Source organism: Chlamydotis macqueenii, chromosome 5, assembly GCF_036417535.1.
Source record: "Chlamydotis macqueenii isolate bChlMac1 chromosome 5, bChlMac1.mat, whole genome shotgun sequence".
In the NCBI taxonomy this organism is placed as follows: Eukaryota; Metazoa; Chordata; class Aves; order Otidiformes; family Otididae; genus Chlamydotis; species Chlamydotis macqueenii.
The window spans coordinates 8117203-8234799 of NC_141560.1; the positions used below are offsets into that span (position 1 = coordinate 8117203).

General features: G+C 48.2%; 6 pseudogenes; all 6 read left to right on the forward strand.

The window, feature by feature from the left end:
- The window catches only part of LOC147600471 (nesprin-2-like), a 9270-nt pseudogene extending 5629 nt beyond the window's left edge, over nt 1-3641 (forward strand).
- A 45198-nt stretch (nt 3642-48839) lies between these two features.
- Nucleotides 48840-61246, forward strand: LOC147600472 (nesprin-2-like; annotated as a pseudogene).
- Nucleotides 61247-62787: 1541 nt separating this feature from the next.
- LOC147600473 (nesprin-2-like) lies at nt 62788-75194 on the forward strand (annotated as a pseudogene).
- Nucleotides 75195-76735: 1541 nt separating this feature from the next.
- On the forward strand, nt 76736-89142 carry LOC147600474 (nesprin-2-like; annotated as a pseudogene).
- Nucleotides 89143-90683: 1541 nt separating this feature from the next.
- LOC147600475 (nesprin-2-like) lies at nt 90684-103090 on the forward strand (annotated as a pseudogene).
- Nucleotides 103091-104631: 1541 nt separating this feature from the next.
- LOC147600476 (nesprin-2-like) lies at nt 104632-117038 on the forward strand (annotated as a pseudogene).
- Nucleotides 117039-117597: the final 559 nt, after the last annotated feature.

The window sequence follows — 117597 nt, forward strand, 5'->3', positions numbered from 1 at the left end:
GGACAGCCTGTGCCAGTGTTCCACCACCCTCCTTGTAAACAATTTTTTCCTTATATCAAGTCCGAATGTGCTTCCTTCTGTTTCAAAACCATGACCCCTCCTCCTATCACAACAGGCCCTGCTGAAGACTTTCTCCCCATCTTTCCTATAAGCCCCCTTTGTGTACTGGAAGGCTGCTATAAGGTCTCCCCAGAGCCTTCTTGTCTCCAGGCTAAACAGCCCCAGCTCTCTCAGCATCACAGCTGGGCTCACTGAGTTCTGTCTCCTTAGATTTGCTCTGTTCTTCCAGGTGAATTAAAAGGTCTTCCATTCATGTGATTAAAATCCTCTGTAGCATGACTGTGTGGATAGCATGACCAGTAATATGCAACTCACAGACTGCAGAATCTCAAGGCAAAATGTGTCTGGGTAACAGTAGGACCTGGTAGCAATTATTGATCAGAGAATAATTTACTCGTAAAACTCCTTGCATCGATTGTACTGACTCTTCATCTTACTGAAGTTCTAAATACTTGTTGTTCCATCATTTGTAGGCATTGTCGATAGGCGGGAGCTCGTCCAAGCTCAAGACCTCAGAAATAAGCTTAGGATGAAACAGAAATTGCAGCAGTGGCAGCAGCTGAACTCAGATCTCAGCGATGTCTCTGCTTGGCTTGATAAAACTGAGGAAGAGCTGGAAGAGCTGCACCAAGTGAAACCTCCAACCAGCGTCCAGGTGCTGGAACAGAGGGTCAAGAAACTGAAAGTAGGTTGTGGCATCCTGAGAAGTGGGATTTCAAGATGCTGGTGCTCTTTATCATTGTCTTTGTGCTCCTAGGATCTCTCATCACCATGAATGCTAATAACAATGTGTGTGTGCCACAGAGGAGCTAAGCTGGTTTTGGCTAAGAGGACTAAAGAGAGTAGTGAAGCAAGGTGCTTCTGGCTTCACATGCAGAGATTGGCAGGCAGCGTGCCTGGGAACACAGGCAGCCAGGCTGAAAGAAAAACCTCTCCCTTTCTCTTTTCTTGGAGAGACATTTTATTCTCTCCCAAACAAAACGTTCAGCCTCAGGCTTCTCTTTTTAGGCCTTTTCTTTTAGAAAACAGGCCTTGTCTTGGGGGGTTGGGTATTGTGAGCAGTCGTACTGCATTTTTTCCTTATTCTGTGTCATTCATCTTTTTGCAAATCTTCTTTTTCTACCAGGATGTGCTTAAAGCATTTGATAACTACAAGACAGTGGTGCTTTCCATCAACCTGAGCAGCAAAGAATTCACAGAAGCGGACAGCACAGAGTTCAGAGAGCTTCAGAATAAGATTCGGCAGGTGAACTTGCACTGGGAGAAAGCAACTCAAGCGCTGGACAGCTGGAGGAAAGGTCTACAGCAAGCCCTACTGCAGTGCCAGGTGCATACCCCGTGCCAGCTTGTAGGGGAAAACTCCTCTTGAGGGTGCTGCTGCGGGGGAGATAAGGGGAGAAGGCAGAGGGGCAGTTCCTGCACATCAGCGGAATGGTTGCTCAGAATCAAGACCCTTCATTTTCTTAGAAACTTGACTCTGTGAGGTCTAAAGAGTTTGGTAAAGATATCTTTGAACTGGGTAAGAGCCTTTTATTACCTAGGTGGAATAGTTTGATGAGGTTGCTGTAGCCTCACTAACCGTGAGTTTGTTGTTGGCTCTGTCTCATCTGGGCTGGTCATTTTGTTTGGAGGCAAAGCCAGGTGAAAGCACTGAGAGTGTTTTTTCTCTTCTGCGCAAATCTCTTGTTTCTCTAGGACTTCCATGATCAGAGCCAAAAACTCATCCTGTGGTTAGCAAGTGCTGATAGACGACGGCATAAAGCACAAGTTGCTGGTGCAAACGCTGACCTCAGTACAGTACTGGAATGCCAAAAGGAGCTCATGGTAAGTGCACTCCTGACTGCAGCACCTCAGCTCTTCCAGTGCTTCCAGTCAGTAGTTCTCACCACACAATGAAGAGCAAGATGTTTATTTCTCAAGATGTCTGCAGCGTGTCCTCGGACCTGCTGCATTCAGGCACATGGCTGCTTTCTGAAGTGGACTAAGAGATTGCCTATACGAGGCATTTTTTCCCTGTAATTACGCATCATAATTAAGTTCCTTATGAACAGTCTTTATGCTGGAGTAAGGCTTCCAAGACGCAACATCTTTTCCATATGGATTAATTGCTGCTATGACTATTTCTAAGTGTTAGTTCAGGCAGGTACAACTGGTCTTCTCAAGAGAACTTCATTTCATCTGTAGCTGTAAGAGCCATTGCTATGTATTGCGGATTCCCAGGCAGGTTGAGTTGTTCTCTAAAGCCTTCCAGAGCTCCTCCTTTTATGAGAACATCCTTAAAGTTGAGAGTGACTGTGGCACTGTTTTTTGTTTGTTTGTTTGTTTGTTTGTTTGTTTGTTTGTTCTAAGCAACTGGAGAAAGAGCTGCTGGAAGGACAGCTTAAAGTCAAGTCACTTCAAGAACTCACTGCTTCCCTGCTGCTTAAATCAGATGGTGATTACGTTGAAGCTGAGGAGAAGGTCTATGTAATTGGAAGGAAACTGAAGCAGCTTATTGAACAAGTTTCACATGACTTGAAAACAATACAAGGAAATCTGGTGAGTCAGAGTTGAAATACTTTGAGTATTTGAGATGCATGTACCTTATGAGAGAATTTACAACAGGACTTCAAGCCTACAACTCCTCTCAACTGTGTTGAGAAGGAGACATTTCTTGTAGTTTGTGAAACCGGGATACTAAAAGCTACTTCTCTCCACAGGTCTCCGCGAGGGGAAGTGCAGATGGTGGCAAGAGCAGGAGCAGGAGGTATTATTTTCTATTATCCTGATCTCTGGAAGGATAGTGACAATGGCACGGGTGAGCTGAGTGCCAGCAGAAAGCTGGGCAGCTGTTCCTCACAGGTTGACATACAAGTGGAGGTGATTTCTGCCCACCTGTAGAATCTCCTCTGCCTCCCAGCTCTGGGCTGCACCTGGGTGAATGGTTTCCTTTAGCACTCCTGCTCCTAGAGCTCTGCACCAATGTGCAACCGTGGCTTGCCTTTACTCCTGAGAAATACTTTCTAATGCCAAAGTGGGGAATCTTTTAGTTTTAAACCTTCCTTTAGTTCCACCAGCACAGCTGGACAAAGAAACTTGCAGCTCAGAGCCACTTATCCCAAACAGACAGAGAAGGACAAAGGGAGGACTTCTCCCTCAGGACATTAGGGTCTGTTCAAAGGACACATCTCAGTAATGCCAAGGCAAAGAGGAGCCTCATCAGTCTGAGTGGTGGCTTTCCTCTATACTTCAACATGGATTTAGGGTGGTTGGTTTGTCTGTTGGGAAAGCTACAGTTTGCATCTGAAAACAGGGTAAAAGCTCACTAATCTCAACTCTTGGAAAGAAATGTTTCCTCTTCAGTAGAAAGGACAGTAAACCCAAGCCAGCAGCTGGCTTCCCATTGAGCAGTCCTGCAGGCTGTCAAGTTGCAGTTCAGGTGTTTCATGTGCAGTGCATTTTCCGGTAGATACACACACTCTAAAGCTGCTTTTTCTTTCTTTCTCTCTTTTTTTTTCTTGTTTTCAGAGGTGAAACCTGTCCACAACGTAGTGAAGCAGTTTCTCCATCTCCCTCCTTCTTTTCCCGGGCGTTACGAGTAGCTGTTCCTTTGCAGTTGTTCCTTCTCCTGCTTTTACTAGTGGCTTTCCTTCTTCCATATTCCAAGGAAGACTACAGCTGCACCCAGGCAAACAACTTTGCCCGTTCCCTCTCTCTCACGCTGCGATACATCAATGGGCCTCCACCAACTTAGAAAGCAGCCCGTGAATCTTCAAGACCAAAACACACTCTCTGCGGTGCTTTTTTCATGCTGTTTCCTCAATCAAGCACTGACGTTGCAGAATTGAATACAGAAAGTTTTGTGCTGTGTCAGTTCCTCAATGGAGCCACCGCAACACCCCTGCACCCTACGCACCAGTGCGCAGGCTGCTGCTGCAGCTGCAGGTTCATCGCCTCCATTCCCTGTCACGCAAAATGGGTTAAATTTCGCATCTCACAATGTTTATCTGGACCAAATTTCACCGTTTTTGTATGGAAAACAGACTTTTTCTATAGATTTTTAAACTGTAAGCAACACGCTTTCTACTTGGGTAGGTACACTCTTTTCTAGGTGCAGTGCTCTTAAGCTTGCAGGGGGATTGAATACGGAGTTCTTAGATGCGGAAACTTCACCTCAGTCAAGCACAGCAGCCTGTCTCGGGTCAGCATGACAGACAAGCAGTTGAGGAGGCATCTTGCCTCAAATGAGCGCTGTGCACGCTTCACGTTGCCTGTATCGTTTGGAACTGTAGTCACTTGGTGGAAACAAAAAAATCTGCATCTTTTTGAATCTTGTCATTGTATTCTAGTTATCGTAACACTTTCAATAAAAGGATGCCCATTTGTTTTGGTTGACATACAGCGTCCTGGGGGTTAGGACTGCTGTGTTCTCTTTCTATACCAGCTTTGAAATAAGAAATTGTGGCATTGCACGGCAATGGTTTGTAATGCACGTGTTTTCTAGATGAACATGATTATGGCTGATGTATACAAATATGTAATTACTTTTTTAATGAAGGATTTTTTTTATTATTTTCACCTACTGAATAGTGTACAGTATCTTGGGAGAGAATTGTGCATTTTTAAAATCTTCACCTGTAAAATGAAACCAACACTTGGGCAATGGCTACAGAAACCCTGTGTACAGTCAGCGTTGCCACTGCTGCTCGGTTGTACAGTTTGAGTACAGTCACTAAAACTTTGCCAGTGGCTGCAGGGGCTATTGCTGTGTCTGGTGGGGAGGCAACCAGCCCTGCGTTCCAACAGTGCCGACCCTTCCGCTCCCGTGTAAGTCAGCTTGTTTGCATGCTAACACAACAGCGTCAGGAGCAGCATAACCACTCTCGTGCTTGTCAGAGCAAGAGATGAGGAATTCAGCAGTGGAGCCTGTGTCCAGTGGCACAGAGCCTTTCCTTTGCAACTGACGGTAATTTCCTGGAGGCAGAAGATGAAGTTGAAGCAGCCAATGCTCATTACTCTTTTGGATGGCTGAACTATTTCTCCCGTCTGGAACGGATTTTCTAAACCGGGAGATATGACAGTGCTGGAGCGGGTAAGGTGCACAAAATGGGCTTTATGATTAGCCTTTTCTGCCCTTGTCACCACTGGTGCTTGCTTATTCCCATCTTCGGGCAGGGCGGTTTATGAAGCAAGTTGCTTTGCATTGTTGCGTTCAGAGAAAGACAGTCCCTGGAGCAAACCAACAGCTTCTTCCCAACCGTGATGGCAAGAAAGCACAGTTCATTACCAGGATATTAAACTAAACTAATAACTAACTGGGATGTAGTTAGGCTTGCGCAGTCAGCAACATGGTTGAGGAAAGTCAAAGCTGACAGTTTGGCATTTTTTAGCAGTGGTACCGTACAGCAGTTCACATCCGGGCTGTGTGCTCAGATCTGGGACAAGGCAGGCCCGTGCCGTACTGACGTGTCTCAACCTCGGTCTCAAGCAGCAGTGCCCGCGCTCCAGCCTTCTAAAGACACGCGGATCCGGCAGCCCTTCCGGACATGGCAGCTTCCACAGCCGCTAAGCCAGCACACTGCTGGGTGGAGCTGTGTCTGTGGAGCCAGGCTTGTGCTCCAGCTTCCGATTTCCCAGTGTTCTGGTTTTGTTTAGTGAGGGGGGCTACGGTGGCAGCTTCTGTAAGAAGCTGCTAGAAGTTGTTCCCCTTTGTTTGGTGGACTCGGCCGGGCCTAGGGCAGACCCACTGCTGGCCAAGGCCGAGCGAATTGGTAGCAGAATGTTCCCTGGTAATGCCTCTGCGATAATGTATTTCAGAAGGGGAAAACAGAAAAAGGAAGATGTGAAGACGTAGAATGGGGGCAATGGGGGGAAGGCGTAAGCCTTGTGGGCCTTACGGCCCTCATCCTCTGGCCTCCCGCCGGGCAGCCATCTCTGCTGGACTTGGCCCGGCCCGGCTGCAAGTATTGGAGAGGAGAGACGTGAAGAGATCCTGAGAGGTGTCTGCCTGGCTGTTGTGAAGAAATTCTTGTGAAAGGAATGGCTGCAGATACCAAGGTCAGTGAAGAAGGAGAGGGAGCAGTGATGCTGCTCCTGGCCAAGATCCCCCTGCAGCCTGTGGTGAAGATCATGGCTATGTTAAGCCAGGGAAGAGGGAGGGGTGAGGGGAACTGCTGTGTCAGTTCCTCAATGGAGCCACTGCAACACCCTTGCACCCTACGCACCAGTGCGCAGGCTGCTGCTGCAGCTGCAGGTTCATCGCCTCCGTTCCCTGTCACGCAAAATGGCTTAAATTTCGCATCTCAAAATGTATATCTGGACCAAATTTCAGCTTTTTTCTATGGAAAACAGACTTTTTCTATACAATTTAAAGCTGTAAGCAACACGCTTTCTACTTGGGTAGGTACACTCTTTTCTAGGTGCAGTGCTCTTAAGCTTGCAGGGGGATTGAATACGGAGTTCTTAGATGCGGAAACTTCACCTCAGTCAAGCACAGCAGCCTGTCTCGGGTCAGCATGACAGACAAGCAGTTGAGGAGGCATCTTGCCTCAAATGAGCGCTGTGCACGCTTCACGTTGCCTGTATCGTTTGGTACTGTAGTCACTTGGTGGAAACAAAAAAATCTGCGCCTTTTCCAATCCGAGACAATTGGTAGCAGAATGTTCCCTGGTAATGCCTCTGCGCTAATGTATTTAAGAAGGGTAAAATAGAAAAAAAAGGGAAGACGATGTGAAGACGTAGAATGGAGGCGACGATGTGGAGGCACGAGCCTTGTGGGCCTTGCAGGCCTCAACACCTGGCCTCCCGCCAGGCGGCCGACTGGGCCCAACTCGGCCCAGCCCGGCTGCGAGAAGTGGAGAGGAGAGGAGATGTGAAGAGCTCCTGAGAGGCGTCTGCCTGCCTGTTGTGAAGAATTTCTTGTAAGAGGAACGGCTGCAGACGCCAAGGTCAGTGAAGAAGGAGAGGGAGCAGTAATGCTGTTCCTGGCCAAGATTCCCCTGCAGCCTGTGGTGCAGCCCATGGTGGAGCAGGTTGTCCCCCTGCAGCCCATGGAAGCCCACGGAGGAGCAGAGATCCACCTGGAGCCTGTGAAGGACCCCACATCAGGGGAGGCGGATGCCTGAAGGAGGCTGTGGCCCGTGGAGGGCCCGGTGGGGCAGCCATTCCAGAGGGACTGCACCCCGTGGAGGAGATGACCCACGCCGGAGCAGTTCATGAGGGACTGCAGCCCGTGGGAGGGACAGCACGCTGGAGAAGGGGAGGAATGTGAGGAGTTCTTCCCGCCGACGAGGAAGTAGCAGCGTAAAGCAACGTGTGATGAAGGGACCGTCACCCCCATTCCCTCTTCCCCCTGTGCCACTCGGGGTGAGGGGAAGGTGGTAGAGATAATGTTAAGCCCGGGAAGAGGGAGGGGTGGGGTGAAGTTATCTTGTTCTCCCTCTCGTTCTCCTGCTTTGCTTTTAGGAATAAATGAGTAGTTTTCCCCAAGTCGAGTCTGTTTTGCCCGTCACGGTAACTTTAAGGATTTCTCCCTGTCCTTATCTCAAACCTGGAGCCTTTTTTCTTACATTCTCTCTCCCTGTTCTCTGGGAGGGTGGGGGGAGTGAGAGAGAGACTGCGTAGTCTGGTCCCGATCGCGGCTGCACTGCGACACACAGCTACAGCTTTCACAGTGGCGCTGTATCCAGAGAGCAATGATGGATCCTGCCCAGCCCTCGCCGCACACGGACACACACTCTCTCCTCTCTCCCTCTGCCGTCAGTATTTTGCATTTTGAAAGCAATTACTTTCCAATAGAGCTCATTTAAGTTTCTGTCTCTGTAGAAGTCAGCCAGCTCTAACCATTATTTCGTGGCCAGGTTGTCACAAATGCCCATGCAAACCTTTGTGCCAAGAACTGTCAGTTGCTGTCATGATATTCAGCTCTTCTGCCATTAAGGAACCTATGCAGGGGAAAATAAATTTGAAGAAGAAAAAGGAAAAATATTAAGAAGAGAGGGCAAGAGCAATAGTGTGAGGAAGAACACGCGCATGCATGTGTGCACATGCTTTGTATGGAGAGGTGACACCAGACCAAAACTGGTTTTGAGGTGAAGTTTTACTTCTTTGGAAGTGTTGTGAGGCCTCCGTCTGCTTTCAGCTATACTTACCCCGCCTCCAGAAGTAGTCAACAACCGTTCTGCCAGCATGGGAAGCAGAGGGTTTGTGGTTTAGTATGACTTGCCACCCCGACCGTTAAATTTGCCAGTCCTTGAAAGACGAGGCCCCAGCCTCCATTTTCTGTAGTCACTTGGTGCTGGTCCAAAGAGCTTGAGTACCTGACAAAGCAACCCACAGCTCGTGGCGTGACTGTGGAGGTCGGGCTGAGACGCCCACAGGCGCCATGAGCACGCACTTTATATGCTCGTGAAACCAGGCTGAGCTCAGCTACAGGAAAGAAATGACCAAAAAGCCACACATTGAGGTTTCATGGTACCTGTTTATTCAGCCACAACGCTCTACAGCTGAGTGAGCCACACATTACTGGACAACTGTGGTGAATCCACAGGACTAAAGAGCAGCCCAGCCAAAGGTAGGGCTTGTGGGGGATTTTTTTTTGTGTCAGTATAACATACAGAAAGTACTTTAAAAGGCACCAGCTTCAGTCTTAAACCCGTTTCCATTACAAACTTGCAGCCAGGCTGAAGCACTGAAAATAAAGCCACATATAAAGTTAAGACTCCAGAAATTCCGGGGAAAATGGACATAGGCAATGTGCCGTTAACCACTGTCAGTGGCTGTGCCAGCTCCCGAGTACGTGACGTTGGGAGGAGTGAAGGAGGTTTTGGCTGGTCAGGCAGTAGCAGCAGAAGTTGGCATTGTTATGGCACAGCCATCTTGTTTTCTTCATGTGCTTAAACTGAAGTCGCTGACACTGAACAACAATGCATGAGGAGGGCGGGTGACTCCTACGTGTAAAGATGGAAAGAGTTCAAACATATCCAGATCCTAAATCATGTGACGTCTTAGCTATGAAACAGTGTGCCATTTAACTCACCACACGTCAGTAGGCAAACGCTGTGAAAAACAGATGTAAACAGTATTTTCCACAGTCTGGCCATCCACTTGCTTTTGTGTTCCCGTTCACACCGCTCTCCTTAGAGAGCACTTCAGGCACTGGGTCAGCACAACAGCCGACCACATCCTCAACTGCTTTGCTGAGTCATTATCTTACAGGACGTAAACGACATCAGAAAATGTCTTCTGAGACGGATGATGACGATAGCAGTGGCATTTCCAGGACTTCCAGCTCCGAGTGCACGGCTCGCAGGAGCGTGCGCCATTGGAAGGAACGGTGCGGCCTACAGCTGGGCTGAGACTCCAAGCAGCTGCCGTGGCAGTGCCTGTGCTTGGCCGTGCTCGTGGCAGCCAGGAACAGGGGCTGTAAGCTCCTCTGCCGTCCAAGGAACTGGACGGAATGTGCTGGGATAGATATATCTCTCCAACGGATGTATCAGCAGGATTCAGCCCTATCAACCAGTAACTCCTGTGACAGGCCCTTAGACTGTGCAGGCACTAAGGCACCTCAGGCAGAGCCACGCAAATCCATGCTTTGTTTTTAACTTCAGCTCTCAGGGTAAGAGCAGCCTGTCTCCTGTGGGCACTTCCCTGGGTGGGGAAGGGCAGGGAAGGGAGGCACTGCCATCTTTGCCGTGTGCTCGCTGTGCTGAGATCGAAATAGACCCATCATCACAACCGCATTTTGAATAGGTGTGGGTTAAAGCGCTTCCTAGGGAAAGCAGCTATTTAATCAGTGCACAACAATTTTCTGTTATTCAGACAAAGGAACAACCTTGGGTGCACAAAAGCAGACTCTCTGGGACAGCTTTTAAAAACCATTTGGGTCCATTTAATGGGAAAAGCTGCAGCTTGCTTTCTGTGTACTGAGGCTCCCAAGTTAGCAGCAGCACTGGGCGGCAGCGGCAGCGGTTTGCCTTTCAAGACCCCCGCCGTGGCCATGGCCGTCAGCGATACTCTGCTCGCTCAGGCTGTGCTTCCACGTGAAACTCTTGTCCCTATTTCTGCATACGTAGTTTTGAATCTTCTGCAAGCAATTCTAAATGACATCTGCAGGCCCTATCCTGATCAGCCTCCCGGACATCTGCTGGGAAGAGTGCAGCCTCAGCAAATTCGCCAGCAACACCGAGCTCTGTGGTGTCGTCGACACGCTGGAGGGAAGGGATGCCATCCAGAGGGACCTTGACAGGCTGGAGAGGTGGGCCTGTGCAAAGTACAAGCAGGCCAAGTGCAAGGTCCTGCACATGGGCTGGGGCAATCCCAAGCACAAATCCAGGCTGGGCGGAGAATGGATGCAGAGCAGCCCTGAGGAGAAGGACTTGGGAGTTCCCGTGGATGAGAAGCTCTATGATTCTATCAGTTTCTATGATTCTAGGATTCTATGATTCCAACAGTTCGCCATGGTAACCGTCCACTCGGTGGTGCCTCCATGGTCTCAGCACGTGATCGCATGCTGTGTCCATGAACTCCTACTCAGGCGATACTGGTTCGTTTTATTCAGGTAATTTGACTTTGTATCTGAGCTTCCGTTTCTGGAGAGGAAGGGGATCAAGCGATATCCAGCTGGGGAGGGGCAGAGCATGCCGTAAGCGTAACCTAAATGCTTACGTACACATGCAGAGAATCTTAGAATGGTTTGGATTGGGAGGGACCTGTAAAGGCCATTCAGTCCAGCCCCCTGCAAGGAGCAGGGACATCTCCAACCAGATCAGGTTACTCAGAGCCTCATCCAACCTGGCCTTCAATGTTTCCAGGGATGGGGCATCCACCACCTCTCTGGGCAACCTGTGCCACTGCTTTGCCACCCTCAACGTAAAAAATTTATTCCTTGTCTCCAGTCCTAATCCACCCTCTTTGAGTTTAAAACCACTACCCTTGGTCCCATTGCTACGGGCCCTGCTGAACATGTGTGACAAACGGCTGTCACGCACAGTATTATAGGTGTGTGATGTTTTGTTATTGGCATGAATGAACCCAAACAAACAGGCTTGGAACTAGAGCTGGAAATTTCAGGTGGAGGTTGAAGTCAACTGGTCCCTTTTTATTTCTTTAGTGACGTATGCCTAGACACACTTAGGCTGCTGTTGCGGGATCTGGTTACTCAGATTTACTTTCGCTGTTTAACGGCACTTTCCCGTACTATCTCAGAGGCAAACAAGAACAGTAATGATTAAAGGAAGACATTGACAGCAGAAACAATGCATTTTTTTCTCTCTGAGAAAAAGAAAGAAAAAATGAGATGGATGACTGCATTTCTTTCATGTGCTTTGTTTCAGAGGGAGAGGCCGCCTCCTGTCTCCGACGCCAGCCAGGGCTCTCGAGGGAAAGCGGGAGACTCGGAGGATACGGTGGATTGTGGTAGGCCTGAGCCAGAACCCACCCTCCAGGTGTGCCAGGCCCAGGTTGCTGGGCTGCAACAGCAGCTACACAAAACTCAAGTGACCCTGGGGTCAGACCCCCAGGCCCCCAAAATACAGCAGATGGCGGGACTGCAGCTTGCTGATTACCAGGTAAGACTGAGCCGTCAGTTTGCTGCTGCCTCCCAAACAAGTCGCCTTTCCCTGGAGTGTGTGCAGCAGAAGAGCTGTGCTTACTGCTTCTCCTCCCCGCTCTCCATCGGCTGCATTGCGCTGTGCAGAAAACAGGGAACCTCTTGGCTTCAGCTTCAGGGGCAGCTCTCCAAGGGCTTAGTTAAATACCTATTTTTAGAGTTGGGATCTTTATGCATCTGGGGGATTTAGGTAGGATCCTGAGTATTTTCACAGCTTTGTTTTTATTTGGATTATTTTCAGGAACATGGCTCAGTATAGTTTGAATCCTCTGTTAAATCTTTCGCTGGTCGTAGTCGTGATAAACCAGCTAGGAAAAAAGGAATATTTTTTTCTGTTGGCATTTTCACTTTCTACGGTTGTCGCAGTGACTTGAAAGGCTGGTATAAGATAGCTTCCCAGCTGGTAAATTCTTCTTCTGCACTTTTTGCCAAAGTCTGGCAGCATCGGTAGAAAGATAGGAGCTGTTCCCCTGCCCTCTGTGAGCAGTGGCAATATTTGGACCTACTGCTCTTCTACTGGATGGCAGCAGAAGGAAAGGAGTGGGTGGTAGCCCTTGGTGAAAACAGGTGGAGGAAAAGAGGACTGGCATGAGGGGCTGGGCTGGATGGGAGTCCTGGCATGCAGATTCTAGGAAACTGTGCAGGCATCCCACTTTGAAGTTCCCTGCGGTGCCAGTCTGCTGTAGCAGTTTGCTTCAAGCACTGAGCCTACCTAAAGCAACAAACTTCACTCATATAAAGGAGCCCACACCAACATGTCCCCATTTGAAATGACGAGGAGACATTTTCAGCTCTTCTGTTGGTTTTGTAGGGTGGGGTCTTTTTAACAGGAACGGAGTCCGTGCCACTTGTTGGCGTGGGTTTAGGCTGTGGTTCAGCCAAGTGCTCGGGTGCTGAACTCTGTGGGAGTGAGGATGCTGAATGCACCCGGAGGAGCTGGCTGTGTCTGGATCCCCTTCAGGGTTCCTCTCAGCATAGGCTTCAACAGGGCAGTTCCACCCAGGGGAAACAAGCAGGCTTCAGGCAGCTGTAAGCGCAGTTGAATTCCTGTCGCCTGTTAACACTCTGGCTCAGTGTTAAGACGTGAACTTGGAGGGGGGAGGATTTTCTAGCCTAGTCAAGATCTACACAGACAAATACACAGAGCACGAAGCGGCAGCAGACTCTAGATGTGGATGTCTGAGGTGAAGCAGTTAATTTCTTGCAGCTGGTTACTTTGCAGTTGAGCCATGGTACCTGTCTCCATACTCACCTTAAAAAGGTGAGCTTAAAGTGATGCAGAGATGCACTTTGATTCACAGCAGCTTGAATTAAAACACACATCCCCACAGTTCACAGTGGCCTGGCTGACAGGTGGTAACGTCAGTATGTTTTGGTAATGCAGCGCCATTCCTCCCAAAGGATGACGTGACCAGTCCGTGCACTGCCTCCTTCTCCCCCAGAGGGGTCCGCTGTCTTCTTGGTTGCATCCCAGTTGAGTCTGTCATTTCTGCTCTCCTCTTCTATGGCTCCATAGCTGAGTTACTGTAACTTCCTGCAGAGACAGTTGTTGGAAACACTTGTAAGACTAACTCATATAACATTGATGTATTTGTTGACAGTAAAAGGAGATGAGAGTGGAGAATATCTAGGGAGTGTGCACCTATTTCTCTTTTTGCCTGTATGTTTCTGTTCTTCAGGGACAGGGGAAGTGTGGGCAATGACTTCAGAATGTTCTCAGGAAAGGAGTGTTGTACTTCTAAGAATGAATAATCGACTGTTGTCCCTTCTAGGCGGCGTTATCACAGATTGAACAGAAGATCCTTTCTTTAACGGAAGGTCGTGAAGATAACGTAGACTACCAAAAGGAGACAGAGGCTATTGCCTTGAAGCTGGAGGAAGTGAAGTGCAATTTGGACAAAGTCCAGATGACGCTTCAAGACAACTGCAATCAAAATCAGGTAAAGCACAGGAATGCTCTGCAGAGCAAGAGTGAGAGACTCAGGGTGCCTTAATGTGCTGTACTTGCAGAAGAACAGGTAGAGCTCACCATGTGAAGCAAGGAAGGGAGAAGAGTCAATCAGAAGCGTCACACTTGCTATTCTTCTGCTTTACAGTGCTGTCTAACTATTTGTCGTTTGCAGCAAGTCGTGGATTTTTAATGAATCTGAACAACTGCTTTTCTGTTTTGAGTGCTCAGTGGCAGTGGTCAAGATTTTGTGAGGAGTACCGGAAAAGGATAAAAACTGTTTGTTGCTTTGCTTTTTTTTTTTTAAATGCCTTTCACATGCCATGATGTTTGTCTGTGGCAGTGTCACAGCAGAGAGGCCTTTCAGCAGTCACTTTCTCTTGGAAGGATGCGTAAGTGGCAAGGGCAGTGACTCTGCCAGCTCTCCGGCGCTACAGCTGCTCACTCTTTGCTGAGTTTCCCAGTGGGTGAGACAGTCAGTGCCAGCGTCAGAGCTGATTCCCACTCTGTTGTGCAAGGGGCCAGAGAAGCCCACCTGATGTGTTTGTGGAAGAGCAGCCACAGTCTGTCCGGTGCTGCAGGAGCAGAGTCTAAAAGGGAGCTGGCATGGGCCAGGAGAGAATTAACGCTGGAGAAGGGTCCTGTGAAATATCCCTGTGAGCAGCGACAGATAGAAAATCCAGGTGCATGAGGAACTTTATGAGCATAAATCGCACATCCCTGCAATTTGGTCAAACAAGGAGAGTGCAGGGTTAGTATCAATTGGTCTGCTAACAGAGAAAGCAAAACAAGCCCTGTAACTGTCGGGGAGAGAAGTGTGAGAACTTGGGCGGCGGGTTAGAATGGATCAAACTTGCAGTCAATGGAACTGGACAGAGATCGTTGCAAGAAGAGCGACTGTGTTTCATACATTGCTGATTCTATGGATGGCAAGTCTGAGAGGGCTCTGCTTTTGCCGTTTCCCCAAAGTGCACCTGCAGTTTGTCAATTCTTGTCATTTCTGGAAGAGTTTCTCTTTACAGATTCACAAGATGGTACTGGTGTCTGGCTGCTTTTGTTACCATTAATCCAGTCTTGAAGCCTTAGAGTCAATATTGCCAAGACCCAGAATCCAGCAAGGAGCATCAGCAAATGTACTGCAGAAGCAATGAATTTGCCACGTCCAGTCTTGTAATAACTAGCGTCACTGTGGTGTGTGTTTGTTTACTGGGAAGGCCCAGAGACCCAGGATAAACTGTTAGTAAAGCTGCAGAAGCCCAGTGCTAAATCTGGCATGCGAGAGCTCAGCAGCAGCCCAGCCACCCCAAAGGGACACAACTGAAGCTTGACCTTGGGCGGCTTGTCAACCTGCAGGGCTCACCCACCAAAATGTCATTGCAGGTGAAGCAGCTCAGCTCTGCAAGCAGCAGAGGCATCAACAAGGAGAAAATGATGTCTACTAACCTGAGTGATGACGAACCCCAAGATAACCAAGAGCTTCTGAATACACCAGCTGCAGAGCAGCAGACAGGTACAGAGCATTAGGGGTGGCTTTGGTGCTGTGGTGTTTGTCCTGTGACTCTGGGGGAGACAAAGCAGAGATGGCACACAGGCAGCACATTTGCCTCGGGAGCAAAGGAGAAGTAAAGCACTGTTCTCTACGTTGATGTGTTTTGCTAAGATTTGCTCAGCTGCCTCCTCACCTGGTACTGCCCAACCCATCTTTGCTGTTCTAAGCTTTTACTTTTCCTGCCAGAACTGAGGTTTTTATCACTCATAATAGACTTCTGTCTCTTTGCTGGTTAGAGTGAATGGGAACAGTTTCACTTTTGTGTGATACTGAATACTTCAGAGACTTTTAATCAGATTTCAAACCAAAAAAAAAGTGTGTCTCTTTGGATAAAATAAGATTGCTATATTTCGTTTTCTCAGTTACTGGTACTCTGGATGCTGCAGCTCCCATTTACAGAAATGTTTTGTCAAAGCTGGCAATGTATTCTGTTCTTCACTGTCTTTGCTGTGGTGCCTTCTTCCAAATGGGCCAACAAGCTGGTTCTCTTGACCTTTTAGGACCTCATTCCTGGTTTCGGGTGCTTGAGACTGCATTACAAACACATCTGTACTGCAATCACAAAAGCAAATCAAGTGATAAAAAGCAGACTCCAGCTGTATGCACCAGCTTACTTAGTTCATGGCTCAAGTCTTACAAATGGAGGAAAATTGAGTCCCATTCATGGGATGAATAGGAAAGCATCTGAGAAGGGCTTAGATGGGCTTCCAGAAACAGTGGTAGAGATTGCACAGGTGGCATCTCCATCTCCTTTAGCTCGGAATGAATGAAGCATAAACCCAAGTCCTGACTGTTGGATCTGTCCGTCCCACGATGAATTAGAGAATCATAGAAGAGTTTGGGTTGGAAGGGACCTTGAAAGGTGATCTGGTCCAATGCGCTTGCAAGGAGCAGGGACATCTCCAACCAGATCAGGTTGCTCAGAGCCCAGCCCAACTTGGCCTTCAATATTTCCAGGGATGGGGCATCCACCACCTCTCTGGACAGCCTGTGCCAGTGTTCCACCACCCTCCTTGTAAACAATTTTTTCCTTATATCAAGTCCGAATGTGCTTCCTTCTGTTTCAAAACCATGACCCCTCCTCCTATCACAACAGGCCCTGCTGAAGACTTTCTCCCCATCTTTCCTATAAGCCCCCTTTGTGTACTGGAAGGCTGCTATAAGGTCTCCCCAGAGCCTTCTTGTCTCCAGGCTAAACAGCCCCAGCTCTCTCAGCATCACAGCTGGGCTCACTGAGTTCTGTCTCCTTAGATTTGCTCTGTTCTTCCAGGTGAATTAAAAGGTCTTCCATTCATGTGATTAAAATCCTCTGTAGCATGACTGTGTGGATAGCATGACCAGTAATATGCAACTCACAGACTGCAGAATCTCAAGGCAAAATGTGTCTGGGTAACAGTAGGACCTGGTAGCAATTATTGATCAGAGAATAATTTACTCGTAAAACTCCTTGCATCGATTGTACTGACTCTTCATCTTACTGAAGTTCTAAATACTTGTTGTTCCATCATTTGTAGGCATTGTCGATAGGCGGGAGCTCGTCCAAGCTCAAGACCTCAGAAATAAGCTTAGGATGAAACAGAAATTGCAGCAGTGGCAGCAGCTGAACTCAGATCTCAGCGATGTCTCTGCTTGGCTTGATAAAACTGAGGAAGAGCTGGAAGAGCTGCACCAAGTGAAACCTCCAACCAGCGTCCAGGTGCTGGAACAGAGGGTCAAGAAACTGAAAGTAAGTTGTGGCATCCTGAGAAGTGGGATTTCAAGATGCTGGTGCTCTTTATCATTGTCTTTGTGCTCCTAGGATCTCTCATCACCATGAATGCTAATAACAATGTGTGTGTGCCACAGAGGAGCTAAGCTGGTTTTGGCTAAGAGGACTAAAGAGAGTAGTGAAGCAAGGTGCTTCTGGCTTCACATGCAGAGATTGGCAGGCAGCGTGCCTGGGAACACAGGCAGCCAGGCTGAAAGAAAAACCTCTCCCTTTCTCTTTTCTTGGAGAGACATTTTATTCTCTCCCAAACAAAACGTTCAGCCTCAAGCTTCTCTTTTTAGGCCTTTTCTTTTAGAAAACAGGCCTTGTCTTGGGGGGTTGGGTATTGTGAGCAGTCGTACTGCATTTTTTCCTTATTCTGTGTCATTCATCTTTTTGCAAATCTTCTTTTTCTACCAGGATGTGCTTAAAGCATTTGATAACTACAAGACAGTGGTGCTTTCCATCAACCTGAGCAGCAAAGAATTCACAGAAGCGGACAGCACAGAGTTCAGAGAGCTTCAGAATAAGATTCGGCAGGTGAACTTGCACTGGGAGAAAGCAACTCAAGCGCTGGACAGCTGGAGGAAAGGTCTACAGCAAGCCCTACTGCAGTGCCAGGTGCATACCCCGTGCCAGCTTGTAGGGGAAAACTCCTCTTGAGGGTGCTGCTGCGGGGGAGATAAGGGGAGAAGGCAGAGGGGCAGTTCCTGCACATCAGCGGAATGGTTGCTCAGAATCAAGACCCTTCATTTTCTTAGAAACTTGACTCTGTGAGGTCTAAAGAGTTTGGTAAAGATATCTTTGAACTGGGTAAGAGCCTTTTATTACCTAGGTGGAATAGTTTGATGAGGTTGCTGTAGCCTCACTAACCGTGAGTTTGTTGTTGGCTCTGTCTCATCTGGGCTGGTCATTTTGTTTGGAGGCAAAGCCAGGTGAAAGCACTGAGAGTGTTTTTTCTCTTCTGCGCAAATCTCTTGTTTCTCTAGGACTTCCATGATCAGAGCCAAAAACTCATCCTGTGGTTAGCAAGTGCTGATAGACGACGGCATAAAGCACAAGTTGCTGGTGCAAACGCTGACCTCAGTACAGTACTGGAATGCCAAAAGGAGCTCATGGTAAGTGCACTCCTGACTGCAGCACCTCAGCTCTTCCAGTGCTTCCAGTCAGTAGTTCTCACCACACAATGAAGAGCAGGATGTTTATTTCTCAAGATGTCTGCAGCGTGTCCTCGGACCTGCTGCATTCAGGCACATGGCTGCTTTCTGAAGTGGACTAAGAGATTGCCTATACGAGGCATTTTTTCCCTGTAATTACGCATCATAATTAAGTTCCTTATGAACAGTCTTTATGCTGGAGTAAGGCTTCCAAGACGCAACATCTTTTCCATATGGATTAATTGCTGCTATGACTATATCTAAGTGTTAGTTCAGGCAGGTACAACTGGTCTTCTCAAGAGAACTTCATTTCATCTGTAGCTGTAAGAGCCATTGCTATGTATTGCGGATTCCCAGGCAGGTTGAGTTGTTCTCTAAAGCCTTCCAGAGCTCCTCCTTTTATGAGAACATCCTTAAAGTTGAGAGTGACTGTGGCACTGTTTTTTGTTTGTTTGTTTGTTTGTTTGTTTGTTTGTTTGTTCTAAGCAACTGGAGAAAGAGCTGCTGGAAGGACAGCTTAAAGTCAAGTCACTTCAAGAACTCACTGCTTCCCTGCTGCTTAAATCAGATGGTGATTACGTTGAAGCTGAGGAGAAGGTCTATGTAATTGGAAGGAAACTGAAGCAGCTTATTGAACAAGTTTCACATGACTTGAAAACAATACAAGGAAATCTGGTGAGTCAGAGTTGAAATACTTTGAGTATTTGAGATGCATGTACCTTATGAGAGAATTTACAACAGGACTTCAAGCCTACAACTCCTCTCAACTGTGTTGAGAAGGAGACATTTCTTGTAGTTTGTGAAACCGGGATACTAAAAGCTACTTCTCTCCACAGGTCTCCGCGAGGGGAAGTGCAGATGGTGGCAAGAGCAGGAGCAGGAGGTATTATTTTCTATTATCCTGATCTCTGGAAGGATAGTGACAATGGCACGGGTGAGCTGAGTGCCAGCAGAAAGCTGGGCAGCTGTTCCTCACAGGTTGACATACAAGTGGAGGTGATTTCTGCCCACCTGTAGAATCTCCTCTGCCTCCCAGCTCTGGGCTGCACCTGGGTGAATGGTTTCCTTTAGCACTCCTGCTCCTAGAGCTCTGCACCAATGTGCAACCGTGGCTTGCCTTTACTCCTGAGAAATACTTTCTAATGCCAAAGTGGGGAATCTTTTAGTTTTAAACCTTCCTTTAGTTCCACCAGCACAGCTGGACAAAGAAACTTGCAGCTCAGAGCCACTTATCCCAAACAGACAGAGAAGGACAAAGGGAGGACTTCTCCCTCAGGACATTAGGGTCTGTTCAAAGGACACATCTCAGTAATGCCAAGGCAAAGAGGAGCCTCATCAGTCTGAGTGGTGGCTTTCCTCTATACTTCAACATGGATTTAGGGTGGTTGGTTTGTCTGTTGGGAAAGCTACAGTTTGCATCTGAAAACAGGGTAAAAGCCCACTAATCTCAACTCTTGGAAAGAAATGTTTCCTCTTCAGTAGAAAGGACAGTAAACCCAAGCCAGCAGCTGGCTTCCCATTGAGCAGTCCTGCAGGCTGTCAAGTTGCAGTTCAGGTGTTTCATGTGCAGTGCATTTTCCTGTAGATACACACACTCTAAAGCTGCTTTTTCTTTCTTTCTCTCTTTTTTTTTCTTGTTTTCAGAGGTGAAACCTGTCCACAACGTAGTGAAGCAGTTTCTCCATCTCCCTCCTTCTTTTCCCGGGCGTTACGAGTAGCTGTTCCTTTGCAGCTGTTCCTTCTCCTGCTTTTACTAGTGGCTTTCCTTCTTCCATATTCCAAGGAAGACTACAGCTGCACCCAGGCAAACAACTTTGCCCGTTCCCTCTCTCTCACGCTGCGATACATCAATGGGCCTCCACCAACTTAGAAAGCAGCCCGTGAATCTTCAAGACCAAAACACACTCTCTGCAGTGCTTTTTTCATGCTGTTTCCTCAATCAAGCACTGACGTTGCAGAATTGAATACAGAAAGTTTTGTGCTGTGTCAGTTCCTCAATGGAGCCACCACAACACCCCTGCACCCTACGCACCAGTGCGCAGGCTGCTGCTGCAGCTGCAGGTTCATCGCCTCCATTCCCTGTCACGCAAAATGGGTTAAATTTCGCATCTCACAATGTTTATCTGGACCAAATTTCACCGTTTTTGTATGGAAAACAGACTTTTTCTATAGATTTTTAAACTGTAAGCAACACGCTTTCGACTTGGGTAGGTACACTCTTTTCTAGGTGCAGTGCTCTTAAGCTTGCAGGGGGATTGAATACGGAGTTCTTAGATGCGGAAACTTCACCTCAGTCAAGCACAGCAGCCTGTCTCGGGTCAGCATGACAGACAAGCAGTTGAGGAGGCATCTTGCCTCAAATGAGCGCTGTGCACGCTTCACTTTGCCTGTATCGTTTGGAACTGTAGTCACTTGGTGGAAACAAAAAAATCTGCATCTTTTTGAATCTTGTCATTGTATTCTAGTTATCGTAACACTTTCAATAAAAGGATGCCCATTTGTTTTGGTTGACATACAGCGTCCTGGGGGTTAGGACTGCTGTGTTCTCTTTCTATACCAGCTTTGAAATAAGAAATTGTGGCATTGCACGGCAATGGTTTGTAATGCACGTGTTTTCTAGATGAACATGATTATGGCTGATGTATACAAATATGTAATTACTTTTTTAATGAAGGATTTTTTTTATTATTTTCACCTACTGAATAGTGTACAGTATCTTGGGAGAGAATTGTGCATTTTTAAAATCTTTATCTGTAAAATGAAACCGACACTTGGGCAATGGCTACAGAAACCCTGTGTACAGTCAGCGTTGCCACTGCTGCTCAGTTGTACAGTTTGAGTACAGTCACTAAAACTTTGCCAGTGGCTGCAGGGGCTATTGCTGTGTCTGGTGGGGAGGCAACCAGCCCTGCGTTCCAACAGTGCCGACCCTTCCGCTCCCGTGTAAGTCAGCTTGTTTGCATGCTAACACAACAGCGTCAGGAGCAGCATAACCACTCTCGTGCTTGTCAGAGCAAGAGATGAGGAATTCAGCAGTGGAGCCTGTGTCCAGTGGCACAGAGCCTTTCCTTTGCAACTGACGGTAATTTCCTGGAGGCAGAAGATGAAGTTGAAGCAGCCAATGCTCATTACTCTTTTGGATGGCTGAACTATTTCTCCCGTCTGGAACGGATTTTCTAAACCGGGAGATATGACAGTGCTGGAGCGGGTAAGGTGCACAAAATGGGCTTTATGATTAGCCTTTTCTGCCCTTGTCACCACTGGTGCTTGCTTATTCCCATCTTCGGGCAGGGCGGTTTATGAAGCAAGTTGCTTTGCATTGTTGCGTTCAGAGAAAGACAGTCCCTGGAGCAAACCAACAGCTTCTTCCCAACCGTGATGGCAAGAAAGCACAGTTCATTACCAGGATATTAAACTAAACTAATAACTAACTGGGATGTAGTTAGGCTTGCGCAGTCAGCAACATGGTTGAGGAAAGTCAAAGCTGACAGTTTGGCATTTTTTAGCAGTGGTACCGTACAGCAGTTCACATCCGGGCTGTGTGCTCAGATCTGGGACAAGGCAGGCCCGTGCCGTACTGACGTGTCTCGACCTCGGTCTCAAGCAGCAGTGCCCGCGCTCCAGCCTTCTAAAGACACGCGGATCCGGCAGCCCTTCCGGACATGGCAGCTTCCACAGCCGCTAAGCCAGCACACTGCTGGGTGGAGCTGTGTCTGTGGAGCCAGGCTTGTGCTCCAGCTTCCGATTTCCCAGTGTTCTGGTTTTGTTTAGTGAGGGGGGCTACGGTGGCAGCTTCTATAAGAAGCTGCTAGAAGTTGTTCCCCTTTGTTTGGTGGACTCGGCCGGGCCTAGGGCAGACCCACTGCTGGCCAAGGCCGAGCGAATTGGTAGCAGAATGTTCCCTGGTAATGCCTCTGCGATAACGTATTTCAGAAGGGGAAAACAGAAAAAGGAAGATGTGAAGACGTAGAATGGGGGCAATGGGGGGAAGGCGTAAGCCTTGTGGGCCTTACGGCCCTCATCCTCTGGCCTCCCGCCGGGCAGCCATCTCTGCTGGACTTGGCCCGGCCCGGCTGCAAGTATTGGAGAGGAGAGACGTGAAGAGATCCTGAGAGGTGTCTGCCTGGCTGTTGTGAAGAAATTCTTGTGAAAGGAATGGCTGCAGATACCAAGGTCAGTGAAGAAGGAGAGGGAGCAGTGATGCTGCTCCTGGCCAAGATCCCCCTGCAGCCTGTGGTGAAGATCATGGCTATGTTAAGCCAGGGAAGAGGGAGGGGTGAGGGGAACTGCTGTGTCAGTTCCTCAATGGAGCCACTGCAACACCCTTGCACCCTACGCACCAGTGCGCAGGCTGCTGCTGCAGCTGCAGGTTCATCGCCTCCTTTCCCTATCACGCAAAATGGCTTAAATTTCGCATCTCAAAATGTATATCTGGACCAAATTTCAGCTTTTTTCTATGGAAAACAGACTTTTTCTATACAATTTAAAGCTGTAAGCAACACGCTTTCTACTTGGGTAGGTACACTCTTTTCTAGGTGCAGTGCTCTTAAGCTTGCAGGGGGATTGAATACGGAGTTCTTAGATGCGGAAACTTCACCTCAGTCAAGCACAGCAGCCTGTCTCGGGTCAGCATGACAGACAAGCAGTTGAGGAGGCATCTTGCCTCAAATGAGCGCTGTGCACGCTTCACGTTGCCTGTATCGTTTCGTACTGTAGTCACTTGGTGGAAACAAAAAAATCTGCGCCTTTTCCAATCCGAGACAATTGGTAGCAGAATGTTCCCTGGTAATGCCTCTGCGCTAATGTATTTAAGAAGGGTAAAATAGAAAAAAAAGGGAAGACGATGTGAAGACGTAGAATGGAGGCGACGATGTGGAGGCACGAGCCTTGTGGGCCTTGCAGGCCTCAACACCTGGCCTCCCGCCAGGCGGCCGACTGGGCCCAACTCGGCCCGGCCCGGCTGCGAGAAGTGGAGAGGAGCGGAGATGTGAAGAGCTCCTGAGAGGCGTCTGCCTGCCTGTTGTGAAGAATTTCTTGTAAGAGGAACGGCTGCAGACGCCAAGGTCAGTGAAAAAAGGAGAGGGAGCAGTAATGCTGTTCCTGGCCAAGATTCCCCTGCAGCCTGTGGTGCAGCCCATGGTGGAGCAGGTTGTCCCCCTGCAGCCCATGGAAGCCCACGGAGGAGCAGAGATCCACCTGGAGCCTGTGAAGGACCCCACATCAGGGGAGGCGGATGCCTGAAGGAGGCTGTGGCCCGTGGAGGGCCCGGTGGGGCAGCCATTCCAGAGGGACTGCACCCCGTGGAGGAGATGACCCACGCCGGAGCAGTTCATGAGGGACTGCAGCCCGTGGGAGGGACAGCACGCTGGAGAAGGGGAGGAATGTGAGGAGTTCTTCCCGCCGACGAGGAAGTAGCAGCGTAAAGCAACGTGTGATGAAGGGACCGTCACCCCCATTCCCTCTTCCCCCTGTGCCACTCGGGGTGAGGGGAAGGTGGTAGAGATAATGTTAAGCCCGGGAAGAGGGAGGGGTGGGGTGAAGTTATCTTGTTCTCCCTCTCGTTCTCCTGCTTTGCTTTTAGGAATAAATGATTAGTTTTCCCCAAGTCGAGTCTGTTTTGCCCGTCACGGTAACTTTAAGGATTTCTCCCTGTCCTTATCTCAAACCTGGAGCCTTTTTTCTTACATTCTCTCTCCCTGTTCTCTGGGAGGGTGGGGGGAGTGAGAGAGAGACTGCGTAGTCTGGTCCCGATCGCGGCTGCACTACGACACACAGCTACAGCTTTCACAGTGGCGCTGTATCCAGAGAGCAATGATGGATCCTGCCCAGCCCTCGCCGCACACGGACACACACTCTCTCCTCTCTCCCTCTGCCGTCAGTATTTTGCATTTTGAAAGCAATTACTTTCCAATAGAGCTCATTTAAGTTTCTGTCTCTGTAGAAGTCAGCCAGCTCTAACCATTATTTCGTGGCCAGGTTGTCACAAATGCCCATGCAAACCTTTGTGCCAAGAACTGTCAGTTGCTGTCATGATATTCAGCTCTTCTGCCATTAAGGAACCTATGCAGGGGAAAATAAATTTGAAGAAGAAAAAGGAAAAATATTAAGAAGAGAGGGCAAGAGCAATAGTGTGAGGAAGAACACGCGCATGCATGTGTGCACATGCTTTGTATGGAGAGGTGACACCAGACCAAAACTGGTTTTGAGGTGAAGTTTTACTTCTTTGGAAGTGTTGTGAGGCCTCCGTCTGCTTTCAGCTATACTTACCCCGCCTCCAGAAGTAGTCAACAACCGTTCTGCCAGCATGGGAAGCAGAGGGTTTGTGGTTTAGTATGACTTGCCACCCCGACCGTTAAATTTGCCAGTCCTTGAAAGACGAGGCCCCAGCCTCCATTTTCTGTAGTCACTTGGTGCTGGTCCAAAGAGCTTGAGTACCTGACAAAGCAACCCACAGCTCGTGGCGTGACTGTGGAGGTCGGGCTGAGACGCCCACAGGCGCCATGAGCACGCACTTTATATGCTCGTGAAACCAGGCTGAGCTCAGCTACAGGAAAGAAATGACCAAAAAGCCACACATTGAGGTTTCATGGTACCTGTTTATTCAGCCACAACGCTCTACAGCTGAGTGAGCCACACATTACTGGACAACTGTGGTGAATCCACAGGACTAAAGAGCAGCCCAGCCAAAGGTAGGGCTTGTGGGGGATTTTTTTTTGTGTCAGTATAACATACAGAAAGTACTTTAAAAGGCACCAGCTTCAGTCTTAAACCCGTTTCCATTACAAACTTGCAGCCAGGCTGAAGCACTGAAAATAAAGCCACATATAAAGTTAAGACTCCAGAAATTCCGGGGAAAATGGACATAGGCAATGTGCCGTTAACCACTGTCAGTGGCTGTGCCAGCTCCCGAGTACGTGACGTTGGGAGGAGTGAAGGAGGTTTTGGCTGGTCAGGCAGTAGCAGCAGAAGTTGGCATTGTTATGGCACAGCCATCTTGTTTTCTTCATGTGCTTAAACTGAAGTCGCTGACACTGAACAACAATGCATGAGGAGGGCGGGTGACTCCTACGTGTAAAGATGGAAAGAGTTCAAACATATCCAGATCCTAAATCATGTGACGTCTTAGCTATGAAACAGTGTGCCATTTAACTCACCACACGTCAGTAGGCAAACGCTGTGAAAAACAGATGTAAACAGTATTTTCCACAGTCTGGCCATCCACTTGCTTTTGTGTTCCCGTTCACACCGCTCTCCTTAGAGAGCACTTCAGGCACTGGGTCAGCACAACAGCCGACCACATCCTCAACTGCTTTGCTGAGTCATTATCTTACAGGACGTAAACGACATCAGAAAATGTCTTCTGAGACGGATGATGACGATAGCAGTGGCATTTCCAGGACTTCCAGCTCCGAGTGCACGGCTCGCAGGAGCGTGCGCCATTGGAAGGAACGGTGCGGCCTACAGCTGGGCTGAGACTCCAAGCAGCTGCCGTGGCAGTGCCTGTGCTTGGCCGTGCTCGTGGCAGCCAGGAACAGGGGCTGTAAGCTCCTCTGCCGTCCAAGGAACTGGACGGAATGTGCTGGGATAGATATATCTCTCCAACGGATGTATCAGCAGGATTCAGCCCTATCAACCAGTAACTCCTGTGACAGGCCCTTAGACTGTGCAGGCACTAAGGCACCTCAGGCAGAGCCACGCAAATCCATGCTTTGTTTTTAACTTCAGCTCTCAGGGTAAGAGCAGCCTGTCTCCTGTGGGCACTTCACTGGGTGGGGAAGGGCAGGGAAGGGAGGCACTGCCATCTTTGCCGTGTGCTCGCTGTGCTGAGATCGAAATAGACCCATCATCACAACCGCATTTTGAATAGGTGTGGGTTAAAGCGCTTCCTAGGGAAAGCAGCTATTTTATCAGTGCACAACAATTTTCTGTTATTCAGACAAAGGAACAACCTTGGGTGCACAAAAGCAGACTCTCTGGGACAGCTTTTAAAAACCATTTGGGTCCATTTAATGGGAAAAGCTGCAGCTTGCTTTCTGTGTACTGAGGCTCCCAAGTTAGCAGCAGCACTGGGCGGCAGCGGCAGCGGTTTGCCTTTCAAGACCCCCGCCGTGGCCATGGCCGTCAGCGATACTCTGCTCGCTCAGGCTGTGCTTCCACGTGAAACTCTTGTCCCTATTTCTGCATACGTACTTTTGAATCTTCTGCAAGCAATTCTAAATGACATCTGCAGGCCCTATCCTGATCAGCCTCCCAGACATCTGCTGGGAAGAGTGCAGCCTCAGCAAATTCGCCAGCAACACCGAGCTCTGTGGTGTCGTCGACACGCTGGAGGGAAGGGATGCCATCCAGAGGGACCTTGACAGGCTGGAGAGGTGGGCCTGTGCAAAGTACAAGCAGGCCAAGTGCAAGGTCCTGCACATGGGCTGGGGCAATCCCAAGCACAAATCCAGGCTGGGCGGAGAATGGATGCAGAGCAGCCCTGAGGAGAAGGACTTGGGAGTTCCCGTGGATGAGAAGCTCTATGATTCTATCAGTTTCTATGATTCTAGGGTTCTATGATTCCAACAGTTCGCCATGGTAACCGTCCACTCGGTGGTGCCTCCATGGTCTCAGCACGTGATCGCATGCTGTGTCCATGAACTCCTACTCAGGCGATACTGGTTCGTTTTATTCAGGTAATTTGACTTTGTATCTGAGCTTCCGTTTCTGGAGAGGAAGGGGATCAAGCGATATCCAGCTGGGGAGGGGCAGAGCATGCCGTAAGCGTAACCTAAATGCTTACGTACACATGCAGAGAATCATAGAATGGTTTGGATTGGGAGGGACCTGTAAAGGCCATTCAGTCCAGCCCCCTGCAAGGAGCAGGGACATCTCCAACCAGATCAGGTTACTCAGAGCCTCATCCAACCTGGCCTTCAATGTTTCCAGGGATGGGGCATCCACCACCTCTCTGGGCAACCTGTGCCACTGCTTTGCCACCCTCAACGTAAAAAATTTATTCCTTGTCTCCAGTCCTAATCCACCCTCTTTGAGTTTAAAACCACTACCCTTGGTCCCATTGCTACGGGCCCTGCTGAACATGTGTGACAAACGGCTGTCACGCACAGTATTATAGGTGTGTGATGTTTTGTTATTGGCATGAATGAACCCAAACAAACAGGCTTGGAACTAGAGCTGGAAATTTCAGGTGGAGGTTGAAGTCAACTGGTCCCTTTTTATTTCTTTAGTGACGTATGCCTAGACACACTTAGGCTGCTGTTGCGGGATCTGGTTACTCAGATTTACTTTCGCTGTTTAACGGCACTTTCCCGTACTATCTCAGAGGCAAACAAGAACAGTAATGATTAAAGGAAGACATTGACAGCAGAAACAATGCATTTTTTTCTCTCTGAGAAAAAGAAAGAAAAAATGAGATGGATGACTGCATTTCTTTCATGTGCTTTGTTTCAGAGGGAGAGGCCGCCTCCTGTCTCCGACGCCAGCCAGGGCTCTCGAGGGAAAGCGGGAGACTCGGAGGATACGGTGGATTGTGGTAGGCCTGAGCCAGAACCCACCCTCCAGGTGTGCCAGGCCCAGGTTGCTGGGCTGCAACAGCAGCTACACAAAACTCAAGTGACCCTGGGGTCAGACCCCCAGGCCCCCAAAATACAGCAGATGGCGGGACTGCAGCTTGCTGATTACCAGGTAAGACTGAGCCGTCAGTTTGCTGCTGCCTCCCAAACAAGTCGCCTTTCCCTGGAGTGTGTGCAGCAGAAGAGCTGTGCTTACTGCTTCTCCTCCCCGCTCTCCATCGGCTGCATTGCGCTGTGCAGAAAACAGGGAACCTCTTGGCTTCAGCTTCAGGGGCAGCTCTCCAAGGGCTTAGTTAAATACCTATTTTTAGAGTTGGGATCTTTATGCATCTGGGGGATTTAGGTAGGATCCTGAGTATTTTCACAGCTTTGTTTTTATTTGGATTATTTTCAGGAACATGGCTCAGTATAGTTTGAATCCTCTGTTAAATCTTTCGCTGGTCGTAGTCGTGATAAACCAGCTAGGAAAAAAGGAATATTTTTTTCTGTTGGCATTTTCACTTTCTACGGTTGTCGCAGTGACTTGAAAGGCTGGTATAAGATAGCTTCCCAGCTGGTAAATTCTTCTTCTGCACTTTTTGCCAAAGTCTGGCAGCATCGGTAGAAAGATAGGAGCTGTTCCCCTGCCCTCTGTGAGCAGTGGCAATATTTGGACCTACTGCTCTTCTACTGGATGGCAGCAGAAGGAAAGGAGTGGGTGGTAGCCCTTGGTGAAAACAGGTGGAGGAAAAGAGGACTGGCATGAGGGGCTGGGCTGGATGGGAGTCCTGGCATGCAGATTCTAGGAAACTGTGCAGGCATCCCACTTTGAAGTTCCCTGCGGTGCCAGTCTGCTGTAGCAGTTTGCTTCAAGCACTGAGCCTACCTAAAGCAACAAACTTCACTCATATAAAGGAGCCCACACCAACATGTCCCCATTTGAAATGACGAGGAGACATTTTCAGCTCTTCTGTTGGTTTTGTAGGGTGGGGTCTTTTTAACAGGAACGGAGTCCGTGCCACTTGTTGGCGTGGGTTTAGGCTGTGGTTCAGCCAAGTGCTCGGGTGCTGAACTCTGTGGGAGTGAGGATGCTGAACGCACCCGGAGGAGCTGGCTGTGTCTGGATCCCCTTCAGGGTTCCTCTCAGCATAGGCTTCAACAGGGCAGTTCCACCCAGGGGAAACAAGCAGGCTTCAGGCAGCTGTAAGCGCAGTTGAATTCCTGTCGCCTGTTAACACTCTGGCTCAGTGTTAAGACGTGAACTTGGAGGGGGGAGGATTTTCTAGCCTAGTCAAGATCTACACAGACAAATACACAGAGCACGAAGCGGCAGCAGACTCTAGATGTGGATGTCTGAGGTGAAGCAGTTAATTTCTTGCAGCTGGTTACTTTGCAGTTGAGCCATGGTACCTGTCTCCATACTCACCTTAAAAAGGTGAGCTTAAAGTGATGCAGAGATGCACTTTGATTCACAGCAGCTTGAATTAAAACACAGATCCCCACAGTTCACAGTGGCCTGGCTGACAGGTGGTAACGTCAGTATGTTTTGGTAATGCAGCGCCATTCCTCCCAAAGGATGACGTGACCAGTCCGTGCACTGCCTCCTTCTCCCCCAGAGGGGTCCGCTGTCTTCTTGGTTGCATCCCAGTTGAGTCTGTCATTTCTGCTCTCCTCTTCTATGGCTCCATAGCTGAGTTACTGTAACTTCCTGCAGAGACAGTTGTTGGAAACACTTGTAAGACTAACTCATATAACATTGATGTATTTGTTGACAGTAAAAGGAGATGAGAGTGGAGAATATCTAGGGAGTGTGCACCTATTTCTCTTTTTGCCTGTATGTTTCTGTTCTTCAGGGACAGGGGAAGTGTGGGCAGTGACTTCAGAATGTTCTCAGGAAAGGAGTGTTGTACTTCTAAGAATGAATAATCGACTGTTGTCCCTTCTAGGCGGCGTTATCACAGATTGAACAGAAGATCCTTTCTTTAACGGAAGGTCGTGAAGATAACGTAGACTACCAAAAGGAGACAGAGGCTATTGCCTTGAAGCTGGAGGAAGTGAAGTGCAATTTGGACAAAGTCCAGATGACGCTTCAAGACAACTGCAATCAAAATCAGGTAAAGCACAGGAATGCTCTGCAGAGCAAGAGTGAGAGACTCAGGGTGCCTTAATGTGCTGTACTTGCAGAAGAACAGGTAGAGCTCACCATGTGAAGCAAGGAAGGGAGAAGAGTCAATCAGAAGCGTCACACTTGCTATTCTTCTGCTTTACAGTGCTGTCTAACTATTTGTCGTTTGCAGCAAGTCGTGGATTTTTAATGAATCTGAACAACTGCTTTTCTGCTTTAAGTGCTCAGTGGCAGTGGTCAAGATTTTGTGAGGAGTACCGGAAAAGGATAAAAACTGTTTGTTGCTTTGCTTTTTTTTTTTTAAATGCCTTTCACATGCCATGATGTTTGTCTGTGGCAGTGTCACAGCAGAGAGGCCTTTCAGCAGTCACTTTCTCTTGGAAGGATGCGTAAGTGGCAAGGGCAGTGACTCTGCCAGCTCTCCGGCGCTACAGCTGCTCACTCTTTGCTGAGTTTCCCAGTGGGTGAGACAGTCAGTGCCAGCGTCAGAGCTGATTCCCACTCTGTTGTGCAAGGGGCCAGAGAAGCCCACCTGATGTGTTTGTGGAAGAGCAGCCACAGTCTGTCCGGTGCTGCAGGAGCAGAGTCTAAAAGGGAGCTGGCATGGGCCAGGAGAGAATTAACGCTGGAGAAGGGTCCTGTGAAATATCCCTGTGAGCAGCGACAGATAGAAAATCCAGGTGCATGAGGAACTTTATGAGCATAAATCGCACATCCCTGCAATTTGGTCAAACAAGGAGAGTGCAGGGTTAGTATCAATTGGTCTGCTAACAGAGAAAGCAAAACAAGCCCTGTAACTGTCGGGGAGAGAAGTGTGAGAACTTGGGCGGCGGGTTAGAATGGATCAAACTTGCAGTCAATGGAACTGGACAGAGATCGTTGCAAGAAGAGCGACTGTGTTTCATACATTGCTGATTCTATGGATGGCAAGTCTGAGAGGGCTCTGCTTTTGCCGTTTCCCCAAAGTGCACCTGCAGTTTGTCAATTCTTGTCATTTCTGGAAGAGTTTCTCTTTACAGATTCACAAGATGGTACTGGTGTCTGGCTGCTTTTGTTACCATTAATCCAGTCTTGAAGCCTTAGAGTCAATATTGCCAAGACCCAGAATCCAGCAAGGAGCATCAGCAAATGTACTGCAGAAGCAATGAATTTGCCACGTCCAGTCTTGTAATAACTAGCGTCACTGTGGTGTGTGTTTGTTTACTGGGAAGGCCCAGAGACCCAGGATAAACTGTTAGTAAAGCTGCAGAAGCCCAGTGCTAAATCTGGCATGCGAGAGCTCAGCAGCAGCCCAGCCACCCCAAAGGGACACAACTGAAGCTTGACCTTGGGCGGCTTGTCAACCTGCAGGGCTCACCCACCAAAATGTCATTGCAGGTGAAGCAGCTCAGCTCTGCAAGCAGCAGAGGCATCAACAAGGAGAAAATGATGTCTACTAACCTGAGTGATGACGAACCCCAAGATAACCAAGAGCTTCTGAATACACCAGCTGCAGAGCAGCAGACAGGTACAGAGCATTAGGGGTGGCTTTGGTGCTGTGGTGTTTGTCCTGTGACTCTGGGGGAGACAAAGCAGAGATGGCACACAGGCAGCACATTTGCCTCGGGAGCAAAGGAGAAGTAAAGCACTGTTCTCTACGTTGATGTGTTTTGCTAAGATTTGCTCAGCTGCCTCCTCACCTGGTACTGCCCAACCCATCTTTGCTGTTCTAAGCTTTTACTTTTCCTGCCAGAACTGAGGTTTTTATCACTCATAATAGACTTCTGTCTCTTTGCTGGTTAGAGTGAATGGGAACAGTTTCACTTTTGTGTGATACTGAATACTTCAGAGACTTTTAATCAGATTTCAAACCAAAAAAAAAGTGTGTCTCTTTGGATAAAATAAGATTGCTATATTTCGTTTTCTCAGTTACTGGTACTCTGGATGCTGCAGCTCCCATTTACAGAAATGTTTTGTCAAAGCTGGCAATGTATTCTGTTCTTCACTGTCTTTGCTGTGGTGCCTTCTTCCCAATGGGCCAACAAGCTGGTTCTCTTGACCTTTTAGGACCTCATTCCTGGTTTCAGGTGCTTGAGACTGCATTACAAACACATCTGTACTGCAATCACAAAAGCAAATCAAGTGATAAAAAGCAGACTCCAGCTGTATGCACCAGCTTACTTAGTTCATGGCTCAAGTCTTACAAATGGAGGAAAATTGAGTCCCATTCATGGGATGAATAGGAAAGCATCTGAGAAGGGCTTAGATGGGCTTCCAGAAACAGTGGTAGAGATTGCACAGGTGGCATCTCCATCTCCTTTAGCTCGGAATGAATGAAGCATAAACCCAAGTCCTGACTGTTGGATCTGTCCGTCCCACGATGAATTAGAGAATCATAGAAGAGTTTGGGTTGGAAGGGACCTTGAAAGGTGATCTGGTCCAATGCGCTTGCAAGGAGCAGGGACATCTCCAACCAGATCAGGTTGCTCAGAGCCCAGCCCAACTTGGCCTTCAATATTTCCAGGGATGGGGCATCCACCACCTCTCTGGACAGCCTGTGCCAGTGTTCCACCACCCTCCTTGTAAACAATTTTTTCCTTATATCAAGTCCGAATGTGCTTCCTTCTGTTTCAAAACCATGACCCCTCCTCCTATCACAACAGGCCCTGCTGAAGACTTTCTCCCCATCTTTCCTATAAGCCCCCTTTGTGTACTGGAAGGCTGCTATAAGGTCTCCCCAGAGCCTTCTTGTCTCCAGGCTAAACAGCCCCAGCTCTCTCAGCATCACAGCTGGGCTCACTGAGTTCTGTCTCCTTAGATTTGCTCTGTTCTTCCAGGTGAATTAAAAGGTCTTCCATTCATGTGATTAAAATCCTCTGTAGCATGACTGTGTGGATAGCATGACCAGTAATATGCAACTCACAGACTGCAGAATCTCAAGGCAAAATGTGTCTGGGTAACAGTAGGACCTGGTAGCAATTATTGATCAGAGAATAATTTACTCGTAAAACTCCTTGCATCGATTGTACTGACTCTTCATCTTACTGAAGTTCTAAATACTTGTAGGCATTGTCGATAGGCGGGAGCTCGTCCAAGCTCAAGACCTCAGAAATAAGCTTAGGATGAAACAGAAATTGCAGCAGTGGCAGCAGCTGAACTCAGATCTCAGCGATGTCTCTGCTTGGCTTGATAAAACTGAGGAAGAGCTGGAAGAGCTGCACCAAGTGAAACCTCCAACCAGCGTCCAGGTGCTGGAACAGAGGGTCAAGAAACTGAAAGTAAGTTGTGGCATCCTGAGAAGTGGGATTTCAAGATGCTGGTGCTCTTTATCATTGTCTTTGTGCTCCTAGGATCTCTCATCACCATGAATGCTAATAACAATGTGTGTGTGCCACAGAGGAGCTAAGCTGGTTTTGGCTAAGAGGACTAAAGAGAGTAGTGAAGCAAGGTGCTTCTGGCTTCACATGCAGAGATTGGCAGGCAGCGTGCCTGGGAACACAGGCAGCCAGGCTGAAAGAAAAACCTCTCCCTTTCTCTTTTCTTGGAGAGACATTTTATTCTCTCCCAAACAAAACGTTCAGCCTCAAGCTTCTCTTTTTAGGCCTTTTCTTTTAGAAAACAGGCCTTGTCTTGGGGGGTTGGGTATTGTGAGCAGTCGTACTGCATTTTTTCCTTATTCTGTGTCATTCATCTTTTTGCAAATCTTCTTTTTCTACCAGGACATGCTTAAAGCATTTGATAACTACAAGACAGTGGTGCTTTCCATCAACCTGAGCAGCAAAGAATTCACAGAAGCGGACAGCACAGAGTTCAGAGAGCTTCAGAATAAGATTCGGCAGGTGGACTTGCACTGGGAGAAAGCAACTCAAGCGCTGGACAGCTGGAGGAAAGGTCTACAGCAAGCCCTACTGCAGTGCCAGGTGCATACCCCGTGCCAGCTTGTAGGGGAAAACTCCTCTTGAGGGTGCTGCTGCGGGGGAGATAAGGGGAGAAGGCAGAGGGGCAGTTCCTGCACATCAGCGGAATGGTTGCTCAGAATCAAGACCCTTCATTTTCTTAGAAACTTGACTCTGTGAGGTCTAAAGAGTTTGGTAAAGATATCTTTGAACTGGGTAAGAGCCTTTTATTACCTAGGTGGAATAGTTTGATGAGGTTGCTGTAGCCTCACTAACCGTGAGTTTGTTGTTGGCTCTGTCTCATCTGGGCTGGTCATTTTGTTTGGAGGCAAAGCCAGGTGAAAGCACTGAGAGTGTTTTTTCTCTTCTGTGCAAATCTCTTGTTTCTCTAGGACTTCCATGATCAGAGCCAAAAACTCATCCTGTGGTTAGCAAGTGCTGATAGACGACGGCATAAAGCACAAGTTGCTGGTGCAAACGCTGACCTCAGTACAGTACTGGAATGCCAAAAGGAGCTCATGGTAAGTGCACTCCTGACTGCAGCACCTCAGCTCTTCCAGTGCTTCCAGTCAGTAGTTCTCACCACACAATGAAGAGCAGGATGTTTATTTCTCAAGATGTCTGCAGCGTGTCCTCGGACCTGCTGCATTCAGGCACATGGCTGCTTTCTGAAGTGGACTAAGAGATTGCCTATACGAGGCATTTTTTCCCTGTAATTACGCATCATAATTAAGTTCCTTATGAACAGTCTTTATGCTGGAGTAAGGCTTCCAAGACGCAACATCTTTTCCATATGGATTAATTGCTGCTATGACTATATCTAAGTGTTAGTTCAGGCAGGTACAACTGGTCTTCTCAAGAGAACTTCATTTCATCTGTAGCTGTAAGAGCCATTGCTATGTATTGCGGATTCCCAGGCAGGTTGAGTTGTTCTCTAAAGCCTTCCAGAGCTCCTCCTTTTATGAGAACATCCTTAAAGTTGAGAGTGACTGTGGCACTGTTTTTTGTTTGTTTGTTTGTTTGTTTGTTTGTTTGTTTGTTCTAAGCAACTGGAGAAAGAGCTGCTGGAAGGACAGCTTAAAGTCAAGTCACTTCAAGAACTCACTGCTTCCCTGCTGCTTAAATCAGATGGTGATTACGTTGAAGCTGAGGAGAAGGTCTATGTAATTGGAAGGAAACTGAAGCAGCTTATTGAACAAGTTTCACATGACTTGAAAACAATACAAGGAAATCTGGTGAGTCAGAGTTGAAATACTTTGAGTATTTGAGATGCATGTACCTTATGAGAGAATTTACAACAGGACTTCAAGCCTACAACTCCTCTCAACTGTGTTGAGAAGGAGACATTTCTTGTAGTTTGTGAAACCGGGATACTAAAAGCTACTTCTCTCCACAGGTCTCCGCGAGGGGAAGTGCAGATGGTGGCAAGAGCAGGAGCAGGAGGTATTATTTTCTATTATCCTGATCTCTGGAAGGATAGTGACAATGGCACGGGTGAGCTGAGTGCCAGCAGAAAGCTGGGCAGCTGTTCCTCACAGGTTGACATACAAGTGGAGGTGATTTCTGCCCACCTGTAGAATCTCCTCTGCCTCCCAGCTCTGGGCTGCACCTGGGTGAATGGTTTCCTTTAGCACTCCTGCTCCTAGAGCTCTGCACCAATGTGCAACCGTGGCTTGCCTTTACTCCTGAGAAATACTTTCTAATGCCAAAGTGGGGAATCTTTTAGTTTTAAACCTTCCTTTAGTTCCACCAGCACAGCTGGACAAAGAAACTTGCAGCTCAGAGCCACTTATCCCAAACAGACAGAGAAGGACCAAAGGGAGGACTTCTCCCTCAGGACATTAGGGTCTGTTCAAAGGACACATCTCAGTAATGCCAAGGCAAAGAGGAGCCTCATCAGTCTGAGTGGTGGCTTTCCTCTATACTTCAACATGGATTTAGGGTGGTTGGTTTGTCTGTTGGGAAAGCTACAGTTTGCATCTGAAAACAGGGTAAAAGCCCACTAATCTCAACTCTTGGAAAGAAATGTTTCCTCTTCAGTAGAAAGGACAGTAAACCCAAGCCAGCAGCTGGCTTCCCATTGAGCAGTCCTGCAGGCTGTCAAGTTGCAGTTCAGGTGTTTCATATGCAGTGCATTTTCCTGTAGATACACACACTCTAAAGCTGCTTTTTCTTTCTTTCTCTCTTTTTTTTTCCCGTTTTCAGAGGTGAAAGCCGTCCACAACATAGTGAAGCAGTTTCTCCATCTCCCTCCTTCTTTTCCCGGGCGTTACGAGCAGCTGTTCCTTTGCAGTTGTTCCTTCTCCTGCTTTTACTAGTGGCTTTCCTTCTTCCATATTCCAAGGAAGACTACAGCTGCACCCAGGCAAACAACTTTGCCCGTTCCCTCTCTCTCACGCTGCGATACATCAATGGGCCTCCACCAACTTAGAAAGCAGCCCGTGAATCTTCAAGACCAAAACACACTCTCTGCGGTGCTTTTTTCATGCTGTTTCCTCAATCAAGCACTGACGTTGCAGAATTGAATACAGAAAGTTTTGTGCTGTGTCAGTTCCTCAATGGAGCCACCGCAACACCCCTGCACCCTACGCACCAGTGCGCAGGCTGCTGCTGCAGCTGCAGGTTCATCGCCTCCATTCCCTGTCACGCAAAATGGGTTAAATTTCACGTCTCACAATCTGTATCTGGACCAAATTTCAGCTTTTTTTCTATGGAAAACAGGCTTTTTCTATACAATTTAAAACTGTAAGCAACACGCTTTCGACTTGGGTAGGTACACTCTTTTCTAGGTGCAGTGCTCTTAAGCTTGCAGGGGGATTGAATACGGAGTTCTTAGATGCGGAAACTTCACCTCAGTCAAGCACAGCAGCCTGTCTCGGGTCAGCATGACAGACAAGCAGTTGAGGAGGCATCTTGCCTCAAATGAGCGCTGTGCACGTTTCACGTTGCCTGTATCGTTTGGAACTGTAGTCACTTGGTGGAAACAAAATATCTGCATCTTTTTGAATCTTGTCATTGTATTCTAGTCATCGTAACACTTTCAATAAAAGGATGCCCATTTGTTTTGGTTGACATACAGCGTCCTGGGGGTTAGGACTGCTGTGTTCTCTTTCTATACCAGCTTTGAAATAAGAAATTGTGGCATTGCACGGCAATGGTTTGTAATGCACGTGTTTTCTAGATGAACATGATTATGGCTGATGTATACAAATATGTAATTACTTTTTTAATGAAGGATTATTTTTTATTATTTTCACCTACTGAATAGTGTACAGTATCTTGGGAGAGAATTGTGCATTTTTAAAATCTTCACCTGTAAAATGAAACCAACACTTGGGCAATGGCTACAGAAACCCTGTGTACAGTCAGCGTTGCCACTGCTCCTCGGTTGTACAGTTTGAGTACAGTCACTAAAACTTTGCCAGTGGCTGCAGGGGCTATTGCTGTGTCTGGTGGGGAGGCAACCAGCCCTGCGTTCCAACAGTGCCGACCCTTCCGCTCCCGTGTAAGTCAGCTTGTTTGCATGCTAACACAACAGCGTCAGGAGCAGCATAACCACTCTCGTGCTTGTCAGAGCAAGAGATGAGGAATTCAGCAGTGGAGCCTGTGTCCAGTGGCACAGAGCCTTTCCTTTGCAACTGACAGTAATTTCCTGGAGGCAGAAGATGAAGTTGAAGCAGCCAATGCTCATTACTCTTTTGGATGGCTGAACTATTTCTCCCGTCTGGAACGGATTTTCTAAACCGGGAGATATGACAGTGCTGGAGCGGGTAAGGTGCACAAAATGGGCTTTATGATTAGCCTTTTCTGCCCTTGTCACCACTGGTGCTTGCTTATTCCCATCTTCGGGCAGGGCGGTTTATGAAGCAAGTTGCTTTGCATTGTTGCGTTCAGAGAAAGACAGTCCCTGGAGCAAACCAACAGCTTCTTCCCAACCGTGATGGCAAGAAAGCACAGTTCATTACCAGGATATTAAACTAAACTAATAACTAACTGGGATGTAGTTAGGCTTGCGCAGTCAGCAACATGGTTGAGGAAAGTCAAAGCTGACAGTTTGGCATTTTTTAGCAGTGGTACCGTACAGCAGTTCACATCCGGGCTGTGTGCTCAGATCTGGGACAAGGCAGGCCCGTGCCGTACTGACGTGTCTCGACCTCGGTCTCAAGCAGCAGTGCCCGCGCTCCAGCCTTCTAAAGACACACGGATCCGGCAGCCCTTCCGGACATGGCAGCTTCCACAGCCAGTAAGCCAGCACACTGCTGGGTGGAGCTGTGTCTGTGGAGCCAGGCTTGTGCTCCAGCTTCCGATTTCCCAGTGTTCTGGTTTTGTTTAGTGAGGGGGGCTACGGTGGCAGCTTCTATAAGAAGCTGCTAGAAGTTGTTCCCCTTTGTTTGGTGGACTCGGCCGGGCCTAGGGCAGACCCACTGCTGGCCAAGGCCGAGCGAATTGGTAGCAGAATGTTCCCTGGTAATGCCTCTGCGATAACGTATTTCAGAAGGGGAAAACAGAAAAAGGAAGATGTGAAGACGTAGAATGGGGGCAATGGGGGGAAGGCGTAAGCCTTGTGGGCCTTACGGCCCTCATCCTCTGGCCTCCCGCCGGGCAGCCATCTCTGCTGGACTTGGCCCGGCCCGGCTGCAAGTATTGGAGAGGAGAGACGTGAAGAGATCCTGAGAGGTGTCTGCCTGGCTGTTGTGAAGAAATTCTTGTGAAAGGAATGGCTGCAGATACCAAGGTCAGTGAAGAAGGAGAGGGAGCAGTGATGCTGCTCCTGGCCAAGATCCCCCTGCAGCCTGTGGTGAAGATCATGGCTATGTTAAGCCAGGGAAGAGGGAGGGGTGAGGGGAACTGCTGTGTCAGTTCCTCAATGGAGCCACTGCAACACCCTTGCACCCTACGCACCAGTGCGCAGGCTGCTGCTGCAGCTGCAGGTTCATCGCCTCCTTTCCCTATCACGCAAAATGGCTTAAATTTCGCATCTCAAAATGTATATCTGGACCAAATTTCAGCTTTTTTCTATGGAAAACAGACTTTTAAAATAGATTTTTAAACTGTAAGCAACACGCTTTCGACTTGGGTAGATACACTCTTTTCTAGGTGCAGTGCTCTTAAGCTTGCAGGGGGATTGAATACGGAGTTCTTAGATGCGGAAACTTCACCTCAGTCAAGCACAGCAGCCTGTCTCGGGTCAGCATGACAGACAAGCAGTTGAGGAGGCATCTTGCCTCAAATGAGCGCTGTGCACGCTTCACGTTGCCTGTATCGTTTCGTACTGTAGTCACTTGGTGGAAACAAAAAAATCTGCGCCTTTTCCAATCCGAGACAATTGGTAGCAGAATGTTCCCTGGTAATGCCTCTGCGCTAATGTATTTAAGAAGGGTAAAATAGAAAAAAAAGGGAAGACGATGTGAAGACGTAGAATGGAGGCGACGATGTGGAGGCACGAGCCTTGTGGGCCTTGCAGGCCTCAACACCTGGCCTCCCGCCAGGCGGCCGACTGGGCCCAACTCGGCCCGGCCCGGCTGCAAGAAGTGGAGAGGAGAGGAGATGCGAAGAGAACCTGAGAGGCGTCTGCCTGCCTGTTGTGAAGAATTTCTTGTAAGAGGAACGGCTGCAGACGCCAAGGTCAGTGAAGAAGGAGAGGGAGCAGTAATGCTGTTCCTGGCCAAGATTCCCCTGCAGCCTGTGGTGCAGCCCATGGTGGAGCAGGTTGTCCCCCTGCAGCCCATGGAAGCCCACGGAGGAGCAGAGATCCACCTGGAGCCTGTGAAGGACCCCACATCAGGGGAGGCAGATGCCTGAAGGAGGCTGTGGCCCGTGGAGGGCCCGCTGGGGCAGCCATTCCAGAGGGACTGCACCCCGTGGAGGAGATGACCCATGCCGGAGCAGTTCATGAGGGACTGCAGCCCGTGGGAGGGACAGCACGCTGGAGCAGGGGAGGAATGTGAGGAGTTCTTCCCGCCGACGAGGAAGTAGCAGCGTAAAGCAACGTGTGATGAAGGGACCGTCACCCCCATTCCCTCTTCCCCCTGTGCCACTCGGGGTGAGGGGAAGGTGGTAGAGATAATGTTAAGCCCGGGAAGAGGGAGGGGTGGGGTGAAGTTATCTTGTTCTCCCTCTCGTTCTCCTGCTTTGCTTTTAGGAATAAATGATTAGTTTTCCCCAAGTCGAGTCTGTTTTGCCCGTCACGGTAACTTTAAGGATTTCTCCCTGTCCTTATCTCAAACCTGGAGCCTTTTTTCTTACATTCTCTCTCCCTGTTCTCTGGGAGGGTGGGGGGAGTGAGAGAGAGACTGCGTAGTCTGGTCCCGATCGCGGCTGCACTACGACACACAGCTACAGCTTTCACAGTGGCGCTGTATCCAGAGAGCAATGATGGATCCTGCCCAGCCCTCACCGCACACGGACACACACTCTCTCCTCTCTCCCTCTGCCGTCAGTATTTTGCATTTTGAAAGCAATTACTTTCCAATAGAGCTCATTTAAGTTTCTGTCGGCCATGGCCGTCAGCGATACTCTGCTCGCTCAGGCTGTGCTTCCACGTGAAACTCTTGTCCCTATTTCTGCATACGTAGTTTTGAATCTTCTGCAAGCAATTCTAAATGACATCTGCAGGCCCTATCCTGATCAGCCTCCCGGACATCTGCTGGGAAGAGTGCAGCCTCAGCAAATTCGCCAGCAACACTGAGCTGTGTGGTGTCGTCGACACGCTGGAGGGAAGGGATGCCATCCAGAGGGACCTTGACAGGCTGGAGAGGTGGGCCTGTGCAAAGTACAAGCAGGCCAAGTGCAAGGTCCTGCACATGGGCTGGGGCAATCCCAAGCACAAATCCAGGCTGGGCGGAGAATGGATGCAGAGCAGCCCTGAGGAGAAGGACTTGGGAGTTCCCGTGGATGAGAAGCTCTATGATTCTATCAGTTTCTATGATTCTAGGGTTCTATGATTCCAACAGTTCGCCATGGTAACCCTCCACTCGGTGGTGCCTCCATGGTCTCAGCACATGATCGCATGCTGTGTCCATGAACTCCTACTCAGGCGATATTGGTTTGTTTTATTCAGGTAATTTGACTTTGTATCTGAGCTTCCGTTTCTGGAGAGGAAGGGGATCAAGCGATATCCAGCTGGGGAGGGGCAGAGCATGCCGTAAGCGTAACCTAAATGCTTACGTACACATGCAGAGAATCATAGAATGGTTTGGATTGGGAGGGACCTGTAAAGGCCATTCAGTCCAGCCCCCTGCAAGGAGCAGGGACATCTCCAACCAGATCAGGTTACTCAGAGCCTCATCCAACCTGGCCTTCAATGTTTCCAGGGATGGGGCATCCACCACCTCTCTGGGCAACCTGTGCCACTGCTTTGCCACCCTCAACGTAAAAAATTTATTCCTTGTCTCCAGTCTAAATCCACCCTCTTTGAGTTTAAAACCATTACCCTTGGTCCCATCGCTACGGGCCCTGCTGAACATGTGTGACAAATGGCTGTCACGCACAGTATTATAGGTGTGTGATGTTTTGTTATTGGCATGAATGAACCCAAACATACAGGCTTGGAACTAGAGCTGGAAATTTCAGGTGGAGGTTGAAGTCAACTGGTCCCTTTTTATTTCTTTAGAGACGTATGCCTAGACACACTTAGGCTGCTGTTGCGGGATCTGGCTACTCAGATTTACTTTCGCTGTTTAACGGCACTTTCCCGTACTATCTCAGAGGCAAACAAGAACAGTAATGATTAAAGGAAGACATTGACAGCGGAAACAATGCATTTTTATCTCTCTGAGAAAAAGAAAGAAAAAATGAGATGGATGACTGCATTTCTTTCATGTGCTTTGCTTCAGAGGGAGAGGCCGCCTCCTGTCTCCGACGCCAGCCAGGGCTCTCGAGGGAAAGCGGGAGACTCGGAGGATATGGTGGATTGTGGTAGGCCTGAGCCAGAACCCACCCTCCAGGTGTGCCAGGCCCAGGTTGCTGGGCTGCAACAGCAGCTACACAAAACTCAAGTGACCCTGGGGTCAGACCCCCAGGCCCCCAAAATACAGCAGATGGTGGGACTGCAGCTTGCTGATTACCAGGTAAGACTGAGCCGTCAGTTTGCTGCTGCCACCCAAACAAGTCGCCTTTCCCTGGAGTGTGTGCAGCAGAAGAGCTGTGCTTACTGCTTCTCCTCCCCGCTCTCCATCGGCTGCGTTGCGCTGTGCAGAAAACAGGGAACCTCTTGGCTTCAGTTTCGGGGCAGCTCTCCAAGGGCTTAGTTAAATACCTATTTTTAGAGTTGGGATCTTTATGCATCCGGGGGATTTAGGTAGGATCCTGAGTATTTTCACAGCTTTGTTTTTATTTGGATTATTTTCAGGAACATGGCTCAGTATAGTTTGAATCCTCTGTTAAATCTTTCGCTGGTCGTAGTCGTGATAAACCAGCTAGGAAAAAAGGAATATTTTTTTCTGTTGGCATTTTCACTTTCTACGGTTGTCGCAGTGACTTGAAAGGCTGGTATAAGATAGCTTCCCAGCTGGTAAATTCTTCTTCTGCACTTTTTGCCAAAGTCTGGCAGCATCGGTAGAAAGATAGGAGCTGTTCCCCTGCCCTCTGTGAGCAGTGGCAATATTTGGACCTACTGCTCTTCTACTGGATGGCAGCAGAAGGAAAGGAGTGGGTGGTAGCCCTTGGTGAAAACAGGTGGAGGAAAAGAGGACTGGCATGAGGGGCTGGGCTGGATGGGAGTCCTGGCATGCAGATTCTAGGAAACTGCAGGCATCCCACTTTGAAGTTCCCTGCGGTGCCAGTCTGCTGTAGCAGTTTGCTTCAAGCACTGAGCCTACCTAAAGCAACAAACTTCACTCATATAAAGGAGCCCACACCAACATGTCCCCATTTGAAATGACGAGGAGACATTTTCAGCTCTTCTGTTGGTTTTGTAGGGTGGGGTCTTTTTAACAGGAACGGAGTCCGTGCCACTTGTTGGCGTGGGTTTAGGCTGTGGTTCAGCCAAGTGCTCGGGTGCTGAACTCTGTGGGAGTGAGGATGCTGAACGCACCCGGAGGAGCTGGCTGTGTCTGGATCCCCTTCAGGGTTCCTCTCAGCATAGGCTTCAACAGGGCAGTTCCACCCAGGGGAAACAAGCAGGCTTCAGGCAGCTGTAAGCGCAGTTGAATTCCTGTCGCCTGTTAACACTCTGGCTCAGTGTTAAGACGTGAACTTGGAGGGGGGAGGATTTTCTAGCCTAGTCAAGATCTACACAGACAAATACACAGAGCACGACGCGGCAGCAGACTCTGGATGTGGATGTCTGAGGTGAAGCAGTTAATTTCTTGCAGCTGGTTACTTTGCAGTTGAGCCATGGTACCTGTCTCCATACTCACCTTAAAAAGGTGAGCTTAAAGTGATGCAGAGATGCACTTTGATTCACAGCAGCTTGAATTAAAACACAGATCCCCACAGTTCACAGTGGCCTGGCTGACAGGTGGTAACGTCAGTATGTTTTGGTAATGCAGCGCCATTCCTCCCAAAGGATGACGTGATCAGTCCGTGCACTGCCTCCTTCTCCCCCAGAGGGGTCCGCTGTCTTCTTGGTTGCATCCCAGTTGAGTCTGTCATTTCTGCTCTCCTCTTCTATGGCTCCATAGCTGAGTTACTGTAACTTCCTGCAGAGACAGTTGTTGGAAACACTTGTAAGACTAACTCATATAACATTGATGTATTTGTTGACAGTAAAAGGAGATGAGAGTGGAGAATATCTAGGGAGTGTGCACCTATTTCTCTTTTTGCCTGTATGTTTCTGTTCTTCAGGGACAGGGGAAGTGTGGGCAATGACTTCAGAATGTTCTCAGGAAAGGAGTGTTGTACTTCTAAGAATGAATAATCGACTGTTGTCCCTTCTAGGCGGCGTTATCACAGATTGAACAGAAGATCCTTTCTTTAACGGAAGGTCGTGAAGATAACGTAGACTACCAAAAGGAGACAGAGGCTATTGCCTTGAAGCTGGAGGAAGTGAAGTGCAATTTGGACAAAGTCCAGATGACGCTTCAAGACAACTGCAATCAAAATCAGGTAAAGCACAGGAATGCTCTGCAGAGCAAGAGTGAGAGACTCAGGGTGCCTTAATGTGCTGTACTTGCAGAAGAACAGGTAGAGCTCACCATGTGAAGCAAGGAAGGGAGAAGAGTCAATCAGAAGCGTCACACTTGCTATTCTTCTGCTTTACAGTGCTGTCTAACTATTTGTCGTTTGCAGCAAGTCGTGGATTTTTAATGAATCTGAACAACTGCTTTTCTGCTTTGAGTGCTCAGTGGCAGTGGTCAAGATTTTGTGAGGAGTACCGGAAAAGGATAAAAACTGTTTGTTGCTTTGCTTTTTTTTTTTTAAATGCCTTTCACATGCCATGATGTTTGTCTGTGGCAGTGTCACAGCAGAGAGGCCTTTCAGCAGTCACTTTCTCTTGGAAGGATGCGTAAGTGGCAAGGGCAGTGACTCTGCCAGCTCTCCGGCGCTACAGCTGCTCACTCTTTGCTGAGTTTCCCAGTGGGTGAGACAGTCAGTGCCAGCGTCAGAGCTGATTCCCACTCTGTTGTGCAAGGGGCCAGAGAAGCCCACCTGATGTGTTTGTGGAAGAGCAGCCACAGTCTGTCCGGTGCTGGAGTAGCAGAGTCTAAAAGGGAGCTGGCATGGGCCAGGAGAGAATTAACGCTGGAGAAGGGTCCTGTGAAATATCCCTGTGAGTAGCGACAGATAGAAAATCCAGGTGCATGAGGAACTTTATGAGCATAAATCGCACATCCCTGCAATTTGGTCAAACAAGGAGAGTGCAGGGTTAGTATCAATTGGTCTGCTAACAGAGAAAGCAAAACAAGCCCTGCACCCCCTTTGAACTAGGTAACAGCCTTTTATTACCTAGGTGGAATAGTTTGATGAGGTTGCTGTAGCCTCACTAACCGTGAGTTTGTTGTTCGCTCTGTCTCACCTGGGCTGGTCATTTTGTTTGGAGGCAAAGCCAGGTGAAAGCACTGAGAGTGTTTTTTCTCTTCTGCGCAAATCTCTTGTTTCTCTAGGACTTCCATGATCAGAGCCAAAAACTCATCCTGTGGTTAGCAAGTGCTGATAGACGACGGCATAAAGCACAAGTTGCTGGTGCAAACGCTGACCTCAGTACAGTACTGGAATGCCAAAAGGAGCTCATGGTAAGTGCACTCCTGACTGCAGCACCTCAGCTCTTCCAGTGCTTCCAGTCAGTAGTTCTCACCACACAATGAAGAGCAGGATGTTTATTTCTCAAGATGTCTGCAGCGTGTCCTCGGACCTGCTGCATTCAGGCACATGGCTGCTTTCTGAAGTGGACTAAGAGATTGCCTATACGAGGCATTTTTTCCCTGTAATTACGCATCATAATTAAGTTCCTTATGAACAGTCTTTATGCTGGAGTAAGGCTTCCAAGACGCAACATCTTTTCCATATGGATTAATTGCTGCTATGACTATATCTAAGTGTTAGTTCAGGCAGGTACAACTGGTCTTCTCAAGAGAACTTCATTTCATCTGTAGCTGTAAGAGCCATTGCTATGTATTGCGGATTCCCAGGCAGGTTGAGTTGTTCTCTAAAGCCTTCCAGAGCTCCTCCTTTTATGAGAACATCCTTAAAGTTGAGAGTGACTGTGGCACTGTTTTTTGTTTGTTTGTTTGTTTGTTTGTTTGTTTGTTTGTTCTAAGCAACTGGAGAAAGAGCTGCTGGAAGGACAGCTTAAAGTCAAGTCACTTCAAGAACTCACTGCTTCCCTGCTGCTTAAATCAGATGGTGATTACGTTGAAGCTGAGGAGAAGGTCTGTGTAATTGGAAGGAATCTGAAGCAGCTTATTGAACAAGTTTCACATGACTTGAAAACAATACAAGGAAATCTGGTGAGTCAGAGTTGAAATACTTGTTCATGGATCTTACTTTCTGAAAAATAGCAACATATTAAAAGTAAAGGTATTTATAAAAGACTGGCTTAAAACTTAACTACTTCCACCTTCATGAGCTGAAGAAAGAACCGTTAAGTCTACCTGTAGGCAAAACTCCAGCATCACGAGGCTGGTGCAGTAATGGAATAGATTACCCAGAGAGGTTGTGAGGAGTCTGATGAGCAGACAGGATAAAGCCTTGAGTAAGGCTTTTGGTCCAGTGTCATAGCTGACCTTGCTTGGAGCAGGAGGTTGGACAAGATGAACTTCCTGCGGTGCCTTCCAAACAGAATTATCCTGTGATCCATACCAAGAATCAGGCTAGGAGTGTGTAATGAACACAGAGTTGTAGTTCGCAGCAATACGGAGCTTATCCTGAGAGCTGTCAGATAGAGATATTTTCAAGTTAATACTTGTACGCCCCTGTTCCTCTTAATTCCTTTGGGTTGCGCACAGTAAACTATTTTTTTCTTCTGCTGGAGAACTGGAGCATCTGTTTACCCCTGGTTATGCACATCTAAAGAGGCAATGGGCTGTGCACCTACAGAGAGGCAATGACAGACGGCTCTTTGCACTTCATCTGCTGTGAGTTTTGAACGTGCATTTTAAAGGGGAAGGTGTGGTTGCCTTTTAGGATACCAGAGCACTCCTGCTAGTTCCAGAAGACTTGGACTCAGGCGTCGATAAACCAGGCGCAGCAAAATCCAGCCATGCTGTGAAGAAGGCGAGTATTCTTTTTTTTTCCCAACAATTTGCTGTCAGCATATAGCATATGTTGACATACTTAGCCTGTAGAAAGGCCCTCAAATGTAATCATTGTACCTTTGAGATGCATGTACCTTATGAGAGAATTTACAACAGGACTTCAAGCCTACAACTCCTCTCAACTGTGTTGAGAAGGAGACATTTCTTGTAGTTTGTGAAACCGGGATACTAAAAGCTACTTCTCTCCACAGGTCTCCGCGAGGGGAAGTGCAGATGGTGGCAAGAGCAGGAGCAGGAGGTATTATTTTCTATTATCCTGATCTCTGGAAGGATAGTGACAATGGCACGGGTGAGCTGAGTGCCAGCAGAAAGCTGGGCAGCTGTTCCTCACAGGTTGACATACAAGTGGAGGTGATTTCTGCCCACCTGTAGAATCTCCTCTGCCTCCCAGCTCTGGGCTGCACCTGGGTGAATGGTTTCCTTTAGCACTCCTGCTCCTAGAGCTCTGCACCAATGTGCAACCGTGGCTTGCCTTTACTCCTGAGAAATACTTTCTAATGCCAAAGTGGGGAATCTTTTAGTTTTAAACCTTCCTTTAGTTCCACCAGCACAGCTGGACAAAGAAACTTGCAGCTCAGAGCCACTTATCCCAAACAGACAGAGAAGGACAAAGGGAGGACTTCTCCCTCAGGACATTAGGGTCTGTTCAAAGGAGACATCTCAGTAATGCCAAGGCAAAGAGGAGCCTCATCAGTCTGAGTGGTGGCTTTCCTCTATACTTCAACATGGATTTAGGGTGGTTGGTTTGTCTGTTGGGAAAGCTACAGTTTGCATCTGAAAACAGGGTAAAAGCCCACTAATCTCAACTCTTGGAAAGAAATGTTTCCTCTTCAGTAGAAAGGACAGTAAACCCAAGCCAGCAGCTGGCTTCCCATTGAGCAGTCCTGCAGGCTGTCAAGTTGCAGTTCAGGTGTTTCATGTGCAGTGCATTTTCCGGTAGATACACACACTCTAAAGCTGCTTTTTCTTTCTTTCTCTCTTTTTTTTTCTTGTTTTCAGAGGTGAAAGCCGTCCACAACATAGTGAAGCAGTTTCTCCATCTCCCTCCTTCTTTTCCCGGGCGTTACGAGTAGCTGTTCCTTTGCAGTTGTTCCTTCTCCTGCTTTTACTAGTGGCTTTCCTTCTTCCATATTCCAAGGAAGACTACAGCTGCACCCAGGCAAACAACTTTGCCCGTTCCCTCTCTCTCACGCTGCGATACATCAATGGGCCTCCACCAACTTAGAAAGCAGCCCGTGAATCTTCAAGACCAAAACACACTCTCTGCAGTGCTTTTTTCATGCTGTTTCCTCAATCAAGCACTGACGTTGCAGAATTGAATACAGAAAGTTTTGTGCTGTGTCAGTTCCTCAATGGAGCCACCGCAACACCCCTGCACCCTACGCACCAGTGCGCAGGCTGCTGCTGCAGCTGCAGGTTCATCGCCTCCATTCCCTGTCACGCAAAATGGGTTAAATTTCGCATCTCACAATGTTTATCTGGACCAAATTTCACCGTTTTTGTATGGAAAACAGGCTTTTTCGATACAATTTAAAACTGTAAGCAACACGCTTTCGACTTGGGTAGGTACACTCTTTTCTAGGTGCAGTGCTCTTAAGCTTGCAGGGGGATTGAATACGGAGTTCTTAGATGCGGAAACTTCACCTCAGTCAAGCACAGCAGCCTGTCTCGGGTCAGCATGACAGACAAGCAGTTGAGGAGGCATCTTGCCTCAAATGAGCGCTGTGCACGTTTCACGTTGCCTGTATCGTTTGGAACTGTAGTCACTTGGTGGAAACAAAATATCTGCATCTTTTTGAATCTTGTCATTGTATTCTAGTCATCGTAACACTTTCAATAAAAGGATGCCCATTTGTTTTGGTTGACATACAGCGTCCTGGGGGTTAGGACTGCTGTGTTCTCTTTCTATACCAGCTTTGAAATAAGAAATTGTGGCATTGCACGGCAATGGTTTGTAATGCACGTGTTTTCTAGATGAACATGATTATGGCTGATGTATACAAATATGTAATTACTTTTTTAATGAAGGATTATTTTTTATTATTTTCACCTACTGAATAGTGTACAGTATCTTGGGAGAGAATTGTGCATTTTTAAAATCTTTATCTGTAAAATGAAACCAACACTTGGGCAATGGCTACAGAAACCCTGTGTACAGTCAGCGTTGCCACTGCTCCTCGGTTGTACAGTTTGAGTACTGTCACTAAAACTTTGCCAGTGGCTGCAGGGGCTATTGCTGTGTCTGGTGGGGAGGCAACCAGCCCTGCGTTCCAACAGTGCCGACCCTTCCGCTCCCGTGTAAGTCAGCTTGTTTGCATGCTAACACAACAGCGTCAGGAGCAGCATAACCACTCTCGTGCTTGTCAGAGCAAGAGATGAGGAATTCAGCAGTGGAGCCTGTGTCCAGTGGCACAGAGCCTTTCCTTTGCAACTGACGGTAATTTCCTGGAGGCAGAAGATGAAGTTGAAGCAGCCAATGCTCATTACTCTTTTGGATGGCTGAACTATTTCTCCCGTCTGGAACGGATTTTCTAAACCGGGAGATATGACAGTGCTGGAGCGGGTAAGGTGCACAAAATGGGCTTTATGATTAGCCTTTTCTGCCCTTGTCACCACTGGTGCTTGCTTATTCCCATCTTCGGGCAGGGCGGTTTATGAAGCAAGTTGCTTTGCATTGTTGCGTTCAGAGAAAGACAGTCCCTGGAGCAAACCAACAGCTTCTTCCCAACCGTGATGGCAAGAAAGCACAGTTCATTACCAGGATATTAAACTAAACTAATAACTAACTGGGATGTAGTTAGGCTTGCGCAGTCAGCAACATGGTTGAGGAAAGTCAAAGCTGACAGTTTGGCATTTTTTAGCAGTGGTACCGTACAGCAGTTCACATCCGGGCTGTGTGCTCAGATCTGGGACAAGGCAGGCCCGTGCCGTACTGACGTGTCTCGACCTCGGTCTCAAGCAGCAGTGCCCGCGCTCCAGCCTTCTAAAGACACACGGATCCGGCAGCCCTTCCGGACATGGCAGCTTCCACAGCCAGTAAGCCAGCACACTGCTGGGTGGAGCTGTGTCTGTGGAGCCAGGCTTGTGCTCCAGCTTCCGATTTCCCAGTGTTCTGGTTTTGTTTAGTGAGGGGGGCTACGGTGGCAGCTTCTATAAGAAGCTGCTAGAAGTTGTTCCCCTTTGTTTGGTGGACTCGGCCGGGCCTAGGGCAGACCCACTGCTGGCCAAGGCCGAGCGAATTGGTAGCAGAATGTTCCCTGGTAATGCCTCTGCGATAACGTATTTCAGAAGGGGAAAACAGAAAAAGGAAGATGTGAAGACGTAGAATGGGGGCAATGGGGGGAAGGCGTAAGCCTTGTGGGCCTTACGGCCCTCATCCTCTGGCCTCCCGCCGGGCAGCCATCTCTGCTGGACTTGGCCCGGCCCGGCTGCAAGTATTGGAGAGGAGAGACGTGAAGAGATCCTGAGAGGTGTCTGCCTGGCTGTTGTGAAGAAATTCTTGTGAAAGGAATGGCTGCAGATACCAAGGTCAGTGAAGAAGGAGAGGGAGCAGTGATGCTGCTCCTGGCCAAGATCCCCCTGCAGCCTGTGGTGAAGATCATGGCTATGTTAAGCCAGGGAAGAGGGAGGGGTGAGGGGAACTGCTGTGTCAGTTCCTCAATGGAGCCACTGCAACACCCTTGCACCCTACGCACCAGTGCGCAGGCTGCTGCTGCAGCTGCAGGTTCATCGCCTCCTTTCCCTATCACGCAAAATGGCTTAAATTTCGCATCTCAAAATGTATATCTGGACCAAATTTCAGCTTTTTTCTATGGAAAACAGACTTTTAAAATAGATTTTTAAACTGTAAGCAACACGCTTTCGACTTGGGTAGATACACTCTTTTCTAGGTGCAGTGCTCTTAAGCTTGCAGGGGGATTGAATACGGAGTTCTTAGATGCGGAAACTTCACCTCAGTCAAGCACAGCAGCCTGTCTCGGGTCAGCATGACAGACAAGCAGTTGAGGAGGCATCTTGCCTCAAATGAGCGCTGTGCACGCTTCACGTTGCCTGTATCGTTTCGTACTGTAGTCACTTGGTGGAAACAAAAAAATCTGCGCCTTTTCCAATCCGAGACAATTGGTAGCAGAATGTTCCCTGGTAATGCCTCTGCGCTAATGTATTTAAGAAGGGTAAAATAGAAAAAAAAGGGAAGACGATGTGAAGACGTAGAATGGAGGCGACGATGTGGAGGCACGAGCCTTGTGGGCCTTGCAGGCCTCAACACCTGGCCTCCCGCCAGGCGGCCGACTGGGCCCAACTCGGCCCGGCCCGGCTGCAAGAAGTGGAGAGGAGAGGAGATGCGAAGAGAACCTGAGAGGCGTCTGCCTGCCTGTTGTGAAGAATTTCTTGTAAGAGGAACGGCTGCAGACGCCAAGGTCAGTGAAGAAGGAGAGGGAGCAGTAATGCTGTTCCTGGCCAAGATTCCCCTGCAGCCTGTGGTGCAGCCCATGGTGGAGCAGGTTGTCCCCCTGCAGCCCATGGAAGCCCACGGAGGAGCAGAGATCCACCTGGAGCCTGTGAAGGACCCCACATCAGGGGAGGCAGATGCCTGAAGGAGGCTGTGGCCCGTGGAGGGCCCGCTGGGGCAGCCATTCCAGAGGGACTGCACCCCGTGGAGGAGATGACCCACGCCGGAGCAGTTCATGAGGGACTGCAGCCCGTGGGAGGGACAGCACGCTGGAGCAGGGGAGGAATGTGAGGAGTTCTTCCTGCCGACGAGGAAGTAGCAGCGTAAAGCAACGTGTGATGAAGGGACCGTCACCCCCATTCCCTCTTCCCCCTGTGCCACTCGGGGTGAGGGGAAGGTGGTAGAGATAATGTTAAGCCCGGGAAGAGGGAGGGATGGGGTGAAGTTATCTTGTTCTCCCTCTCGTTCTCCTGCTTTGCTTTTAGGAATAAATGATTAGTTTTCCCCAAGTCGAGTCTGTTTTGCCCGTCACGGTAACTTTAAGGATTTCTCCCTGTCCTTATCTCAAACCTGGAGCCTTTTTTCTTACATTCTCTCTCCCTGTTCTCTGGGAGGGTGGGGGGAGTGAGAGAGAGACTGCGTAGTCTGGTCCCGATCGCGGCTGCACTACGACACACAGCTACAGCTTTCACAGTGGCGCTGTATCCAGAGAGTAATGATGGATCCTGCCCAGCCCTCACCGCACACGGACACACACTCTCTCCTCTCTCCCTCTGCCGTCAGTATTTTGCATTTTGAAAGCAATTACTTTCCAATAGAGCTCATTTAAGTTTCTGTCGGCCATGGCCGTCAGCGATACTCTGCTCGCTCAGGCTGTGCTTCCACGTGAAACTCTTGTCCCTATTTCTGCATACGTAGTTTTGAATCTTCTGCAAGCAATTCTAAATGACATCTGCAGGCCCTATCCTGATCAGCCTCCCGGACATCTGCTGGGAAGAGTGCAGCCTCAGCAAATTCGCCAGCAACACTGAGCTGTGTGGTGTTGTCGACACGCTGGAGGGAAGGGATGCCATCCAGAGGGACCTTGACAGGCTGGAGAGGTGGGCCTGTGCAAAGTACAAGCAGGCCAAGTGCAAGGTCCTGCACATGGGCTGGGGCAATCCCAAGCACAAATCCAGGCTGGGCGGAGAATGGATGCAGAGCAGCCCTGAGGAGAAGGACTTGGGAGTTCCCGTGGATGAGAAGCTCTATGATTCTCTCAGTTTCTATGATTCTAGGGTTCTATGATTCCAACAGTTCGCCATGGTAACCGTCCACTCGGTGGTGCCTCCATGGTCTCAGCACATGATCGCATGCTGTGTCCATGAACTCCTACTCAGGCGATATTGGTTTGTTTTATTCAGGTAATTTGACTTTGTATCTGAGCTTCCGTTTCTGGAGAGGAAGGGGATCAAGCGATATCCAGCTGGGGAGGGGCAGAGCATGCCGTAAGCGTAACCTAAATGCTTACGTACACATGCAGGGAATCATAGAATGGTTTGGATTGGGAGGGACCTGTAAAGGCCATTCAGTCCAGCCCCCTGCAAGGAGCAGGGACATCTCCAACCAGATCAGGTTACTCAGAGCCTCATCCAACCTGGCCTTCAATGTTTCCAGGGATGGGGCATCCACCACCTCTCTGGGCAACCTGTGCCACTGCTTTGCCACCCTCAACGTAAAAAATTTATTCCTTGTCTCCAGTCTAAATCCACCCTCTTTGAGTTTAAAACCATTACCCTTGGTCCCATCGCTACGGGCCCTGCTGAACATGTGTGACAAATGGCTGTCACGCACAGTATTATAGGTGTGTGATGTTTTGTTATTGGCATGAATGAACCCAAACATACAGGCTTGGAACTAGAGCTGGAAATTTCAGGTGGAGGTTGAAGTCAACTGGTCCCTTTTTATTTCTTTAGAGACGTATGCCTAGACACACTTAGGCTGCTGTTGCGGGATCTGGTTACTCAGATTTACTTTCGCTGTTTAACGGCACTTTCCCGTACTATCTCAGAGGCAAACAAGAACAGTAATGATTAAAGGAAGACATTGACAGCGGAAACAATGCATTTTTATCTCTCTGAGAAAAAGAAAGAAAAAATGAGATGGATGACTGCATTTCTTTCATGTGCTTTGCTTCAGAGGGAGAGGCCGCCTCCTGTCTCCGACGCCAGCCAGGGCTCTCGAGGGAAAGCGGGAGACTCGGAGGATACGGTGGATTGTGGTAGGCCTGAGCCAGAACCCACCCTCCAGGTGTGCCAGGCCCAGGTTGCTGGGCTGCAACAGCAGCTACACAAAACTCAAGTGACCCTGGGGTCAGACCCCCAGGCCCCCAAAATACAGCAGATGGTGGGACTGCAGCTTGCTGATTACCAGGTAAGACTGAGCCGTCAGTTTGCTGCTGCCACCCAAACAAGTCGCCTTTCCCTGGAGTGTGTGCAGCAGAAGAGCTGTGCTTACTGCTTCTCCTCCCCGCTCTCCATCGGCTGCGTTGCGCTGTGCAGAAAACAGGGAACCTCTTGGCTTCAGTTTCGGGGCAGCTCTCCAAGGGCTTAGTTAAATACCTATTTTTAGAGTTGGGATCTTTATGCATCCGGGGGATTTACGTAGGATCCTGAGTATTTTCACAGCTTTGTTTTTATTTGGATTATTTTCAGGAACATGGCTCAGTATAGTTTGAATCCTCTGTTAAATCTTTCGCTGGTCGTAGTCGTGATAAACCAGCTAGGAAAAAAGGAATATTTTTTTCTGTTGGCATTTTCACTTTCTACGGTTGTCGCAGTGACTTGAAAGGCTGGTATAAGATAGCTTCCCAGCTGGTAAATTCTTCTTCTGCACTTTTTGCCAAAGTCTGGCAGCATCGGTAGAAAGATAGGAGCTGTTCCCCTGCCCTCTGTGAGCAGTGGCAATATTTGGACCTACTGCTCTTCTACTGGATGGCAGCAGAAGGAAAGGAGTGGGTGGTAGCCCTTGGTGAAAACAGGTGGAGGAAAAGAGGACTGGCATGAGGGGCTGGGCTGGATGGGAGTCCTGGCATGCAGATTCTAGGAAACTGCAGGCATCCCACTTTGAAGTTCCCTGCGGTGCCAGTCTGCTGTAGCAGTTTGCTTCAAGCACTGAGTCTACCTAAAGCAACAAACTTCACTCATATAAAGGAGCCCACACCAACATGTCCCCATTTGAAATGACGAGGAGACATTTTCAGCTCTTCTGTTGGTTTTGTAGGGTGGGGTCTTTTTAACAGGAACGGAGTCCGTGCCACTTGTTGGCGTGGGTTTAGGCTGTGGTTCAGCCAAGTGCTCGGGTGCTGAACTCTGTGGGAGTGAGGATGCTGAACGCACCCGGAGGAGCTGGCTGTGTCTGGATCCCCTTCAGGGTTCCTCTCAGCATAGGCTTCAACAGGGCAGTTCCACCCAGGGGAAACAAGCAGGCTTCAGGCAGCTGTAAGCGCAGTTGAATTCCTGTCGCCTGTTAACACTCTGGCTCAGTGTTAAGACGTGAACTTGGAGGGGGGAGGATTTTCTAGCCTAGTCAAGATCTACACAGACAAATACACAGAGCACGAAGCGGCAGCAGACTCTAGATGTGGATGTCTGAGGTGAAGCAGTTAATTTCTTGCAGCTGGTTACTTTGCAGTTGAGCCATGGTACCTGTCTCCATACTCACCTTAAAAAGGTGAGCTTAAAGTGATGCAGAGATGCACTTTGATTCACAGCAGCTTGAATTAAAACACAGATCCCCACAGTTCACAGTGGCCTGGCTGACAGGTGGTAACGTCAGTATGTTTTGGTAATGCAGCGCCATTCCTCCCAAAGGATGACGTGACCAGTCCGTGCACTGCCTCCTTCTCCCCCAGAGGGGTCCGCTGTCTTCTTGGTTGCATCACAGTTGAGTCTGTCATTTCTGCTCTCCTCTTCTATGGCTCCATAGCTGAGTTACTGTAACTTCCTGCAGAGACAGTTGTTGGAAACACTTGTAAGACTAACTCATATAACATTGATGTATTTGTTGACAGTAAAAGGAGATGAGAGTGGAGAATATCTAGGGAGTGTGCACCTATTTCTCTTTTTGCCTGTATGTTTCTGTTCTTCAGGGACAGGGGAAGTGTGGGCAATGACTTCAGAATGTTCTCAGGAAAGGAGTGTTGTACTTCTAAGAATGAATAATCGACTGTTGTCCCTTCTAGGCGGCGTTATCACAGATTGAACAGAAGATCCTTTCTTTAACGGAAGGTCGTGAAGATAACGTAGACTACCAAAAGGAGACAGAGGCTATTGCCTTGAAGCTGGAGGAAGTGAAGTGCAATTTGGACAAAGTCCAGATGACGCTTCAAGACAACTGCAATCAAAATCAGGTAAAGCACAGGAATGCTCTGCAGAGCAAGAGTGAGAGACTCAGGGTGCCTTAATGTGCTGTACTTGCAGAAGAACAGGTAGAGCTCACCATGTGAAGCAAGGAAGGGAGAAGAGTCAATCAGAAGCCTCACACTTGCTATTCTTCTGCTTTACAGTGCTGTCTAACTATTTGTAGTTTGCAGCAAGTTGTGGATTTTTAATGAATCTGAACAACTGCTTTTCTGCTTTAAGTGCTCAGTGGCAGTGGTCAAGATTTTGTGAGGAGTACCGGAAAAGGATAAAAACTGTTTGTTGCTTTGCTTTTTTTTTTTTAAATGCCTTTCACATGCCATGATGTTTGTCTGTGGCAGTGTCACAGCAGAGAGGCCTTTCAGCAGTCACTTTCTCTTGGAAGGATGCGTAAGTGGCAAGGGCAGTGACTCTGCCAGCTCTCCGGCGCTACAGCTGCTCACTCTTTGCTGAGTTTCCCAGTGGGTGAGACAGTCAGTGCCAGCGTCAGAGCTGATTCCCACTCTGTTGTGCAAGGGGCCAGAGAAGCCCACCTGATGTGTTTGTGGAAGAGCAGCCACAGTCTGTCCGGTGCTGCAGGAGCAGAGTCTAAAAGGGAGCTGGCATGGGCCAGGAGAGAATTAACGCTGGAGAAGGGTCCTGTGAAATATCCCTGTGAGCAGCGACAGATAGAAAATCCAGGTGCATGAGGAACTTTATGAGCATAAATCGCACATCCCTGCAATTTGGTCAAACAAGGAGAGTGCAGGGTTAGTATCAATTGGTCTGCTAACAGAGAAAGCAAAACAAGCCCTGTAACTGTCGGGGAGAGAAGTGTGAGAACTTGGGCGGCGGGTTAGAATGGATCAAACTTGCAGTCAATGGAACTGGACAGAGATCGTTGCAAGAAGAGCGACTGTGTTTCATACATTGCTGATTCTATGGATGGCAAGTCTGAGAGGGCTCTGCTTTTGCCGTTTCCCCAAAGTGCACCTGCAGTTTGTCAATTCTTGTCATTTCTGGAAGAGTTTCTCTTTACAGATTCACAAGATGGTACTGGTGTCTGGCTGCTTTTGTTACCATTAATCCAGTCTTGAAGCCTTAGAGTCAATATTGCCAAGACCCAGAATCCAGCAAGGAGCATCAGCAAATGTACTGCAGAAGCAATGAATTTGCCACGTCCAGTCTTGTAATAACTAGCGTCACTGTGGTGTGTGTTTGTTTACTGGGAAGGCCCAGAGACCCAGGATAAACTGTTAGTAAAGCTGCAGAAGCCCAGTGCTAAATCTGGCATGCGAGAGCTCAGCAGCAGCCCAGCCACCCCAAAGGGACACAACTGAAGCTTGACCTTGGGCGGCTTGTCAACCTGCAGGGCTCACCCACCAAAATGTCATTGCAGGTGAAGCAGCTCAGCTCTGCAAGCAGCAGAGGCATCAACAAGGAGAAAATGATGTCTACTAACCTGAGTGATGACGAACCCCAAGATAACCAAGAGCTTCTGAATACACCAGCTGCAGAGCAGCAGACAGGTACAGAGCATTAGGGGTGGCTTTGGTGCTGTGGTGTTTGTCCTGTGACTCTGGGGGAGACAAAGCAGAGATGGCACACAGGCAGCACATTTGCCTCGGGAGCAAAGGAGAAGTAAAGCACTGTTCTCTACGTTGATGTGTTTTGCTAAGATTTGCTCAGCTGCCTCCTCACCTGGTACTGCCCAACCCATCTTTGCTGTTCTAAGCTTTTACTTTTCCTGCCAGAACTGAGGTTTTTATCACTCATAATAGACTTCTGTCTCTTTGCTGGTTAGAGTGAATGGGAACAGTTTCACTTTTGTGTGATACTGAATACTTCAGAGACTTTTAATCAGATTTCAAACCAAAAAAAAAGTGTGTCTCTTTGGATAAAATAAGATTGCTATATTTCGTTTTCTCAGTTACTGGTACTCTGGATGCTGCAGCTCCCATTTACAGAAATGTTTTGTCAAAGCTGGCAATGTATTCTGTTCTTCACTGTCTTTGCTGTGGTGCCTTCTTCCAAATGGGCCAACAAGCTGGTTCTCTTGACCTTTTAGGACCTCATTCCTGGTTTCGGGTGCTTGAGACTGCATTACAAACACATCTGTACTGCAATCACAAAAGCAAATCAAGTGATAAAAAGCAGACTCCAGCTGTATGCACCAGCTTACTTAGTTCATGGCTCAAGTCTTACAAATGGAGGAAAATTGAGTCCCATTCATGGGATGAATAGGAAAGCATCTGAGAAGGGCTTAGATGGGCTTCCAGAAACAGTGGTAGAGATTGCACAGGTGGCATCTCCATCTCCTTTAGCTCGGAATGAATGAAGCATAAACCCAAGTCCTGACTGTTGGATCTGTCCGTCCCACGATGAATTAGAGAATCATAGAAGAGTTTGGGTTGGAAGGGACCTTGAAAGGTGATCTGGTCCAATGCGCTTGCAAGGAGCAGGGACATCTCCAACCAGATCAGGTTGCTCAGAGCCCAGCCCAACTTGGCCTTCAATATTTCCAGGGATGGGGCATCCACCACCTCTCTGGACAGCCTGTGCCAGTGTTCCACCACCCTCCTTGTAAACAATTTTTTCCTTATATCAAGTCCGAATGTGCTTCCTTCTGTTTCAAAACCATGACCCCTCCTCCTATCACAACAGGCCCTGCTGAAGACTTTCTCCCCATCTTTCCTATAAGCCCCCTTTGTGTACTGGAAGGCTGCTATAAGGTCTCCCCAGAGCCTTCTTGTCTCCAGGCTAAACAGCCCCAGCTCTCTCAGCATCACAGCTGGGCTCACTGAGTTCTGTCTCCTTAGATTTGCTCTGTTCTTCCAGGTGAATTAAAAGGTCTTCCATTCATGTGATTAAAATCCTCTGTAGCATGACTGTGTGGATAGCATGACCAGTAATATGCAACTCACAGACTGCAGAATCTCAAGGCAAAATGTGTCTGGGTAACAGTAGGACCTGGTAGCAATTATTGATCAGAGAATAATTTACTCGTAAAACTCCTTGCATCGATTGTACTGACTCTTCATCTTACTGAAGTTCTAAATACTTGTTGTTCCATCATTTGTAGGCATTGTCGATAGGCGGGAGCTCGTCCAAGCTCAAGACCTCAGAAATAAGCTTAGGATGAAACAGAAATTGCAGCAGTGGCAGCAGCTGAACTCAGATCTCAGCGATGTCTCTGCTTGGCTTGATAAAACTGAGGAAGAGCTGGAAGAGCTGCACCAAGTGAAACCTCCAACCAGCGTCCAGGTGCTGGAACAGAGGGTCAAGAAACTGAAAGTAAGTTGTGGCATCCTGAGAAGTGGGATTTCAAGATGCTGGTGCTCTTTATCATTGTCTTTGTGCTCCTAGGATCTCTCATCACCATGAATGCTAATAACAATGTGTGTGTGCCACAGAGGAGCTAAGCTGGTTTTGGCTAAGAGGACTAAAGAGAGTAGTGAAGCAAGGTGCTTCTGGCTTCACATGCAGAGATTGACAGGCAGCGTGCCTGGGAACACAGGCAGCCAGGCTGAAAGAAAAACCTCTCCCTTTCTCTTTTCTTGGAGAGACATTTTATTCTCTCCCAAACAAAACGTTCAGCCTCAAGCTTCTCTTTTTAGGCCCTTTCTTTTAGAAAACAGGCCTTGTCTTGGGGGGTTGGGTATTGTGAGCAGTCGTACTGCATTTTTTCCTTATTCTGTGTCATTCATCTTTTTGCAAATCTTCTTTTTCTACCAGGATGTGCTTAAAGCATTTGATAACTACAAGACAGTGGTGCTTTCCATCAACCTGAGCAGCAAAGAATTCACAGAAGCGGACAGCACAGAGTTCAGAGAGCTTCAGAATAAGATTCGGCAGGTGAACTTGCACTGGGAGAAAGCAACTCAAGCGCTGGACAGCTGGAGGAAAGGTCTACAGCAAGCCCTACTGCAGTGCCAGGTGCATACCCCGTGCCAGCTTGTAGGGGAAAACTCCTCTTGAGGGTGCTGCTGCGGGGGAGATAAGGGGAGAAGGCAGAGGGGCAGTTCCTGCACATCAGCGGAATGGTTGCTCAGAATCAAGACCCTTCATTTTCTTAGAAACTTGACTCTGTGAGGTCTAAAGAGTTTGGTAAAGATATCTTTGAACTGGGTAAGAGCCTTTTATTACCTAGGTGGAATAGTTTGATGAGGTTGCTGTAGCCTCACTAACCGTGAGTTTGTTGTTGGCTCTGTCTCATCTGGGCTGGTCATTTTGTTTGGAGGCAAAGCCAGGTGAAAGCACTGAGAGTGTTTTTTCTCTTCTGTGCAAATCTCTTGTTTCTCTAGGACTTCCATGATCAGAGCCAAAAACTCATCCTGTGGTTAGCAAGTGCTGATAGACGACGGCATAAAGCACAAGTTGCTGGTGCAAACGCTGACCTCAGTACAGTACTGGAATGCCAAAAGGAGCTCATGGTAAGTGCACTCCTGACTGCAGCACCTCAGCTCTTCCAGTGCTTCCAGTCAGTAGTTCTCACCACACAATGAAGAGCAGGATGTTTATTTCTCAAGATGTCTGCAGCGTGTCCTCGGACCTGCTGCATTCAGGCACATGGCTGCTTTCTGAAGTGGACTAAGAGATTGCCTATACGAGGCATTTTTTCCCTGTAATTACGCATCATAATTAAGTTCCTTATGAACAGTCTTTATGCTGGAGTAAGGCTTCCAAGACGCAACATCTTTTCCATATGGATTAATTGCTGCTATGACTATATCTAAGTGTTAGTTCAGGCAGGTACAACTGGTCTTCTCAAGAGAACTTCATTTCATCTGTAGCTGTAAGAGCCATTGCTATGTATTGCGGATTCCCAGGCAGGTTGAGTTGTTCTCTAAAGCCTTCCAGAGCTCCTCCTTTTATGAGAACATCCTTAAAGTTGAGAGTGACTGTGGCACTGTTTTTTGTTTGTTTGTTTGTTTGTTTGTTTGTTTGTTTGTTCTAAGCAACTGGAGAAAGAGCTGCTGGAAGGACAGCTTAAAGTCAAGTCACTTCAAGAACTCACTGCTTCCCTGCTGCTTAAATCAGATGGTGATTACGTTGAAGCTGAGGAGAAGGTCTATGTAATTGGAAGGAAACTGAAGCAGCTTATTGAACAAGTTTCACATGACTTGAAAACAATACAAGGAAATCTGGTGAGTCAGAGTTGAAATACTTTGAGTATTTGAGATGCATGTACCTTATGAGAGAATTTACAACAGGACTTCAAGCCTACAACTCCTCTCAACTGTGTTGAGAAGGAGACATTTCTTGTAGTTTGTGAAACCGGGATACTAAAAGCTACTTCTCTCCACAGGTCTCCGCGAGGGGAAGTGCAGATGGTGGCAAGAGCAGGAGCAGGAGGTATTATTTTCTATTATCCTGATCTCTGGAAGGATAGTGACAATGGCACGGGTGAGCTGAGTGCCAGCAGAAAGCTGGGCAGCTGTTCCTCACAGGTTGACATACAAGTGGAGGTGATTTCTGCCCACCTGTAGAATCTCCTCTGCCTCCCAGCTCTGGGCTGCACCTGGGTGAATGGTTTCCTTTAGCACTCCTGCTCCTAGAGCTCTGCACCAATGTGCAACCGTGGCTTGCCTTTACTCCTGAGAAATACTTTCTAATGCCAAAGTGGGGAATCTTTTAGTTTTAAACCTTCCTTTAGTTCCACCAGCACAGCTGGACAAAGAAACTTGCAGCTCAGAGCCACTTATCCCAAACAGACAGAGAAGGACAAAGGGAGGACTTCTCCCTCAGGACATTAGGGTCTGTTCAAAGGACACATCTCAGTAATGCCAAGGCAAAGAGGAGCCTCATCAGTCTGAGTGGTGGCTTTCCTCTATACTTCAACATGGATTTAGGGTGGTTGGTTTGTCTGTTGGGAAAGCTACAGTTTGCATCTGAAAACAGGGTAAAAGCCCACTAATCTCAACTCTTGGAAAGAAATGTTTCCTCTTCAGTAGAAAGGACAGTAAACCCAAGCCAGCAGCTGGCTTCCCATTGAGCAGTCCTGCAGGCTGTCAAGTTGCAGTTCAGGTGTTTCATATGCAGTGCATTTTCCTGTAGATACACACACTCTAAAGCTGCTTTTTCTTTCTTTCTCTCTTTTTTTTTTCCCGTTTTCAGAGGTGAAAGCCGTCCACAACATAGTGAAGCAGTTTCTCCATCTCCCTCCTTCTTTTCCCGGGCGTTACGAGCAGCTGTTCCTTTGCAGTTGTTCCTTCTCCTGCTTTTACTAGTGGCTTTCCTTCTTCCATATTCCAAGGAAGACTACAGCTGCACCCAGGCAAACAACTTTGCCCGTTCCCTCTCTCTCATGCTGCGATACATCAATGGGCCTCCACCAACTTAGAAAGCAGCCCGTGAATCTTCAAGACCAAAACACACTCTCTGCGGTGCTTTTTTCATGCTGTTTCCTCAATCAAGCACTGACGTTGCAGAATTGAATACAGAAACTTTTGTGCTGTGTCAGTTCCTCAATGGAGCCACCGCAACACCCCTGCACCCTACGCACCAGTGCGCAGGCTGCTGCTGCAGCTGCAGGTTCATCGCCTCCATTCCCTGTCACGCAAAATGGGTTAAATTTCACGTCTCACAATCTGTATCTGGACCAAATTTCAGCTTTTTTTCTATGGAAAACAGGCTTTTTCTATACAATTTAAAACTGTAAGCAACACGCTTTCGACTTGGGTAGGTACACTCTTTTCTAGGTGCAGTGCTCTTAAGCTTGCAGGGGGATTGAATACGGAGTTCTTAGATGCGGAAACTTCACCTCAGTCAAGCACAGCAGCCTGTCTCGGGTCAGCATGACAGACAAGCAGTTGAGGAGGCATCTTGCCTCAAATGAGCGCTGTGCACGCTTCACGTTGCCTGTATCGTTTGGAACTGTAGTCACTTGGTGGAAACAAAATATCTGCATCTTTTTGAATCTTGTCATTGTATTCTAGTCATCGTAACACTTTCAATAAAAGGATGCCCATTTGTTTTGGTTGACATACAGCGTCCTGGGGGTTAGGACTGCTGTGTTCTCTTTCTATACCAGCTTTGAAATAAGAAATTGTGGCATTGCACGGCAATGGTTTGTAATGCACGTGTTTTCTAGATGAACATGATTATGGCTGATGTATACAAATATGTAATTACTTTTTTAATGAAGGATTATTTTTTATTATTTTCACCTACTGAATAGTGTACAGTATCTTGGGAGAGAATTGTGCATTTTTAAAATCTTTATCTGTAAAATGAAACCAACACTTGGGCAATGGCTACAGAAACCCTGTGTACAGTCAGCGTTGCCACTGCTCCTCGGTTGTACAGTTTGAGTACTGTCACTAAAACTTTGCCAGTGGCTGCAGGGGCTATTGCTGTGTCTGGTGGGGAGGCAACCAGCCCTGCGTTCCAACAGTGCCGACCCTTCCGCTCCCGTGTAAGTCAGCTTGTTTGCATGCTAACACAACAGCGTCAGGAGCAGCATAACCACTCTCGTGCTTGTCAGAGCAAGAGATGAGGAATTCAGCAGTGGAGCCTGTGTCCAGTGGCACAGAGCCTTTCCTTTGCAACTGACGGTAATTTCCTGGAGGCAGAAGATGAAGTTGAAGCAGCCAATGCTCATTACTCTTTTGGATGGCTGAACTATTTCTCCCGTCTGGAACGGATTTTCTAAACCGGGAGATATGACAGTGCTGGAGCGGGTAAGGTGCACAAAATGGGCTTTATGATTAGCCTTTTCTGCCCTTGTCACCACTGGTGCTTGCTTATTCCCATCTTCGGGCAGGGCGGTTTATGAAGCAAGTTGCTTTGCATTGTTGCGTTCAGAGAAAGACAGTCCCTGGAGCAAACCAACAGCTTCTTCCCAACCGTGATGGCAAGAAAGCACAGTTCATTACCAGGATATTAAACTAAACTAATAACTAACTGGGATGTAGTTAGGCTTGCGCAGTCAGCAACATGGTTGAGGAAAGTCAAAGCTGACAGTTTGGCATTTTTTAGCAGTGGTACCGTACAGCAGTTCACATCCGGGCTGTGTGCTCAGATCTGGGACAAGGCAGGCCCGTGCCGTACTGACGTGTCTCGACCTCGGTCTCAAGCAGCAGTGCCCGCGCTCCAGCCTTCTAAAGACACACGGATCCGGCAGCCCTTCCGGACATGGCAGCTTCCACAGCCAGTAAGCCAGCACACTGCTGGGTGGAGCTGTGTCTGTGGAGCCAGGCTTGTGCTCCAGCTTCCGATTTCCCAGTGTTCTGGTTTTGTTTAGTGAGGGGGGCTACGGTGGCAGCTTCTATAAGAAGCTGCTAGAAGTTGTTCCCCTTTGTTTGGTGGACTCGGCCGGGCCTAGGGCAGACCCACTGCTGGCCAAGGCCGAGCGAATTGGTAGCAGAATGTTCCCTGGTAATGCCTCTGCGATAACGTATTTCAGAAGGGGAAAACAGAAAAAGGAAGATGTGAAGACGTAGAATGGGGGCAATGGGGGGAAGGCGTAAGCCTTGTGGGCCTTACGGCCCTCATCCTCTGGCCTCCCGCCGGGCAGCCATCTCTGCTGGACTTGGCCCGGCCCGGCTGCAAGTATTGGAGAGGAGAGACGTGAAGAGATCCTGAGAGGTGTCTGCCTGGCTGTTGTGAAGAAATTCTTGTGAAAGGAATGGCTGCAGATACCAAGGTCAGTGAAGAAGGAGAGGGAGCAGTGATGCTGCTCCTGGCCAAGATCCCCCTGCAGCCTGTGGTGAAGATCATGGCTATGTTAAGCCAGGGAAGAGGGAGGGGTGAGGGGAACTGCTGTGTCAGTTCCTCAATGGAGCCACTGCAACACCCTTGCACCCTACGCACCAGTGCGCAGGCTGCTGCTGCAGCTGCAGGTTCATCGCCTCCTTTCCCTATCACGCAAAATGGCTTAAATTTCGCATCTCAAAATGTATATCTGGACCAAATTTCAGCTTTTTTCTATGGAAAACAGACTTTTAAAATAGATTTTTAAACTGTAAGCAACACGCTTTCGACTTGGGTAGATACACTCTTTTCTAGGTGCAGTGCTCTTAAGCTTGCAGGGGGATTGAATACGGAGTTCTTAGATGCGGAAACTTCACCTCAGTCAAGCACAGCAGCCTGTCTCGGGTCAGCATGACAGACAAGCAGTTGAGGAGGCATCTTGCCTCAAATGAGCGCTGTGCACGCTTCACGTTGCCTGTATCGTTTCGTACTGTAGTCACTTGGTGGAAACAAAAAAATCTGCGCCTTTTCCAATCCGAGACAATTGGTAGCAGAATGTTCCCTGGTAATGCCTCTGCGCTAATGTATTTAAGAAGGGTAAAATAGAAAAAAAAGGGAAGACGATGTGAAGACGTAGAATGGAGGCGACGATGTGGAGGCACGAGCCTTGTGGGCCTTGCAGGCCTCAACACCTGGCCTCCCGCCAGGCGGCCGACTGGGCCCAACTCGGCCCGGCCCGGCTGCAAGAAGTGGAGAGGAGAGGAGATGCGAAGAGAACCTGAGAGGCGTCTGCCTGCCTGTTGTGAAGAATTTCTTGTAAGAGGAACGGCTGCAGACGCCAAGGTCAGTGAAGAAGGAGAGGGAGCAGTAATGCTGTTCCTGGCCAAGATTCCCCTGCAGCCTGTGGTGCAGCCCATGGTGGAGCAGGTTGTCCCCCTGCAGCCCATGGAAGCCCACGGAGGAGCAGAGATCCACCTGGAGCCTGTGAAGGACCCCACATCAGGGGAGGCAGATGCCTGAAGGAGGCTGTGGCCCGTGGAGGGCCCGCTGGGGCAGCCATTCCAGAGGGACTGCACCCCGTGGAGGAGATGACCCACGCCGGAGCAGTTCATGAGGGACTGCAGCCCGTGGGAGGGACAGCACGCTGGAGCAGGGGAGGAATGTGAGGAGTTCTTCCTGCCGACGAGGAAGTAGCAGCGTAAAGCAACGTGTGATGAAGGGACCGTCACCCCCATTCCCTCTTCCCCCTGTGCCACTCGGGGTGAGGGGAAGGTGGTAGAGATAATGTTAAGCCCGGGAAGAGGGAGGGATGGGGTGAAGTTATCTTGTTCTCCCTCTCGTTCTCCTGCTTTGCTTTTAGGAATAAATGATTAGTTTTCCCCAAGTCGAGTCTGTTTTGCCCGTCACGGTAACTTTAAGGATTTCTCCCTGTCCTTATCTCAAACCTGGAGCCTTTTTTCTTACATTCTCTCTCCCTGTTCTCTCGGAGGGTGGGGGGAGTGAGAGAGAGACTGCGTAGTCTGGTCCCGATCGCGGCTGCACTACGACACACAGCTACAGCTTTCACAGTGGCGCTGTATCCAAAGAGTAATGATGGATCCTGCCCAGCCCTCACCGCACACGGACACACACTCTCTCCTCTCTCCCTCTGCCGTCAGTATTTTGCATTTTGAAAGCAATTACTTTCCAATAGAGCTCATTTAAGTTTCTGTCGGCCATGGCCGTCAGCGATACTCTGCTCGCTCAGGCTGTGCTTCCACGTGAAACTCTTGTCCCTATTTCTGCATACGTAGTTTTGAATCTTCTGCAAGCAATTCTAAATGACATCTGCAGGCCCTATCCTGATCAGCCTCCCGGACATCTGCTGGGAAGAGTGCAGCCTCAGCAAATTCGCCAGCAACACTGAGCTGTGTGGTGTTGTCGACACGCTGGAGGGAAGGGATGCCATCCAGAGGGACCTTGACAGGCTGGAGAGGTGGGCCTGTGCAAAGTACAAGCAGGCCAAGTGCAAGGTCCTGCACATGGGCTGGGGCAATCCCAAGCACAAATCCAGGCTGGGCGGAGAATGGATGCAGAGCAGCCCTGAGGAGAAGGACTTGGGAGTTCCCGTGGATGAGAAGCTCTATGATTCTCTCAGTTTCTATGATTCTAGGGTTCTATGATTCCAACAGTTCGCCATGGTAACCGTCCACTCGGTGGTGCCTCCATGGTCTCAGCACATGATCGCATGCTGTGTCCATGAACTCCTACTCAGGCGATATTGGTTTGTTTTATTCAGGTAATTTGACTTTGTATCTGAGCTTCCGTTTCTGGAGAGGAAGGGGATCAAGCGATATCCAGCTGGGGAGGGGCAGAGCATGCCGTAAGCGTAACCTAAATGCTTACGTACACATGCAGGGAATCATAGAATGGTTTGGATTGGGAGGGACCTGTAAAGGCCATTCAGTCCAGCCCCCTGCAAGGAGCAGGGACATCTCCAACCAGATCAGGTTACTCAGAGCCTCATCCAACCTGGCCTTCAATGTTTCCAGGGATGGGGCATCCACCACCTCTCTGGGCAACCTGTGCCACTGCTTTGCCACCCTCAACGTAAAAAATTTATTCCTTGTCTCCAGTCTAAATCCACCCTCTTTGAGTTTAAAACCATTACCCTTGGTCCCATCGCTACGGGCCCTGCTGAACATGTGTGACAAATGGCTGTCACGCACAGTATTATAGGTGTGTGATGTTTTGTTATTGGCATGAATGAACCCAAACATACAGGCTTGGAACTAGAGCTGGAAATTTCAGGTGGAGGTTGAAGTCAACTGGTCCCTTTTTATTTCTTTAGAGACGTATGCCTAGACACACTTAGGCTGCTGTTGCGGGATCTGGTTACTCAGATTTACTTTCGCTGTTTAACGGCACTTTCCCGTACTATCTCAGAGGCAAACAAGAACAGTAATGATTAAAGGAAGACATTGACAGCGGAAACAATGCATTTTTATCTCTCTGAGAAAAAGAAAGAAAAAATGAGATGGATGACTGCATTTCTTTCATGTGCTTTGCTTCAGAGGGAGAGGCCGCCTCCTGTCTCCGACGCCAGCCAGGGCTCTCGAGGGAAAGCGGGAGACTCGGAGGATACGGTGGATTGTGGTAGGCCTGAGCCAGAACCCACCCTCCAGGTGTGCCAGGCCCAGGTTGCTGGGCTGCAACAGCAGCTACACAAAACTCAAGTGACCCTGGGGTCAGACCCCCAGGCCCCCAAAATACAGCAGATGGTGGGACTGCAGCTTGCTGATTACCAGGTAAGACTGAGCCGTCAGTTTGCTGCTGCCACCCAAACAAGTCGCCTTTCCCTGGAGTGTGTGCAGCAGAAGAGCTGTGCTTACTGCTTCTCCTCCCCGCTCTCCATCGGCTGCGTTGCGCTGTGCAGAAAACAGGGAACCTCTTGGCTTCAGTTTCGGGGCAGCTCTCCAAGGGCTTAGTTAAATACCTATTTTTAGAGTTGGGATCTTTATGCATCCGGGGGATTTACGTAGGATCCTGAGTATTTTCACAGCTTTGTTTTTATTTGGATTATTTTCAGGAACATGGCTCAGTATAGTTTGAATCCTCTGTTAAATCTTTCGCTGGTCGTAGTCGTGATAAACCAGCTAGGAAAAAAGGAATATTTTTTTCTGTTGGCATTTTCACTTTCTACGGTTGTCGCAGTGACTTGAAAGGCTGGTATAAGATAGCTTCCCAGCTGGTAAATTCTTCTTCTGCACTTTTTGCCAAAGTCTGGCAGCATCGGTAGAAAGATAGGAGCTGTTCCCCTGCCCTCTGTGAGCAGTGGCAATATTTGGACCTACTGCTCTTCTACTGGATGGCAGCAGAAGGAAAGGAGTGGGTGGTAGCCCTTGGTGAAAACAGGTGGAGGAAAAGAGGACTGGCATGAGGGGCTGGGCTGGATGGGAGTCCTGGCATGCAGATTCTAGGAAACTGCAGGCATCCCACTTTGAAGTTCCCTGCGGTGCCAGTCTGCTGTAGCAGTTTGCTTCAAGCACTGAGTCTACCTAAAGCAACAAACTTCACTCATATAAAGGAGCCCACACCAACATGTCCCCATTTGAAATGACGAGGAGACATTTTCAGCTCTTCTGTTGGTTTTGTAGGGTGGGGTCTTTTTAACAGGAACGGAGTCCGTGCCACTTGTTGGCGTGGGTTTAGGCTGTGGTTCAGCCAAGTGCTCGGGTGCTGAACTCTGTGGGAGTGAGGATGCTGAACGCACCCGGAGGAGCTGGCTGTGTCTGGATCCCCTTCAGGGTTCCTCTCAGCATAGGCTTCAACAGGGCAGTTCCACCCAGGGGAAACAAGCAGGCTTCAGGCAGCTGTAAGCGCAGTTGAATTCCTGTCGCCTGTTAACACTCTGGCTCAGTGTTAAGACGTGAACTTGGAGGGGGGAGGATTTTCTAGCCTAGTCAAGATCTACACAGACAAATACACAGAGCACGAAGCGGCAGCAGACTCTAGATGTGGATGTCTGAGGTGAAGCAGTTAATTTCTTGCAGCTGGTTACTTTGCAGTTGAGCCATGGTACCTGTCTCCATACTCACCTTAAAAAGGTGAGCTTAAAGTGATGCAGAGATGCACTTTGATTCACAGCAGCTTGAATTAAAACACAGATCCCCACAGTTCACAGTGGCCTGGCTGACAGGTGGTAACGTCAGTATGTTTTGGTAATGCAGCGCCATTCCTCCCAAAGGATGACGTGACCAGTCCGTGCACTGCCTCCTTCTCCCCCAGAGGGGTCCGCTGTCTTCTTGGTTGCATCACAGTTGAGTCTGTCATTTCTGCTCTCCTCTTCTATGGCTCCATAGCTGAGTTACTGTAACTTCCTGCAGAGACAGTTGTTGGAAACACTTGTAAGACTAACTCATATAACATTGATGTATTTGTTGACAGTAAAAGGAGATGAGAGTGGAGAATATCTAGGGAGTGTGCACCTATTTCTCTTTTTGCCTGTATGTTTCTGTTCTTCAGGGACAGGGGAAGTGTGGGCAATGACTTCAGAATGTTCTCAGGAAAGGAGTGTTGTACTTCTAAGAATGAATAATCGACTGTTGTCCCTTCTAGGCGGCGTTATCACAGATTGAACAGAAGATCCTTTCTTTAACGGAAGGTCGTGAAGATAACGTAGACTACCAAAAGGAGACAGAGGCTATTGCCTTGAAGCTGGAGGAAGTGAAGTGCAATTTGGACAAAGTCCAGATGACGCTTCAAGACAACTGCAATCAAAATCAGGTAAAGCACAGGAATGCTCTGCAGAGCAAGAGTGAGAGACTCACGGTGCCTTAATGTGCTGTACTTGCAGAAGAACAGGTAGAGCTCACCATGTGAAGCAAGGAAGGGAGAAGAGTCAATCAGAAGCCTCACACTTGCTATTCTTCTGCTTTACAGTGCTGTCTAACTATTTGTAGTTTGCAGCAAGTTGTGGATTTTTAATGAATCTGAACAACTGCTTTTCTGCTTTAAGTGCTCAGTGGCAGTGGTCAAGATTTTGTGAGGAGTACCGGAAAAGGATAAAAACTGTTTGTTGCTTTGCTTTTTTTTTTTTAAATGCCTTTCACATGCCATGATGTTTGTCTGTGGCAGTGTCACAGCAGAGAGGCCTTTCAGCAGTCACTTTCTCTTGGAAGGATGCGTAAGTGGCAAGGGCAGTGACTCTGCCAGCTCTCCGGCGCTACAGCTGCTCACTCTTTGCTGAGTTTCCCAGTGGGTGAGACAGTCAGTGCCAGCGTCAGAGCTGATTCCCACTCTGTTGTGCAAGGGGCCAGAGAAGCCCACCTGATGTGTTTGTGGAAGAGCAGCCACAGTCTGTCCGGTGCTGCAGGAGCAGAGTCTAAAAGGGAGCTGGCATGGGCCAGGAGAGAATTAACGCTGGAGAAGGGTCCTGTGAAATATCCCTGTGAGCAGCGACAGATAGAAAATCCAGGTGCATGAGGAACTTTATGAGCATAAATCGCACATCCCTGCAATTTGGTCAAACAAGGAGAGTGCAGGGTTAGTATCAATTGGTCTGCTAACAGAGAAAGCAAAACAAGCCCTGTAACTGTCGGGGAGAGAAGTGTGAGAACTTGGGCGGCGGGTTAGAATGGATCAAACTTGCAGTCAATGGAACTGGACAGAGATCGTTGCAAGAAGAGCGACTGTGTTTCATACATTGCTGATTCTATGGATGGCAAGTCTGAGAGGGCTCTGCTTTTGCCGTTTCCCCAAAGTGCACCTGCAGTTTGTCAATTCTTGTCATTTCTGGAAGAGTTTCTCTTTACAGATTCACAAGATGGTACTGGTGTCTGGCTGCTTTTGTTACCATTAATCCAGTCTTGAAGCCTTAGAGTCAATATTGCCAAGACCCAGAATCCAGCAAGGAGCATCAGCAAATGTACTGCAGAAGCAATGAATTTGCCACGTCCAGTCTTGTAATAACTAGCGTCACTGTGGTGTGTGTTTGTTTACTGGGAAGGCCCAGAGACCCAGGATAAACTGTTAGTAAAGCTGCAGAAGCCCAGTGCTAAATCTGGCATGCGAGAGCTCAGCAGCAGCCCAGCCACCCCAAAGGGACACAACTGAAGCTTGACCTTGGGCGGCTTGTCAACCTGCAGGGCTCACCCACCAAAATGTCATTGCAGGTGAAGCAGCTCAGCTCTGCAAGCAGCAGAGGCATCAACAAGGAGAAAATGATGTCTACTAACCTGAGTGATGACGAACCCCAAGATAACCAAGAGCTTCTGAATACACCAGCTGCAGAGCAGCAGACAGGTACAGAGCATTAGGGGTGGCTTTGGTGCTGTGGTGTTTGTCCTGTGACTCTGGGGGAGACAAAGCAGAGATGGCACACAGGCAGCACATTTGCCTCGGGAGCAAAGGAGAAGTAAAGCACTGTTCTCTACGTTGATGTGTTTTGCTAAGATTTGCTCAGCTGCCTCCTCACCTGGTACTGCCCAACCCATCTTTGCTGTTCTAAGCTTTTACTTTTCCTGCCAGAACTGAGGTTTTTATCACTCATAATAGACTTCTGTCTCTTTGCTGGTTAGAGTGAATGGGAACAGTTTCACTTTTGTGTGATACTGAATACTTCAGAGACTTTTAATCAGATTTCAAACCAAAAAAAAAGTGTGTCTCTTTGGATAAAATAAGATTGCTATATTTCGTTTTCTCAGTTACTGGTACTCTGGATGCTGCAGCTCCCATTTACAGAAATGTTTTGTCAAAGCTGGCAATGTATTCTGTTCTTCACTGTCTTTGCTGTGGTGCCTTCTTCCAAATGGGCCAACAAGCTGGTTCTCTTGACCTTTTAGGACCTCATTCCTGGTTTCGGGTGCTTGAGACTGCATTACAAACACATCTGTACTGCAATCACAAAAGCAAATCAAGTGATAAAAAGCAGACTCCAGCTGTATGCACCAGCTTACTTAGTTCATGGCTCAAGTCTTACAAATGGAGGAAAATTGAGTCCCATTCATGGGATGAATAGGAAAGCATCTGAGAAGGGCTTAGATGGGCTTCCAGAAACAGTGGTAGAGATTGCACAGGTGGCATCTCCATCTCCTTTAGCTCGGAATGAATGAAGCATAAACCCAAGTCCTGACTGTTGGATCTGTCCGTCCCACGATGAATTAGAGAATCATAGAAGAGTTTGGGTTGGAAGGGACCTTGAAAGGTGATCTGGTCCAATGCGCTTGCAAGGAGCAGGGACATCTCCAACCAGATCAGGTTGCTCAGAGCCCAGCCCAACTTGGCCTTCAATATTTCCAGGGATGGGGCATCCACCACCTCTCTGGACAGCCTGTGCCAGTGTTCCACCACCCTCCTTGTAAACAATTTTTTCCTTATATCAAGTCCGAATGTGCTTCCTTCTGTTTCAAAACCATGACCCCTCCTCCTATCACAACAGGCCCTGCTGAAGACTTTCTCCCCATCTTTCCTATAAGCCCCCTTTGTGTACTGGAAGGCTGCTATAAGGTCTCCCCAGAGCCTTCTTGTCTCCAGGCTAAACAGCCCCAGCTCTCTCAGCATCACAGCTGGGCTCACTGAGTTCTGTCTCCTTAGATTTGCTCTGTTCTTCCAGGTGAATTAAAAGGTCTTCCATTCATGTGATTAAAATCCTCTGTAGCATGACTGTGTGGATAGCATGACCAGTAATATGCAACTCACAGACTGCAGAATCTCAAGGCAAAATGTGTCTGGGTAACAGTAGGACCTGGTAGCAATTATTGATCAGAGAATAATTTACTCGTAAAACTCCTTGCATCGATTGTACTGACTCTTCATCTTACTGAAGTTCTAAATACTTGTTGTTCCATCATTTGTAGGCATTGTCGATAGGCGGGAGCTCGTCCAAGCTCAAGACCTCAGAAATAAGCTTAGGATGAAACAGAAATTGCAGCAGTGGCAGCAGCTGAACTCAGATCTCAGCGATGTCTCTGCTTGGCTTGATAAAACTGAGGAAGAGCTGGAAGAGCTGCACCAAGTGAAACCTCCAACCAGCGTCCAGGTGCTGGAACAGAGGGTCAAGAAACTGAAAGTAAGTTGTGGCATCCTGAGAAGTGGGATTTCAAGATGCTGGTGCTCTTTATCATTGTCTTTGTGCTCCTAGGATCTCTCATCACCATGAATGCTAATAACAATGTGTGTGTGCCACAGAGGAGCTAAGCTGGTTTTGGCTAAGAGGACTAAAGAGAGTAGTGAAGCAAGGTGCTTCTGGCTTCACATGCAGAGATTGACAGGCAGCGTGCCTGGGAACACAGGCAGCCAGGCTGAAAGAAAAACCTCTCCCTTTCTCTTTTCTTGGAGAGACATTTTATTCTCTCCCAAACAAAACGTTCAGCCTCAAGCTTCTCTTTTTAGGCCCTTTCTTTTAGAAAACAGGCCTTGTCTTGGGGGGTTGGGTATTGTGAGCAGTCGTACTGCATTTTTTCCTTATTCTGTGTCATTCATCTTTTTGCAAATCTTCTTTTTCTACCAGGATGTGCTTAAAGCATTTGATAACTACAAGACAGTGGTGCTTTCCATCAACCTGAGCAGCAAAGAATTCACAGAAGCGGACAGCACAGAGTTCAGAGAGCTTCAGAATAAGATTCGGCAGGTGAACTTGCACTGGGAGAAAGCAACTCAAGCGCTGGACAGCTGGAGGAAAGGTCTACAGCAAGCCCTACTGCAGTGCCAGGTGCATACCCCGTGCCAGCTTGTAGGGGAAAACTCCTCTTGAGGGTGCTGCTGCGGGGGAGATAAGGGGAGAAGGCAGAGGGGCAGTTCCTGCACATCAGCGGAATGGTTGCTCAGAATCAAGACCCTTCATTTTCTTAGAAACTTGACTCTGTGAGGTCTAAAGAGTTTGGTAAAGATATCTTTGAACTGGGTAAGAGCCTTTTATTACCTAGGTGGAATAGTTTGATGAGGTTGCTGTAGCCTCACTAACCGTGAGTTTGTTGTTGGCTCTGTCTCATCTGGGCTGGTCATTTTGTTTGGAGGCAAAGCCAGGTGAAAGCACTGAGAGTGTTTTTTCTCTTCTGTGCAAATCTCTTGTTTCTCTAGGACTTCCATGATCAGAGCCAAAAACTCATCCTGTGGTTAGCAAGTGCTGATAGACGACGGCATAAAGCACAAGTTGCTGGTGCAAACGCTGACCTCAGTACAGTACTGGAATGCCAAAAGGAGCTCATGGTAAGTGCACTCCTGACTGCAGCACCTCAGCTCTTCCAGTGCTTCCAGTCAGTAGTTCTCACCACACAATGAAGAGCAGGATGTTTATTTCTCAAGATGTCTGCAGCGTGTCCTCGGACCTGCTGCATTCAGGCACATGGCTGCTTTCTGAAGTGGACTAAGAGATTGCCTATACGAGGCATTTTTTCCCTGTAATTACGCATCATAATTAAGTTCCTTATGAACAGTCTTTATGCTGGAGTAAGGCTTCCAAGACGCAACATCTTTTCCATATGGATTAATTGCTGCTATGACTATATCTAAGTGTTAGTTCAGGCAGGTACAACTGGTCTTCTCAAGAGAACTTCATTTCATCTGTAGCTGTAAGAGCCATTGCTATGTATTGCGGATTCCCAGGCAGGTTGAGTTGTTCTCTAAAGCCTTCCAGAGCTCCTCCTTTTATGAGAACATCCTTAAAGTTGAGAGTGACTGTGGCACTGTTTTTTGTTTGTTTGTTTGTTTGTTTGTTTGTTTGTTTGTTCTAAGCAACTGGAGAAAGAGCTGCTGGAAGGACAGCTTAAAGTCAAGTCACTTCAAGAACTCACTGCTTCCCTGCTGCTTAAATCAGATGGTGATTACGTTGAAGCTGAGGAGAAGGTCTATGTAATTGGAAGGAAACTGAAGCAGCTTATTGAACAAGTTTCACATGACTTGAAAACAATACAAGGAAATCTGGTGAGTCAGAGTTGAAATACTTTGAGTATTTGAGATGCATGTACCTTATGAGAGAATTTACAACAGGACTTCAAGCCTACAACTCCTCTCAACTGTGTTGAGAAGGAGACATTTCTTGTAGTTTGTGAAACCGGGATACTAAAAGCTACTTCTCTCCACAGGTCTCCGCGAGGGGAAGTGCAGATGGTGGCAAGAGCAGGAGCAGGAGGTATTATTTTCTATTATCCTGATCTCTGGAAGGATAGTGACAATGGCACGGGTGAGCTGAGTGCCAGCAGAAAGCTGGGCAGCTGTTCCTCACAGGTTGACATACAAGTGGAGGTGATTTCTGCCCACCTGTAGAATCTCCTCTGCCTCCCAGCTCTGGGCTGCACCTGGGTGAATGGTTTCCTTTAGCACTCCTGCTCCTAGAGCTCTGCACCAATGTGCAACCGTGGCTTGCCTTTACTCCTGAGAAATACTTTCTAATGCCAAAGTGGGGAATCTTTTAGTTTTAAACCTTCCTTTAGTTCCACCAGCACAGCTGGACAAAGAAACTTGCAGCTCAGAGCCACTTATCCCAAACAGACAGAGAAGGACAAAGGGAGGACTTCTCCCTCAGGACATTAGGGTCTGTTCAAAGGAGACATCTCAGTAATGCCAAGGCAAAGAGGAGCCTCATCAGTCTGAGTGGTGGCTTTCCTCTATACTTCAACATGGATTTAGGGTGGTTGGTTTGTCTGTTGGGAAAGCTACAGTTTGCATCTGAAAACAGGGTAAAAGCCCACTAATCTCAACTCTTGGAAAGAAATGTTTCCTCTTCAGTAGAAAGGACAGTAAACCCAAGCCAGCAGCTGGCTTCCCATTGAGCAGTCCTGCAGGCTGTCAAGTTGCAGTTCAGGTGTTTCATATGCAGTGCATTTTCCTGTAGATACACACACTCTAAAGCTGCTTTTTCTTTCTTTCTCTCTTTTTTTTTTCCCGTTTTCAGAGGTGAAAGCCGTCCACAACATAGTGAAGCAGTTTCTCCATCTCCCTCCTTCTTTTCCCGGGCGTTACGAGCAGCTGTTCCTTTGCAGTTGTTCCTTCTCCTGCTTTTACTAGTGGCTTTCCTTCTTCCATATTCCAAGGAAGACTACAGCTGCACCCAGGCAAACAACTTTGCCCGTTCCCTCTCTCTCATGCTGCGATACATCAATGGGCCTCCACCAACTTAGAAAGCAGCCCGTGAATCTTCAAGACCAAAACACACTCTCTGCGGTGCTTTTTTCATGCTGTTTCCTCAATCAAGCACTGACGTTGCAGAATTGAATACAGAAAGTTTTGTGCTGTGTCAGTTCCTCAATGGAGCCACCGCAACACCCCTGCACCCTACGCACCAGTGCGCAGGCTGCTGCTGCAGCTGCAGGTTCATCGCCTCCATTCCCTGTCACGCAAAATGGGTTAAATTTCACGTCTCACAATCTGTATCTGGACCAAATTTCAGCTTTTTTTCTATGGAAAACAGGCTTTTTCTATACAATTTAAAACTGTAAGCAACACGCTTTCGACTTGGGTAGGTACACTCTTTTCTAGGTGCAGTGCTCTTAAGCTTGCAGGGGGATTGAATACGGAGTTCTTAGATGCGGAAACTTCACCTCAGTCAAGCACAGCAGCCTGTCTCGGGTCAGCATGACAGACAAGCAGTTGAGGAGGCATCTTGCCTCAAATGAGCGCTGTGCACGTTTCACGTTGCCTGTATCGTTTGGAACTGTAGTCACTTGGTGGAAACAAAATATCTGCATCTTTTTGAATCTTGTCATTGTATTCTAGTCATCGTAACACTTTCAATAAAAGGATGCCCATTTGTTTTGGTTGACATACAGCGTCCTGGGGGTTAGGACTGCTGTGTTCTCTTTCTATACCAGCTTTGAAATAAGAAATTGTGGCATTGCACGGCAATGGTTTGTAATGCACGTGTTTTCTAGATGAACATGATTATGGCTGATGTATACAAATATGTAATTACTTTTTTAATGAAGGATTATTTTTTATTATTTTCACCTACTGAATAGTGTACAGTATCTTGGGAGAGAATTGTGCATTTTTAAAATCTTTATCTGTAAAATGAAACCAACACTTGGGCAATGGCTACAGAAACCCTGTGTACAGTCAGCGTTGCCACTGCTCCTCGGTTGTACAGTTTGAGTACTGTCACTAAAACTTTGCCAGTGGCTGCAGGGGCTATTGCTGTGTCTGGTGGGGAGGCAACCAGCCCTGCGTTCCAACAGTGCCGACCCTTCCGCTCCCGTGTAAGTCAGCTTGTTTGCATGCTAACACAACAGCGTCAGGAGCAGCATAACCACTCTCGTGCTTGTCAGAGCAAGAGATGAGGAATTCAGCAGTGGAGCCTGTGTCCAGTGGCACAGAGCCTTTCCTTTGCAACTGACGGTAATTTCCTGGAGGCAGAAGATGAAGTTGAAGCAGCCAATGCTCATTACTCTTTTGGATGGCTGAACTATTTCTCCCGTCTGGAACGGATTTTCTAAACCGGGAGATATGACAGTGCTGGAGCGGGTAAGGTGCACAAAATGGGCTTTATGATTAGCCTTTTCTGCCCTTGTCACCACTGGTGCTTGCTTATTCCCATCTTCGGGCAGGGCGGTTTATGAAGCAAGTTGCTTTGCATTGTTGCGTTCAGAGAAAGACAGTCCCTGGAGCAAACCAACAGCTTCTTCCCAACCGTGATGGCAAGAAAGCACAGTTCATTACCAGGATATTAAACTAAACTAATAACTAACTGGGATGTAGTTAGGCTTGCGCAGTCAGCAACATGGTTGAGGAAAGTCAAAGCTGACAGTTTGGCATTTTTTAGCAGTGGTACCGTACAGCAGTTCACATCCGGGCTGTGTGCTCAGATCTGGGACAAGGCAGGCCCGTGCCGTACTGACGTGTCTCGACCTCGGTCTCAAGCAGCAGTGCCCGCGCTCCAGCCTTCTAAAGACACACGGATCCGGCAGCCCTTCCGGACATGGCAGCTTCCACAGCCAGTAAGCCAGCACACTGCTGGGTGGAGCTGTGTCTGTGGAGCCAGGCTTGTGCTCCAGCTTCCGATTTCCCAGTGTTCTGGTTTTGTTTAGTGAGGGGGGCTACGGTGGCAGCTTCTATAAGAAGCTGCTAGAAGTTGTTCCCCTTTGTTTGGTGGACTCGGCCGGGCCTAGGGCAGACCCACTGCTGGCCAAGGCCGAGCGAATTGGTAGCAGAATGTTCCCTGGTAATGCCTCTGCGATAACGTATTTCAGAAGGGGAAAACAGAAAAAGGAAGATGTGAAGACGTAGAATGGGGGCAATGGGGGGAAGGCGTAAGCCTTGTGGGCCTTACGGCCCTCATCCTCTGGCCTCCCGCCGGGCAGCCATCTCTGCTGGACTTGGCCCGGCCCGGCTGCAAGTATTGGAGAGGAGAGACGTGAAGAGATCCTGAGAGGTGTCTGCCTGGCTGTTGTGAAGAAATTCTTGTGAAAGGAATGGCTGCAGATACCAAGGTCAGTGAAGAAGGAGAGGGAGCAGTGATGCTGCTCCTGGCCAAGATCCCCCTGCAGCCTGTGGTGAAGATCATGGCTATGTTAAGCCAGGGAAGAGGGAGGGGTGAGGGGAACTGCTGTGTCAGTTCCTCAATGGAGCCACTGCAACACCCTTGCACCCTACGCACCAGTGCGCAGGCTGCTGCTGCAGCTGCAGGTTCATCGCCTCCTTTCCCTATCACGCAAAATGGCTTAAATTTCGCATCTCAAAATGTATATCTGGACCAAATTTCAGCTTTTTTCTATGGAAAACAGACTTTTAAAATAGATTTTTAAACTGTAAGCAACACGCTTTCGACTTGGGTAGATACACTCTTTTCTAGGTGCAGTGCTCTTAAGCTTGCAGGGGGATTGAATACGGAGTTCTTAGATGCGGAAACTTCACCTCAGTCAAGCACAGCAGCCTGTCTCGGGTCAGCATGACAGACAAGCAGTTGAGGAGGCATCTTGCCTCAAATGAGCGCTGTGCACGCTTCACGTTGCCTGTATCGTTTGGTACTGTAGTCACTTGGTGGAAACAAAAAAATCTGCGCCTTTTCCAATCCGAGACAATTGGTAGCAGAATGTTCCCTGGTAATGCCTCTGCGCTAATGTATTTAAGAAGGGTAAAATAGAAAAAAAAGGGAAGACGATGTGAAGACGTAGAATGGAGGCGACGATGTGGAGGCACGAGCCTTGTGGGCCTTGCAGGCCTCAACACCTGGCCTCCCGCCAGGCGGCCGACTGGGCCCAACTCGGCCCGGCCCGGCTGCAAGAAGTGGAGAGGAGAGGAGATGCGAAGAGAACCTGAGAGGCGTCTGCCTGCCTGTTGTGAAGAATTTCTTGTAAGAGGAACGGCTGCAGACGCCAAGGTCAGTGAAGAAGGAGAGGGAGCAGTAATGCTGTTCCTGGCCAAGATTCCCCTGCAGCCTGTGGTGCAGCCCATGGTGGAGCAGGTTGTCCCCCTGCAGCCCATGGAAGCCCACGGAGGAGCAGAGATCCACCTGGAGCCTGTGAAGGACCCCACATCAGGGGAGGCAGATGCCTGAAGGAGGCTGTGGCCCGTGGAGGGCCCGCTGGGGCAGCCATTCCAGAGGGACTGCACCCCGTGGAGGAGATGACCCACGCCGGAGCAGTTCATGAGGGACTGCAGCCCGTGGGAGGGACAGCACGCTGGAGCAGGGGAGGAATGTGAGGAGTTCTTCCTGCCGACGAGGAAGTAGCAGCGTAAAGCAACGTGTGATGAAGGGACCGTCACCCCCATTCCCTCTTCCCCCTGTGCCACTCGGGGTGAGGGGAAGGTGGTAGAGATAATGTTAAGCCCGGGAAGAGGGAGGGATGGGGTGAAGTTATCTTGTTCTCCCTCTCGTTCTCCTGCTTTGCTTTTAGGAATAAATGATTAGTTTTCCCCAAGTCGAGTCTGTTTTGCCCGTCACGGTAACTTTAAGGATTTCTCCCTGTCCTTATCTCAAACCTGGAGCCTTTTTTCTTACATTCTCTCTCCCTGTTCTCTCGGAGGGTGGGGGGAGTGAGAGAGAGACTGCGTAGTCTGGTCCCGATCGCGGCTGCACTACGACACACAGCTACAGCTTTCACAGTGGCGCTGTATCCAGAGAGTAATGATGGATCCTGCCCAGCCCTCACCGCACACGGACACACACTCTCTCCTCTCTCCCTCTGCCGTCAGTATTTTGCATTTTGAAAGCAATTACTTTCCAATAGAGCTCATTTAAGTTTCTGTCGGCCATGGCCGTCAGCGATACTCTGCTCGCTCAGGCTGTGCTTCCACGTGAAACTCTTGTCCCTATTTCTGCATACGTAGTTTTGAATCTTCTGCAAGCAATTCTAAATGACATCTGCAGGCCCTATCCTGATCAGCCTCCCGGACATCTGCTGGGAAGAGTGCAGCCTCAGCAAATTCGCCAGCAACACTGAGCTGTGTGGTGTTGTCGACACGCTGGAGGGAAGGGATGCCATCCAGAGGGACCTTGACAGGCTGGAGAGGTGGGCCTGTGCAAAGTACAAGCAGGCCAAGTGCAAGGTCCTGCACATGGGCTGGGGCAATCCCAAGCACAAATCCAGGCTGGGCGGAGAATGGATGCAGAGCAGCCCTGAGGAGAAGGACTTGGGAGTTCCCGTGGATGAGAAGCTCTATGATTCTCTCAGTTTCTATGATTCTAGGGTTCTATGATTCCAACAGTTCGCCATGGTAACCGTCCACTCGGTGGTGCCTCCATGGTCTCAGCACATGATCGCATGCTGTGTCCATGAACTCCTACTCAGGCGATATTGGTTTGTTTTATTCAGGTAATTTGACTTTGTATCTGAGCTTCCGTTTCTGGAGAGGAAGGGGATCAAGCGATATCCAGCTGGGGAGGGGCAGAGCATGCCGTAAGCGTAACCTAAATGCTTACGTACACATGCAGGGAATCATAGAATGGTTTGGATTGGGAGGGACCTGTAAAGGCCATTCAGTCCAGCCCCCTGCAAGGAGCAGGGACATCTCCAACCAGATCAGGTTACTCAGAGCCTCATCCAACCTGGCCTTCAATGTTTCCAGGGATGGGGCATCCACCACCTCTCTGGGCAACCTGTGCCACTGCTTTGCCACCCTCAACGTAAAAAATTTATTCCTTGTCTCCAGTCTAAATCCACCCTCTTTGAGTTTAAAACCATTACCCTTGGTCCCATCGCTACGGGCCCTGCTGAACATGTGTGACAAATGGCTGTCACGCACAGTATTATAGGTGTGTGATGTTTTGTTATTGGCATGAATGAACCCAAACATACAGGCTTGGAACTAGAGCTGGAAATTTCAGGTGGAGGTTGAAGTCAACTGGTCCCTTTTTATTTCTTTAGAGACGTATGCCTAGACACACTTAGGCTGCTGTTGCGGGATCTGGTTACTCAGATTTACTTTCGCTGTTTAACGGCACTTTCCCGTACTATCTCAGAGGCAAACAAGAACAGTAATGATTAAAGGAAGACATTGACAGCGGAAACAATGCATTTTTATCTCTCTGAGAAAAAGAAAGAAAAAATGAGATGGATGACTGCATTTCTTTCATGTGCTTTGCTTCAGAGGGAGAGGCCGCCTCCTGTCTCCGACGCCAGCCAGGGCTCTCGAGGGAAAGCGGGAGACTCGGAGGATACGGTGGATTGTGGTAGGCCTGAGCCAGAACCCACCCTCCAGGTGTGCCAGGCCCAGGTTGCTGGGCTGCAACAGCAGCTACACAAAACTCAAGTGACCCTGGGGTCAGACCCCCAGGCCCCCAAAATACAGCAGATGGTGGGACTGCAGCTTGCTGATTACCAGGTAAGACTGAGCCGTCAGTTTGCTGCTGCCACCCAAACAAGTCGCCTTTCCCTGGAGTGTGTGCAGCAGAAGAGCTGTGCTTACTGCTTCTCCTCCCCGCTCTCCATCGGCTGCGTTGCGCTGTGCAGAAAACAGGGAACCTCTTGGCTTCAGTTTCGGGGCAGCTCTCCAAGGGCTTAGTTAAATACCTATTTTTAGAGTTGGGATCTTTATGCATCCGGGGGATTTAGGTAGGATCCTGAGTATTTTCACAGCTTTGTTTTTATTTGGATTATTTTCAGGAACATGGCTCAGTATAGTTTGAATCCTCTGTTAAATCTTTCGCTGGTCGTAGTCGTGATAAACCAGCTAGGAAAAAAGGAATATTTTTTTCTGTTGGCATTTTCACTTTCTACGGTTGTCGCAGTGACTTGAAAGGCTGGTATAAGATAGCTTCCCAGCTGGTAAATTCTTCTTCTGCACTTTTTGCCAAAGTCTGGCAGCATCGGTAGAAAGATAGGAGCTGTTCCCCTGCCCTCTGTGAGCAGTGGCAATATTTGGACCTACTGCTCTTCTACTGGATGGCAGCAGAAGGAAAGGAGTGGGTGGTAGCCCTTGGTGAAAACAGGTGGAGGAAAAGAGGACTGGCATGAGGGGCTGGGCTGGATGGGAGTCCTGGCATGCAGATTCTAGGAAACTGCAGGCATCCCACTTTGAAGTTCCCTGCGGTGCCAGTCTGCTGTAGCAGTTTGCTTCAAGCACTGAGTCTACCTAAAGCAACAAACTTCACTCATATAAAGGAGCCCACACCAACATGTCCCCATTTGAAATGACGAGGAGACATTTTCAGCTCTTCTGTTGGTTTTGTAGGGTGGGGTCTTTTTAACAGGAACGGAGTCCGTGCCACTTGTTGGCGTGGGTTTAGGCTGTGGTTCAGCCAAGTGCTCGGGTGCTGAACTCTGTGGGAGTGAGGATGCTGAACGCACCCGGAGGAGCTGGCTGTGTCTGGATCCCCTTCAGGGTTCCTCTCAGCATAGGCTTCAACAGGGCAGTTCCACCCAGGGGAAACAAGCAGGCTTCAGGCAGCTGTAAGCGCAGTTGAATTCCTGTCGCCTGTTAACACTCTGGCTCAGTGTTAAGACGTGAACTTGGAGGGGGGAGGATTTTCTAGCCTAGTCAAGATCTACACAGACAAATACACAGAGCACGAAGCGGCAGCAGACTCTAGATGTGGATGTCTGAGGTGAAGCAGTTAATTTCTTGCAGCTGGTTACTTTGCAGTTGAGCCATGGTACCTGTCTCCATACTCACCTTAAAAAGGTGAGCTTAAAGTGATGCAGAGATGCACTTTGATTCACAGCAGCTTGAATTAAAACACAGATCCCCACAGTTCACAGTGGCCTGGCTGACAGGTGGTAACGTCAGTATGTTTTGGTAATGCAGCGCCATTCCTCCCAAAGGATGACGTGACCAGTCCGTGCACTGCCTCCTTCTCCCCCAGAGGGGTCCGCTGTCTTCTTGGTTGCATCACAGTTGAGTCTGTCATTTCTGCTCTCCTCTTCTATGGCTCCATAGCTGAGTTACTGTAACTTCCTGCAGAGACAGTTGTTGGAAACACTTGTAAGACTAACTCATATAACATTGATGTATTTGTTGACAGTAAAAGGAGATGAGAGTGGAGAATATCTAGGGAGTGTGCACCTATTTCTCTTTTTGCCTGTATGTTTCTGTTCTTCAGGGACAGGGGAAGTGTGGGCAATGACTTCAGAATGTTCTCAGGAAAGGAGTGTTGTACTTCTAAGAATGAATAATCGACTGTTGTCCCTTCTAGGCGGCGTTATCACAGATTGAACAGAAGATCCTTTCTTTAACGGAAGGTCGTGAAGATAACGTAGACTACCAAAAGGAGACAGAGGCTATTGCCTTGAAGCTGGAGGAAGTGAAGTGCAATTTGGACAAAGTCCAGATGACGCTTCAAGACAACTGCAATCAAAATCAGGTAAAGCACAGGAATGCTCTGCAGAGCAAGAGTGAGAGACTCACGGTGCCTTAATGTGCTGTACTTGCAGAATGAACAGGTAGAGCTCACCATGTGAAGCAAGGAAGGGAGAAGAGTCAATCAGAAGCCTCACACTTGCTATTCTTCTGCTTTACAGTGCTGTCTAACTATTTGTAGTTTGCAGCAAGTTGTGGATTTTAATGAATCTGAACAACTGCTTTTCTGCTTTAAGTGCTCAGTGGCAGTGGTCAAGATTTTGTGAGGAGTACCGGAAAAGGATAAAAACTGTTTGTTGCTTTGCTTTTTTTTTTTTAAATGCCTTTCACATGCCATGATGTTTGTCTGTGGCAGTGTCACAGCAGAGAGGCCTTTCAGCAGTCACTTTCTCTTGGAAGGATGCGTAAGTGGCAAGGGCAGTGACTCTGCCAGCTCTCCGGCGCTACAGCTGCTCACTCTTTGCTGAGTTTCCCAGTGGGTGAGACAGTCAGTGCCAGCGTCAGAGCTGATTCCCACTCTGTTGTGCAAGGGGCCAGAGAAGCCCACCTGATGTGTTTGTGGAAGAGCAGCCACAGTCTGTCCGGTGCTGCAGGAGCAGAGTCTAAAAGGGAGCTGGCATGGGCCAGGAGAGAATTAACGCTGGAGAAGGGTCCTGTGAAATATCCCTGTGAGCAGCGACAGATAGAAAATCCAGGTGCATGAGGAACTTTATGAGCATAAATCGCACATCCCTGCAATTTGGTCAAACAAGGAGAGTGCAGGGTTAGTATCAATTGGTCTGCTAACAGAGAAAGCAAAACAAGCCCTGTAACTGTCGGGGAGAGAAGTGTGAGAACTTGGGCGGCGGGTTAGAATGGATCAAACTTGCAGTCAATGGAACTGGACAGAGATCGTTGCAAGAAGAGCGACTGTGTTTCATACATTGCTGATTCTATGGATGGCAAGTCTGAGAGGGCTCTGCTTTTTGCCGTTTCCCCAAAGTGCACCTGCAGTTTGTCAATTCTTGTCATTTCTGGAAGAGTTTCTCTTTACAGATTCACAAGATGGTACTGGTGTCTGGCTGCTTTTGTTACCATTAATCCAGTCTTGAAGCCTTAGAGTCAATATTGCCAAGACCAGAATCCAGCAAGGAGCATCAGCAAATGTACTGCAGAAGCAATGAATTTGCCACGTCCAGTCTTGTAATAACTAGCGTCACTGTGGTGTGTGTTTGTTTACTGGGAAGGCCCAGAGACCCAGGATAAACTGTTAGTAAAGCTGCAGAAGCCCAGTGCTAAATCTGGCATGCGAGAGCTCAGCAGCAGCCCAGCCACCCCAAAGGGACACAACTGAAGCTTGACCTTGGGCGGCTTGTCAACCTGCAGGGCTCACCCACCAAAATGTCATTGCAGGTGAAGTAAGCAGCTCAGCTCTGCAAGCAGCAGAGGCATCAACAAGGAGAAAATGATGTCTACTAACCTGAGTGATGACGAACCCCAAGATAACCAAGAGCTTCTGAATACACCAGCTGCAGAGCAGCAGACAGGTACAGAGCATTAGGGGTGGCTTTGGTGCTGTGGTGTTTGTCCTGTGACTCTGGGGGAGACAAAGCAGAGATGGCACACAGGCAGCACATTTGCCTCGGGAGCAAAGGAGAAGTAAAGCACTGTTCTCTACGTTGATGTGTTTTGCTAAGATTTGCTCAGCTGCCTCCTCACCTGGTACTGCCCAACCCATCTTTGCTGTTCTAAGCTTTTACTTTTCCTGCCAGAACTGAGGTTTTTATCACTCATAATAGACTTCTGTCTCTTTGCTGGTTAGAGTGAATGGGAACAGTTTCACTTTGTGTGATACTGAATACTTCAGAGACTTTTAATCAGATTTCAAACCAAAAAAAAAGTGTGTCTCTTTGGATAAAATAAGATTGCTATATTTCGTTTTCTCAGTTACTGGTACTCTGGATGCGGCAGCTCCCATTTACAGAAATGTTTTGTCAAAGCTGGCAATGTATTCTGTTCTTCACTGTCTTTGCTGTGGTGCCTTCTTCCAAATGGGCCAACAAGCTGGTTCTCTTGACCTTTTAGGACCTCATTCCTGGTTTCGGGTGCTTGAGACTGCATTACAAACACATCTGTACTGCAATCACAAAAGCAAATCAAGTGATAAAAAGCAGACTCCAGCTGTATGCACCAGCTTACTTAGTTCATGGCTCAAGTCTTACAAATGGAGGAAAATTGAGTCCCATTCATGGGATGAATAGGAAAGCATCTGAGAAGGGCTTAGATGGGCTTCCAGAAACAGTGGTAGAGATTGCACAGGTGGCATCTCCATCTCCTTTAGCTCGGAATGAATGAAGCATAAACCCAAGTCCTGACTGTTGATCTGTCCGTCCCACGATGAATTAGAGAATCATAGAAGAGTTTGGGTTGGAAGGGACCTTGAAAGGTGATCTGGTCCAATGCGCTTGCAAGGAGCAGGGACATCTCCACCAGATCAGGTTGCTCAGAGCCCAGCCCAACTTGGCCTTCATTATTTCCAGGGATGGGGCATCCACCACCTCTCTGGACAGCCTGTGCCAGTGTTCCACCACCCTCCTTGTAAACAATTTTTTCCTTATATCAAGTCCGAATGTGCTTCCTTCTGTTTCAAAACCATGACCCCTCCTCCTATCACAACAGGCCCTGCTGAAGACTTTCTCCCCATCTTTCCTATAAGCCCCCTTTGTGTACTGGAAGGCTGCTATAAGGTCTCCCCAGAGCCTTCTTGTCTCCAGGCTAAACAGCCCAGCTCTCTCAGCATCACAGCTGGGCTCACTGAGTTCTGTCTCCTTAGATTTGCTCTGTTCTTCCAGGTGAATTAAAAGGTCTTCCATTCATGTGATTAAAATCCTCTGTAGCATGACTGTGTGGATAGCATGACCAGTAATATGCAACTCACAGACTGCAGAATCTCAAGGCAAAATGTGTCTGGGTAACAGTAGGACCTGGTAGCAATTATTGATCAGAGAATAATTTACTCGTAAAACTCCTTGCATCGATTGTACTGACTCTTCATCTTACTGAAGTTCTAAATACTTGTTGTTCCATCATTTGTAGGCATTGTCGATAGGCGGGAGCTCGTCCAAGCTCAAGACCTCAGAAATAAGCTTAGGATGAAACAGAAATTGCAGCAGTGGCAGCAGCTGAACTCAGATCTCAGCGATGTCTCTGCTTGGCTTGATAAAACTGAGGAAGAGCTGGAAGAGCTGCACCAAGTGAAACCTCCAACCAGCGTCCAGGTGCTGGAACAGAGGGTCAAGAAACTGAAAGTAAGTTGTGGCATCCTGAGAAGTGGGATTTCAAGATGCTGGTGCTCTTTATCATTGTCTTTGTGCTCCTAGGATCTCTCATCACCATGAATGCTAATAACAATGTGTGTGTGCCACAGAGGAGCTAAGCTGGTTTTGGCTAAGAGGACTAAAGAGAGTAGTGAAGCAAGGTGCTTCTGGCTTCACATGCAGAGATTGACAGGCAGCGTGCCTGGGAACACAGGCAGCCAGGCTGAAAGAAAAACCTCTCCCTTTCTCTTTTCTTGGAGAGACATTTTATTCTCTCCCAAACAAAACGTTCAGCCTCAAGCTTCTCTTTTTAGGCCCTTTCTTTTAGAAAACAGGCCTTGTCTTGGGGGGTTGGGTATTGTGAGCAGTCGTACTGCATTTTTTCCTTATTCTGTGTCATTCATCTTTTTGCAAATCTTCTTTTTCTACCAGGATGTGCTTAAAGCATTTGATAACTACAAGACAGTGGTGCTTTCCATCAACCTGAGCAGCAAAGAATTCACAGAAGCGGACAGCACAGAGTTCAGAGAGCTTCAGAATAAGATTCGGCAGGTGAACTTGCACTGGGAGAAAGCAACTCAAGCGCTGGACAGCTGGAGGAAAGGTCTACAGCAAGCCCTACTGCAGTGCCAGGTGCATACCCCGTGCCAGCTTGTAGGGGAAAACTCCTCTTGAGGGTGCTGCTGCGGGGGAGATAAGGGGAGAAGGCAGAGGGGCAGTTCCTGCACATCAGCGGAATGGTTGCTCAGAATCAAGACCCTTCATTTTCTTAGAAACTTGACTCTGTGAGGTCTAAAGAGTTTGGTAAAGATATCTTTGAACTGGGTAAGAGCCTTTTATTACCTAGGTGGAATAGTTTGATGAGGTTGCTGTAGCCTCACTAACCGTGAGTTTGTTGTTGGCTCTGTCTCATCTGGGCTGGTCATTTTGTTTGGAGGCAAAGCCAGGTGAAAGCACTGAGAGTGTTTTTTCTCTTCTGTGCAAATCTCTTGTTTCTCTAGGACTTCCATGATCAGAGCCAAAAACTCATCCTGTGGTTAGCAAGTGCTGATAGACGACGGCATAAAGCACAAGTTGCTGGTGCAAACGCTGACCTCAGTACAGTACTGGAATGCCAAAAGGAGCTCATGGTAAGTGCACTCCTGACTGCAGCACCTCAGCTCTTCCAGTGCTTCCAGTCAGTAGTTCTCACCACACAATGAAGAGCAGGATGTTTATTTCTCAAGATGTCTGCAGCGTGTCCTCGGACCTGCTGCATTCAGGCACATGGCTGCTTTCTGAAGTGGACTAAGAGATTGCCTATACGAGGCATTTTTTCCCTGTAATTACGCATCATAATTAAGTTCCTTATGAACAGTCTTTATGCTGGAGTAAGGCTTCCAAGACGCAACATCTTTTCCATATGGATTAATTGCTGCTATGACTATATCTAAGTGTTAGTTCAGGCAGGTACAACTGGTCTTCTCAAGAGAACTTCATTTCATCTGTAGCTGTAAGAGCCATTGCTATGTATTGCGGATTCCCAGGCAGGTTGAGTTGTTCTCTAAAGCCTTCCAGAGCTCCTCCTTTTATGAGAACATCCTTAAAGTTGAGAGTGACTGTGGCACTGTTTTTTGTTTGTTTGTTTGTTTGTTTGTTTGTTTGTTTGTTCTAAGCAACTGGAGAAAGAGCTGCTGGAAGGACAGCTTAAAGTCAAGTCACTTCAAGAACTCACTGCTTCCCTGCTGCTTAAATCAGATGGTGATTACGTTGAAGCTGAGGAGAAGGTCTATGTAATTGGAAGGAAACTGAAGCAGCTTATTGAACAAGTTTCACATGACTTGAAAACAATACAAGGAAATCTGGTGAGTCAGAGTTGAAATACTTTGAGTATTTGAGATGCATGTACCTTATGAGAGAATTTACAACAGGACTTCAAGCCTACAACTCCTCTCAACTGTGTTGAGAAGGAGACATTTCTTGTAGTTTGTGAAACCGGGATACTAAAAGCTACTTCTCTCCACAGGTCTCCGCGAGGGGAAGTGCAGATGGTGGCAAGAGCAGGAGCAGGAGGTATTATTTTCTATTATCCTGATCTCTGGAAGGATAGTGACAATGGCACGGGTGAGCTGAGTGCCAGCAGAAAGCTGGGCAGCTGTTCCTCACAGGTTGACATACAAGTGGAGGTGATTTCTGCCCACCTGTAGAATCTCCTCTGCCTCCCAGCTCTGGGCTGCACCTGGGTGAATGGTTTCCTTTAGCACTCCTGCTCCTAGAGCTCTGCACCAATGTGCAACCGTGGCTTGCCTTTACTCCTGAGAAATACTTTCTAATGCCAAAGTGGGGAATCTTTTAGTTTTAAACCTTCCTTTAGTTCCACCAGCACAGCTGGACAAAGAAACTTGCAGCTCAGAGCCACTTATCCCAAACAGACAGAGAAGGACAAAGGGAGGACTTCTCCCTCAGGACATTAGGGTCTGTTCAAAGGAGACATCTCAGTAATGCCAAGGCAAAGAGGAGCCTCATCAGTCTGAGTGGTGGCTTTCCTCTATACTTCAACATGGATTTAGGGTGGTTGGTTTGTCTGTTGGGAAAGCTACAGTTTGCATCTGAAAACAGGGTAAAAGCCCACTAATCTCAACTCTTGGAAAGAAATGTTTCCTCTTCAGTAGAAAGGACAGTAAACCCAAGCCAGCAGCTGGCTTCCCATTGAGCAGTCCTGCAGGCTGTCAAGTTGCAGTTCAGGTGTTTCATATGCAGTGCATTTTCCTGTAGATACACACACTCTAAAGCTGCTTTTTCTTTCTTTCTCTCTTTTTTTTTTCCCGTTTTCAGAGGTGAAAGCCGTCCACAACATAGTGAAGCAGTTTCTCCATCTCCCTCCTTCTTTTCCCGGGCGTTACGAGCAGCTGTTCCTTTGCAGTTGTTCCTTCTCCTGCTTTTACTAGTGGCTTTCCTTCTTCCATATTCCAAGGAAGACTACAGCTGCACCCAGGCAAACAACTTTGCCCGTTCCCTCTCTCTCATGCTGCGATACATCAATGGGCCTCCACCAACTTAGAAAGCAGCCCGTGAATCTTCAAGACCAAAACACACTCTCTGCGGTGCTTTTTTCATGCTGTTTCCTCAATCAAGCACTGACGTTGCAGAATTGAATACAGAAACTTTTGTGCTGTGTCAGTTCCTCAATGGAGCCACCGCAACACCCCTGCACCCTACGCACCAGTGCGCAGGCTGCTGCTGCAGCTGCAGGTTCATCGCCTCCATTCCCTGTCACGCAAAATGGGTTAAATTTCACGTCTCACAATCTGTATCTGGACCAAATTTCAGCTTTTTTTCTATGGAAAACAGGCTTTTTCTATACAATTTAAAACTGTAAGCAACACGCTTTCGACTTGGGTAGGTACACTCTTTTCTAGGTGCAGTGCTCTTAAGCTTGCAGGGGGATTGAATACGGAGTTCTTAGATGCGGAAACTTCACCTCAGTCAAGCACAGCAGCCTGTCTCGGGTCAGCATGACAGACAAGCAGTTGAGGAGGCATCTTGCCTCAAATGAGCGCTGTGCACGTTTCACGTTGCCTGTATCGTTTGGAACTGTAGTCACTTGGTGGAAACAAAATATCTGCATCTTTTTGAATCTTGTCATTGTATTCTAGTCATCGTAACACTTTCAATAAAAGGATGCCCATTTGTTTTGGTTGACATACAGCGTCCTGGGGGTTAGGACTGCTGTGTTCTCTTTCTATACCAGCTTTGAAATAAGAAATTGTGGCATTGCACGGCAATGGTTTGTAATGCACGTGTTTTCTAGATGAACATGATTATGGCTGATGTATACAAATATGTAATTACTTTTTTAATGAAGGATTATTTTTTATTATTTTCACCTACTGAATAGTGTACAGTATCTTGGGAGAGAATTGTGCATTTTTAAAATCTTTATCTGTAAAATGAAACCAACACTTGGGCAATGGCTACAGAAACCCTGTGTACAGTCAGCGTTGCCACTGCTCCTCGGTTGTACAGTTTGAGTACTGTCACTAAAACTTTGCCAGTGGCTGCAGGGGCTATTGCTGTGTCTGGTGGGGAGGCAACCAGCCCTGCGTTCCAACAGTGCCGACCCTTCCGCTCCCGTGTAAGTCAGCTTGTTTGCATGCTAACACAACAGCGTCAGGAGCAGCATAACCACTCTCGTGCTTGTCAGAGCAAGAGATGAGGAATTCAGCAGTGGAGCCTGTGTCCAGTGGCACAGAGCCTTTCCTTTGCAACTGACGGTAATTTCCTGGAGGCAGAAGATGAAGTTGAAGCAGCCAATGCTCATTACTCTTTTGGATGGCTGAACTATTTCTCCCGTCTGGAACGGATTTTCTAAACCGGGAGATATGACAGTGCTGGAGCGGGTAAGGTGCACAAAATGGGCTTTATGATTAGCCTTTTCTGCCCTTGTCACCACTGGTGCTTGCTTATTCCCATCTTCGGGCAGGGCGGTTTATGAAGCAAGTTGCTTTGCATTGTTGCGTTCAGAGAAAGACAGTCCCTGGAGCAAACCAACAGCTTCTTCCCAACCGTGATGGCAAGAAAGCACAGTTCATTACCAGGATATTAAACTAAACTAATAACTAACTGGGATGTAGTTAGGCTTGCGCAGTCAGCAACATGGTTGAGGAAAGTCAAAGCTGACAGTTTGGCATTTTTTAGCAGTGGTACCGTACAGCAGTTCACATCCGGGCTGTGTGCTCAGATCTGGGACAAGGCAGGCCCGTGCCGTACTGACGTGTCTCGACCTCGGTCTCAAGCAGCAGTGCCCGCGCTCCAGCCTTCTAAAGACACACGGATCCGGCAGCCCTTCCGGACATGGCAGCTTCCACAGCCAGTAAGCCAGCACACTGCTGGGTGGAGCTGTGTCTGTGGAGCCAGGCTTGTGCTCCAGCTTCCGATTTCCCAGTGTTCTGGTTTTGTTTAGTGAGGGGGGCTACGGTGGCAGCTTCTATAAGAAGCTGCTAGAAGTTGTTCCCCTTTGTTTGGTGGACTCGGCCGGGCCTAGGGCAGACCCACTGCTGGCCAAGGCCGAGCGAATTGGTAGCAGAATGTTCCCTGGTAATGCCTCTGCGATAACGTATTTCAGAAGGGGAAAACAGAAAAAGGAAGATGTGAAGACGTAGAATGGGGGCAATGGGGGGAAGGCGTAAGCCTTGTGGGCCTTACGGCCCTCATCCTCTGGCCTCCCGCCGGGCAGCCATCTCTGCTGGACTTGGCCCGGCCCGGCTGCAAGTATTGGAGAGGAGAGACGTGAAGAGATCCTGAGAGGTGTCTGCCTGGCTGTTGTGAAGAAATTCTTGTGAAAGGAATGGCTGCAGATACCAAGGTCAGTGAAGAAGGAGAGGGAGCAGTGATGCTGCTCCTGGCCAAGATCCCCCTGCAGCCTGTGGTGAAGATCATGGCTATGTTAAGCCAGGGAAGAGGGAGGGGTGAGGGGAACTGCTGTGTCAGTTCCTCAATGGAGCCACTGCAACACCCTTGCACCCTACGCACCAGTGCGCAGGCTGCTGCTGCAGCTGCAGGTTCATCGCCTCCTTTCCCTATCACGCAAAATGGCTTAAATTTCGCATCTCAAAATGTATATCTGGACCAAATTTCAGCTTTTTTCTATGGAAAACAGACTTTTAAAATAGATTTTTAAACTGTAAGCAACACGCTTTCGACTTGGGTAGATACACTCTTTTCTAGGTGCAGTGCTCTTAAGCTTGCAGGGGGATTGAATACGGAGTTCTTAGATGCGGAAACTTCACCTCAGTCAAGCACAGCAGCCTGTCTCGGGTCAGCATGACAGACAAGCAGTTGAGGAGGCATCTTGCCTCAAATGAGCGCTGTGCACGCTTCACGTTGCCTGTATCGTTTCGTACTGTAGTCACTTGGTGGAAACAAAAAAATCTGCGCCTTTTCCAATCCGAGACAATTGGTAGCAGAATGTTCCCTGGTAATGCCTCTGCGCTAATGTATTTAAGAAGGGTAAAATAGAAAAAAAAGGGAAGACGATGTGAAGACGTAGAATGGAGGCGACGATGTGGAGGCACGAGCCTTGTGGGCCTTGCAGGCCTCAACACCTGGCCTCCCGCCAGGCGGCCGACTGGGCCCAACTCGGCCCGGCCCGGCTGCAAGAAGTGGAGAGGAGAGGAGATGCGAAGAGAACCTGAGAGGCGTCTGCCTGCCTGTTGTGAAGAATTTCTTGTAAGAGGAACGGCTGCAGACGCCAAGGTCAGTGAAGAAGGAGAGGGAGCAGTAATGCTGTTCCTGGCCAAGATTCCCCTGCAGCCTGTGGTGCAGCCCATGGTGGAGCAGGTTGTCCCCCTGCAGCCCATGGAAGCCCACGGAGGAGCAGAGATCCACCTGGAGCCTGTGAAGGACCCCACATCAGGGGAGGCAGATGCCTGAAGGAGGCTGTGGCCCGTGGAGGGCCCGCTGGGGCAGCCATTCCAGAGGGACTGCACCCCGTGGAGGAGATGACCCACGCCGGAGCAGTTCATGAGGGACTGCAGCCCGTGGGAGGGACAGCACGCTGGAGCAGGGGAGGAATGTGAGGAGTTCTTCCTGCCGACGAGGAAGTAGCAGCGTAAAGCAACGTGTGATGAAGGGACCGTCACCCCCATTCCCTCTTCCCCCTGTGCCACTCGGGGTGAGGGGAAGGTGGTAGAGATAATGTTAAGCCCGGGAAGAGGGAGGGATGGGGTGAAGTTATCTTGTTCTCCCTCTCGTTCTCCTGCTTTGCTTTTAGGAATAAATGATTAGTTTTCCCCAAGTCGAGTCTGTTTTGCCCGTCACGGTAACTTTAAGGATTTCTCCCTGTCCTTATCTCAAACCTGGAGCCTTTTTTCTTACATTCTCTCTCCCTGTTCTCTCGGAGGGTGGGGGGAGTGAGAGAGAGACTGCGTAGTCTGGTCCCGATCGCGGCTGCACTACGACACACAGCTACAGCTTTCACAGTGGCGCTGTATCCAAAGAGTAATGATGGATCCTGCCCAGCCCTCACCGCACACGGACACACACTCTCTCCTCTCTCCCTCTGCCGTCAGTATTTTGCATTTTGAAAGCAATTACTTTCCAATAGAGCTCATTTAAGTTTCTGTCGGCCATGGCCGTCAGCGATACTCTGCTCGCTCAGGCTGTGCTTCCACGTGAAACTCTTGTCCCTATTTCTGCATACGTAGTTTTGAATCTTCTGCAAGCAATTCTAAATGACATCTGCAGGCCCTATCCTGATCAGCCTCCCGGACATCTGCTGGGAAGAGTGCAGCCTCAGCAAATTCGCCAGCAACACTGAGCTGTGTGGTGTTGTCGACACGCTGGAGGGAAGGGATGCCATCCAGAGGGACCTTGACAGGCTGGAGAGGTGGGCCTGTGCAAAGTACAAGCAGGCCAAGTGCAAGGTCCTGCACATGGGCTGGGGCAATCCCAAGCACAAATCCAGGCTGGGCGGAGAATGGATGCAGAGCAGCCCTGAGGAGAAGGACTTGGGAGTTCCCGTGGATGAGAAGCTCTATGATTCTCTCAGTTTCTATGATTCTAGGGTTCTATGATTCCAACAGTTCGCCATGGTAACCGTCCACTCGGTGGTGCCTCCATGGTCTCAGCACATGATCGCATGCTGTGTCCATGAACTCCTACTCAGGCGATATTGGTTTGTTTTATTCAGGTAATTTGACTTTGTATCTGAGCTTCCGTTTCTGGAGAGGAAGGGGATCAAGCGATATCCAGCTGGGGAGGGGCAGAGCATGCCGTAAGCGTAACCTAAATGCTTACGTACACATGCAGGGAATCATAGAATGGTTTGGATTGGGAGGGACCTGTAAAGGCCATTCAGTCCAGCCCCCTGCAAGGAGCAGGGACATCTCCAACCAGATCAGGTTACTCAGAGCCTCATCCAACCTGGCCTTCAATGTTTCCAGGGATGGGGCATCCACCACCTCTCTGGGCAACCTGTGCCACTGCTTTGCCACCCTCAACGTAAAAAATTTATTCCTTGTCTCCAGTCTAAATCCACCCTCTTTGAGTTTAAAACCATTACCCTTGGTCCCATCGCTACGGGCCCTGCTGAACATGTGTGACAAATGGCTGTCACGCACAGTATTATAGGTGTGTGATGTTTTGTTATTGGCATGAATGAACCCAAACATACAGGCTTGGAACTAGAGCTGGAAATTTCAGGTGGAGGTTGAAGTCAACTGGTCCCTTTTTATTTCTTTAGAGACGTATGCCTAGACACACTTAGGCTGCTGTTGCGGGATCTGGTTACTCAGATTTACTTTCGCTGTTTAACGGCACTTTCCCGTACTATCTCAGAGGCAAACAAGAACAGTAATGATTAAAGGAAGACATTGACAGCGGAAACAATGCATTTTTATCTCTCTGAGAAAAAGAAAGAAAAAATGAGATGGATGACTGCATTTCTTTCATGTGCTTTGCTTCAGAGGGAGAGGCCGCCTCCTGTCTCCGACGCCAGCCAGGGCTCTCGAGGGAAAGCGGGAGACTCGGAGGATACGGTGGATTGTGGTAGGCCTGAGCCAGAACCCACCCTCCAGGTGTGCCAGGCCCAGGTTGCTGGGCTGCAACAGCAGCTACACAAAACTCAAGTGACCCTGGGGTCAGACCCCCAGGCCCCCAAAATACAGCAGATGGTGGGACTGCAGCTTGCTGATTACCAGGTAAGACTGAGCCGTCAGTTTGCTGCTGCCACCCAAACAAGTCGCCTTTCCCTGGAGTGTGTGCAGCAGAAGAGCTGTGCTTACTGCTTCTCCTCCCCGCTCTCCATCGGCTGCGTTGCGCTGTGCAGAAAACAGGGAACCTCTTGGCTTCAGTTTCGGGGCAGCTCTCCAAGGGCTTAGTTAAATACCTATTTTTAGAGTTGGGATCTTTATGCATCCGGGGGATTTAGGTAGGATCCTGAGTATTTTCACAGCTTTGTTTTTATTTGGATTATTTTCAGGAACATGGCTCAGTATAGTTTGAATCCTCTGTTAAATCTTTCGCTGGTCGTAGTCGTGATAAACCAGCTAGGAAAAAAGGAATATTTTTTTCTGTTGGCATTTTCACTTTCTACGGTTGTCGCAGTGACTTGAAAGGCTGGTATAAGATAGCTTCCCAGCTGGTAAATTCTTCTTCTGCACTTTTTGCCAAAGTCTGGCAGCATCGGTAGAAAGATAGGAGCTGTTCCCCTGCCCTCTGTGAGCAGTGGCAATATTTGGACCTACTGCTCTTCTACTGGATGGCAGCAGAAGGAAAGGAGTGGGTGGTAGCCCTTGGTGAAAACAGGTGGAGGAAAAGAGGACTGGCATGAGGGGCTGGGCTGGATGGGAGTCCTGGCATGCAGATTCTAGGAAACTGCAGGCATCCCACTTTGAAGTTCCCTGCGGTGCCAGTCTGCTGTAGCAGTTTGCTTCAAGCACTGAGTCTACCTAAAGCAACAAACTTCACTCATATAAAGGAGCCCACACCAACATGTCCCCATTTGAAATGACGAGGAGACATTTTCAGCTCTTCTGTTGGTTTTGTAGGGTGGGGTCTTTTTAACAGGAACGGAGTCCGTGCCACTTGTTGGCGTGGGTTTAGGCTGTGGTTCAGCCAAGTGCTCGGGTGCTGAACTCTGTGGGAGTGAGGATGCTGAACGCACCCGGAGGAGCTGGCTGTGTCTGGATCCCCTTCAGGGTTCCTCTCAGCATAGGCTTCAACAGGGCAGTTCCACCCAGGGGAAACAAGCAGGCTTCAGGCAGCTGTAAGCGCAGTTGAATTCCTGTCGCCTGTTAACACTCTGGCTCAGTGTTAAGACGTGAACTTGGAGGGGGGAGGATTTTCTAGCCTAGTCAAGATCTACACAGACAAATACACAGAGCACGAAGCGGCAGCAGACTCTAGATGTGGATGTCTGAGGTGAAGCAGTTAATTTCTTGCAGCTGGTTACTTTGCAGTTGAGCCATGGTACCTGTCTCCATACTCACCTTAAAAAGGTGAGCTTAAAGTGATGCAGAGATGCACTTTGATTCACAGCAGCTTGAATTAAAACACAGATCCCCACAGTTCACAGTGGCCTGGCTGACAGGTGGTAACGTCAGTATGTTTTGGTAATGCAGCGCCATTCCTCCCAAAGGATGACGTGACCAGTCCGTGCACTGCCTCCTTCTCCCCCAGAGGGGTCCGCTGTCTTCTTGGTTGCATCACAGTTGAGTCTGTCATTTCTGCTCTCCTCTTCTATGGCTCCATAGCTGAGTTACTGTAACTTCCTGCAGAGACAGTTGTTGGAAACACTTGTAAGACTAACTCATATAACATTGATGTATTTGTTGACAGTAAAAGGAGATGAGAGTGGAGAATATCTAGGGAGTGTGCACCTATTTCTCTTTTTGCCTGTATGTTTCTGTTCTTCAGGGACAGGGGAAGTGTGGGCAATGACTTCAGAATGTTCTCAGGAAAGGAGTGTTGTACTTCTAAGAATGAATAATCGACTGTTGTCCCTTCTAGGCGGCGTTATCACAGATTGAACAGAAGATCCTTTCTTTAACGGAAGGTCGTGAAGATAACGTAGACTACCAAAAGGAGACAGAGGCTATTGCCTTGAAGCTGGAGGAAGTGAAGTGCAATTTGGACAAAGTCCAGATGACGCTTCAAGACAACTGCAATCAAAATCAGGTAAAGCACAGGAATGCTCTGCAGAGCAAGAGTGAGAGACTCACGGTGCCTTAATGTGCTGTACTTGCAGAAGAACAGGTAGAGCTCACCATGTGAAGCAAGGAAGGGAGAAGAGTCAATCAGAAGCCTCACACTTGCTATTCTTCTGCTTTACAGTGCTGTCTAACTATTTGTAGTTTGCAGCAAGTTGTGGATTTTTAATGAATCTGAACAACTGCTTTTCTGCTTTAAGTGCTCAGTGGCAGTGGTCAAGATTTTGTGAGGAGTACCGGAAAAGGATAAAAACTGTTTGTTGCTTTGCTTTTTTTTTTTTAAATGCCTTTCACATGCCATGATGTTTGTCTGTGGCAGTGTCACAGCAGAGAGGCCTTTCAGCAGTCACTTTCTCTTGGAAGGATGCGTAAGTGGCAAGGGCAGTGACTCTGCCAGCTCTCCGGCGCTACAGCTGCTCACTCTTTGCTGAGTTTCCCAGTGGGTGAGACAGTCAGTGCCAGCGTCAGAGCTGATTCCCACTCTGTTGTGCAAGGGGCCAGAGAAGCCCACCTGATGTGTTTGTGGAAGAGCAGCCACAGTCTGTCCGGTGCTGCAGGAGCAGAGTCTAAAAGGGAGCTGGCATGGGCCAGGAGAGAATTAACGCTGGAGAAGGGTCCTGTGAAATATCCCTGTGAGCAGCGACAGATAGAAAATCCAGGTGCATGAGGAACTTTATGAGCATAAATCGCACATCCCTGCAATTTGGTCAAACAAGGAGAGTGCAGGGTTAGTATCAATTGGTCTGCTAACAGAGAAAGCAAAACAAGCCCTGTAACTGTCGGGGAGAGAAGTGTGAGAACTTGGGCGGCGGGTTAGAATGGATCAAACTTGCAGTCAATGGAACTGGACAGAGATCGTTGCAAGAAGAGCGACTGTGTTTCATACATTGCTGATTCTATGGATGGCAAGTCTGAGAGGGCTCTGCTTTTGCCGTTTCCCCAAAGTGCACCTGCAGTTTGTCAATTCTTGTCATTTCTGGAAGAGTTTCTCTTTACAGATTCACAAGATGGTACTGGTGTCTGGCTGCTTTTGTTACCATTAATCCAGTCTTGAAGCCTTAGAGTCAATATTGCCAAGACCCAGAATCCAGCAAGGAGCATCAGCAAATGTACTGCAGAAGCAATGAATTTGCCACGTCCAGTCTTGTAATAACTAGCGTCACTGTGGTGTGTGTTTGTTTACTGGGAAGGCCCAGAGACCCAGGATAAACTGTTAGTAAAGCTGCAGAAGCCCAGTGCTAAATCTGGCATGCGAGAGCTCAGCAGCAGCCCAGCCACCCCAAAGGGACACAACTGAAGCTTGACCTTGGGCGGCTTGTCAACCTGCAGGGCTCACCCACCAAAATGTCATTGCAGGTGAAGCAGCTCAGCTCTGCAAGCAGCAGAGGCATCAACAAGGAGAAAATGATGTCTACTAACCTGAGTGATGACGAACCCCAAGATAACCAAGAGCTTCTGAATACACCAGCTGCAGAGCAGCAGACAGGTACAGAGCATTAGGGGTGGCTTTGGTGCTGTGGTGTTTGTCCTGTGACTCTGGGGGAGACAAAGCAGAGATGGCACACAGGCAGCACATTTGCCTCGGGAGCAAAGGAGAAGTAAAGCACTGTTCTCTACGTTGATGTGTTTTGCTAAGATTTGCTCAGCTGCCTCCTCACCTGGTACTGCCCAACCCATCTTTGCTGTTCTAAGCTTTTACTTTTCCTGCCAGAACTGAGGTTTTTATCACTCATAATAGACTTCTGTCTCTTTGCTGGTTAGAGTGAATGGGAACAGTTTCACTTTTGTGTGATACTGAATACTTCAGAGACTTTTAATCAGATTTCAAACCAAAAAAAAAGTGTGTCTCTTTGGATAAAATAAGATTGCTATATTTCGTTTTCTCAGTTACTGGTACTCTGGATGCTGCAGCTCCCATTTACAGAAATGTTTTGTCAAAGCTGGCAATGTATTCTGTTCTTCACTGTCTTTGCTGTGGTGCCTTCTTCCAAATGGGCCAACAAGCTGGTTCTCTTGACCTTTTAGGACCTCATTCCTGGTTTCGGGTGCTTGAGACTGCATTACAAACACATCTGTACTGCAATCACAAAAGCAAATCAAGTGATAAAAAGCAGACTCCAGCTGTATGCACCAGCTTACTTAGTTCATGGCTCAAGTCTTACAAATGGAGGAAAATTGAGTCCCATTCATGGGATGAATAGGAAAGCATCTGAGAAGGGCTTAGATGGGCTTCCAGAAACAGTGGTAGAGATTGCACAGGTGGCATCTCCATCTCCTTTAGCTCGGAATGAATGAAGCATAAACCCAAGTCCTGACTGTTGGATCTGTCCGTCCCACGATGAATTAGAGAATCATAGAAGAGTTTGGGTTGGAAGGGACCTTGAAAGGTGATCTGGTCCAATGCGCTTGCAAGGAGCAGGGACATCTCCAACCAGATCAGGTTGCTCAGAGCCCAGCCCAACTTGGCCTTCAATATTTCCAGGGATGGGGCATCCACCACCTCTCTGGACAGCCTGTGCCAGTGTTCCACCACCCTCCTTGTAAACAATTTTTTCCTTATATCAAGTCCGAATGTGCTTCCTTCTGTTTCAAAACCATGACCCCTCCTCCTATCACAACAGGCCCTGCTGAAGACTTTCTCCCCATCTTTCCTATAAGCCCCCTTTGTGTACTGGAAGGCTGCTATAAGGTCTCCCCAGAGCCTTCTTGTCTCCAGGCTAAACAGCCCCAGCTCTCTCAGCATCACAGCTGGGCTCACTGAGTTCTGTCTCCTTAGATTTGCTCTGTTCTTCCAGGTGAATTAAAAGGTCTTCCATTCATGTGATTAAAATCCTCTGTAGCATGACTGTGTGGATAGCATGACCAGTAATATGCAACTCACAGACTGCAGAATCTCAAGGCAAAATGTGTCTGGGTAACAGTAGGACCTGGTAGCAATTATTGATCAGAGAATAATTTACTCGTAAAACTCCTTGCATCGATTGTACTGACTCTTCATCTTACTGAAGTTCTAAATACTTGTTGTTCCATCATTTGTAGGCATTGTCGATAGGCGGGAGCTCGTCCAAGCTCAAGACCTCAGAAATAAGCTTAGGATGAAACAGAAATTGCAGCAGTGGCAGCAGCTGAACTCAGATCTCAGCGATGTCTCTGCTTGGCTTGATAAAACTGAGGAAGAGCTGGAAGAGCTGCACCAAGTGAAACCTCCAACCAGCGTCCAGGTGCTGGAACAGAGGGTCAAGAAACTGAAAGTAAGTTGTGGCATCCTGAGAAGTGGGATTTCAAGATGCTGGTGCTCTTTATCATTGTCTTTGTGCTCCTAGGATCTCTCATCACCATGAATGCTAATAACAATGTGTGTGTGCCACAGAGGAGCTAAGCTGGTTTTGGCTAAGAGGACTAAAGAGAGTAGTGAAGCAAGGTGCTTCTGGCTTCACATGCAGAGATTGACAGGCAGCGTGCCTGGGAACACAGGCAGCCAGGCTGAAAGAAAAACCTCTCCCTTTCTCTTTTCTTGGAGAGACATTTTATTCTCTCCCAAACAAAACGTTCAGCCTCAAGCTTCTCTTTTTAGGCCCTTTCTTTTAGAAAACAGGCCTTGTCTTGGGGGGTTGGGTATTGTGAGCAGTCGTACTGCATTTTTTCCTTATTCTGTGTCATTCATCTTTTTGCAAATCTTCTTTTTCTACCAGGATGTGCTTAAAGCATTTGATAACTACAAGACAGTGGTGCTTTCCATCAACCTGAGCAGCAAAGAATTCACAGAAGCGGACAGCACAGAGTTCAGAGAGCTTCAGAATAAGATTCGGCAGGTGAACTTGCACTGGGAGAAAGCAACTCAAGCGCTGGACAGCTGGAGGAAAGGTCTACAGCAAGCCCTACTGCAGTGCCAGGTGCATACCCCGTGCCAGCTTGTAGGGGAAAACTCCTCTTGAGGGTGCTGCTGCGGGGGAGATAAGGGGAGAAGGCAGAGGGGCAGTTCCTGCACATCAGCGGAATGGTTGCTCAGAATCAAGACCCTTCATTTTCTTAGAAACTTGACTCTGTGAGGTCTAAAGAGTTTGGTAAAGATATCTTTGAACTGGGTAAGAGCCTTTTATTACCTAGGTGGAATAGTTTGATGAGGTTGCTGTAGCCTCACTAACCGTGAGTTTGTTGTTGGCTCTGTCTCATCTGGGCTGGTCATTTTGTTTGGAGGCAAAGCCAGGTGAAAGCACTGAGAGTGTTTTTTCTCTTCTGTGCAAATCTCTTGTTTCTCTAGGACTTCCATGATCAGAGCCAAAAACTCATCCTGTGGTTAGCAAGTGCTGATAGACGACGGCATAAAGCACAAGTTGCTGGTGCAAACGCTGACCTCAGTACAGTACTGGAATGCCAAAAGGAGCTCATGGTAAGTGCACTCCTGACTGCAGCACCTCAGCTCTTCCAGTGCTTCCAGTCAGTAGTTCTCACCACACAATGAAGAGCAGGATGTTTATTTCTCAAGATGTCTGCAGCGTGTCCTCGGACCTGCTGCATTCAGGCACATGGCTGCTTTCTGAAGTGGACTAAGAGATTGCCTATACGAGGCATTTTTTCCCTGTAATTACGCATCATAATTAAGTTCCTTATGAACAGTCTTTATGCTGGAGTAAGGCTTCCAAGACGCAACATCTTTTCCATATGGATTAATTGCTGCTATGACTATATCTAAGTGTTAGTTCAGGCAGGTACAACTGGTCTTCTCAAGAGAACTTCATTTCATCTGTAGCTGTAAGAGCCATTGCTATGTATTGCGGATTCCCAGGCAGGTTGAGTTGTTCTCTAAAGCCTTCCAGAGCTCCTCCTTTTATGAGAACATCCTTAAAGTTGAGAGTGACTGTGGCACTGTTTTTTGTTTGTTTGTTTGTTTGTTTGTTTGTTTGTTTGTTCTAAGCAACTGGAGAAAGAGCTGCTGGAAGGACAGCTTAAAGTCAAGTCACTTCAAGAACTCACTGCTTCCCTGCTGCTTAAATCAGATGGTGATTACGTTGAAGCTGAGGAGAAGGTCTATGTAATTGGAAGGAAACTGAAGCAGCTTATTGAACAAGTTTCACATGACTTGAAAACAATACAAGGAAATCTGGTGAGTCAGAGTTGAAATACTTTGAGTATTTGAGATGCATGTACCTTATGAGAGAATTTACAACAGGACTTCAAGCCTACAACTCCTCTCAACTGTGTTGAGAAGGAGACATTTCTTGTAGTTTGTGAAACCGGGATACTAAAAGCTACTTCTCTCCACAGGTCTCCGCGAGGGGAAGTGCAGATGGTGGCAAGAGCAGGAGCAGGAGGTATTATTTTCTATTATCCTGATCTCTGGAAGGATAGTGACAATGGCACGGGTGAGCTGAGTGCCAGCAGAAAGCTGGGCAGCTGTTCCTCACAGGTTGACATACAAGTGGAGGTGATTTCTGCCCACCTGTAGAATCTCCTCTGCCTCCCAGCTCTGGGCTGCACCTGGGTGAATGGTTTCCTTTAGCACTCCTGCTCCTAGAGCTCTGCACCAATGTGCAACCGTGGCTTGCCTTTACTCCTGAGAAATACTTTCTAATGCCAAAGTGGGGAATCTTTTAGTTTTAAACCTTCCTTTAGTTCCACCAGCACAGCTGGACAAAGAAACTTGCAGCTCAGAGCCACTTATCCCAAACAGACAGAGAAGGACAAAGGGAGGACTTCTCCCTCAGGACATTAGGGTCTGTTCAAAGGAGACATCTCAGTAATGCCAAGGCAAAGAGGAGCCTCATCAGTCTGAGTGGTGGCTTTCCTCTATACTTCAACATGGATTTAGGGTGGTTGGTTTGTCTGTTGGGAAAGCTACAGTTTGCATCTGAAAACAGGGTAAAAGCCCACTAATCTCAACTCTTGGAAAGAAATGTTTCCTCTTCAGTAGAAAGGACAGTAAACCCAAGCCAGCAGCTGGCTTCCCATTGAGCAGTCCTGCAGGCTGTCAAGTTGCAGTTCAGGTGTTTCATATGCAGTGCATTTTCCTGTAGATACACACACTCTAAAGCTGCTTTTTCTTTCTTTCTCTCTTTTTTTTTTCCCGTTTTCAGAGGTGAAAGCCGTCCACAACATAGTGAAGCAGTTTCTCCATCTCCCTCCTTCTTTTCCCGGGCGTTACGAGCAGCTGTTCCTTTGCAGTTGTTCCTTCTCCTGCTTTTACTAGTGGCTTTCCTTCTTCCATATTCCAAGGAAGACTACAGCTGCACCCAGGCAAACAACTTTGCCCGTTCCCTCTCTCTCATGCTGCGATACATCAATGGGCCTCCACCAACTTAGAAAGCAGCCCGTGAATCTTCAAGACCAAAACACACTCTCTGCGGTGCTTTTTTCATGCTGTTTCCTCAATCAAGCACTGACGTTGCAGAATTGAATACAGAAACTTTTGTGCTGTGTCAGTTCCTCAATGGAGCCACCGCAACACCCCTGCACCCTACGCACCAGTGCGCAGGCTGCTGCTGCAGCTGCAGGTTCATCGCCTCCATTCCCTGTCACGCAAAATGGGTTAAATTTCACGTCTCACAATCTGTATCTGGACCAAATTTCAGCTTTTTTTCTATGGAAAACAGGCTTTTTCTATACAATTTAAAACTGTAAGCAACACGCTTTCGACTTGGGTAGGTACACTCTTTTCTAGGTGCAGTGCTCTTAAGCTTGCAGGGGGATTGAATACGGAGTTCTTAGATGCGGAAACTTCACCTCAGTCAAGCACAGCAGCCTGTCTCGGGTCAGCATGACAGACAAGCAGTTGAGGAGGCATCTTGCCTCAAATGAGCGCTGTGCACGTTTCACGTTGCCTGTATCGTTTGGAACTGTAGTCACTTGGTGGAAACAAAATATCTGCATCTTTTTGAATCTTGTCATTGTATTCTAGTCATCGTAACACTTTCAATAAAAGGATGCCCATTTGTTTTGGTTGACATACAGCGTCCTGGGGGTTAGGACTGCTGTGTTCTCTTTCTATACCAGCTTTGAAATAAGAAATTGTGGCATTGCACGGCAATGGTTTGTAATGCACGTGTTTTCTAGATGAACATGATTATGGCTGATGTATACAAATATGTAATTACTTTTTTAATGAAGGATTATTTTTTATTATTTTCACCTACTGAATAGTGTACAGTATCTTGGGAGAGAATTGTGCATTTTTAAAATCTTTATCTGTAAAATGAAACCAACACTTGGGCAATGGCTACAGAAACCCTGTGTACAGTCAGCGTTGCCACTGCTCCTCGGTTGTACAGTTTGAGTACTGTCACTAAAACTTTGCCAGTGGCTGCAGGGGCTATTGCTGTGTCTGGTGGGGAGGCAACCAGCCCTGCGTTCCAACAGTGCCGACCCTTCCGCTCCCGTGTAAGTCAGCTTGTTTGCATGCTAACACAACAGCGTCAGGAGCAGCATAACCACTCTCGTGCTTGTCAGAGCAAGAGATGAGGAATTCAGCAGTGGAGCCTGTGTCCAGTGGCACAGAGCCTTTCCTTTGCAACTGACGGTAATTTCCTGGAGGCAGAAGATGAAGTTGAAGCAGCCAATGCTCATTACTCTTTTGGATGGCTGAACTATTTCTCCCGTCTGGAACGGATTTTCTAAACCGGGAGATATGACAGTGCTGGAGCGGGTAAGGTGCACAAAATGGGCTTTATGATTAGCCTTTTCTGCCCTTGTCACCACTGGTGCTTGCTTATTCCCATCTTCGGGCAGGGCGGTTTATGAAGCAAGTTGCTTTGCATTGTTGCGTTCAGAGAAAGACAGTCCCTGGAGCAAACCAACAGCTTCTTCCCAACCGTGATGGCAAGAAAGCACAGTTCATTACCAGGATATTAAACTAAACTAATAACTAACTGGGATGTAGTTAGGCTTGCGCAGTCAGCAACATGGTTGAGGAAAGTCAAAGCTGACAGTTTGGCATTTTTTAGCAGTGGTACCGTACAGCAGTTCACATCCGGGCTGTGTGCTCAGATCTGGGACAAGGCAGGCCCGTGCCGTACTGACGTGTCTCGACCTCGGTCTCAAGCAGCAGTGCCCGCGCTCCAGCCTTCTAAAGACACACGGATCCGGCAGCCCTTCCGGACATGGCAGCTTCCACAGCCAGTAAGCCAGCACACTGCTGGGTGGAGCTGTGTCTGTGGAGCCAGGCTTGTGCTCCAGCTTCCGATTTCCCAGTGTTCTGGTTTTGTTTAGTGAGGGGGGCTACGGTGGCAGCTTCTATAAGAAGCTGCTAGAAGTTGTTCCCCTTTGTTTGGTGGACTCGGCCGGGCCTAGGGCAGACCCACTGCTGGCCAAGGCCGAGCGAATTGGTAGCAGAATGTTCCCTGGTAATGCCTCTGCGATAACGTATTTCAGAAGGGGAAAACAGAAAAAGGAAGATGTGAAGACGTAGAATGGGGGCAATGGGGGGAAGGCGTAAGCCTTGTGGGCCTTACGGCCCTCATCCTCTGGCCTCCCGCCGGGCAGCCATCTCTGCTGGACTTGGCCCGGCCCGGCTGCAAGTATTGGAGAGGAGAGACGTGAAGAGATCCTGAGAGGTGTCTGCCTGGCTGTTGTGAAGAAATTCTTGTGAAAGGAATGGCTGCAGATACCAAGGTCAGTGAAGAAGGAGAGGGAGCAGTGATGCTGCTCCTGGCCAAGATCCCCCTGCAGCCTGTGGTGAAGATCATGGCTATGTTAAGCCAGGGAAGAGGGAGGGGTGAGGGGAACTGCTGTGTCAGTTCCTCAATGGAGCCACTGCAACACCCTTGCACCCTACGCACCAGTGCGCAGGCTGCTGCTGCAGCTGCAGGTTCATCGCCTCCTTTCCCTATCACGCAAAATGGCTTAAATTTCGCATCTCAAAATGTATATCTGGACCAAATTTCAGCTTTTTTCTATGGAAAACAGACTTTTAAAATAGATTTTTAAACTGTAAGCAACACGCTTTCGACTTGGGTAGATACACTCTTTTCTAGGTGCAGTGCTCTTAAGCTTGCAGGGGGATTGAATACGGAGTTCTTAGATGCGGAAACTTCACCTCAGTCAAGCACAGCAGCCTGTCTCGGGTCAGCATGACAGACAAGCAGTTGAGGAGGCATCTTGCCTCAAATGAGCGCTGTGCACGCTTCACGTTGCCTGTATCGTTTGGTACTGTAGTCACTTGGTGGAAACAAAAAAATCTGCGCCTTTTCCAATCCGAGACAATTGGTAGCAGAATGTTCCCTGGTAATGCCTCTGCGCTAATGTATTTAAGAAGGGTAAAATAGAAAAAAAAGGGAAGACGATGTGAAGACGTAGAATGGAGGCGACGATGTGGAGGCACGAGCCTTGTGGGCCTTGCAGGCCTCAACACCTGGCCTCCCGCCAGGCGGCCGACTGGGCCCAACTCGGCCCGGCCCGGCTGCAAGAAGTGGAGAGGAGAGGAGATGCGAAGAGAACCTGAGAGGCGTCTGCCTGCCTGTTGTGAAGAATTTCTTGTAAGAGGAACGGCTGCAGACGCCAAGGTCAGTGAAGAAGGAGAGGGAGCAGTAATGCTGTTCCTGGCCAAGATTCCCCTGCAGCCTGTGGTGCAGCCCATGGTGGAGCAGGTTGTCCCCCTGCAGCCCATGGAAGCCCACGGAGGAGCAGAGATCCACCTGGAGCCTGTGAAGGACCCCACATCAGGGGAGGCAGATGCCTGAAGGAGGCTGTGGCCCGTGGAGGGCCCGCTGGGGCAGCCATTCCAGAGGGACTGCACCCCGTGGAGGAGATGACCCACGCCGGAGCAGTTCATGAGGGACTGCAGCCCGTGGGAGGGACAGCACGCTGGAGCAGGGGAGGAATGTGAGGAGTTCTTCCTGCCGACGAGGAAGTAGCAGCGTAAAGCAACGTGTGATGAAGGGACCGTCACCCCCATTCCCTCTTCCCCCTGTGCCACTCGGGGTGAGGGGAAGGTGGTAGAGATAATGTTAAGCCCGGGAAGAGGGAGGGATGGGGTGAAGTTATCTTGTTCTCCCTCTCGTTCTCCTGCTTTGCTTTTAGGAATAAATGATTAGTTTTCCCCAAGTCGAGTCTGTTTTGCCCGTCACGGTAACTTTAAGGATTTCTCCCTGTCCTTATCTCAAACCTGGAGCCTTTTTTCTTACATTCTCTCTCCCTGTTCTCTCGGAGGGTGGGGGGAGTGAGAGAGAGACTGCGTAGTCTGGTCCCGATCGCGGCTGCACTACGACACACAGCTACAGCTTTCACAGTGGCGCTGTATCCAGAGAGTAATGATGGATCCTGCCCAGCCCTCACCGCACACGGACACACACTCTCTCCTCTCTCCCTCTGCCGTCAGTATTTTGCATTTTGAAAGCAATTACTTTCCAATAGAGCTCATTTAAGTTTCTGTCGGCCATGGCCGTCAGCGATACTCTGCTCGCTCAGGCTGTGCTTCCACGTGAAACTCTTGTCCCTATTTCTGCATACGTAGTTTTGAATCTTCTGCAAGCAATTCTAAATGACATCTGCAGGCCCTATCCTGATCAGCCTCCCGGACATCTGCTGGGAAGAGTGCAGCCTCAGCAAATTCGCCAGCAACACTGAGCTGTGTGGTGTCGTCGACACGCTGGAGGGAAGGGATGCCATCCAGAGGGACCTTGACAGGCTGGAGAGCTGGGCCTGTGCAAAGTACAAGCAGGCCAAGTGCAAGGTCCTGCACATGGGCTGGGGCAATCCCAAGCACAAATCCAGGCTGGGCGGAGAATGGATGCAGAGCAGCCCTGAGGAGAAGGACTTGGGAGTTCCCGTGGATGAGAAGCTCTATGATTCTCTCAGTTTCTATGATTCTAGGGTTCTATGATTCCAACAGTTCGCCATGGTAACCGTCCACTCGGTGGTGCCTCCATGGTCTCAGCACATGATCGCATGCTGTGTCCATGAACTCCTACTCAGGCGATATTGGTTTGTTTTATTCAGGTAATTTGACTTTGTATCTGAGCTTCCGTTTCTGGAGAGGAAGGGGATCAAGCGATATCCAGCTGGGGAGGGGCAGAGCATGCCGTAAGCGTAACCTAAATGCTTACGTACACATGCAGGGAATCATAGAATGGTTTGGATTGGGAGGGACCTGTAAAGGCCATTCAGTCCAGCCCCCTGCAAGGAGCAGGGACATCTCCAACCAGATCAGGTTACTCAGAGCCTCATCCAACCTGGCCTTCAATGTTTCCAGGGATGGGGCATCCACCACCTCTCTGGGCAACCTGTGCCACTGCTTTGCCACCCTCAACGTAAAAAATTTATTCCTTGTCTCCAGTCTAAATCCACCCTCTTTGAGTTTAAAACCATTACCCTTGGTCCCATCGCTACGGGCCCTGCTGAACATGTGTGACAAATGGCTGTCACGCACAGTATTATAGGTGTGTGATGTTTTGTTATTGGCATGAATGAACCCAAACATACAGGCTTGGAACTAGAGCTGGAAATTTCAGGTGGAGGTTGAAGTCAACTGGTCCCTTTTTATTTCTTTAGAGACGTATGCCTAGACACACTTAGGCTGCTGTTGCGGGATCTGGTTACTCAGATTTACTTTCGCTGTTTAACGGCACTTTCCCGTACTATCTCAGAGGCAAACAAGAACAGTAATGATTAAAGGAAGACATTGACAGCGGAAACAATGCATTTTTATCTCTCTGAGAAAAAGAAAGAAAAAATGAGATGGATGACTGCATTTCTTTCATGTGCTTTGCTTCAGAGGGAGAGGCCGCCTCCTGTCTCCGACGCCAGCCAGGGCTCTCGAGGGAAAGCGGGAGACTCGGAGGATACGGTGGATTGTGGTAGGCCTGAGCCAGAACCCACCCTCCAGGTGTGCCAGGCCCAGGTTGCTGGGCTGCAACAGCAGCTACACAAAACTCAAGTGACCCTGGGGTCAGACCCCCAGGCCCCCAAAATACAGCAGATGGTGGGACTGCAGCTTGCTGATTACCAGGTAAGACTGAGCCGTCAGTTTGCTGCTGCCACCCAAACAAGTCGCCTTTCCCTGGAGTGTGTGCAGCAGAAGAGCTGTGCTTACTGCTTCTCCTCCCCGCTCTCCATCGGCTGCGTTGCGCTGTGCAGAAAACAGGGAACCTCTTGGCTTCAGTTTCGGGGCAGCTCTCCAAGGGCTTAGTTAAATACCTATTTTTAGAGTTGGGATCTTTATGCATCCGGGGGATTTAGGTAGGATCCTGAGTATTTTCACAGCTTTGTTTTTATTTGGATTATTTTCAGGAACATGGCTCAGTATAGTTTGAATCCTCTGTTAAATCTTTCGCTGGTCGTAGTCGTGATAAACCAGCTAGGAAAAAAGGAATATTTTTTTCTGTTGGCATTTTCACTTTCTACGGTTGTCGCAGTGACTTGAAAGGCTGGTATAAGATAGCTTCCCAGCTGGTAAATTCTTCTTCTGCACTTTTTGCCAAAGTCTGGCAGCATCGGTAGAAAGATAGGAGCTGTTCCCCTGCCCTCTGTGAGCAGTGGCAATATTTGGACCTACTGCTCTTCTACTGGATGGCAGCAGAAGGAAAGGAGTGGGTGGTAGCCCTTGGTGAAAACAGGTGGAGGAAAAGAGGACTGGCATGAGGGGCTGGGCTGGATGGGAGTCCTGGCATGCAGATTCTAGGAAACTGCAGGCATCCCACTTTGAAGTTCCCTGCGGTGCCAGTCTGCTGTAGCAGTTTGCTTCAAGCACTGAGTCTACCTAAAGCAACAAACTTCACTCATATAAAGGAGCCCACACCAACATGTCCCCATTTGAAATGACGAGGAGACATTTTCAGCTCTTCTGTTGGTTTTGTAGGGTGGGGTCTTTTTAACAGGAACGGAGTCCGTGCCACTTGTTGGCGTGGGTTTAGGCTGTGGTTCAGCCAAGTGCTCGGGTGCTGAACTCTGTGGGAGTGAGGATGCTGAACGCACCCGGAGGAGCTGGCTGTGTCTGGATCCCCTTCAGGGTTCCTCTCAGCATAGGCTTCAACAGGGCAGTTCCACCCAGGGGAAACAAGCAGGCTTCAGGCAGCTGTAAGCGCAGTTGAATTCCTGTCGCCTGTTAACACTCTGGCTCAGTGTTAAGACGTGAACTTGGAGGGGGGAGGATTTTCTAGCCTAGTCAAGATCTACACAGACAAATACACAGAGCACGAAGCGGCAGCAGACTCTAGATGTGGATGTCTGAGGTGAAGCAGTTAATTTCTTGCAGCTGGTTACTTTGCAGTTGAGCCATGGTACCTGTCTCCATACTCACCTTAAAAAGGTGAGCTTAAAGTGATGCAGAGATGCACTTTGATTCACAGCAGCTTGAATTAAAACACAGATCCCCACAGTTCACAGTGGCCTGGCTGACAGGTGGTAACGTCAGTATGTTTTGGTAATGCAGCGCCATTCCTCCCAAAGGATGACGTGACCAGTCCGTGCACTGCCTCCTTCTCCCCCAGAGGGGTCCGCTGTCTTCTTGGTTGCATCACAGTTGAGTCTGTCATTTCTGCTCTCCTCTTCTATGGCTCCATAGCTGAGTTACTGTAACTTCCTGCAGAGACAGTTGTTGGAAACACTTGTAAGACTAACTCATATAACATTGATGTATTTGTTGACAGTAAAAGGAGATGAGAGTGGAGAATATCTAGGGAGTGTGCACCTATTTCTCTTTTTGCCTGTATGTTTCTGTTCTTCAGGGACAGGGGAAGTGTGGGCAATGACTTCAGAATGTTCTCAGGAAAGGAGTGTTGTACTTCTAAGAATGAATAATCGACTGTTGTCCCTTCTAGGCGGCGTTATCACAGATTGAACAGAAGATCCTTTCTTTAACGGAAGGTCGTGAAGATAACGTAGACTACCAAAAGGAGACAGAGGCTATTGCCTTGAAGCTGGAGGAAGTGAAGTGCAATTTGGACAAAGTCCAGATGACGCTTCAAGACAACTGCAATCAAAATCAGGTAAAGCACAGGAATGCTCTGCAGAGCAAGAGTGAGAGACTCACGGTGCCTTAATGTGCTGTACTTGCAGAAGAACAGGTAGAGCTCACCATGTGAAGCAAGGAAGGGAGAAGAGTCAATCAGAAGCCTCACACTTGCTATTCTTCTGCTTTACAGTGCTGTCTAACTATTTGTAGTTTGCAGCAAGTTGTGGATTTTTAATGAATCTGAACAACTGCTTTTCTGCTTTAAGTGCTCAGTGGCAGTGGTCAAGATTTTGTGAGGAGTACCGGAAAAGGATAAAAACTGTTTGTTGCTTTGCTTTTTTTTTTTTAAATGCCTTTCACATGCCATGATGTTTGTCTGTGGCAGTGTCACAGCAGAGAGGCCTTTCAGCAGTCACTTTCTCTTGGAAGGATGCGTAAGTGGCAAGGGCAGTGACTCTGCCAGCTCTCCGGCGCTACAGCTGCTCACTCTTTGCTGAGTTTCCCAGTGGGTGAGACAGTCAGTGCCAGCGTCAGAGCTGATTCCCACTCTGTTGTGCAAGGGGCCAGAGAAGCCCACCTGATGTGTTTGTGGAAGAGCAGCCACAGTCTGTCCGGTGCTGCAGGAGCAGAGTCTAAAAGGGAGCTGGCATGGGCCAGGAGAGAATTAACGCTGGAGAAGGGTCCTGTGAAATATCCCTGTGAGCAGCGACAGATAGAAAATCCAGGTGCATGAGGAACTTTATGAGCATAAATCGCACATCCCTGCAATTTGGTCAAACAAGGAGAGTGCAGGGTTAGTATCAATTGGTCTGCTAACAGAGAAAGCAAAACAAGCCCTGTAACTGTCGGGGAGAGAAGTGTGAGAACTTGGGCGGCGGGTTAGAATGGATCAAACTTGCAGTCAATGGAACTGGACAGAGATCGTTGCAAGAAGAGCGACTGTGTTTCATACATTGCTGATTCTATGGATGGCAAGTCTGAGAGGGCTCTGCTTTTGCCGTTTCCCCAAAGTGCACCTGCAGTTTGTCAATTCTTGTCATTTCTGGAAGAGTTTCTCTTTACAGATTCACAAGATGGTACTGGTGTCTGGCTGCTTTTGTTACCATTAATCCAGTCTTGAAGCCTTAGAGTCAATATTGCCAAGACCCAGAATCCAGCAAGGAGCATCAGCAAATGTACTGCAGAAGCAATGAATTTGCCACGTCCAGTCTTGTAATAACTAGCGTCACTGTGGTGTGTGTTTGTTTACTGGGAAGGCCCAGAGACCCAGGATAAACTGTTAGTAAAGCTGCAGAAGCCCAGTGCTAAATCTGGCATGCGAGAGCTCAGCAGCAGCCCAGCCACCCCAAAGGGACACAACTGAAGCTTGACCTTGGGCGGCTTGTCAACCTGCAGGGCTCACCCACCAAAATGTCATTGCAGGTGAAGCAGCTCAGCTCTGCAAGCAGCAGAGGCATCAACAAGGAGAAAATGATGTCTACTAACCTGAGTGATGACGAACCCCAAGATAACCAAGAGCTTCTGAATACACCAGCTGCAGAGCAGCAGACAGGTACAGAGCATTAGGGGTGGCTTTGGTGCTGTGGTGTTTGTCCTGTGACTCTGGGGGAGACAAAGCAGAGATGGCACACAGGCAGCACATTTGCCTCGGGAGCAAAGGAGAAGTAAAGCACTGTTCTCTACGTTGATGTGTTTTGCTAAGATTTGCTCAGCTGCCTCCTCACCTGGTACTGCCCAACCCATCTTTGCTGTTCTAAGCTTTTACTTTTCCTGCCAGAACTGAGGTTTTTATCACTCATAATAGACTTCTGTCTCTTTGCTGGTTAGAGTGAATGGGAACAGTTTCACTTTTGTGTGATACTGAATACTTCAGAGACTTTTAATCAGATTTCAAACCAAAAAAAAAGTGTGTCTCTTTGGATAAAATAAGATTGCTATATTTCGTTTTCTCAGTTACTGGTACTCTGGATGCTGCAGCTCCCATTTACAGAAATGTTTTGTCAAAGCTGGCAATGTATTCTGTTCTTCACTGTCTTTGCTGTGGTGCCTTCTTCCAAATGGGCCAACAAGCTGGTTCTCTTGACCTTTTAGGACCTCATTCCTGGTTTCGGGTGCTTGAGACTGCATTACAAACACATCTGTACTGCAATCACAAAAGCAAATCAAGTGATAAAAAGCAGACTCCAGCTGTATGCACCAGCTTACTTAGTTCATGGCTCAAGTCTTACAAATGGAGGAAAATTGAGTCCCATTCATGGGATGAATAGGAAAGCATCTGAGAAGGGCTTAGATGGGCTTCCAGAAACAGTGGTAGAGATTGCACAGGTGGCATCTCCATCTCCTTTAGCTCGGAATGAATGAAGCATAAACCCAAGTCCTGACTGTTGGATCTGTCCGTCCCACGATGAATTAGAGAATCATAGAAGAGTTTGGGTTGGAAGGGACCTTGAAAGGTGATCTGGTCCAATGCGCTTGCAAGGAGCAGGGACATCTCCAACCAGATCAGGTTGCTCAGAGCCCAGCCCAACTTGGCCTTCAATATTTCCAGGGATGGGGCATCCACCACCTCTCTGGACAGCCTGTGCCAGTGTTCCACCACCCTCCTTGTAAACAATTTTTTCCTTATATCAAGTCCGAATGTGCTTCCTTCTGTTTCAAAACCATGACCCCTCCTCCTATCACAACAGGCCCTGCTGAAGACTTTCTCCCCATCTTTCCTATAAGCCCCCTTTGTGTACTGGAAGGCTGCTATAAGGTCTCCCCAGAGCCTTCTTGTCTCCAGGCTAAACAGCCCCAGCTCTCTCAGCATCACAGCTGGGCTCACTGAGTTCTGTCTCCTTAGATTTGCTCTGTTCTTCCAGGTGAATTAAAAGGTCTTCCATTCATGTGATTAAAATCCTCTGTAGCATGACTGTGTGGATAGCATGACCAGTAATATGCAACTCACAGACTGCAGAATCTCAAGGCAAAATGTGTCTGGGTAACAGTAGGACCTGGTAGCAATTATTGATCAGAGAATAATTTACTCGTAAAACTCCTTGCATCGATTGTACTGACTCTTCATCTTACTGAAGTTCTAAATACTTGTTGTTCCATCATTTGTAGGCATTGTCGATAGGCGGGAGCTCGTCCAAGCTCAAGACCTCAGAAATAAGCTTAGGATGAAACAGAAATTGCAGCAGTGGCAGCAGCTGAACTCAGATCTCAGCGATGTCTCTGCTTGGCTTGATAAAACTGAGGAAGAGCTGGAAGAGCTGCACCAAGTGAAACCTCCAACCAGCGTCCAGGTGCTGGAACAGAGGGTCAAGAAACTGAAAGTAAGTTGTGGCATCCTGAGAAGTGGGATTTCAAGATGCTGGTGCTCTTTATCATTGTCTTTGTGCTCCTAGGATCTCTCATCACCATGAATGCTAATAACAATGTGTGTGTGCCACAGAGGAGCTAAGCTGGTTTTGGCTAAGAGGACTAAAGAGAGTAGTGAAGCAAGGTGCTTCTGGCTTCACATGCAGAGATTGACAGGCAGCGTGCCTGGGAACACAGGCAGCCAGGCTGAAAGAAAAACCTCTCCCTTTCTCTTTTCTTGGAGAGACATTTTATTCTCTCCCAAACAAAACGTTCAGCCTCAAGCTTCTCTTTTTAGGCCCTTTCTTTTAGAAAACAGGCCTTGTCTTGGGGGGTTGGGTATTGTGAGCAGTCGTACTGCATTTTTTCCTTATTCTGTGTCATTCATCTTTTTGCAAATCTTCTTTTTCTACCAGGATGTGCTTAAAGCATTTGATAACTACAAGACAGTGGTGCTTTCCATCAACCTGAGCAGCAAAGAATTCACAGAAGCGGACAGCACAGAGTTCAGAGAGCTTCAGAATAAGATTCGGCAGGTGAACTTGCACTGGGAGAAAGCAACTCAAGCGCTGGACAGCTGGAGGAAAGGTCTACAGCAAGCCCTACTGCAGTGCCAGGTGCATACCCCGTGCCAGCTTGTAGGGGAAAACTCCTCTTGAGGGTGCTGCTGCGGGGGAGATAAGGGGAGAAGGCAGAGGGGCAGTTCCTGCACATCAGCGGAATGGTTGCTCAGAATCAAGACCCTTCATTTTCTTAGAAACTTGACTCTGTGAGGTCTAAAGAGTTTGGTAAAGATATCTTTGAACTGGGTAAGAGCCTTTTATTACCTAGGTGGAATAGTTTGATGAGGTTGCTGTAGCCTCACTAACCGTGAGTTTGTTGTTGGCTCTGTCTCATCTGGGCTGGTCATTTTGTTTGGAGGCAAAGCCAGGTGAAAGCACTGAGAGTGTTTTTTCTCTTCTGCGCAAATCTCTTGTTTCTCTAGGACTTCCATGATCAGAGCCAAAAACTCATCCTGTGGTTAGCAAGTGCTGATAGACGACGGCATAAAGCACAAGTTGCTGGTGCAAACGCTGACCTCAGTACAGTACTGGAATGCCAAAAGGAGCTCATGGTAAGTGCACTCCTGACTGCAGCACCTCAGCTCTTCCAGTGCTTCCAGTCAGTAGTTCTCACCACACAATGAAGAGCAGGATGTTTATTTCTCAAGATGTCTGCAGCGTGTCCTCGGACCTGCTGCATTCAGGCACATGGCTGCTTTCTGAAGTGGACTAAGAGATTGCCTATACGAGGCATTTTTTCCCTGTAATTACGCATCATAATTAAGTTCCTTATGAACAGTCTTTATGCTGGAGTAAGGCTTCCAAGACGCAACATCTTTTCCATATGGATTAATTGCTGCTATGACTATATCTAAGTGTTAGTTCAGGCAGGTACAACTGGTCTTCTCAAGAGAACTTCATTTCATCTGTAGCTGTAAGAGCCATTGCTATGTATTGCGGATTCCCAGGCAGGTTGAGTTGTTCTCTAAAGCCTTCCAGAGCTCCTCCTTTTATGAGAACATCCTTAAAGTTGAGAGTGACTGTGGCACTGTTTTTTGTTTGTTTGTTTGTTTGTTTGTTTGTTTGTTTGTTCTAAGCAACTGGAGAAAGAGCTGCTGGAAGGACAGCTTAAAGTCAAGTCACTTCAAGAACTCACTGCTTCCCTGCTGCTTAAATCAGATGGTGATTACGTTGAAGCTGAGGAGAAGGTCTATGTAATTGGAAGGAAACTGAAGCAGCTTATTGAACAAGTTTCACATGACTTGAAAACAATACAAGGAAATCTGGTGAGTCAGAGTTGAAATACTTTGAGTATTTGAGATGCATGTACCTTATGAGAGAATTTACAACAGGACTTCAAGCCTACAACTCCTCTCAACTGTGTTGAGAAGGAGACATTTCTTGTAGTTTGTGAAACCGGGATACTAAAAGCTACTTCTCTCCACAGGTCTCCGCGAGGGGAAGTGCAGATGGTGGCAAGAGCAGGAGCAGGAGGTATTATTTTCTATTATCCTGATCTCTGGAAGGATAGTGACAATGGCACGGGTGAGCTGAGTGCCAGCAGAAAGCTGGGCAGCTGTTCCTCACAGGTTGACATACAAGTGGAGGTGATTTCTGCCCACCTGTAGAATCTCCTCTGCCTCCCAGCTCTGGGCTGCACCTGGGTGAATGGTTTCCTTTAGCACTCCTGCTCCTAGAGCTCTGCACCAATGTGCAACCGTGGCTTGCCTTTACTCCTGAGAAATACTTTCTAATGCCAAAGTGGGGAATCTTTTAGTTTTAAACCTTCCTTTAGTTCCACCAGCACAGCTGGACAAAGAAACTTGCAGCTCAGAGCCACTTATCCCAAACAGACAGAGAAGGACAAAGGGAGGACTTCTCCCTCAGGACATTAGGGTCTGTTCAAAGGAGACATCTCAGTAATGCCAAGGCAAAGAGGAGCCTCATCAGTCTGAGTGGTGGCTTTCCTCTATACTTCAACATGGATTTAGGGTGGTTGGTTTGTCTGTTGGGAAAGCTACAGTTTGCATCTGAAAACAGGGTAAAAGCCCACTAATCTCAACTCTTGGAAAGAAATGTTTCCTCTTCAGTAGAAAGGACAGTAAACCCAAGCCAGCAGCTGGCTTCCCATTGAGCAGTCCTGCAGGCTGTCAAGTTGCAGTTCAGGTGTTTCATATGCAGTGCATTTTCCTGTAGATACACACACTCTAAAGCTGCTTTTTCTTTCTTTCTCTCTTTTTTTTTTCCCGTTTTCAGAGGTGAAAGCCGTCCACAACATAGTGAAGCAGTTTCTCCATCTCCCTCCTTCTTTTCCCGGGCGTTACGAGCAGCTGTTCCTTTGCAGTTGTTCCTTCTCCTGCTTTTACTAGTGGCTTTCCTTCTTCCATATTCCAAGGAAGACTACAGCTGCACCCAGGCAAACAACTTTGCCCGTTCCCTCTCTCTCATGCTGCGATACATCAATGGGCCTCCACCAACTTAGAAAGCAGCCCGTGAATCTTCAAGACCAAAACACACTCTCTGCGGTGCTTTTTTCATGCTGTTTCCTCAATCAAGCACTGACGTTGCAGAATTGAATACAGAAACTTTTGTGCTGTGTCAGTTCCTCAATGGAGCCACCGCAACACCCCTGCACCCTACGCACCAGTGCGCAGGCTGCTGCTGCAGCTGCAGGTTCATCGCCTCCATTCCCTGTCACGCAAAATGGGTTAAATTTCACGTCTCACAATCTGTATCTGGACCAAATTTCAGCTTTTTTTCTATGGAAAACAGGCTTTTTCTATACAATTTAAAACTGTAAGCAACACGCTTTCGACTTGGG